The 143,389-nt window shown below is 45.7% G+C and overlaps 3 protein-coding genes across 7 annotated transcripts; 2 read left to right on the top strand and 1 right to left on the bottom strand.

The window, feature by feature from the left end:
• Nucleotides 1–9,953: 9,953 nt before the first annotated feature.
• Nucleotides 9,954–21,233, top strand: RAD51D (RAD51 paralog D). 2 transcript variants are annotated; one of them, XM_054008811.1, is made up of 11 exons: nt 9,954–10,041; nt 11,352–11,509; nt 12,711–12,772; nt 13,167–13,285; nt 14,163–14,244; nt 14,895–15,029; nt 15,622–15,717; nt 16,000–16,090; nt 17,418–17,488; nt 19,498–19,665; nt 20,726–21,233. In XM_054008811.1, the coding sequence occupies exons 2-11, from the start codon at nt 11,428–11,430 to the stop codon at nt 20,807–20,809; spliced, it is 990 nt and encodes a 329-aa protein (XP_053864786.1). In that variant the 5' UTR covers nt 9,954–10,041; nt 11,352–11,427; the 3' UTR covers nt 20,810–21,233. The 2 variants fall into 2 exon arrangements, with proteins under 2 accessions (XP_053864786.1, XP_053864787.1); XM_054008812.1 differs by lacking the exon at nt 14,895–15,029.
• Nucleotides 21,234–23,313: 2,080 nt separating this feature from the next.
• On the top strand, nt 23,314–61,532 carry RFFL (ring finger and FYVE like domain containing E3 ubiquitin protein ligase). Of its 3 annotated transcripts, none has more exons than XM_054008732.1 (7): nt 23,314–23,485; nt 47,000–47,190; nt 55,481–55,885; nt 58,213–58,296; nt 58,728–58,935; nt 60,585–60,608; nt 60,956–61,532. In XM_054008732.1, the coding sequence occupies exons 2-7, from the start codon at nt 47,005–47,007 to the stop codon at nt 61,144–61,146; spliced, it is 1,098 nt and encodes a 365-aa protein (XP_053864707.1). In that variant the 5' UTR covers nt 23,314–23,485; nt 47,000–47,004; the 3' UTR covers nt 61,147–61,532. The 3 variants fall into 3 exon arrangements, with proteins under 3 accessions (XP_053864707.1, XP_053864708.1, XP_053864709.1); XM_054008733.1 differs by lacking the exon at nt 23,314–23,485 and adding an exon at nt 24,007–24,107; XM_054008734.1 differs by lacking the exon at nt 23,314–23,485 and adding an exon at nt 26,068–26,228.
• Nucleotides 61,533–66,674: 5,142 nt separating this feature from the next.
• Nucleotides 66,675–95,111, bottom strand: LIG3 (DNA ligase 3). Of its 2 annotated transcripts, none has more exons than XM_054008730.1 (20): nt 95,098–95,111; nt 94,138–94,719; nt 92,060–92,203; nt 89,095–89,292; nt 88,480–88,631; nt 87,516–87,682; nt 84,529–84,606; nt 84,239–84,407; nt 83,406–83,561; nt 81,588–81,719; nt 80,608–80,687; nt 79,762–79,849; nt 77,790–77,867; nt 76,812–76,935; nt 76,268–76,410; nt 74,161–74,235; nt 72,402–72,548; nt 71,281–71,455; nt 70,780–70,874; nt 66,675–67,552 (listed from the first exon to the last, which is right to left on the bottom strand). In XM_054008730.1, exons 2-20 carry the CDS (start codon nt 94,697–94,699, stop codon nt 67,319–67,321), a joined length of 2,997 nt encoding a protein of 998 aa, XP_053864705.1. In that variant the 5' UTR covers nt 94,700–94,719; nt 95,098–95,111; the 3' UTR covers nt 66,675–67,318. The 2 variants fall into 2 exon arrangements, with proteins under 2 accessions (XP_053864705.1, XP_053864706.1); XM_054008731.1 differs by lacking the exon at nt 95,098–95,111 and having other exon boundaries at nt 94,138–94,445; nt 94,541–94,629.
• Nucleotides 95,112–143,389: the final 48,278 nt, after the last annotated feature.

The raw sequence follows: 143,389 nt of genomic DNA on the forward strand, positions 1-143,389 counted from the left end.
CCATTGGGTAAAAACAGCTTCTGGTCCCAGATCCACACCTTCCTCAAGCAAGCGGGCCAAGTCCGGACAAAGATACTGCAAGTAATGGCAGGAAGGAAAGGACCTGAAAATGGATTATGCCCACCGTAGGAGATGTTGGTCTGACTCGCCGCCAATCCTACAAATGGACACTTTGTGCCTGCTATGACGCGGCTCTTGTGAAGTATGTGAAGGTGGAACAGCACAAGAGAAATGCTGTTCCCTCTTCCTCAGTGCACTGGACTGACTTTGGGGTTAGTGTTTCTCAGAAGGTCTGCCTCATTGCATCAGAGGGGCCCGAGAGAGGCTTGCTTTTCAGCGTACCGTGCAGCTGTACAGAACGGTGGGTGGTTTGGGGGACATCGTGAGCTCATTATTTGACAAGGACAGAATTGCACCAGCATCACGATCCCTGCTAAAATTACTAAGGGTGATTTGAGAGAACTGGATGGTTGCGACTACAGTTAACTTACCACTTGACAAAATATAGAGGACAAGCCTGTCCTACAGTTCCGGGTAGAGTCGTACAAACCCAGTGATGCAAGCACGGAGAAGTGCTTTAGGGAACCTGCAGCGTTTGCGCTGTCTTTGTTGTCAATGCTGCTAAGCTATGTAGACATGGACACGGACACGACTCTCCGATAAGCATGGTCTGGCATTGAGTGTGTGGGGCACACCTCCTCTGCCATGCCCAAGGGCTCTGATAGAGCTGCTGGTTGTATCTCTATCCGAATGGTCTCCCTTGAGACCTCTGAGCAGTGGCTGGTCTTTTACCAGGACTTACCCGGGAACTGTGGGCAGGTCTAGTCTGGCTGCTGAGGGGAACAACCTCCTTGCTGAACCCCTGCTACGCAACCAGCAGCTTGTTGGAAAGATGGTGGAACCCCCCCTTGATGCACCACGGCTGGTGGCAGTGAGATGAGGGACCTTCTGCACTACAGTTGGAGGATCTGGGTGGACCCTGTAGCGCTAGCCCGGCACATAGGGCTGCACACCCCTTGTGGCCCCTGCTGTGTGCTCCAGGAGGCCAGATCGGCCTTGCCAGCTGCTTCTCTCAAGCGGGTCCTAGGAGCAAGTGCATTTCAGAGTTTCACACTTGTGCATTCTGTGGCGAGATGGAAAGCCTGGCGCATGTCTCCCTAGAGCATGCTAGCTTGCAGCCTCTGTTCTGGCTACTTCAGGGCTTCCTGAGGGATTACTTTAATAGGGCTCCATCTGGGAGCTAGAACCTGTCACTTATTCAATTGTTCCATGCTCTACTGGGCTATATATTGGCCTTTGCTGGATAAACCCTACAGTCTTATTGTTGTTGACCCTCACTTTCCTCCCCCCCCCCTTTTTTTGGCATTATGTCTTAAAATTAGTGTGTAAGCTCCTTGGGGAAGGGGTCACCTCTCACACTGTGGGGTACTGTTAAATAGTAACCAAGCTGGCTGAGGGTCACTGCTCTCCACCATATAACAGTACTCCGAGGTAGAGGGAACCAGTAGGGTCAAGGACCGGATATGATTTGAGGCCTCCCAGCACTGCAGGGCTGTTTGGAATTCCCCCAGGACTGGTTTGAGAAGCTAGTAATCAGTTTGGAGCTGGGGATGTGGGCCAGTTGTTCCCCCTGGGCCCCAGGTCTGTCTCCTCCAATAGCAGGGAGGAATAAGCCAGAATGTGGTGCAGAGAGAAGATTTCTGGGCCAGGCTCAGAGGTCCCTGTTCCAGACCCAGACGGTCTCTCCCATTGCCTGATCTGCTCTGCTCTCCCCTCTAGCAGCAGCTGTATGTGGTGCTATGATTGATTCCCTCAATAGCAGTTTGGGAAGCCTTTAGAAGCACCTGCAGGTCTGTGAATGCCTCTATCTGTGAGTCGATGCTCCCCAGAGCCATGGGAGGGCATTGAGGCATGCAAGTACCTATTGTCCAAGACTGTCATTTTCCTGCCCTCATGGTGGAGGTCTGGAAAGATCTCTCAAGTCCTGCTGGCCCTAGGAAGGGGGTGGGCGTGGGGCAATCTGGGGGGCCAGGACTAGATCTGCCAGGGAGACTCCGGTGTTTTGTAATACTTAAAATGGACTGGAGTGACCCACGCCAAGGCACTGTCATTGTAATTGAAGTAGGAGGAGGAAAAGAACCCTGCATGGATAGGGGAAGCTGCCAGAGGGTAGTTTAACCCTCTTGTGCCAACCCTCCCCTTACTGATGACACTTCACCCTGATGCCAGCCGTGCCTAGTTTAATGCTGCTCTGCTCATTTTAGATTTTCCCCTGCAAAATACAGCTTCCAGCAGCAATTGCCCATCTTCCCTCTCCCTGGCACCATGGCAGAGGTACCCTGTGTAGCAGGATGGACCACTCTGGAGCAGAGTGAATCCCTATCAACTCAAGAAAGAACAGGTGTGTGTGTGGGTGTGGGGAGATGGCTACTGAGACTGGATAATTGGTGGCCCTGAGCCTCCTACATGGAGTGTTGTGTCTACTCCAGGAATATAGATTTAGGGAGGGAGATGGGATCATCCTGCCCTTGAAAGGGGCAGTTTCTGACAAAGGGGACAGCAAGTTCTGAAGGCCGAAGAGCCAGTGACACACATTTGTCAAGATAGGGGGGAGAATAAAAAGAAGAATTCTCTGCTCCAAAGAATCCTTGGCAGTTCTGGGTCTGAAGAACAAAACTGCCTGAGCAGAGGAGACCAGTGGCTCCATCCAGTCCAGTATCCTGGCGGGAACGCTGGCACATACCTGATGCTTCAGAGGAAGGTGCAAGAACCCCCAAGTGGACAACTATGGAATAACCTGCCCTACATCAGATGTACACAAATCGGTATTTCCAAGTGAGAGAGAAGTGGCTCATGGTGGTTTGGGGGACCTGCCTGGCCTCTGCAGTGTGGTTTACACACATACAAACTCCATTGTTTTCTAAGCACTGTTTTGTTTAGAAGATCGTCCTTTGCCTTCGCCTTAGCTCTGTAGCCTCCACGCCCAAGTGGTGCCAGGAGAAACTCTTGCACCTAGCAGAGAGCTAACAACAGAGGGCTGTTAAACCCTGATCAGCAGTTCAAATGGAAGCACCCATGAACTAAGAGCTGGCTATTGCCAGGGGAACTGGATTTCCAAGTCTGATTCCAGAGGAGTGGTGACCAGGCAACAGATCACCTGATGGGGTGGGGGGCTGATGCTGATTCAGGGTGGTAGGGTGTCACCTGGCAAAGGAGACTGGAAGTCTAGCAAAGGACGTAAAAGGGGTAAAAAACCAAGGGTGATGTCATGGTAGGGGTCTACTACCCACCACCTAACCAGGTGGAAGAGGTGGATGAGGCTTTTTTTAAAAGCTACTAACAATCATCCAAAGCCCAGGACTTGGTGGTGATGAGGGACTTCATCTACTCATACATCTGTTGGGAAAACAACTCAGCAGGGCACAGATTATCCAACAAGTTCTTGGAATGTATTGGAGACCATTTTTTATCTCAGAAGGTGGAGAAACCTACTGGGGGGAGCCTGTTCTAGATTTGATTTTGACAAATAGGGAGGAACAGGTTGAGAATTTGAAAGTGGAAGGCAGCTTGGGTGAAAGTGATCATGAAGTGGTAGAGTTCATGAATCTAAGAAATGGTAGGAAGGAAAACAGCACAATAAAGACAATGGATTTCAAGAAGGCAGACTTTAGCAAACTCTGAATCGGTAGGTAAGATCCCATTGGAAACAAGTCTAAGAGGAAAATTAATAGAAGACGGTTGACAGTTTTTCAAAGACATTATTAAAGGGCACAAGAGCAAACTATCCCGCTCCATAAGAAAGATAGGAAGTATGGCAATAGACCACCCTGGCTTAACCAGGAGATCTTCAATGATCTAAAAATTAAAAAAATAAGAGTCCTACAAAAAGTAGAAACTAGGTCAAATTATAGAGGATGAATATAAACAAATAACACAAGTATGTAGGGACAAAACTAGAAAGGCCAAGGCACAAAATGAGACCAAACTAGCTAGAGCCATAAATGGTAATACATTAGAAGCAAGAGAAGACCAAGGACAGGGTTGGACTGCTATTCAATGAAGGGGGGAAAAACAAACAAGAAGTGGAAGTGGCAGAGGTGCTTAATGACTTTTGTTTCCGTTTTCACCAAGAAGGTTGGCGGTGATTGGACATCTAACAGTGAATACCAGTGAAAATGAGATAGGATCAGAAGAGGCTAAAATAGGGAAAGAACAAATCAAAAATTAGACAATTAGATGTCTTCAAGTCACCAGGGCCTGATGAAATGCATCCTAGAATACTCAAGGAGCTGACTGAGGAGATATCTGAGCCATTAGCAATTATTTTTAAAGAAAGTCATGGAAGATGGGAGAGATTCCAGACGACTGGAAAAGGGGCAAATATAGTGCCAATCTATAAAAAGGGAAATAAGGACAACCCGGGGAATTACAGACCAGTCAGCTGAACTTCTGTACCCGGAAAGATAATGGAGCAAATACTTAAGCAATCAATTTGCAAACATCTAGAAGATAATAAGGTGATAAGTAACCGTCAGCATGGATTTGTCAAGAAAAAATCGTGTCAAACCAACCCGATAACTTTCTGTGACAGTGTAACAAGCCTTGTGGATGGGGATTGGGAGGGGGGGGGCAAAGAGAGAAGAGCAGTAGACGTGATATATCTGGACTTTAGTAAAGCGTTTGATACTGCCTCTCGTGGCCCTCTCAAACAGAGTGGGGAAATACAGCCTAGATGGAGCTACTATAAAGGGGGTGCATAACTGGCTAGAAAAACACTAACCCAGGAACCTATCCTTGCAACAAAGCCAGACGCCAACTCTGTCCACATATCTATTCAAGTGACATCATCATAGGGGAGACTGGCTGGACTCCCTGACGCTTGCTCGGCGCATGGGGCTCTCCAGGTCTCGTACTCCCCAGCGCGTACTTCAGGAGGTGAGGGCCGCTTTGCTGCCCACTGCTTGGGCCTACCTCAACTGGGTCCTGCGAGAGGGCATGCCCCGCCCACCCTCTACCCCAGGCCCTCCGGACCTTTTCATCGGGCCCCTGCCCCATGGACCCAACCAGCTCCCCGCCCCTTCTCCGGGAGCTGGCTGCACAACTTGCAGCCAGTTTGTTTCCAGACCACGCCAAGGAAACACCTATAGGTGCTCGTGCTCCACGCCCTTTACTTCCTCACCTTCGCGTCCCACCCCGACACAAAGTGGCGGGACTCCTGCCACCTCTAGAGGGTGAGGAGCCCTGGTAGGCCAGCCTTTACTCCAACCTGGTCCCCAGGCCTGCTGGGGATATCAGCTGGCGGCTCCTTCATGGGGCCGTGAGTACGGGCATGTACTTGGCACAGTTTACCCCTGTCCCAGACACCTGTCCTTTCTGCGGCATGAGGGAGACCCTGGCTCACGTTTACTTGGAGTGTGCCAGGTTGCAACCCCTACACTGCCTCCTCACCAATAATATGTTGCGTTTTTGGTTGCACTTTTCCCCTCACCTTCTCATTTACGCACTCCCTATCCCGTGACTTAGTCGGACCACGGATCTCTTGGTCAACTTCCTCTTGGCCCTGGCGAAAGTGGCCATTTATAAAACCAGGGAGAGGAGGTTGGCCGATGGAGGCTCTGGTGACTGTTTCTGATCCTCCGTCGGTTCACGTATGCGGACAGAGTTCCTCTGGGCGGCATCCACTGGCTCCCTTGACACCTTTGAGAAGCAGTGGGCGTTGTCTGGGGTTCTGTGCTCGGTGTCCCTGTCAGGTTCCCTTCATTTGAGCCTTTGACCTCACTCCCATCCCTGTTATCTCATTAGTTGTCCCCTGGAATCATTTGGTTTCCAGGCCCTGTGGATACTCCCCTTAGGCTGGGGGGAGGTCCTTCTGCCCACCTGCCCACTTCCTGGATCCCAATAGGATGAGTGCAGGGAACTGGACTAGATGACCTCTCAAGGTCCCTTCCAGTTCTATGATTCTCAGAACTTCTCACTGGTCATTTGAGAGAGGAAGAAGAGACCAAGAAGGAAAGGGCGAGGCGATCCTGGTCAGTGCTGGTTCTGGGAGACCAAGTCCCAAAGAACTCGACAGGTGAAGAAACTGAGGCAGGGACTCAGGTGTTTGCTTTTGCATAGATCTGCATCTCTTGTGCTCTCTGCAGAGCAGTGTGATTGTTCTAGAAATCCTTTTGCAAAGTCTGTTTACTTTAGCAATCTTGCATCACTCAGAGAGAGGATGACTATTTACTAGAATGCCCACAAGGAGTGCTGAGAAGGGTGCACTTAGGCTTGTGGGGTGTTCACCACTGGTCTGGGAGTTAAGGGTGGGCTGTAGGGTCCCCACTTCCAAAGAGGGATACCAGACCGTCTGGAGTGTGCCAGAAGCAGAGACCGTGGCTAGACCTGGAGATCCAGGGGAACTTTAAAAAGAAGCCTCACATGGGCCCAAACACAGTAACCTGGTGAGGATCCGGGAAGGGAGCCTGACCAGTTTAAACTCCACTTTTTCTGGCATGCATCAGAAAATGCCCACACTTAGTCTTTCAGCGAGGTAGCCCTCAGATTTGCCATTTCTTCAGCTCAGGGCTACCAGTTTAGAGGATCTGAAGGAGACAGTCTGCTGTTTGTCAGCATTCTCTGTAGGGAGTTGGGATTCCAGTAAGTGTCTCCCCTCCCGGTGACAAGACAGACTGCCTGAAGAAGAAAGCTAAAGGGGACCATGCTTATTTCTAGTCCTAGCTATATAGTTTACAGCGCAGTTCTGCAGTATTCCCAGGTCTGAGTACCTTCGAAGAATAAGTTTGAACAGGGCTGTGTGTCGTAAGCAGGATCTGGGGAGAGCAGCGTTTAGCAAGGTAACTTACTAGCCCTTTGAGCGCATCACAGAATCAGAGAGTTGACTTTACTGTACAGCCAACACATTAAACAGAGTAGCCGAGCTAACCGCCAGCCATTTCCAAAGCCGCACTAAGGAAATAACCCTACTTTGTTATAGTCTATGTAGGATTTTATACCATGCACATTACCATAGTATCTGAGCATCTTCCAGTCATGCATTAAGCAGAGGGACTAACATCTAGGGTGATCAAACAGCAAGTGTGAAAAATCGGGATGGGGGTGGGGGGTAATAGGTGCCCATACAAGGATAAGACCCAAAAATCAGGACATCTGGTCACTCTACTAACATCTCATGTGTTTGATCTCCTTCCCCCCAGGGGAGAAGTGTGTGCAGGGGAGTGCTTTGTTTTGTATTCTCACTAGTGTACACAGTGCTGTGTTTGGTATTGGTAGAGAAAGCCAGAGTCAATAAACTCAGCCTTAGGGTGGAAGATGGGGAAAATTTGTGATAGACCTTAGATCCTGTGTCAGTTCATTCCACAGGCTGGGATCAGTTTCCAAGAAAGCGGTCAGTTCTTTAAGACTACTTGTCCCCATGGAACTAGAAAGGGAGATTAATTCAGACTGTCATTCAGAAGCCAACTCAGACTGTAGTTAAGACAGCCATTAAACAGGTCTGAAATTGACACTTGTGTTTCATTTCACTCCCATATCCCAGAAACCTGCCTGCTTTTAAGAGAATCAGTAGCGGTTAGTATGTCAGAGCCAGTTTGGCACAGGAAAAGTATCCCTTCCTTGCTTTGTGGATTATACACTCTAGCCCTAGTGGACTCAAGGGTGGGACTATTAGATCAAGAATATTGTACAGAAGTAGTTTAGCAGCAAGTATTACTCATTCTGAAGCTGTGGTAGTATTTAAAGTCTCTAGAGAAGCTGCCATATTAGCTAGTGATTGCTGCATGTTTGTAGAGAACTATTAACTGAACCGATCTGAGCCCAGAAATCAAACATTGCTTCAATATAGCCCTGAAGAGCATTTTGGTTACTACGAACCTCAGGATCCTTATCAAGGACGTTAGCTACTTTGCTTTCAGGTGGCTCTTAGCTTGCAGCGCTCAGAGCTAAAACTCTGCAGACCCGGCCATTTAGATTGGCTACCTCAAGCTGCTGGAGTAACTTTAACATGAACTAACAAGACCACAGACTTGTTTAAAGCTACAAGTCCTTATATGAAGCAGCAACATCGTAAGTAACTGACTTTCTGATCCAAGTTGAGTTGCCTACTCCCTTGCAGTGACTATTTAAGAGGTTTCCTTTCTGCTGCCTTAGTTTGCAGATTGTATTTACTGTTTCCCAGAGACCCCCCACAGAAATAAAGAGCTGCATTTCATGAACCTCTCCTAGTTAGCAGTTTAGGCAAGAGAAAAGAAGGAGCTCCAACTTGCAATCCTTGCCCACTTGATACAAGCCTCTATAAGAATGAATCTTTGCTCCTAACATTCATCAGGGATCAGTCCAGAAAGAGAAAGACCGAGCCTAGTAACCTTCAGCCAGAAAAATCAGCAGCCTAGTATATCTTGCTTTTCAGTTCTAAGCCTGGCTCTATTTTCTAGCTAATCTCAATATTAATTTACTCTACTTCATTAACTTTTGCTGCTGCTGCACCTCCTTTTCAAAATTTCCCCCTCTCAGCACTAACACTCTTCCCCAACTATCCCTTCCCCAAACACTAGCGGTATCTACTATTTTAGCAATCAATCCACAAATGCCCCCCCTTCCCACTATTTATAGATCAGGGGAGGCACTGAATGGCACTCACCTGTGCTAATTCTGGCTGGCAAGAAAGTCACATCCTTCCACAAAGCAGCTGATTAGAAATGCATCCCAGCTGGGAATAGGTTTGGATTTTCTTTTTTTCCCCCTCCTCCCCCCACCTCCCTTCCGCAGTTGTCTTGCTGAGGCATAGTAAAGTTGTGGTGCTTTTAAGTCATATACCAGATTCAGAGCAGTTTGGGGTCATTGACAAGGGACTTCTATAGCAAGCTGGTTAGTGCGCTGTGATCTGAAGATACTTGCGTGTTGTATGCATGCCCAGTGGTATTATTGTTAACTAGTGTTTGTTTCTAACAGGGGCCCTGGTGTCTTTTAATTTTTTACAAATTGCTATTAAAAACAGCACGGAAAGGTTTTTCTTTCTGCTTTCTCAGCGAGGGGGATTTCAGCAAGGAAGAGAGACCCGGCCTTACAAAGGTATTCAGGCTCCCAACTTCAGTTGAAATCAATAGGCGTTAGGGGTCTAGATTTCAATGGGAGTTAGGAGCCTAAACATCTCTGAGGATCTGGGCTAAACAATTAAAGTCCTGTTCACGCGTGTGCTGAGTTATATGCCCGAGCGTAGCCTCGTTGCCCGTGACGGGGCTGCCCACATGAATGAAGTTAAACACATGCAGGATGGGGGCTAACTAAGGTAGCCGGCCTGCCTTTGTGCATTGAAGCTCATTGCAGGCGTGGGGCCCAACAGACTATACAGAGAAGCAATGGAAAGGACTGTGCGAAGTGCTGCTAAATCAAACAACTGACAAAAGAGAAAGGGGGGATCTGTTGCTAACGTCTTTCAGTTCTGATAGGCCTCGATCCTACCGTGAGATCACAGGGGTCCCCCCCCCCGTGTGGATCTGATTGTAGGACGGTGGCCACTGTCACCTTAGGGATTATCAAGTATCAGAGGGGTAGCCATGTTAGTCTGAATCTGTAAAAAGCAACAGAGGGTCCTGTGGCACCTTGCATCTGAAGAAATGAGGTTCTTACCCAGGAAAGCTTATGCTCCCAATACTTCTGTTAGTCTCAAAGGTGCCACAGGACCCTCTGTTGCTTTTTAGGGGTTATCAGTTGCTCTAGTGATTGTAATATGATGGCTTTGAGATCTGGGAAGGAAGGGGCTATAGAAGTGCAAACCATTTGTTATTCTAGAATGATTTCAAACTTGTGGCAAAGGGGGGGGGGGGGGGGGGGGCAAGGCCCTGGTTCAGGAAAGCACACATGGGTAGTGTTTTCCTGCTGCGGCTGGAGTTTCCCTCCTCCTCCGGCTCTCCCCAGGCAGCCAGCAGGTGGAGATAGACAGCTCGGGCCTTGCTGTTTGCTCTCTGAACCCGGCAGAGGAGCAGGAAGTGGAGGCAGAGGCAGGCTTGGGGAGCTGAGCTGTGTGGGGCATGGTGTTCGCAGGTGAGCGGCGTCCGCCTGGGGGGCACTGGAGGCGGGTGGGTCAGGCGGGGTGTGTAATGCAAGCGGGGCGGGGGCCCAAGCAAGGTTTTTACATTCATAACTGACGCAGCAAGCCCAGGGGTGCCGGGGCCCAGGTCCCCGGGGATGCTCGGAGAGCAAGTGGGACCAATTGGGACGGGTGGGGGAGGGGCAGTGGGTGCCTATATAAGACACAGCCCCGACTATATGGACCGGCCCTCTGAAATTGGGGCCTCTGGTCGCTCTCCGCTCAGGGCTGCGCTTGCTAGTGGCCGGGTGCTCTGCAGCTGTTGTGGGGCAGAGCTGGTTCCCGTCCCCTTTCGCTGTGGGGCTGCCCTGTCCTCGGGGCGGGGGGTGCCAGGTTTGCTAGCCCCGCCGTCCGTCTGCAAGAGCCCCGTAACGCGGTTGCTTATTCCGGGTCCTGCCCTGGAAGCGAGATGGGACAGGCTGCCCCGCGTGTGTGTCGGGAGAGCGGCTGGACGGGAATGGAGCGATGCCCGTGTTCCGAGTCGTGTTCTTCTGCCTGCTCGGCTGGGTGCTCCGGGAAGGGGTGTCGGCGCACTGGGCTCTTCTGGGATTCTGTATTATTTGTATGACTTTATTATTTGCATGCTGGTTAGTCCTACACACTAGGAAGAAGGTTCCCTAGGACTGCTTGTTTCCCTGCAGCCAGGCCTGAGGTCCTGATGCAGTCACAACGGTCTTGCCATCCCCTGGCAAACAGCTTGGAGATGTCGTGCATGCGTTTTCCTCGCTAGCAATGTCAGAGCTGGGCGCAGACGCTCTCTGATTTCTACCCTGCCAAACTCCCGGCCACAACCGCGTTAAAGAAAAGATGCTGGGACCAGCGCAAAGGGCTTGGAGACCTCGCTCCTCTTGAAAAGATGGAGCAGGGACTGGCTTTTCATTGTGTGCATCCAGCACCTAGCCCACTGGATCCCTCATGACCGCCTCCAGCTGCTGGCACAAGACGAGCAATAAATAATAATTGTGCATGACCCTGGTAGTGACCTGCAGCTGTAGGATCCAGGAACCGCTGTGAGCTAGCGGAGGGCTACACAAACTTGTTGTTCAGATTCCGACAATCCCTGATCCCGAGAGATGCTCCCTGGTGCGCAGTGCAGCAGGGCGAGCCGTGCAATGGTCCTCGCTCGCAGTGCTGGCCGCGGGACTTGGCCGTGGCTTTGTTCACGGAGCTGCAACCAAGACGCAGGTGGTGGTACAGAGAGTGAAGGGCTATGGTGTTTCCGTGTCCCCGGAATAACAGATGCGCCCTCTTCTCTCTTGCGCAGGGTGCAGGACTGCGTGGCGCTCAGCCGCCCCACATAGAGATCCTGTCCCCTTCCCTTCAGGGGCTGTCACAGGGACATGGTGATACTCCGAGCAGGTCTCTGCCCCGGCCTCACGGCAGAGATGATCCAGCTTCTGAAAGCCAACAGCATCGCTACAGGTAAAGGGGCAGCCCGGGGTCTTAGCACTAGGATCTCCCCCACCTGGACTTCTGGGCGAACCCTGGGGAGTAGTCAGGGAAGGGCACAGAGCTCTCTCGCCCACTGGCCGTGCTCCTGCACCGACAGGCGGGACTGGCTGGGAGCTCAGTATTGTGCTCCAGGAGCATTCCCAGATCCTCCTACTGGACTCTGCGCTCTCCCTGGAACAGTGTAGCGTAGGAGATGGGGCTCACGCCTTCCTCAGCAGTGTTAGGGGGTATGTACCTGAAGCCCGTTAAGGCAGCCAGACACCACGGAGCTGTGTCTGGCTCATCTCTGTATCTAAGGCGATGTCTGCGCGGCAAGTGTGAATGCAGCACATGAAGACATAGCTTTGACCTAGCCAGCTCGAGTAACACTAGCAGTGACACCGTGGCAGTGGCCACTCGAGAACATATACGGGGTCCCAAGCGGGTGTGTAAGGCCTGTACAGTGTGTAGAGTGTGCCGTGGCTTCATTGCTACAGTTAGCTGAGCTTGCGAGCTCGACGTCTACGCAGGTGTGTCTACGCGTGCTGCAGTCACACATCGTATTGCCGTGGAGATGTGCCCTAAGGCTGTGGAGTAGTGTCCAGCACCACAGCATTTTGGCACTTGGCACATCTTGTATATTTTATGTCATGCGTTGTCCGCTGAGCCGCTCCACGCTCTGCAGGGACACTGAAATGCTGCACTTAGGCGCTATCTGCTATTCCCGTCTTGGGCTTCCACGCCACTCTGCCAACGCACTGGGGTCCTGCCGTGTCGGCTCCCTGCCGTTGCAGTCCCGCGCCGCTCCTGAGCAGCTGACGACGACGGTGCCGTGGGTTTGCCAGCGGGTGATTGATAAGCCCCAAAGGCCGTTCACTTTACGCTCCGTGCTCCTTTACAAACCCAGGAGTGAACGTGTCTCAGACTAACCCTGTGACATCTTCAGTGAGCGTTCCTTTGATTCACCACTGCTCGCCATTGGGCTGAGCTCAGCTAACACAGCTCGGCGTCTATGAGTGGGTACGGTTGCATGTTAGGTCTCACTGCCCAAAACTGGATTTGGCTCTGTCTCCTGGCTCGGGGAGGACAGGGCAGAATAGTGTCACCATGTGTTATATCTGAGGAGTTCTCTGGCATTCCAGGGCTGTTACATTTTGACCTCCAGCTGCTTATCTCTGACTGTTACTTGCAGTGGTGGACCTTGTCTCCTCGGACCTGGAGGAAGTTGCCCGGAAGTGCTGCCTGTCCTACAAGGTGAGAAGAGATTCCTTGGTGTTGATGTTCAATCTGGGAGCTAAAGCTGTAGCCTGCCGGAGAGAGCCATGTTTAGCCAAATGCTTTGATGTGGGTCGTCTGTCTGCAGAGACCTCACCCTCATGCACGACTGGGCTAACAATGCATCAGTCTGTCTGCTGGGCACTGTAGATCTGGCCCGATGTTCCTTAGGGCCTTCCATCTGTCTGCAAAGGCTCCTTCTCTGGGGAAGAAGTCATTCTTTGTACTGAGGTAGTCTCCTAGCAACCCCAGTCATGGACCACAACCCATTGTACAAGGCACAGTACAAACCCAGAACAAAGATGGTCTGTGCCACAGAGCTGTCTCCGAATTCTTCAGTGTCCCATTTGGGGATGGCCGTCTGTCCACACAGGCCCTGGTCGCCGTGAGACGTGTGTTGCTGGCACAGTTTTCAGCCTTTCCTGTCAACGGGGCGGATCTCTACGAGGAACTCAAGAGCTCCACAGCCATCCTGTCCACAGGGAGCAAGAGGTGAGGACGTCACACGCGAAGGGGAGAGGGGCAAGGGTTAAAGCTGAATCGTTCTTCCCTTCCCCACCCTCTGTTGCCAGAAGCCAAGTTGGACTTTAAGCTTCAACCTGGAGACAGCTCCAGCCGCTTGGCTGAGATCTGAGCTGACGCGGTATCTGTCAGGATTCCCTTCCAGCAGGGACTGAGCTGGAGACCTTGTGCACCTGGAAGCAGCAGGGCTGCATCTTGAGTAGAGAGAGATTCTGCTTTGCCGGTCCACAGCGTTAGCATGTTAGCACTAGTCACCTATTTCAAGCCACCAGCCTACGCTCCTGCAATTGACCCTTGCTCTGACCCCCCATTGTATTCATCTCCCCAAGCACTTGCACAGTTGCTGCATCCTGTCTGGAGATTTTTATCCCATTCGGTTGCAGAACGTTATAAGCATTTGCCCAGGTTTGAGCCATTAAGGATGGTTACTGCTGCCGGAACAGCATTGAGTCGTGATGGCCCCGAGCGTGAGGACCAGGGATAGAAATGAACAGTTTGATACTTGGTATCGACCACTCCCCCTTTCTCCTTCCCTACTGGTTATAATAATCAAGTGCCACCCCTCAGAGAAGCCCACCTGTCGCCTTCATGCTGCGTTCCCACCTCCAGAGCTGCCAACAAGGCAAAGGCCTTTCCTATTCAGGACTCCGTTCCTATACCTGCCCTGCTGTCGTTTTTCCTCCCTCGCCAGAAACAGAAAGAGGAGTGAGAGGACCGGGGGAGAGTCCGTGGGGATGTGGATGTGTTGGCTGAGTACATCTGAGACACAGATACCCAGAGGTGGCTGATTTCCAGCCTCCATTAGCTCAGGATTGATTCTTGTTGTTGTCGTGTGTTTCTCCTTTAGCTTGGATAAACTGCTGGACTCTGGCCTGTACACTGGTGAAGTGACCGAGCTCACAGGAGCGCCCAGCAGTGGCAAGACACAGGTGGGCTGTTCTGTGCCTAACAGAGCAGATGTTATAATTCCTCCCCCTCCCCCAGTTATTTAAGGTGGCAGCTCCCTACACCCCATCACCTGTGTCACATTCTGCATCCACAGGGAAGAGGGAGCTCGGGCCTCCTTTGTTACTCCACCTTTGATGGTTGATACTGTGCTCATTGGGGTGCTAACTGGGGGGATATTTACAACAATTGAAGATGGAAAAAACAGCTGTTGCTTCACATCTGGCAAGAATCCAGACTCCTCCTACCCCCTGTGGCCACTGATCTTCTTCAGCTACTAGCCCAAAGAAGGAGATGCGTTAAACTGACTCATCTTGCGGCATGTCTGAAACGGGGGGGCTGTGAGCTGTGAACCAGGCTTTACCTAGAGCACATGGCAGGTGCCCAGGTGGAATCCAAGGCCTGGATCTGTTTGGTGAGGTCTGTGTCAGTCTCCCTGCTAGCAGAGGTGAAGGGCCCTGGTGGCTCCGCTCTCCTGTCACTATATGACTGCGTGATAGTGGTTTGCAGACAGCGAGCCCACTCCTTAGCTTGGCTCAGGTGTAACGTGCTGGGTTCAGTATGAAAACAAGCCCCTCCTCTAGGAAGGACGGCTGCAATGGGGTGAGATCCATCCACGCGCTCTCCCTCCTAGGTGTGCCTCAGCATAGCCATGAGCACGTCCCACGACCTCAAGCAGAACGTCCTCTACGTCGACTCCACGGGCGGGTTCACGGCCTCTCGCCTGCTCCAGCTGGCTCAGACCAGGACAGGGGATGAAGAGGAGCAGGTCAGTGTGGCTGCATCCCTGACCCCGACTGCTTCCAGCGTCAAGAGCAGTGGAGCTAGTGACTTCTTGGCTGCTGTCGCTGACAGTGTCCTGCCCCTGAACCAGCAGGGATACCCAGGAATCCGATTTTTCCTCTGATGGACTTCCAGTCAATTCCGTGCTCCAGCCTTCTGTCTTCTTGGGCTTCCCCTGGCTCCCTCTATGAGCACCAAACCTTCCTTTCCTGGCTCAGTGGGAGCCCTGGGTGCCCAGCACCTCCTGAGAATCAGGCCACCTATTCAGGTCCCTTGTTATAGATTTAAGCTGCCAAACATTGGCCTTAATTATTCTGTGCCTCAGTTTTCCCACCTGTAAAGTGGGGATAATGGCACTGCTACATGGGGGCAGTGGGCAGGGTTGAGGACCCTTGGATTAAAGATGCTTGTAGACGTGTTGGCTGGGAATGCTGGGCACCAGGTTCGAACATATTGTAGCCACCCGGACTTTGAAAGGTCTTGTTTGGGTTTGGAGGATGGTGCGGTTCCTGGAGAGGGTGAGGCTGGGTCTGAATGAGCTGTCTCTGCGTGATGCTTCTGCTCTCCTCTCCTTGCAGGTGGAGGCTCTGCAGAGGATTCAGGTGGCCCGGGTGTTCGATGTCTATAAAATGCTGGATGTGTTACAGGAACTCCGGTGCAGCGTGTCCCAGCAGGTGGGACTCTGGCTCTCTTGCTGTGATTGTGTAAAGATCCACCCAGTCAGGGTGGTGGCCCGATCCTGGGAAGCCGCGGGGCTGCTCACTTGAGTCCGAACGGGCAGACTGTTCTGTTGACATCAGGATTTCCAGGCTTCTTCAGGACTCCGATCTCTTCATCCTGCCCCAGAGCTGCTGGTGGCCACGCATCCTGTGTGGCATAAGCTGTACTGGTGCCACTCTGCGTGGCACTTGGTGCCCTGTGTGTTGCCCTCACACACTCTGTGCTTCGCTCCCCAGGTCCTGAGCTCCTCGGGGCCGGTGAAGGTGCTGGTGGTTGACTCCGTCTCAGCGGTGATTTGCCCGCTCCTCGGAGGCAGGCAGGCGGAGGGTGAGTGAGGGGCGCCGCGGAGCGAGCACGGTTTGAGGATTCGAAACTGGGTCTCTGCAGCAAAGAAACACTGAGCTACCCATGGTGGGACAGACAATTCCAGTATTTCTTCTGGATCTTGCTAATTACCTGCAATGTTTCCAGCTGGTATTCTATGCTGTCAATGAGCCCCAGTATAGTCTGATCCCTGAGCCCCCATGGAATGGGGAGAGGAAAATTTTGTTGTTGTGTTTTATTCCAGGGTGGTGTGGGGTTATATAACAGTGCAGCAGATACAATGCACTTACTGGAGACCACCTAAAGATGTACCATTCAGATACCCCCTTCTTGGCTCTCTCCCTGATAAGCTCGAACACCTAGTTGATTTCTTACTCGTCAGAATTTTGTGGGGCTGCTGGAACCTCTACAGATTTTTGTCACTGATTTCTAGTAAGCTGGGGGTGACGGGGCTGGATTGACCCTGGAACTGGACGGGCACTGGTAAAACACTTCACGTAGGCCAGAGCGTAACTTCTAGCCACTACTGACTTGGGCTGCATTTGATTGTGCATAAGAGTGAGGGACTCCATTGCCCATTGCCAGTTCTCTGAGCCATCTGGCCTGTAGTTATTGGAAGTCAGTGGGGAAAATGTCACCTAGAGGCTGTCTGGTGGCCTGAAACAAGCAGGAGACTCGCAGTCCACTTTCTAGAGGACAAGTGTGCACGCTGGTCACCATCACAATTAGGGCCGGGTGGCAGTCTCAGCAGAGAGGCAAAGGGTTGAATGGGTCATGGACAGTCATGTGGCCTAGTGGGGGAAGGCATTGTGGCCTAGTGGATAAAGCACTCGACTGGGACTCAGGGGAGATCTATTCTTGGCTCTCCCCCTGGCTTATGGGATGACCTTGCACAAGTTGCTTTCCTTCTCAGTTACCCCATCTGTAAAATGGGGATAATACTACTGCCCTCCTTTGTAACGCACTTTGAGATCTGTTGATGAGAAGCACCGTAGAAGAGCTAGGTGGCGATATTATTCTAGCACTGGTCCCCCTGGCTCAGGGGTGGTGCCCGTTAATGGGGTGCGTGTTGGGGGTGGAGGAGGGAAAGATGGAACTGCTGCTGCCTATGCTAGGTTTGTTCCCTGGATACGAGAAATATCCAGGGACTGACAAATAAGCATGTATCAACTGCACTAAGTACATAATATATCGGGGTCACCTGCCTGGGTGGGAGTGCGGAGGACTGAGGGAACTGCTCCTGATTCATTCTCTCAGGAGAGGGTCCTAGGTCTCGAAGAAACTGCCGATGAAAGCAAGCCCTGAAATGCTATTGTATCGTCATCCACAGGCTTGGCCATCATGATGCAGCTGGCCAGGGAACTGAAGACACTCGCCAGAGAACTGAGCATGGCTGTGGTGGTGAGTTCGTTGGCCAGTTGCTCTTCCTGGGCTGGGAGCAGGGGACCCGGAGTTGAAAAGAATTTGGGGGCAGAGAATTATGACAGAGGTGAATCTGTCCCGGAGGAGTTCAGGACAGGTAGATGACAGGGCTGTTTGCATTGTTCTCTGAGGCAACAACTGATGTAGATTCCTATATGATCTAGGTGCCTGGCTAGTTGCCAGAGTGGCCCTTGAGCCAGTTGTCTTTGGGTCGGTACAGGGCATTGCAGCATTTATAAACGGATGGGGCCTCCATGCTCTGTCCTTTGGTTCTGGGCATTTGCACAGAGGGTTTGACTCCTAGGAGGAATGCTGTGACCCCGATCAATGTGCCGAATGGGGAGGTCCTGGCTGTGAAGCATCACGAATAGTCAATATATTGGAGCGGGCACTAAAATGTATGGGGAGAATCCGGCTTTGCCGTTGTTCTGATCACCCATAAAGCAGCAAGCAAAGAAGCAGAGGGGAAGAACGGTCACAGATTCAAGGTTAAACTCACCGCCTGGGAGGCACTGCAGTTCCCAGGAATGAGGGAGTTAGCTATACATTGGCCTATCCTTGCTTCGTGGCCAATCTGGGGCCAGCATTCATTTTAAGCCAACGCACAGGTCTTATCGAAGCCGTTTGTGTTACCCATGCGAACACACTGTGGCTTTTTGTCTCCCTCTAATGGCTCCCATTTGAGCTAACAGACCTGGTGCTTTAGCTCAAGTAATGGAGGTTCCTGTTTCTAAAACATAAAGTGGTGACCAGGCAGGGATTTGGACTGTGGTGGACTGGAGAACTGCCTGCTTGGGGAAGCTTGTCCAGTACTGCTTGAGCTAAAAGATGAGCTTGGAAGCAGTAACGCATTTGTAAACCTGTATACATGGCCTAGCCACTGGAGAGGCACAAAGAGCCACACCGGGTGATATTTCGAAGGGCACGGGGCTTAATTTGTGCCAGTTCTTAGCCCCGGCACCTCTAGGCCGGGCAGTTCTTAGCCCCGGCACCTCTAGGCCGGGCAGTTCTTAGCCCCAGCACCACTGGGCCTCCCGAGTCAGTTATGAAAGTAAAAAAACTGGCTTGAGCCCTGGCACCTCTTTCATTACAAATTAAGCACTGGACGGGCAGCATGGCCAGTCATGACAAGGGGCAAAGGAAGGAAAGGAACAAAGATCAGTGGAAGCAGCTGATTGCATCCATTAGCTCCCTCATCATCAAGAAAGGGATAGATAATAAGACAGAAAATATCATGTTGCCTCTATATCAATCTATGGTATGCCCACATCTTGAATACTGCGTGCAGATGTGGTCGCCCCATCTCAAAAGAGTTATATTGGAATTGGAAAAGGTTCAGAAAAGGGCAACAAAAATGATTAGGGGTATGGAACAGCTTCCGTGTGAGGAGAGATTAATAAGACTGGGACTTTTCAGCTTGGAGAAGAGGCGACTAAGGGGGGATATGATAGAGGTCTATAAAATCATGACTGGTGTGAGAAAGTAAATAAGGAAGTGTTATTTACTCTTTCTCATAATACAAGAACAAGGGGACACCAAATGAAATTAATAGGTAGCAGGTTTAAAACAAACACAAGAAAGTATTTTTTCATGCAACGCACTGTCAACCTCTGGAACTCCTTGCCAGATGGTGTTGTGAAGGCCAAAACTATGACGGGGTTCAAAAGGGAGCTAGTCAGAGTCATGGAAGATAGGTCCATCAATGGCTACTAGCCAGGATGGGCAGGGATGGTGTCCCTAGCCTCTGTTTGCCAGAAGCTGGGAATGGGCGACAGGGGATGGATCACTTGATGATTCCCTGTTCTGTTCATTCCCTCTGGGGCACCTGCCATTGGCCACTGTCAGAGGACAGGACACTGGGCTAGATGGACCTTGGGTCTGACCCAATATGGCCGTTATGTTCTAAGTGTCCCAGTGTTTCATTGCAAGAAGTAGCAGTTATTGCTGGTAACTGGCTGGAACTGATAAGCTGGTTTGTTGCATTCCAGGTGACTAACCACGTGACCAGAGATGGCAGCAGTGGTCACCTGAAACCAGCCCTAGGTCGCTCCTGGAGTTTTGTGCCCAGCACCCGGGTGCTGTTAGAGAGCAGAGAAGGCACTTGGGGACAAGCTAGCACCCGTCGCATTGCTTCCTTAACAAAATCGCCCCGGCAGGTGAGACTTTCCTGGAGACCCCATCTGGAAATGGTGGGAATGGCCATGGAGAAGGTGGTTTGGAGTTAAGTCAGAGATAGGATCCCAGGCAAGGACTGAGTCCTTAGGGAAGTAATGCAAGAACTCTGGCTTCATTCAAAAGTCACCAGCAGGACTCTGTGATGGGCTTTGGGGACTTGAAGAAAATACAACCAAGCTATAAACTGTGGAAGTGCATGCATTTCCCCCGCTTCTAAATGGCCCATTTTATCATTCCGGACATACTAAATCATTTGCTCCATTTCTAATTTGGGTCACACTGACTCAGTCGTTCCATCAAAACACTCCTGACTATGCATGGTCGTTAAAGATCCCATATAACTACTGGCAAGAGGAAGCACATTGGCTCAGGTGTCCTGGTCAGTTACTAACATGGGTGACTATATTGTATTGTTCTCACTGCAGCTTCAAATTAGATACTATGGGCCAAGCCCTCAGATGGTGTAAATCCATGTAACTCCATTGAAATCACTGGATCTATGGTGATTTATAGCACCTGAAGCTCTGGCCCTATATTCTGTTTCCCTTCCTGAGCCAAATTGCTGTTGAGTGTATTTGTATTGCAGTGGTGTCCGTAAACCCAAATCAAAATCAGAACCATATTGTACTGGACACTAAATAAAATAGTTAAAGACGATCCCTGTCCCCAAAGAGCTTACAGTGTAAAACTGATAGTAGGTACAGATGTGCCCTTAATTATGGACTCTTAGGGCTTGTCTACATGGGGACATAGAGAAAAGTTTTTCCGAATTAACTAAATGTGTGAATTTGAAATGGATCAGTTAAATCACATTAAATCCCTGTGTGTATTTACTTATTTCACTTTGGAAGTTAATTAAAATAAACTGAATTAAAGCCACTTTAATTCTGAATGAGGGTGTTCACACCAGGATTTAATATGGTTTCACTAATCCAGTTCAAATTCATGCCTTCAGTTAATTCGGATTAACTTTCCTGGATGCCTCGGTATAGACAAGCCCTTAGATATGTGAGCTTAATTTCCTCTTGGCTTCCCTTACAGCCAACTGGGATTGAGGTGGAGCTAGACATCGGAAGCTGTGGGGTACTGGAAGAGAGCCCAGTTGCATCTGGAGAGGGACGCTGATGGAGGGTGAAAAGTGAACTGCAGATTACAAGGGCCTTTACTGTGGGCACCTTTGCAGCTAATATCACTGAAGACTGCAGAACCAGACCACATTAGCCAAGCCATCTTGGTGGCCAGGAGAGATGCTTGGAGTCCCAGAAGAAAGGACTGTAGAAACAGGTCTGTTTCCTGTTGTCTTTGCCAATTAAGGAACTCCCTCATCCTGGGCAAGGGAGGTTTGGGGTTCCAAGGAGATCTCAGAGGAATGCGTTTGAAGTCAGACAAGCGCTGCGTGTGGCTGTAGCACTTTTCTGGAGTGCGTTAAAACCACAAGCCCTTTCCTGGGGGTTCTGTGGATTATCAGGGAACCTTTGTCTCAGGGTGTCATGGGATCAGCGGGAATTTTGCTGAATTATTTGATGAATAAACACCAGACTGTTGGTAACGTGGCTTTTTATAACCAACTGCTGCCTGATCCCAGAACCTCCAGCTGTCTAGTGAGGGTCCCTGGGAGGCCTCAAAGAATACCATCAAGACCTTCAGGAGCTGGAATTCCATCTACTGTAGCTGCCATTAGTTTTAGTCCTGTTATACCTCTAAAGGATCATCACTAGAGCAACCTTCAGGGCTGGGTCCCGCTCTGCTTATTCTGTAGCAGCACTAGGGTGGACACAGGCTGCTAAAGGGAAACCACATGATAAGTTCTCAGAGCTTTTTATGGTCCCATCTTTTCGACCCAGAGTAATCAGGGGTAGTTGGTAGGTGGGGACAGTGGTATTTTAGTGTATATTGCATAAAGAGTTGCTGCTACCTCATGGAAAAAGGTATTGGTGTCTTGGGCCAGAGCCTTAGCTGGTGCAAATTGGGTGTTGCTCCTGATTGACAGCAGTGGAGGATCTGGTCCCGTGTTTACGCACTTTGGGGCTGATGTATTTGATATCACTTCCTGTATTTCTCTTCCTTTGACTTTTTAAAAAATAGATATTATTATAAGGAATATTTGGCTTGGAAAACAGGAACTTTGTTTTAATGAGGTTATTCTACACCGGCTGCTGTGCCTGCGAACGATCACGATGTCGAGTGAGGACAGACGGACTCTAAGGCCTTGCCTGAACTCAGGGAATTATACAGAAAAACACCCACCTGATTTAGCTTGCACCAGTGAGAACATTAGTGTAGACGAGACTCTGGTCTCCGGATCCATTTCTACCATCACATTGATTCGACTTGCTTTTCACTAATGCTGGCTCCCATTCCTGTTCGCACTGCTGCAGCCAAACTGCTGTTTGACTCAGGAAGGCGTTTTTGTAAATTTCCCCAGAGTACACATTGACTTAAGGCCTTCTATTTTGGTCTGTAGGCAAGTGTCCCTGGTAACGAAAGGGGCAAAGAAACACACAAAACGGATCCGAGAGCTCGATCTAATCGCCCTAAACTATATGTTTTTCAGAATTTCCCAGGAGGCAGCAGCGTTTCTGGGTTTTGCTACCATTAGATTTTGTTTCACTCACCCGTGTGTTGCTACAGTGCTTGTGAGAACCCCAAATCTCCATTCTCGCAGGGAGATAATTTAACAAGAAGGTCTACAACACCTCCCATTAACTCAGCCAAGCAACGATTTAATGCAAATAGTCGTCATGCATGTCTGGGGGAGATACAATGGGCCAAATTCTCTGCTGTTGTAAATTGCCACAGCTCCCTTGAAGTCAGTGGAGCTGTTCCAATGTACACCCAGAGCAGGCATGATCTCACTCTTTGCCCCCCAAAAGCCAGAACTAGGAATCTCAATGGAACTCAATGCATCAAAGAGAAGGAAGAGCAGCTGTGACTCTGGTCAGGATCCGAACCCCTAGCAGGGCTGGGCTTGCGTTCAGATTTATTCCCCTGGTTGAATCCCATGCAGGGGTTCAGACCCTAAGCCAGCTCTTGCTTGGGGTAAAGGGTTGAGCCCAGATCCATGACCACTGGTCAGGGGAGTCAGATCTTAGAGGCAGGTCCTTAGAGCCAGGTCGGGGGGATGATCTTGGAGCCTGGACTTTGCCTGGGGGGCATTCAGCTTTGATCCTGAAACAGGGCCATGACGCTCCAGCTAGGTCCTGCCTGGGGGCTCTTGGAGCCCAAGGGTGGGATTTGCAGGGTATAGGGACCCCAGCACCCGGCTCTGTAGTGGGGTGAGGATAGGGTGACCAGATGGCCCAATATTAGGGGCTTTATTTTATATAAGCAACTCTACACCCCACCCCCAGGAAAAAAATCCTGATTTTTCACACTTGCTATCTGGTTACCCTAGGTGAGGGGACCCGCCCCTGCCTCGGGCGGGATTCGAACCGGCGTGCCCAGGGGCTAGTTATTTCCGCCCTGATGGTCTAAAAGCGCCACTCCCAGCGTGAGCTGCGCTGTCCCCGCCTCCCCGCCAGAGGTCGCTGTGGCGGCGCCGGCTGGCAGGGCCGAGAGGCCGCTCTAGCCTTCCTCTCTGTGGCTGCCGCCGCTCTGGCCCCCGTCTCTTTGGCTGGCTCCGGCCGGGGTGGGCAGTTGTCATAGCGCCGCCGCCGCGCGGGGCGGAGGGGGAGGTTCGGTGCAGCCGCCCGCGCCGTCCCCTGCCCCTGCCCCTGCCCCTTCCCCTCCCCCTCGCCGGAGGGGCGGGCCCGGGCCGGGCGATACCGGAGACACCCCTCCCGGGAGCGAGGGGCAGAGCAGGTGAGGGGGGCGGGGTGCCCGGGGTTGGGGTGGGGGCGGCGGCAGGAGGGCGGCGGGGGGGGCCGGGGTTGGGGGGTGGCAGGAGGGGGCGGGGTGCCCGTGGTGCGGGGGGGGGCGGCAGGAGAGGGGCGAGGGGGGGTGCCCGGGGTTGGGGGGCGGCAGGAGAGGGGCGAGGGGGGGTGCCCGGGATTGGGGGGTGGCAGGAGGGGGCGGGGTGCCCGGGGTTGGGTAGATGGTGGGGGGAGCGGGGTGCCCGGGGTTGGGGGGTGGCAGGAGGGGGCGGGGTGCCCGGGGTTGGGTAGACGGTGGGGGGAGCGGGGTGCCCGGGGTTGGGGGGGCAAGAGAGAGGCGGGGGAGGTGCCAGGGGTTGGGGGGCGGCAGGAGAGGGGCGGGGGGGTTGGGATTAGGGGGGCTGCGGGAGCGTTGTGTGTGTGTGTTGGGTTATTGGGCTTTGTTCTCTCTAGGGCAGGGGGTGCGGAGAAGGGGGCTGTATTTCTGCAGGGGGGTTGGGGAAGGGTTGGACAGCCCCTTAACAAAGGCTGGTGGGTAAAGGACTGGCTGATTGTGGGGACTGGGAGTTAGGAGCTGCTGTGTTTCTAACCCCTGGCTTCAGTGCTGGCAGGTAAGTCCGGTTCTCTCTCTGTGTGCCTCGCTTTCCCCATATGTCCAATGGCCACAGTGACACTGACCCGCCTCGGAGAGGGTTGTGAGGCTCAGTTAGTTACTGTGTGTAAATGCCATCAGACAGCAGAGTGCTGTGTAAGTGTCAAGTGTTGTTATTTTGCTTAAGCTGTTTGCTCTCATGTGTATTCTATCATGTCCAAAGGGCGCTCGTTTGGTACAATGCCAGTGGCACCAAACGGAGTCAAGCTAATTTCTCAATGAATAACTTTACCCTTATAGTTGAAATACCCTCCCTGTTTTTATGTCATAAACAAAATCAGGCAAAAATGAAATATTTCTCTTAACAAAGTGTACACAATGATGGAAATGGAGCAGGAAGGCATTATCTGTGAGCCAGGTGAAAAGTAAAGGTAGTTTGACTGTTCTTCAGAGACTTTTTCCTGTAAGCTAAACAAAGTGTTGCCTATGTTGTTGGGGAAGTAATGACATGCCTTGTCAAGGTAGGCTTCTAACAAACATTGCAGTATTATGTTTAGCTGTAAATAAGTTTGAAAACTCACTCACAGTGCAGTCTGAATTTGTACAGATTAGGCCCTTACGGGGGGAAGGGAGCACATGCAATCACTTTGCATGTTTTGAACGTTAATGGAAGGACTCTTGCACTTTGTAACAGTTCATGTATCGTAATCTAATGTATCTTTATGATAGCAGAAGGCACTCCAAGACTGTAGAGGTAAGCATGATATAAGAACTTAGCCAGAAAAATTTCGCTTTACAGTTCACAGATTCTAGTAGTGTGCAAGGTGATGTTGTTTAGTCTGCCAAGAGATATGGAAGTGTGTGTCATTTAAGTATTGTTTACTAAGACTCTGCATTGCCACTAACTTTTTTCACAGAATATGTATACGGTATGTCCTAGAGCATGTTGTGCAATTCTTAATTAGATTTTCTCTTTGGAGAACTATTATGCTATGGTGTATTAAGTTGTGTTACTCACTTGGTCTTTCTCACTTGACTGGATCAATAAGGAACTGGACTAAGGGAAATACTTCTCTAGTTTCAGCTCTCCCTTTCATTATGCTGGTGACTGGAAAGTACAGTAATTGTTTATTTAGGATTATCTTTCTGCAGGTTTGAAGGCAGTGGGGTTTCTTTTTCTTCCAATAACTATACTAACTGCAAATTGATATGGCATAGATGGCTACGTTAATCCCTTTTGGTTTTGATTAAAATTTACTCACTATCATAATTTTCACTAGTACCATTTTATTTTGCCAGATCCAAATAAATTGAACCCATAGACGTATTAGCAGAAGAGTAGTGAGGGTGAACTATCTGTGTTTAAACAATATTTGTATATTATTTCCTGAATGTTCTAGATCAGAGGTTCTCAGCCTATTTACCAGTGTGGGTCACACGTGCAGCTCTCTGTGTTAGGTGGGCTTCATCCACACATAACACAATATACCAGGAGTGGCCAAACTTACTGACCCTCTGAGCTGCATACGATAATCTTCAGAAGTGCGAGAGCCAGAAGACACACACAACCTGCCCTGTGGGGCGGCGCCTGCTGGGCTGTGGGGTTTCTGTCCCAATGCTCCCCCCCCCCAAGGCTAAAGTCTTTAACCCCTCCCCATCCCCCCGGGCCAAAGCCCCTAGTCTCACCACACCACCGCAGGGCAGAAGCCCCGAGCTCCCCCTTGCCCAGTCTTGAAGGTGGAGACTGGGGGGGGGGGGGCCTCCAGGAACTGCACTTTAACTGTAAAAGAGCCGCACATGACTCATGAGCACAGTTTGGCCACACCTGCAATATACGCTACCTGTATGGCCCTGAAAATGTCACATGGGTCGCAGCTCTGTGCTGATTGGGCCGTGGGTTAAGAACCCCTGTTCTAGACCCTCACTTCTCTCATATTCAAAATACTATGTCCCTATAACAACTTCTGTGCTCACAATGTTGGTGGTGAGAAGGATTTGTGATTATAGCAGCAAGCTGCCCTATGGATAATCATAACTGGCTTTAATGGAACAACTGGGTCCAATGAAACAAATTGATCCACCTAGATCCATTATCTTGTCTAGCACACTGGCCAGTGCTGGCTGCTTCAGGACGCATCGTGTGAGTGGTTGGGGAACTATCTAACTATAGAGTAGTGTGGTTTGGATATTTCCTCTGTCAGTATTAATCAGACTTTAATGAAATCAAATACATCTTCCACTGTCATTTATGTCTGTAGATAAATGTTTATTTACTCATGCCTTTACTGAGGTGAAATAGACTTAGAATAACTCAGGTTTCCACAAGAGTTACGCCCTTTGAATGGAGTGTCCCTGTACCCTCTCTTCCTATGCTTGCAGGATTAAAAATAAATTTAAGGCAGAAAGCCATGCAATAATATCTGTAAACTATCTGGGGCTTTTTAGCATGCTAGATGCATTTATTTTGTCAATCTAATTCCTTCCTGCCTTCCCTGTCCCAAACCTGTATTCCCTGTCTTTGTTGTTGGCTTTGGAAGTATATGCTTTTAATTTTTGTAGCTAAAGATGTACTGATTACTTGTAATACCGTAGCCTTGTAATTCAACCCACCAAGTTTGTCGGTTTCATTTACTTATGATGACCAGAGGTGTGCAAACTACGGCCCGGGGGCTGCATTCGGCCCTTCAGATGTTTTAATCTGGCCCTTGAGCTCCCGACGGGGAGTGGGGTCTGGGGCTTGCCCTGCTCCCCATGTGCCATGGCTCTGCGCGGCTCCCGGAAGCAGCGGCATGTCTCCCCTCTGGCTCCAGGGGCAGCCAGGGGATTCCACACGCTGCCCTGTCCCAAGCACCGGCCCTGCAGCTCCAGTTGACCAGGAACTGTGAGCATTCATGGTCCGCCATACAATTTCCATACCCAGATGTGGCCCTCGGGCCAAAAAGTTTGCCCACCCCTGACCTAGACTGTAAATTCCTTGGGGACTGGGACTGATTTAAATTTTTGTCCAGTGCCTAAATATTTTGGAAGGAATATTAAATCTAATGTTTCAGGCCTTAAGCTTGCCTCTATAGAGATCATGGTGAAACCTCATATCGAGGCAGGCTATCCTACACCTGTCTACTGTGGGGATCATACACCTTCTTCTGAAGCACCTGGTTAGACTTAAGACTTAGACTTAGAGCTAAACTATGTAAGCCAGGTTTTAACCTATGTAAGAGTGCTCACACACAAAAATGCATTGATTTAACTACATTAGTGCAACATCACACTGTTAGGTACACTAGTGCAACTTGTATGTGTAGATCAAGCCTACGTTGATATTGTCATCCTCTCTTTTCAGTGTCAAAACAATCTGCTCTAAAAACAGTCATTTTACGGCATCAGTAAATCGCTTCTTAATACCATACTAGTCAGTTTTGTGGTTGTTAAAACCACACACTGTAAACATGTGCTAATGAGAGGGTATTTATAGTGCTTTCTGTTTATGTGCAATGATGACATGTTTTGTAGGCTTGCATCATGCATTCATAGTTTTCTTACACCTTCACGTCAATATTCCTTGGGAACTTTTTTCTCTCTAGATAGCGGTGGCTCAGGCTAGCCGCTGAGCAATGGAATTCTTTGGATGGGAGGGGTGGTCAGTAGCAAATTCAAGCTGCATTGTACTGTGCAACTAGTGCATTCTGCTACAACACAACTGGTAACTCCGCTGTGGTCTCAGTGAGGAGTCCCTCGTATAAAGAGTTGGATTGGTGGACCCTTTGTCCTTTAACTATTTGCAATGGGCTACCTTTATTTGTCGCGTTCCTAATGGGGTCTTCACAGGTACCTGGCTTTGTAATTTTGAACACAAATGGGTCCTGGAGTCCAGAAATAATTATTTTTTTAAATGATCAGTATCTCTATAATGATAGGAAGATATATGGCTTCTGTGTTTAAACAATTTAGCATTTTGCTCATGTGAATCCAGGGAACTCTTCCCATGTGTGCCTGACATTCTAGGCTAATTGCAGAGACGTGAAATGTGAAGCTTAATAGATTGTTGGAGGTTTTTTTGGGGGGTGGGGTGGTTAAACAATAATGAAACTGTTAGATGCTTGCAGGGAAACACTGCTGCCTGTGTGTGGACTTTGCACTGGAGAAAGTTTCAATTGTTCCCAAGCAGGGCTAGCTCTAAAATGTCGCTTTTGTGGCTGCTAGTAGCATAGTTGTCTAAATGACTGACTCTCTTGAGGCCATTATACAAGCATTGCAAAATATTTTTGGAAACAGTTTATTTTTCTGATTCAAATAAAGCTTTGTCTTAAATGTCCCTTCCCACTTTATAATCAAAAGCCTAGAAATTGAGGGAGATCATTCTTATATATATTTTTTTTAATTCACAGAATGCTGCAATTCAAAATTCAGGTTCTTCAAACTGGAGGCTGATACTTACATAGTTCATGCCTTGTAGTTTTTAAAGAAATCGAAAAACTTGTCAGTTGTTGCATGTGATCACTTGTTTGCTTATAAGATCAGTCAGCTTCTGATCTGTGTCGCTGTGTCGCTTTTTGTGCACAGGGACCTGTGTTACCATAAGTAAGGGCAAGTTTACAATACAAAATTAAGTTGACGTAAGTTACGACGTAATGAAATCACTTTTAGATGTCCACAGTATGCTCCTTGTGTCGGTGGTGCACGTCCTCATTAGCGGTGCTTGCACTGATGCAGAGAGCAGTGCACCGTCTGTAGTTACCCCACTGTGCAACTTGCCACCATCTAGCGCAGTGTGTTTTGGGAAGGGTTTGCACTGCTTCTTGGGGGGCAAACGAGTCACGCAGGGCTGACTGGGAATATGGTGCAGTTTTCTCTAACCCATAATTTTATCTCCATCCCATAACGTTTTGTGCCTCTTTTCAAAAGCCCCACAAACCCACGCATCCTCCATCTGTGTGAGAAGCATAGATCCTGCACAGTTTTTTGTTGTGATGAGCCTGGCGCGCCTGATTCTGCAGTATTTGCAGAGCTGCCAGAGGAGCTACAGGGAACATGATGACTCCTTGGAGGCTAGGTTGCTGTGGGACGTAGAAAGAAACAATTCAAGGTGGTTGTTGGATTCACAGAGCAGCTGCAGAGGTAAGAGTACTGGTTCGGAACCTGAAAAACAAGCACTGACTGTTGGGATCACCTTGTTAGGCAGGTATGGGATGACTAGCAGTGTCTGCAGAATTTTCAGATGTGCAAGGCCACATTCCTGTGTGTGTGTGTCGCTTTCCCAAGCCCTCCAGTGGAGCGACACCAAAATGAGAGCTGCACTGACTGTGGAAAAGCAAGTGGCGATTGCTAGTGATCAGTTGGGAATCAATTTGGAGTAGGGAAATTCACTGTGGGGGTTGCTGTGATGCCAGTGTGCAGGGCCATTAATTGTGTCCTGCTATGAAGGATTGTGACTTTGGGCAATGTGTAGGACATAAAAAGCAACAGAGGGTCCTGTGGCACCTTTGAGACTAACAGAAGTACTGGGAGCATAAGCTTTCGTGGGTAAGAACCTCACTTCTTCAGAGTGTAGGACATAGTGGATGATTTTTGTACCAGTGGTGTTCCTGAACTGTGGTGGGGCGATAGATGGCACGTGTATCCCTATTTTGGCACCAGACCACCTTTCCACAGAGTACATCAACAGAAAGGGCTACTTTTCTATGTTTTGCAAGCATTGGTGGATCACCAGGGATGTTTTACTGACATAATCGCAGGATGGTAACGGAAGGTGCATGCGTACACATCTTTAAGAACATCGGCTTGTTCAGAAAGCTGCAAGTAGGGACTTTCTTTCCAGACCAGAGGATTACCACTGGGTATGTTGAAATGCCAGTAGTGATCCTGGGAGACCTAGCCTACCCCTTATTCCCATGGCTCATGAAGCCGTACACCAGCCACTTCGACAGCAGCACGAAGCACTTCAACTACAGACTCAGCAAGTGCAGAATGACCGTTGAACGTGCCTTTGGCTGTTTGAAAAGCTACTGGTGCTGTCTACTCATGAGATTTGATCTCAGTGGGGGAAAAAAAATCCCAATGGCTATAGCTGCCTGCTACGTGCTTCATAATATCTGTGAAGCAAAGGAGGAAAAGTTTCTGCCAGGGTGGAGGGCGGAGGTGGAATGGCTGTTTGCTGATTTTGGGCAGCCAGATACCAGGGCTATAAGAAGAGCTCATCAGGCTATATGGATTAGGGAGTCTTTGAAAGACCATTTTAATAGTGAGCCACAGTAAAGTATGTTGCTGTAGCTGTAGTGTGCCTGGCACTGTTAGTTTTTGTTTTTTTTTGCACCCCGGTATAAACCCTGTAATGAGTGCTCAGTGTGTAGTAATATAACATTGCAAATGAATGTACCTATTGCTATTATCTGCGACTGATGTCAGACCCAACCAGCATTTGTTGTGAACTAATAAAGAGGAATTAAGTTTCCATAAATAGACTTTTATTCCAAACCCATGCAAACAGATTTCTAACTGAATGAAACGTTATAGATACAAGGAAAAGCACCTTTGAAGGGGAAAGAAGAGTCATTTTCATTTCACGAACACATATACACTAACCGTCTCTCTCTCAGGTCAGTGTATGTGTGGCTGTGATTGCCTGTACTCTCCCCCAGGGTGGAGTGATGGGGTAGTGCATCAGCCCTGGATGTCTTGGGAATGTGTGGTATGTGTGTAGGGAGGTCCCGGAATGCAGCTATCTATGGGCTGCAGAGGAAGGCAAGCACAGATCTGTTGAACCTGAAGATCAACAACAGTCTCCAGCATCTCTGTTTGCTGCTTGAGAAGTGCTAGCACCTCCTGCTGCATGTCTCTCTCCTTTTCCTTTGCTTTTCTCCTCTCCACTCTATCCCAGTCCATTCTGTCCATGAGGGTGGTCCTCCAAGCCCTGTGCTCAGTATCTGAAGCACCAGAGGGTTGCAGGATCTTTTGAAACATGTCACTACACGTCCTCTTCCTTCTTCTTCTTCTTCTTATCTGGCTGAGCCGCTCCACTGGTGTGGATGGAGAGACCCTCAAGGTCACATTTCCAGCTGCAAAAGATACAGTGCACAGAGGTACTATTGAGAGTGTATTCACAAGATAAACGGAAACTTGGTATACTGAACTCACACACAAGTTACATTCTCACTTCTCCTTGGGATTCATAGAGCACAGTGGCTGTTCCAGCCATGGTGAATACAGCCCAAAGGCAGGGGGCGAGTTGGGACAACGGGGATGTGGTAGCTCATGGGCATGACTATATGTGGTTAGGGAAGTTGAACTGAATACTGGCACCGTTTTCCACAGGCAGTGGTGATTTTAGCTGAGCTCTCACTCCTGCGGGTAACGGAGGGTGAAAGGGAACAGCTCCTGCACGCATCTGTCTGCAGACCGGGACCCTATGCTGTTAGCCTGCGTGCTGCAATGGTGCCTGCTGAAGTAATTGCTGGGTGGCATGGGAAAGTGTTCTACTGTGGCAGAAGAAATAAGGCAGCCCTGCCCAGAAACCTTCAGCAGAGGATTGCAGACTACCTCCAGGAAAGTTTCCTCGAGATCTCTATGGAGGATTCATGGGACATCCCAGTGCACATAAACTATTGTGCAGGGCCCCCTCAGCTTAATTGTACAAGGGAGTGAGAAGCAGATAACCAATAGAGGCCAAGTTGCTATTTCACTACCTGTTCAAGCATGATTTAAAAAAGAGTAAATGAACAGATGTCCCTGCAAACTGCCCACTTACGAGAGGTTCCTTCCCCTGCATTAGGCTCACCTATGCTGGACTGTAGGGACTGGTTCAACTGCTCTGGAATAAACAGGTCCTGGCTCGCTGTACCACTGGATCCCCCGGTCACCTGTCCCCCATACTACTCCTCCCTCGTCCAACACCACCTCCTCACTATTCACTCCAGGGGCCTGTGACTCTGACTCCTCTGAAGTACCACAGGGCTCTTGGGGGTGGTCTCTGCCGAGGATGGCATGCAGCTCTTTGTACCACCAGAGCAGCTGTTAGCGTCCCTTGCCTTCTGGTAGGCCTGCCTCAGCTCCTTGGCTTTCACATGGTACTGCTACGGGACCCTCTTTTAGCCCTTCTCCCTCATGCCCTGAGTGGTCTGCTCATAGATATGGATGTTTTTACAGCTGGATCGTAGCTGTGCCTCCACAGCCTCTTTTTCCCACAGACATGGGAGATCTACCACCTCCCGTGTACTCCAGGCAGGAGCACGTCTGCAGTGTGTAACCAGCGTGGTCAGCTGGGCAGTTGCTAGGTGAGCTGTCCATGCTGAGCAAACAGAAAATGGAATTTCAAAAATTTGTGAGCATTTAGAGTGGAGGGGTGTGTACCTGTGTACCTGGTTGCTGGGCAACCGAGTTCAAAATGGTGACCCCGGTGGTCACAGTAGGGCATTGTGGGACACCTCCCAGAGGCCACTAAAATCGACATAAGCAATGCAGGGTTTACACTGACACTGCGTCGACCTAAGTATGTCAACCTAAGCACTATGCCTATCGGGGAGGTGGAGTTATTAAGTTGGCGTAGCGGGCGAGTTACATCAGCATTAGTGGAATTTTAGTGTAGAGGCTTACAGAGTTAGGTCAACATAAGCTGCCTTATGCCAACCTAACTCTGTAATGTAGATCAGGCCTAACCCTATTTATTATAGGGACTTCTGTTACACAGAGGAGAACTGCAAGACTCTGGGTGCAGGCACTTTTACAAAAAGCAACTTACTCTTCTAACTTGCTTTACTATTTTTGTATTTATGCCAAGACTTTTCCCCTCCCCATCTATCTTTTTTTCTTCTGTCTAATCATTGAAAGCTCAGAATCCCCTGTGTATGACATCACTATATTGCCATGAAAATTACACCAGTCATTAAATCAGTATTGTGACCTCCTTCTAGGATGAAGTGAGAAATGGCTAAAATGTGTTCTTAAATTTACTTGCCACTGATGCTATTAAATATATTGGCGCTCTAAAAGTGAATTGAAATATTTTAAAAATACATTCAAAACTGTAAGATGTCGAAATGTAAGTAATTATGAATATTGAAATATTACAAATTTATGCATTTTGGAGCAAAATACTTGAAAATAACTTTTTTTTTTTTGGGTGCTCCCACCCCGACTTTCAGATATCCTTGTCCAGTGCTACGGTTGATGCTGGTAACACCTTAAAGCTGTGTAAAGAATGGCTTTTACCTGATTGTTGTAGAGATACTGATGTTTTAGTGAGTAAAAATCTCTTCGTAATGTAAGTCTGTGTGTTTTACAAATTTGAGATCTCAAAAATAGCATATTTGATACTATTTATGCATTTCCATTCTCCTGACTCTCGTCCATTGCTTTACGTGTAAGATCGCCCTTTCCACCAGTGACAACATTTTAAGTGATTACATGTCCTATGACATTTCCAGAACTGCAAGCCCTTAGAGATGTGTGCATTCTTATCCTGATGGCTGCATGTTACTTCTATGTTTAATTCCCAAATAAATGTATGTTTTCAATGTGAAGATCCATCTTCGTGTAAATGGGCAATTCTTAATGAGCCATCAAGTTCAGAAACTAGAAGTCAGACTGGATATAAATTAATTTGATGTTAAAAGGCTGTTTGACTAAAAAGACAACATAATATAGTGCTTTTTAATGTTAGAACTGTCATCTGTTTCTTGTGTTAGGATGCCAGATAATAACAGCTGTCATTTCTGACCCACCACAGAATGCTGCCTGTGCACAGGAAGAGATTAAATTGACATCTTTAGTTATTTTAGAATCGAATGAATAAGCACACTGGGTCAGTCAAAAGTTATGTTTACAAGAGCGAGAGAGATTTTCCCAAGAGTGAGAGAAAACAAGATAGATCAACTCCTTCCAACTTTCATGATATTTGGTGGTTTTCTTCAAGCCCCAATTCCAGGAATCATATTATTATTTGACAATCTCAGCAGTTGTATCCCCTTCCTCCCCAAAAAATCAGCTTTCAGGGTTGCCAGGAAGAACTTGAAAATGTAACTCAAGAGTACCCTAAAGGTTTAAGAACCAGAAGACAAATAAAACTCCACAGATTTTTTTTTTTAATCTCATTATTTTTAAGCCACTCATGATTTTGAGGGCACGGGATGTTATTTATGATTTTTGAATGTCTGGCGTTAGCAGTACTATATCAGGTTGGAAGTAAAATATGAACCTGTCCTGCCTAATGACTTGGACCATATATGAGGGATTTACTCTCCATGATATAGGTCTGGAATCTCATTGATGTTGGTTATTGTGGGACAGTTAAAGTGATCAATAGCTACTATCCTCTGTTTCTTTTTAAGAATTGTTGGTGTGGCTTTTCAATAACTTGGCATGGTGACTTAAGCTGGTTTGTCAAATTTATGTTATTTACTGGACATGCCTCTATGCATGCATCTTGTATAACCAACCACTGTAATATTGAAATACAATTTTGAATTATATTACTAGAAAGCTGAGAGATTCAGCTCTCTAATGGATAGTGATGTAAATGTCATACATCTCCTACTAGCCCTAGTGACTTATATCAGACATCATATTCAATCCTCTTGGGGGTTTTTCTAGCAGTTGTCCAAAACTGAACAGAGCAAATCTTGGACTTCAAACAGTTCAGTGCTAAATGGATATTGTTTTTGGAGCTATAATGATATTTATTATTTAAAAAGAGCACATATAGAGCACAGCTTCAGAGTGTCTGCAGTCTTTTACTCATACAGCATTCCTTTATGGAGGCAAGTATTTTCATTCCCACTTTATAGATGAGAAAACTGAGGGTACGTTTATAATACAGGGACTATACCAGGATAGCTATGGTGCTGTAGCTATGTTGATATAGCTCTATAGTGTAGACACTGCCTATACCACAGACAGAAGGGTTTTTTTCTGTCGTTGTAGGAACACCACCTCCCCGAGCAACTGTAGCTAGGTTGACGGAAGCATTCTTCCGTTGACTTAGTTATGTCTACACTGGAGGTTAGGTTGGCATAACTGTAGTGCACAGGAGTATAGATTTTTCACACCCATGAGTGATGTAGCTATGTCAACCTAACTTGTAAGTGTAGACCAGGCCTGGTCTACAAAGGTTAATTCATTTGCCAAGACCACAAAGGGTATTAGAGTTAAAATCAGAACTAGCATGCAGGATTTCCTGTCTTTTAGTACTATGGTCTGTCTACTATACCCAGCTTTCTTACCTGTTGTACACTTTTTAAAAAAAGGCATATTATCCATTATCTGAAAACTCAAATTTTCCAACCATTTTAGATGCTGTGAAGTAGACTCTGCTCTCTATGGGCTTGTCTACACTATCTGCCGGATCAGCGGGCAGCGATCGATCCCGCGGGGGTTGATTTTTCATGTCTAGTATAGTATAGACGCAATAAATCGACTGCTGAGCGCTCTTCTGTCTGTTCGTAATCCACCAGAATGAGGAGCTCAAGTGGAGTCGACGGGATTGTCAGACACCGCGGTAAGTAGATCTAAGTACATTGACTTCAGCTATGCTATGCACGTAGCCGAAGTTGCGTATCTTAGATCGACCCTTCGTGGTACTGTAGACAAGCCCTGTGTGTCATACTGAATGAGTAGGTGTTTAGTTTGCATTTCCCTTTCCCTTTGCATTTCAGAGCCAGTTCGGGTATGATTTTCAGGTTTATCTTGAATAAAACTAGTTTAGCAACAGGTTTGCTGTATTTGTAAATAACTAGTATTGTATCTACAATAGTTTGTCCCTCTAATTAAAACTGTGTGCATATATTTCAGGTCTCATTCAATCCAGCCAATTAGAGTAGAAGCTCACAAACATTAGAACAAGCTGAAATCAGATTTTTATCAGACTACAGATGAACAGCAGGGCTTTAGGTTATGCTTACAGACTTACTTGAGTTTTATGCTTTGATGCACAATTCTACTGCAGTATCGTGGATTTTGACTCTTCTCTTTTCCAGCTTCACACTTCCCTCAAATTTGTATTGTATCATTTTTCCTCTTCCCGTGTACAAGTGTGAAAAGAAGCACACGTCATGGATGACTAGCACCATTGCTCTTTATTTTTAACTTCAAAAATGATTTTAGAAGTTGAAGCTTAACAAAAAACACCACCACCAACACCCTCCTCTCCGCCCCCCCAAACCTGGCTTGGAGAATGTGTTGAGGATTTTTTCAGCTAGATTTATAACCGACAGTGCAAGTTATTCGGTGATCTCTCTTGACTCCTGGTGTGGAAGAGGAAGTGAGCACACCAAAAAGAGTCTTTAGAGAATACGTAGTCTCATCATTTATTATTCATATTACTGTGTTGTTTAGGAGGCCTACTCATGGATCAGAACCCCATTGTGCTAGGCACTGTCTCCTTGGAACTCTTGTACCCATCTATAGCATAACATACATGTACGTCTTCCTGCCTCTGCTTGATCAAGGACATGGTTTAATAAGCTTGGGAGATATGGATGACATGTTTCCCATTACTTTAATTACCCAGATACCTGCATTCAAGAAGGGCAGCCTTGTACTTTTCTCCCCGTTTTACTGAAAATCTGTCCAAAGATTGACTGTAGGTGAACATGTAACTTATTCACCTGGATAGAAACCACCTGTCATGAGGAAACCATATGCACAACTATCAGAGGTCTTCCAGGCCAGGAACATCAATGGAAGTAATTCAGTCTCTTGGCATCTGTAGTGAAAACCATACTAATATGGAGAAAATTCAACTTAAATGGTATATTTTACTCAAATGAGGGGGAACCTCCCCTATTTCCCCAGTAATTTAGGATGACAAAGAGACAGAGTACCAATGAGGTCAGCCAATGATGCTGAGCTTCTGTTATACTGAAGTCTTTGGCAGTTCAAAGCTATCCATTCGGTACACAAGCTAAAATTACACAGACCTTCTTTCTCTAATACATGGTTGCTTACATCATTTAGTTTGCAGTAGTCTTCTTTTGGTTAAACACTGGAAAGTTAACAGTTTTTTTGTGTACTTCTTCATTAAGAACTTTTTTAGCATTGGCAATATTGAGTTTGCAGAAAGGAGCAAAGTGCTTATGATGTCAGAGGAGGAGGCCGGCTGGGCTATGAAGGTACCCCGGGGACTGAATCTGGCCTTCTGGTGGGCCCAGGCCTTTGCAACCTCAACCAGCCCTTGCCACTTCTGGCTGCCACAGGAGAGGTGGGCAGGCTGTTAAGAACAGGTCCAGAAGGGTGATGGAGTGAGGAGCCTCCACTGTATAGTACTGACAATTGTGACTCACTTCATTTATGTCTACAGTGCATCAACTAGGAAGTCTACATATGTGTATTGGGGGAAAAAAAGTCAACGTTGTTTATCCAGCAGTTTGTTCCCCAGCTGCTCCAATATCTGAACAAGATCAATTGGTTGAAACTAAACCCAGGAAAGACTGAAGTGATGCTAGTGAATTGAGGAAGACGTTTCAAAGCACAGCTTCACCCGCACTAGAATTTGTCAGCACCACTGTAGCCAAAGTGATTCTGTAGAAGAGTGGACTCCCTGCTGGCATACTCCCTTGTGGCTGGGTGTGGTGTAGCAGCTCTTTCTCCTTTTAATGCCCCCCTGCCAACAGTTGCTCTGACCCTGCAGTGGACTCTCTTCTAATGGTTTGGCCTTCCAGATAGGTAACTTTAAAGCCTCTGCCTTTCCAGGGTAAACAAACCATCCAATAAACTAAACTCAAATAAACGTAACTCTTCACCCCCACCTGTGCTCACTTTTCTGTAGACTCTTCACCCCTTCCCAGTCTCTGCAAGGTTGTCGTCCTGCTCTTGTGCAAAGTGACACCTCCCAGGGCTTTCTCTCTGGAGGCTTGGCTCCAAAGGCTGCAGTCCTTTTTGTCAGGGTGTTTCCAAGCTACCTTTTCCGATGGCAGGTAGGGAAACTCAGGCCCTCCCTCTCCTCTGGGTTCTCGTCCAGGGACCATGTGGCAAGCAGCTAAGAACTGCTATTGTAGACTCCTTGCTTCCTACCTTGGCCTTCCTTCAGGCCTTTTCCCACAGCTCCTTCCTGGGCTTACTGTACAATCTGCCTGTTTCTAGGCCCTTCCTTCACTCTCTAGTGACCAGAGAGGAACTGCATAGTTCTTCCCCTCTCTCCTTGCAGCTCCTTTCTGGTCTGGGCTTCCTCCCTTTATGCTCACCACCCAGCTGGGCTTCATCATCAGTTGGGCCTGGCCTACCTGCCAGATGTAACTACATGCCTTAATTGAGTTCAGTAGCTCCAGTTAAACTTCTTAGTGCTAGTATAGGGTATATATCACATCACAGGTGCATGGTCCAGGAATCCTCCTGAACTTCTATTTGATACTAAACTCTCAAATTGAAACATTTTCCATCTCTGATTTGCTAGAAGACTACATCCTGTGGTGGTCCGAATGGACTTTGAGATTGGACTGTTGCAACATGTTATACTTGGATAGGAATCCACAGATACTAAAGAAACTCCAGCTAGTGTAGAATGTAGCAACAGGCCTTCTGACAGGCAAGTCGAGTGTAGTTTGTTACTCCACTATTGTGTTTGTGGCGTTGTCTACCGATCAATTTGAAAGACCTGATGCTGATCTTCCAGGCCCTCAGTGGGCTAGGTGTGAGCTATTTCACAGATCTTCTCTTCCTCTTTTCAAGATGTTTGTAATAGTTTCATTGTCCCTTAATATCAGCCGATAGAGGCTAGTTGGAACTGGAGATGGAGACTTCTTGGCAACTGGTCAAGGTCTGTGAAACACCCTTCCCAAGGAACTGAGGATGACCACAAAACTGACTGTTCAGAACTAAATGCAAGCCTCACTCCTTTAACATAGGCATCCCATATGTATGTTTTACATACATAGATGCAGAGAGAGAGGACACACACTTGCACTTACTTTGTTATTTTACCTTGATTAGGATTGGGGGAGAGGAGAATAGTTGTAAAGTGAAGTTTCCAGCCATCCTGCCTGCTCCAGGGTTTTCTCTTCTCTCCATGCTGTTCTCGTTCTCTCTCATTCATATAATTTTTTGTGGTGATGAGAGTGTGGAATAAAGACCTAGATAGTATGGTGTTATTAATGTGAAAGGATATTCCACAAGAACAACCCCCACCGATATTTTTAATTTTGACATTTCTGAAGAAATAGGAGTGAATTTACGTGCACCAAGTGAACAACATAAATCCAGTCAAGCCGTCCTCTGATAAACTAGATGTGAAAATGTATTGATAAAACAAGGCTTCATCTGACAGTTGAAAACCTAACAGTATTTTAAGTAATCACAGCTGAAACTTAAGTGTTAGCAATCTGTTAGCAAAAGCACCCCCCCCTCCTCCCCACAACCACTATGGCCACACAACATCACAGTGAGGGAATAAGGCTAACCTAGTGTTACAATCCAACACTGCAATGCTAAAACGGGTGAAAATTAACGTACAGTATACATGAAGGGCTATTTGTTGTATCATGCAATATATAAAGCGGAAATCACTGAGTAGACTTTGCACTCTGATTTTATTATCAGCTCTGAGTCATTGTACTGTGTAAACTTCAGTCCATTGCTGAAGTAATATTTGCCAAAGATAAGTCACCAGTCGCTCAGCTGGAAAGCTGCTGACTGTTTCTCATGTGGTGCAGTGATCTGAAAGCGATCCCAGGATTGTTCTTTGTATGGAGAACTTAACAGGGGCTAACTCACAGCTTGGACATGTTTTGAAATTTAAAATAAAGAAATTTAAAAATATTATATTCCTTATGCCAACTCCATGTACTCTTCTTTCTTCAACCAATGCTTTTCTTTCCTTCCTTTTGTACTGTTGCTCAGGAGTATATCTGTATCAGCAAAACTTGTAAGTTTAGACAAGCTCAGAGAGAAGATACCTGATATTATAGGGCTTTTAAAAGTGATAGACAAAAGGGATAACAAGATCCAATGGCTGGAAGTAAAAATCAGCAGAGTTTTAAACTGGAAGTAAGATGCATATTTTGAACAGAGAGGGCAATTAACGACTGAACAGATTACCAATGGATCTGGTAAATTCTCCATTGCTTGGAGTCAAAACTGGATGTCACTGTAAAAAGTATGTGTTAATTCAACTAGAAATTGGCTGAGCTTCATGCAGGAATCATTGAATGAAGTTCTATTTATGTTATGCAGAAGGTCAGGCAGGAGGTCATAATGGTGTCTTCTGGCTTGGAAATCTATGAAAAAGCATAGGTATCTGAATTCTAAGTTTAGTTACCATACACACAGAATAATCAAGATGAAACCTGCACCTTACCTTTGAACTATTCTGCTGCCAGCTGGTCTGTTTGTCAGTGTCCCAGCAAGGGCAAATGTTCTTCACTTCCATTCTTCTCTTCTTCTTTTCTAGTTCACTGTGGTTTGGCGAGGCTAGGTGGTGGTGTCTTCATTAGCAAGTTATATATTACTTTATCCCTTAGTCCAGACACCAGTACAAATAGATTTAGATTTCAAGGTTGCAGCTTCCTTTATTCCTTTTTGTCACATAAACAATTTTTCATTTACTTCTAATTTTTTATCTGTATTTCAAAGATATATTATATTTTTTACCTTTTTCATAAGAACTCTTTGAATTTGTGTAAGTTGTGAATGGTTTAAATTGGATATACACAAATATTGGGCATAAAACTAATTTGCCCAAAAGATAAATTTAACACCTTGGAATCTTTACCTATCTCTGCGTATGTCTGAGAGCATACCCTCTTTGGCGCGGTTTTTGTTAGCGTGTTAATGAAAACTTCACGCTATGGGTTTACTCTGTTCCATGCCAGAATACGGTCTGGAATATTAAAGTTTATAGAAAAATCCATCATTCTGCCCATTGGAAAAACAGGTTGATTTCATATTGAGTGGCAAGATACTGTACCAATTGTCCTAGTCAAATTGTTCCTTTTCTCTAGAACTTCCTGCTCAGAGCTGCTATTGTCGTTTCAATTTATAAATCAAAACTAAAGGTTCATTCATTTTCCTTTGCAAAGAATATTCATTATCACGCTAATGTTTAGAAGCTAAGTGACTTGAGATGTCTTGGCAGGCAAAGGCATGATAAAAGCGTTTCTTGGCCAGCTACCAAGAGGTTAGATACTATTGACTCTATATTCTAAAACTGCTCCTAAAATATCCCTTTCTTCTAGCTAAAGTTAACTGAATATAACCTTATGAGTTTTCTGCACATTGTAAGGATATTGGTCTGAATTCTGAACCACATAATCTACTAAAATGGAAACCTTAACGTGAAGCAGATCTACTTTGAACAATGTCTATGGGAGCATCATAGAATCCTAGAAATGTAGGGCTGGAAGGGACCTCAAGAGGTCCATCAAGGCGAGCCTCCTATGCTGAGGCAAGACCAAGTAAATCTAGACCATCCCTGACAAGTGTTTGTCCAACCCGTTCTTAAAAATCTCCAGTGATGAGGATTCCACAACCTCCCTTAGAAGCTTATTCCGGAGCTTAACTACCCTTAGAGTTAGAAAATGTTTCCTACTGTCTACACTAAATGTCCCTTGCCACAGATTAAGTCCATTGTTTCTTGTCCTACTTTCAGTGGACATGGAGAACAGGTGATCACTGTCCTTCTTATAGCAGCCCTTAATATATTTGGAGACGGTTATCAGCCATCACCCTTCAGTCTTCTTATCTCAAGATTTAACGTGCCCAGTTTTTAAAATTTTTTCTCATAGGTCAGGTTTTTTAAACCTTTTATCATTTTTGTTGCTCTCCTCTGGGCTTTCTCCAGCTTATCCACATCTTTCCTAAAATGTGGCATCCAGAATTGCATAAGAATCAGCTAAGAGCGTCTGTACTCTGGCAGCAATGTACTGTTGGCTGGGGTTTACATCTGGCCTGCTGAAGCTTCAGAAGCTCTTTTAAAATAGTCTCGTATCTTCTCCCCTTGGAGTTTGACAGGCAGGTTCCTGAAGATGATTTTCAAATACTGCATTTTTGCTAATAGTTTTTTCCTCTGATGTCCTTTGCAGGAAAGCAATGAGGAGTCCGGTGGCACCTTAAAGACTAACAGATTTATTTGGGCATAAGCTTTTGCGGGTAAAAAAACCCACTTCTTCAGATGCATGGAGTGAAAATTAGATACAAGCATAAATATACTGGCACATGAAGAGAAGGGAGTTACCTTACAAGTGGAGAACCAGTGTTGGCAAGGCCAATTCAGTCAGGGTGGATGTGGGCCACTCCCAATAATTGAGGAGGAGGTGTCAATACCAAGAGAGAGAAAATTGCTTTTGTAGTGAGTCAGGCAGTCCCTATTCAAGCCCAAATTAATTGTGTTAAGTTTGCAAATGAATTGTAGCTCTGCAGTTTCTCTTTGAAGTCTGTTTTTGAAGTTGTTTTGTTGAAGGATGGCTACTTTTAAATCTGTTATAGAATGTCCAGGGAGATTGAAGTGTTCTCCTACTGGCTTTTGTATGTTACCATTCCTGATGTCTGATTTGTGTCCATTTATTCTTTTACGTAGACACTGTCCGTTTGGCCAATGTACATGGCAGAGGGGCATTGCTGGCACATGCTATATAACACATTGATAGATGTGCAGGTGAATGAGCCCTTGATGGTGTGGCTGATGTGGTTGGGTCCTCTGATGGTGTCGCCAGAGTAGATATGGGGACAGAGTAGGCAATGAGGTTTGCTACAGGGATTGGTTCCTGGGTTGGTGTTTCTGAGGTGTGGTGTGTAGTTGCCGGTGAGTATTTGCTTCAGGTTGGGGGGCTGTCTGTAAGCGAGGACTGGCCTGCCTCCCAAGGTCCATGCATCTGAAGAAGTGGGGTTTTTTTACCCACGAAAGCTTATGCCCAAATAAATCTGTTAGTTTTAAGGTGCCACTGGACTCCTCGTTGTTTTTGCGGATACAGACTAACATGGCTACCCCTCTGATACTTTACAGGAAAGGGAAATCTCTTCCCTCCCCAACCTGCCTTCTTTGAGGACAGCCTGTCTGTTCTTTAAAACACGAGAATTTTTCTTGCTGCTTATCATACCCTAATAGTAGCAAGCCAAGGGTATTTGTGCATCTCCCTAATTGCAGCAAATTATATTTCTTGTGGTAAACTAGCAGCAAAATCAAACTTTTGTTGTGCTTTCTTATAATCCTACTGTCGAAATCCATAACCAATGATCACCATTTGTGGTGTTATATTAATGGCTGCCATTTGTTCTGCAGTATGCTTACTCATTTCTCTTAAACCTGGGAAGCAGCTTCTTGAGACTCTTACAGTTCAATGAACTACAGTAACTTTTTAACTTTTTCATATATAGAAGCTATTTTCAGACTTTATCAGCTAAGCAGGTTTAAGGATCTTCTGAAACTATATCCAAGTCTTATTGTCAACCTTCTGATAACTCTAAAACAAAACGTTGGCTTAATAACACTGAGCTCAGTCCTTGTTTCTTCTGGTTTGCTCATTCCTTCTTTGCAATATCTGAACTGGTGCAAAGTTTGGGTGAGTTGGCCTATCTTTTTAAGAAAAATAATCAAGACAAACCATAGACATTTGTATATGCTGCTAATGTGGGTGGCCTCCAGTTCACAGGAGTCCTTGGGGCCTTAATGTGGATGTAGTTTTAATCTCTCGTGGAGGTTATGAATGCTTCTTGCAGTGTTCACAAGGTTCATCTCTTGGGTCTGTAACCTTAGGATCAAATTAAGACTCTCAAAATAGTTTAGTCATTCCTTAAAATAGCAAAATTGCAAAAATGTTGAATTTCCAAAATACATACCTTCTAACAGAAATGTAATGCTCTGAAATTCGAGTTCACAAAAAAGCATAGGTAAGTTCTGATGATTTGTATTTTATTTACAGTCTGTGCATTTATAGCCATTACCACTGTGGTTGCAATTTAAGGCTAATACACATGATGAAGCTAAATACATTCTATCTTATGACTTTATACCATGGAATGCTTCTGTTAGACTGTATTCCTTGAACACGAGCTGTGTTTTCTTATTTTGGAATGAGCACCGTGAACACATAATATAGAATGCTGGGCTAACTACAGCTCCTCCACTAACATACTGGGACCTCAAACCGTACACCACGTCAATAACAATTTGTCCTGCTTTTTGTTGGTCATTAAACTTGTTTATAATTTGACATAAAAACTGTTTAAGGTTAAAACCTTCTGGCTCCAGGTTTTACACATGGAGCTGTAAACCAGTCTATATTCTTTATTAGCCTAAATGACCAGGTTATTTTTCAGTATGGTCGTTATCCCCCAATATTTGCTATACGGGATATACTGCCCCCACCCTCAGTTTCCCATTGTACTTTACTATTTAAAAATGTCTGGTCAGAAATAAAGGAGACTAACCTCCTCAGCGTATTTCAGAACTACTTCTACACGATTTGAAGCTAAGTCTGTGCACTTACACAAATAGATTATTTCTGTGGAAGTTAGAAAGAACAGGCTTTCGGCCCGCGGTGACGTATGTAGACATAAGCATAATAGACTAATTCAGTTCACCTGAAAATTTAAAAATAGCATACATTTGCTTTCTCATCCAAGGTGAGAAGTCAAATTGCTGCGCTAAGTGCATAATTCACAGCATGACACACTGTATGAACTGTTTCTCCTGTGTCATCAAGACTCTTGTTTTCTATTTGAACTTTAAAATGTGCTGAACCTGCAAGCTTACCATTGTCCTGCTCAGGCATGTGTCCACTCTAGCGACAGTGCTAACTTTGATAGACCAAATTCACCTAGGCTTTGAAAGGATTAAAGAGGTCCAGTAAATGTGCAGATTATTGGAACTGCACTAAACTGCAAAAGCCTCCTTGTTAAAGCACATCCGCCCCAAAGGGCTGATTGTGTGAAACGTTCAAATACTGTTTGTTAGCACCTCGTGCCAAACACTCCTCAGAGCTTGTATTCATTCACAGATTTTCAAAGTATGGTTTAATCATGTCATAAAATGTTACGTAGTGAACATGCACGAACAGCCTAGCTAAGAATAAAGGTTGACTCCAGAGGTTTGGAAAATTGAGAAACATGGACTGAGCTGCTGCATACCGACACTGACCGAATCTGGGAGATTTGAGGGGTGGAAGCTTGCTGTGAATCGGGGGTGTGGAGGGGCAGTGAGGGGAGCTACTGAGAGTTGGCGGGGGGCAGCTGGGAAGCGGGTGTCCTGGCAGTTCCTCAGTGCCATGTGTTCCCTCTTTCCGTTGGCAGTTGGCACAGTGGCGTCTCCTTGTCCCCAATCCCAGTGGCTGGCGCACGTGCTCCTGTCCCTCCCTCAGGCCAGGTGCCTTTGCCAGGACCTGTGGTCGCTGGAAGGCGAGGAGAGGAGAGCAATCCTACCTGCTCCCTGGTGGTTGGCCTAATCTGCTCTGGTTTCTCCTCCAGCTTCTGCTCTTGCCTCCACCAGATATTGGGGCAGAAGTATACCTCAGCCCCCCAATATTTCCACTGTGGGGGTGCTAGCCCCCCGCTTTCCCGGGTCTGCCGCTTCTGGACAGAATAGACTGAAAGATTTAAAAGAAGCTTAAAAGTATCTGTTAACAATAACATGAATGCAACAAATACAGGGTGGGAAGCAGTGTGTATTCCTTATGCTAGTGACTGATGACACGGTAGCACATGTTCTGAGGCCTTGGCTACACTTACCAGCTAGTTCGACGGCTGGAAATCGAAGTTCTGGGTTCGACTTATCGCGTCTAGTCTGGACGCGATAAGTCGAACCCGGAAGTGCTTGCCGTCGACTGCGGTACTCCAGCTCGGCGAGAGGAGTACCGCGGAGTCGACGGGGGAGCCTGCCTGCCGCGTGTGGACCAAGGTAAGTTCGAACTAAGGTACTTCGACTTCAGCTACGTTATTCACGTAGCTGAAGTTGCGTACCTTAGTTCGAATTAGGGGGGGTAGTGTAGACCAAGCCTGAGTGCCCAGAGGAATGTTTTCAGGCGTGTGTGCTTAGTAAATTACAAATAAGTATGTTATAAAGCACCACCACATTTTGGGAATGTTATTGCAGAAGTGGTTTTGCTCCACAAATACTGAGAGGAAGCATTCCCCCTCCTCTCTTTGCTCTCCCCCAACACACACACTGTTTCCTCAAGGAGTTTAGGTAGGGGTACATCTCTTACCACCTGGGGCCCAAGCAAATATGTAGAGACATTCATCATCTTACCATTTAGCTCTTCTGTATTCAACTGTTTTTCTAAACAAGTTACCAGAGGTTAACACTGATTCATTGTCTGGAAGCTTACTGAGTGCAGGAGGCAAATTATGGTAGCTGACTGTTAACATTTCAGCTGAGTTCAAGGAGCACTGGCACGGCCTGTTCTTGTCTATTTCCAGGCCTGCAGCAGTAGCTTTATATGTGGAGCCAGGTTGCAGAGGAAAACCAGCTAGGGTCTCGCTGTTGATCTTACATAAGCACCATGTGAGAGAGAACAAGAGTCTCTAATATCTTTCTGAGGGAGAAATTCACCAGTGCCTCTAAACTTTTCCTTACTCCCTGCTGCAAAGTAACTAAAAACTGCCTCACTCTGTTGTAGCTACATGATGTAGTACAAGTGACTGTGCTGTGATCATAGAGCTCTGAACAATGCCCATGCACGACTGAGTGGAATTTTAACGTAATCTTCCTCCTACCCTAACGAGAGTCTCCGATAAATGTCAGTAAAGTCCATTCTGAAACTCTGCCCCTGCATTTTGTGTTGCAGATATGTTGTGTGTTGCAGATATGTACGTTTTTGGCATATGCTTGCAGTTGGTAAGAGAGAAGATCCAGTCCACTAAGCTACTTGACAGCAAGTCGCAGGGGAAGAAGCATAAACATTCAGTTCATGCCTGGCCCTCACTTTGGTAGCAAATATGTGGCTTCCAGGATGTTATTTAACTTGTTTTTTTTTTTTTTTTTTCCCCTCACCCTTTTAGTTACTATGTGGGCAACCTGTTGTAACTGGTTTTGTCTGGATGGACAACCTGAGGAGATGCAGCAGCGGCCGCAGCAGGGTGCCAGACCCCAGGCATATGCCAACCCAGGTTACAGCTCCTACCCTTCTCCGACAGGTTCTGAACAGAACTGCAAGGCGTGTGGGGTGCACTTTGAAAATTCCTCCAGGAAGGTAAGGGGTGAATTTAGCCACTGATTTGGGCACCCATTTGGTTTGACTTACATAAATGATCTGGGAGTCAGATTGTGCATTTACAGAGTCAGTTTCAAGAGCCTGCAAAACACACAATCAAAGGAGGTCCTTGATTTAGGGATGTAGAGCAGAAGACAACTTGCCTTGCTTCTTTATTTCTTAATCACTTTCACAATTATCTGGCACAAATGAAAATAACCAACAGTTATTGTTGTTAACGCACAGTAGACTTGGCTGTACTAGTATCAGAGGGGGAGCCGTGTTAGTCTGAATCTGTAAAAAGCAACAGAGGGTCCTGTGGCACCTTTGAGACTAACAGAAGTAACTAACTTCTGTTAGTCTCAAAGGTGCCACAGGACCCTCTGTTGCTTTTTGGCTGTACTAGATGCTTTAATAAAGGACAGCAAGCTACTTGTAATCAGTTAAGGGGATACCAGCTTAAAAATGTGTTGCCTACTGTTATTGCAATTACCACCTAGGATTACTGAGTTCATTTGTAGATTGTTTACTTTGTGCATTTAATAGTAATTCATGTTACAGTCTGTTTTTCCTGGTCTTCTTGTGGGTCTTTACACAGTAATAGGGGAGAAGAAAACATTTTAAAAACAGGAAAATGTCATTGCAAAACCACAACAATTAGGCAGGCGTAGTACTTGAAATCATCATAACTCATTATTTTCAAATTGACTAGGTTTGAAGGTGTGTGTCCCTTTAAGAAGCAGATATGGCAATAAACAAAATCCATCATGCTTACAATGAAAAAAGAGCCAACTCTTTAAAACATTAGTCTTCAGCTAAAAAGCCATCACTGTTTGTAGGGAGTGAATTGCCAGTTTAGCATTCATCCCTGAATTGCTGCGCTTCATTTTGTGACAATCTTTTGGTTTTGTTTTACTTGTTATCCCGGTTTGTGTACTAGATCCTTGTGCATTGTAGCTGCCAAAACTATTAGTGTCACAAGATTCAAAATTAATTAGCAGCCTCTGGCCAGGGAAATGATTTAAATGGGGAAGTTCCCAGAGTGCTTCCTGAAAGTCTTTAGGAGCTGGTTAGAATCCACACTCCACGACTCAGCCAGTATCTGATCTGTACCAGGTTCTCAGAGTTAGGGTGATGAAGAATGAATGGAGGCATTTGACCTGGATAAATTAAACTTTTAAAAAGCTCTATTTTAAGGTACTGCTTCATGACATAGTCCTCAAAAAGAGCTATAAAACCTACAATCAACTCGGCAACTGCTAAGGAGTCGCATTCATTTTGGCTCTACCCCTTTTTCAGGCATTGGAAATTTTGGACTGGGAAATTCATCGAATTGGACTTTGCATTTTTAGCCACGTTTGGATGCTCACATGTGTCTGGGAGAAGATAACTCTTGATAAAGCTGTTTTATCTGTCTGCCCGTAGAGACAACATGGATATGTCTTGTGTTATATTGTGAGAATCTTGCATTGCTTAAGAAACTAGGCGAAGGATTAAAATTTTGGAAATAATTTTTTTCGTAAGCAGGGTTCAGGCACATGTGTACTCAGAACTCTGTTCTGAAAGTAGGCAGTTTATCTGTGTATTGTAGTATATACCACTGCACTAGGCATCCTCTAAATATTGTCCCTAGTAAGAGAGTATTTCTCTCTACAGAATACATGGCAAAAGAATTATTCAGAATCAAACTTTGACTCTTTTCCACAACAGGAAATAAAAGGTGAGGAATAGGTGATTTTTGTCAGTACAGTGAAAGATATGAATGAGAGAGAGGCAGCCATTGTCCCAAGGGTGGTACACTATTGGTAATAACAAAGACTTTATCTCTTTGCAAAAATCTAATACACAAACAATGGAACCCTGATTTTTTTTAAATGTGTATTTTAATAGAATCCATCCTGAAAGTGATGACCTACTACTTGAGTTATCAATAGCATCCCATAGAGTTGGTGTCAAGTTCACTGAAAGTAGAATTGTTCATTGATTCACACTTCTTGAGTTACTTATTCTCTACAGCAAGACTTCGGTCTACCCACTTGCTCCATAATTTACTCAGATTTGTGCTTCTAAATAAAACCAACAAGTGTATGTAGTGTTGTGAAGATTATATTTTACTTGTTTGTTTACCAACATGTTATTAATGTTATAGTCTAAGGTGATACCACTTTAGGCCACCATCAGGGAAATATGGAGATATACCTATCTCATAGAACTGGAAGGGACCTTGAAAGATCGAGTCCAGTCCCCTGCCTTCACTAGCAGGACCAAGTACTGTCCCTGACAGGTTGGTTTATTTATTTTTATTTTTTTGCCCCCGATTCCTAAATGGCTCCCTCAAGGATTGAACTCTCAACCCTGGGTTTAGCAGGCCAATGCTCAAACCAATTAAAGGACATGTTAGAATCTGTTTCCGCTGCAGCAGGATCACAGAAAACTCTGTATCCTATCCTAGGCTGGCTGAAGCAGTTACCCAGTTAATAGTTAAATCAAGCCACTTGTATATAAAACACCATGACTATGAAAGTGAAGCCCTTTCAAATGGGAGGCCATACAGATAAACGAGTTTGTTAAAAGTGAGATTCAACAGAACGTTGACCTCTCAAGAAATATATTTTTTCAGGGCACTCAACCCCTTACCATATATATATATATCAGTCCTAATACATTGGAAAACTCAGATAGTTGTTAAAAGGATCAGGGCAGAGAACAGTGAAGACATTTGCAATAAGGTAAATATGGAAATTTTCTTGGCATCTAATAAGATGCCTTTATATAATCATTGACACATCTTTAAAGGACATTATTGTTCTTGGTAGTGAAAACAATCTTGTTTTCCCTGTTATCCAAGCTAACTTCTGATCCTGGCTTCCTGTTTTCACAGGATGATCATTAATTTAAGTCCGGCGTTGCTGATTTTTTTTCCTGCTGTTAGCAAGGTATGCTAGGCATAATTTTTTTTTTTTTTTTGGGGCAAGGTCAAGTTCTCCTTGCCTCCTCCTCTTCCGCCCCCTAACAAAGATTTACGTGCCTCAGACATTGGCTGACATTTTCAGGAAGACCATTTTCTCTGAAGCATACTTACAGAAAAAGCTCCTGGCAAGCTCAGGTGTAAGATATAAAACAAGAGCTCTAGTTAAAGCTTGAATGTTGGCATTGACTCACTTTTATCTCAAACAAAATGATGAGCCAAGTGAATTGAACAGAAGTTCTATAATTTCGGGATCCCCAGTGGTTAGTGCAAACTGAACCTTTCACAATTTACAGCGTGCTGTCAAAGATTAAGTTCTAGGCAGTGTTTTGATTAAAATATAAAAAAATTAGCTGAGGCATTTGTGACAGATACGGCAATTCCCTGCAATATCCTTGGAAAAAACATAGAATTACATTTGAGTATATTTGGAGTCCATTGTTTTAAATGCAAAGGTTATGTATTATTCTGGGCTGGACTATACGTAACTTCTCTAGGGAGATGTGATGTAAGGTCTGGATGATCAGGGAACTATATTAAACAATATTTGTCAGACAAGAATGGACTTTTGGGACAATACATGTGAAATGAATTTCCTGGGAAGTATCAACAGAGAGGTGAATGCAAATTCTCCACTTCCAGTTATGCAAAAACACAGGCTTTTGAAGCTCCGCCCTGAGGAGTGGGCCTTTGTCTGCTGATCATCTGTTACATGAGGCCGAGATCAAAGGTGCAAGCTGTATAAAGGAAAGACTGGTTGTTCTGGTTCTGAGCTAAGGCTATTATGAACTTGTAACCACAGGAATAAACCCTTTGTGGGGTGTGAAGGACTGACTCCTAGCAGAGACCTTGTTGGAGTTGAGGGCTGATCTCTGCTAAGCTTTTTAGGATGCGTATAGGTTATTTTGTAGTTTTCAATATATTTTCTCTAATGCTTTCATCTTAAAAATAAACACGCTTGCTTAGAAAGAGCTGTGTGATAACTTGTAACTGTTGGCAGTTACAGCTGTTCATAGCCTTCAGAGAGAAAGCAAAGCACACTGGCCTGTTGTAGGCAGTCTGATTTGCTGGGGAACTCAGTGTAGGTAGGTAACTGTGCAGTCCTGAAAACCCTGGGTGGGAGGGAGGGTGGATACTCCTCTCTCAAGAGAGGTGATGACTGAGGAACTGGGAGCCCAGAGCAGGTGTGCTTGAGGAATACAAGTTCAGTTGCTCTGAACTGGGACGGTGTTATTGCTGCTGATCCCTTGCTGAGATCAATTAGATGATGTATCTCCTGTACTATGCCACTGTGGTATCTGAACACCTCTGGAGTGTTAAATGCAGGGACATCCTAGGCGAAGGGCCCTCAGCTGTGGAATGAGGTCCCCCCCCTTCCTTCAGAGCCAGTCTGCCAGGTTTTAGAGTATGGTGAAAAACACATCTTTTCAGATATAACTACCAGATGCTTCTAAACTAAAGCATTGTATCTCCCCTCTCATCTTCTCTGATGGCTAACTGGAAGAGGGAAAGTATTGGCCAGAATAGACGTTCTCCATTAATATTTGTGTAATGTATCCAGACGCCCCTGTGATGAGCACACTCACTGTAGGTTGCTAAAATAGGGATTGTTTGCTCCACTAGTCTAGACGGTGCACAGACAGCACTCCCCATCTTTGCACTGAACAACATTACGTTGACTAGATCCCTTCAGGAATCCAGTGTCCAACAAATCAGACCAGCAGTAATATTTTATATTAACAAGTGGGGGGGAACTCGTGACGCTGGGCAGTATGCAGAGACAGACCTTCCGGCCAGTAACTCAGCTTGTAGTTAATGGACTCGAATTACTTTTGTCCTGCATAGGAGCGATAGTCTCCTGAGACAGATTGTGTGCTTTGGTGAACAGGAGTCTTGAGACGCGATTACAATCTGTACTGATTATGTGATAAACTCAGGATAGGTATAAAGGGGTGGAGATGATTCTGATCTAGAAATATTTATGGGAGGAGGTTTTGCATTTTTCCATCAAGCCTCATTAACAGGTCTTTTATGAAGTCCCAGAACACCAGCAGAAGTCCCACAGATGTCACTGGCCAGGGATTCAGCTTCAGTAGGGTAAAATGGGGGAGCAGTGACCTAGGTTGAGAGGGAGCTTATATCACTGAGTATACTAGTCTTACCTCTCAAGTCATTCTCCAGGAGAGGAAAACATCTGAACAGATCAAGCTCAAAAACCACACCCTGAATTCCTGTTCTAGAACAGCTGACTCAGAAGCGTGAATTTATAAATCTGCTTTCTTTGAACTTTACGCACAGCGGAGTTAAAGATTTTCTCATTCACCATAAGTAATTCATAAAACAAAAAAGAGTTTTGTCTTTGGTTCAAGAGTTTCTGTCTCTTGCTTTCAAGTCCAAGTTCCGATTCCTTGTTGCTAAGGCTACGATTTAGTCACAGAGGGCGTGGAAGTCTCGGAATCCGTGGCTTCCAGTGACCTCCATGATTTCAGCCTGCGGCACTTGGGAGCTGTGGGGTCCTGCATTGCCCGTGAGGGGCAGGGAGCTGTGGGATAAGTGGCAGGGCCCCTGGAGCGCCAAGCTGCCACAAGTGGTAAGGGAACCCCATGGGCAGCGAGGAACCCTGCAGCTCCTGGCCACCGCAGGTAGTGGGGGAAGACTCAAGCCCCCGGCCACGGCGGGCACCCCTGGAGCTGTGGGCAGCGGGGGCAACCTGCAGCTCGCAGCCGCTATCGGACCCTGGAGCTGTGGGCGGCAGGGGCAGCTTGCGGCTGCCACAGGCGGTGGGGGCAACCTGCAGCTCCTGGCTGGTGGGGGAACCCAGCAGCTCCTGGCCGCTGTGAGCCCTTGGAGCTGTTGGTAATGGGGGCCCCTGGAGCTCCGATATCCAACCTGCGGCGGGGGACCCTGGAGCGCCTAGCCACACGTGCAGCTTCCCCACTGCAGGCTATATGGGAACCTGCAGATCCCCATTTTGTCACAGATAGTTTTAGTAATAGTCACAGACAGGTAACGGCTTCCATTAATTTTTCTTTATTGCCCGTGACCTATCTGTGATGTGACAAAATCTTCGCCTTACTTATTGCATAACTCTCAAGAGTCTGGATGGGAGTGCAAATTTATGGTGAATTATAAAGGAAACAAGCCAGTGACTAAATGGACGTGGGAATCAGGGGGATTAGTAATAGAATACAAATCCCGTTCAGGTTTGGCTGATCTGTCGCATAGGCCCCCAAAGTTTGGTCTCAGTCCAGCTGCCAATGGATAATGGATCCCGACACAAAAATCTCCTTCGTAACTGGCAGCCTCAAGAGAAGGGCAAAGTACTGACTCAGCTTGCTGAGTCACGCTCTAGAGGTGGTCACTCTAGAGGTTGAGGCAAACTGCCAGACTTAGGAGGAGACCGAAAGTTTGTACATTACTGCATATGCTGTACCTATGTTGTAGAGAGGGGAAGTGTCCTAAGTACGGTGGACCTGGCACCTTTTACTAGCACTGAATCCATCCACACATTTAAAAGAAAAAAAAGGCAGGAGAGAGGAAGGACTCAAGTGACTGTCCTAATGATGTCAAGTATCAGAGGGGTAGCCGTATTAGTCTGAATCTGTACAAAAGCAACAGAGGGTCCTGTGGCATCTAACAGACGTATTGGAGCCTAAGCTTTCGTGGGTGAATACCCACTTCGTCAGATGCAGACGTCACATGCGTCTTACGAAGTGGGCATTCACCCACGAAAGCTTATGCTCCAATACGTCTGTTAGTCTATAAGGTGCCACAGGACTTTTTGTCCTAATGATGATCTATTGTAAGTGCTCTCACCTGACTTTCAGAAATGCTGAACAGAGTTCCAGCTGTCCGCAGGAGCTGCGAGTGTTCAGAACCTCTGAAGATCAAGCCCCTGTGCCCAGGGAGATGAGGGTAGTAGAAAAACTTAGCTATGAACCAATAGAACTTAAACATTAAAATTGGTTTTGATGCCCGAAACCGCCGGGCTCTCAGAAGAGCTCAGATTTTCCAAAATGCTGAGTGCCCAGCCGCTGTCATTCTGACATTAAAGGCCAGGTTCTTAAGCACTTACCTTGTTGCCAGTGTGCTGGGCTCCCTTGAAAACCTGGCTACTTATTTTGATGCCTAAATAGAAGCTGAATTATTTTGAAAAACCGGCCATTGTTGTAAAACTTGTTCTTGTTTTGTTTTCCTCGTGGCAGAGGCCTTCCCCAGCAGATAATGTATGCATGCTACCTGTTTACATTTTTAAACCAGCACACAGATCTAATTTACTTTGGAAGGTCTGTTACCTTATAGGATAGATAGATCTGTTGCATCCCATCTGTGATTTAGCAGGGCAGATATAAACCACTGAAAACTGTTGCAGTGTTGGTGGGATTCATTATTGTTTAAAAACATTTTTGTGATTTGTGTAACAGTTTATCTAATGTCTTTTATAAGACCTGTGTGGTGAATCCAGCCACATGTCAGAAATGCTTCTGTTTGTTAATTTTCTTTCAGTCAACAGCACGCATTGTGTGCTTGACATACCTTTCATAAATAAGATTTGATTTATCTAGAACAGTGGTTTTCAATTTTTTTTTCTGGTGACCCAGTTGAAGAAAACTGTTGATGCCAACGGAGCTGGGGATGAAGGGTTTGGAGTGTGGGAGGGGGTCTGGGCTGGGGATGAGGGGTTTGGGGTGCAGGAGGGGGCTCTAGGTTTGGGGAGGCTCAGGGCTGGGGCAGGGGATTGGGATGTGGGCTTACCTCGGGCGGCTCCCAGTCAGCGGTGCAGTGGGGGTGCTAAGGCAGGCTTCCTGCCTGTCCTGCCACCACGGTCCATGCTGCAGAAGTGGCCTGCAGCAAATCCGGCTCCTAGGCAGAGGCACGCAAGCGGCTCCGTGTAGCTGTTGCCTGTAGGTACTGCCGCCCCAGCTCCCATTGGCCAGGAGTGTGGAGCTGGTGCTGGGGGCGGGGGCAGCGCGCGGAGCCCCAGGGCCCCACCACCTAGGAGCCGGACCTGCTGCTGGCTGCTTCCGGGGCATAAGGCACTGTCGGAACAGGTAGGGACTAGCCCGCCTTAGCTGGGCAGCACCGCCGCCGGGACTTTTAATGGGGTGCTGACCAGAGCCGCCGGGACCTAGTGCCGTACATCCCGCAACCCAGTATGGGATCACGACCTGCAATTTGAAAACCACTGATCTAGGACATGGGCTTCAATTTATATTCTCTCCAGCTTGCATGTTGTGTTAACCCCAATACCGTTCTTCTATAATCACTCTAAACCTTTGTGGCTTGGTGTCTTTTTTTTCTCTCCCTCTTCTGTTTGAGCAGCACATCTGCTTTGACTGTAAAAAGAATTTTTGCACTTCCTGTTCAAGCCAGCCTGAAAGCAGTCCCCTTCTCTGCCATCTCTGTCAGCGGTTCCAAGCCACAGCCTTTCAGCGGGAGGAGTTGATAAAGATGAAAGTGAAGGATCTACGAGACTATCTGGCACTACACGAGGTTTCCACAGAGTTGTGCCGTGAAAAGGAAGACCTGGTGTTTCTGATTCTTGGGCAGCAGCCTGTAATCACCCAGGAGGATAGAATACGAATCCCGCCATTAAACCCTGGCACATCTGGACAGCAAAGCTTTGTTATTCTGCCACAGACCAGCACAGCATCTTCTACCTCACATGATGCCTCTCCAATATCTGCAGACTCCATCTTGAGTCCAATAACTCAGGAACATCAACAGGTATATACCAGTGTCCAGTTAGAAGCACCTTTCGTGTACTTATTCCCTCTCATTGTCAGATTAATTATTGAGATGCTCCTTGTTTTTTTTTTCCCCCATCAAAATTCAGCACATATCTTCCTTTATTAAAGATCAGTGCCATGAGCATGCAGGGCTTCTATTTACCACAAATGACAGAGCTTCAGCTGCATATTCTGCACGGCTGTCCCCATGTTCATAACAAAGCTAAATTCAGGGGGTCAAATCCGGAGGTTCTTGCTTAAGCAAACACCCACTGACTGCAGTGTTTGAGAAAGGGCCTCAGACATTTTGCTGTAGAACACTTCAGAAACTAAAGGAAATTCATTCCAACTTGTGGGTTTCATTGTTGCTGTTTGTCAGTTGTGGCATTTGTCCTTCCTGCATTAATGGAATTTAATTTTTTTTTTTGGACGTTGAACCTTATTTTTGGATCTGGTTTGATATATTGGATACTTCAGTCACTGTTTTAAGGCAGCCTGATCATTGCTTTGTGTTCCACCCTTACATCAGCACTGGATACCCCGTGACTAATAAGTCATATGGCTCTTTAATATCTATACTGATGCTAAAGCATATTTTACTTCATTTTCTAGCCAGGATGTTGATATCCTACTGATAACTACAAGCAGCTGTTAAAATGTTATACCCTCATTCTGTATTTCCTTATTTCTTGTGCCAGAAGGCATCTAAAATTTCAAAGTGATATTGGAGTTGAAACAGTGGGGGAGAAGGATGGCTGAGGGGGCTCTTGGAGTCTGATCATCTACTGATTTGGGTCTGCAGAAATGCTTTGACTGAGGCCAAAAGTTATTAGCCCTGGCCCAGAGACTGCCAGAAACTGTCCAGCTGAATTCTTTCAGAGGAAATCAGTCATCTGATTATTTATATTGCCTTGCTTTGTTGTTAGGCTTTCGACTGACTGCTGTGGAATGTTTCCTTAGGGTTTGTCTATACAAACACTAAGTTCACAGCAAGCTGGGGTGTAAATCTACCTCAAATTAGCCTGCTGCACACTAGAAGTTCCCTACTGTGCTTTAATCTACTCCTGTTTCAAAGTGTGCACTATGGAACTTTGAAACAGTAGGGTCCATGCAGACACTTAGTGCACTAGTGCGAGGTGGATTTACACCCCAGCTTCCTGTGAACTAAGTGTTTATTTAGACAAATTCTTAATGTTTAACATCTACTCTGGGCCTTCCTGGTGGGCTTAATTCTCCCTGGGCCAGCTCAGAAAGTGCACCTCTTAGTTTCTCATGAGATATCATGAGGCATGGTATCTTTAAAAATGCAGTTATTCTTGAGGACATCTTTCACGCGTGGAGGTAGAACATGTGTTCACCTATGAGTTCCAAGTCTTCGCCAGTAAATTTCAGCTCCTGGCTTGACTCCTGTTTTCATCCGGTTACCTTGTAGGAATTCTCAGTAATATCAACTCTTAAAATGCTTTTCATTTTCCTAGAGCTTTACAGATATTAACTAATCACAGCTCCCCTAAGTAGTAGGGGAACATTCTCCCCATTTTTACTAAAAGGCAAACTGAGGTGGAGAGGATAAATATCATGCCCAAAGCCACAGATGGGGAATCAATATGAACTGGGATTAAAGCTCCGTTCCTTTCACCCAGTCCAATGTTCAGAACTCCTGCCCTCCCTCCACAGATGCCATTGTCCTGTCCCCATTGCAGCTTTTCAGCCCTACCTGTCCACACAGCGCTCAGCTCTAGGGAAGCCATAAAATCCAGAACACCTTGAGGTGTGGGAGCTGGAGGAGAGAGGCAACTAATCCCTCACTTAACATCTCCAACACCATACCCCAAACCCAGCAACAACGTGCAGAGAGCACTGTGCCCTTATGGTCATTGAGTAACTGATCTGAGCAGTCTTGAAGAGTGCCATCAAGTGGTCTCTCAATGAGCAACACAGCACAAATTCTTGACCTATTCTAGTGATTGTGCTGTCATGACATCACACATGGATGCCACCTCACAATGAAGGATTGTAGAGCAGTGTCAAGACTTCACATCATGATAATCAGGTGACTTTGTGCAACGCCATTTTGAGTCTCTATACCATCTGTCTCCTCCCAGTCCAGACTCATAAGCCCCGTGAGAACAACATGTGGGGGTATATTGTACATCATCAAGTATTCTAACAGGGCTCAATATATAGTAAGGTGGGACCTGAAAGGGCCAAATGTAACAACACTAAAGTTTCAAATTGAGCATGCTCTGTGCTCAAGCCCATTCATTTCCCCTCTGGATATGCAGGGAGATTCACTGCTGGTGAAAGATTTATTTCCTCTTCTAGGCAAATGGGCATGTGCCTCCAAGCCCAGACGATATGACAGAAATTGAGAATGCAGCAGAAGCACCAACAGAGGAGGAGACACAGGTTTGTGTGTGTCCCCTAAAATCGGACAATAGAAATGGGAAGGGTTCTTATAAGGATTATTTCGTCCATCACCCAGCTAGTGCAGAATTGCCCCTACCGAGGACACTGCATAGAGTAGCAGAATAACAGTTTGGAATACAGCCACCAGAAGACACTTTTGTGTACATGGAGAATGGCAGAGAACCTCGTGTCACTTTAACACAAGTGTCCTCCATAATGGAGGACATTATAATGTAACTTTATAATAGGAGGAGGTGCTTTTATCTCCCTCCTAGAAGGCCCTTGTGTTCCTCGTAACTGGAAGGATTCATATTGCAGTATGGAGGGATGAAGATCATTCACCTCTATGGATGGGTTCCTAAGAAAAGCTGCTTTGAATTCTGTCATCACATTGTGAGGTCAAATGTTCGTCTGTCTTTGTTCCATTTCAGTCTGTTGACTCGGAGGATAACCTGGTACAGGGGCGGAGGGCCTCTCTTTCTGACCTCACGAGTGTTGGAGACATTGATGCGCTCTCGGTGCGACAGCTGAAGGAAATCCTGGCTCGCAACTTTGTCAACTATAAAGGCTGCTGTGAGAAGTGGGAGCTGATGGAGAGGGTGACCCGTCTTTATAAAGAGAAAGACCTTCAGCATCTGGGTAAGGCGGAGAAACTCTATCCGTTTGCCAGGCTAACTCTTTCTCAACTCTCCGCTTTGGCATCAACGGTAGCAAGCAACAAGTCAAAGGGAGAAGGGGCTATGGTCTCCTTTCTCTTCTTCCTTCCTTCCTTCCTTCCTTCACTCTTCTCGAATGGCTCCTCCAAAAGTTTCTGCCTCTACCCTTTGCAAGTGAGAGTTGGAACAGACGGGAGACATCAAGGACTAAATAAACAAGGCAAGAGCATGTCAGAGTCAATGCGGTAAACTATGGTTAGGCTTAGAGAGACAAGGTGGTGTGAGGTAACACAAATTGTCGACCTCACATGTCAAAAGATACAAAGTAAATATCCTTAAATCAAACTCTTAAGTTCTAAAGCAGCACTATCTTACTTTGCTTCGGTGTACATTTTGCTTATTGATGGAAATATTTTTTCATCAGTTTGTTTGTACCGTGAAACCCGTTTACCCATATTTACCGATAATCTAAATATGCCTGCCAAGCCGATGGTTTACCTCTGCATGTGTTTACCCACATAAGAGCTTTGTTAGTGTGGTTCAACTCAGGAAAGCGACTGCTTCGTTGTGTAGCGAGAGTGGTTGACTCTAGTGACAAAATGTGTTCTTCCTGCTTGTTAGCCCCTGCCAGAGCCAACATAGCTGTGGAAGGTTGAACTACCACCTAATTCTTGTGCATCATCACCAGAACTGTTACGTTCCAACAAGATGCATCCATGCATACCTGTGGCCAGCAGTCTGAACGGGTTATTACTGAGGGACAATTGGAAGATAGCTGAGTTATACAGGTGTCACTGAGGGTTTTGATAGCTATGTAGATCATTTGTTCCTGGTGGTGACTTGCATTTTAACTCTCAGAACTCAGGTTGAGTTTCAGGGCTAGTAGTTAGCCTCAGTTTACAAGTAAATACATGTTTTTTCTATTTGTTATGGAATCTGAGGGGTGATAAACATGGAAACCCATTATGCCAATTGTTGAGAATCATTTTAAGAACAATTTAATTTTCAGTTTTAGAGCTGTATTTATTTTTGATCATCACTTACAGGGGAATATCAACTTAAGTCAAACCTCTCTGAATTTTGCCACCTACTATCATTACAGTAAGATTATAACTAACGGACCAGAAGACTTTTTTCCCCTGCATCTTGTTTACTTTGTGCTTTAGACAAGCACTTTGCATATAGTCACTCAGTTTGCCTCCTGTGGGGGATCTTTCGTACCAGAATATAGTGAGAAAAACGTTTAGAGAAATTGTGTAAAATCACAAAATTGGAGTTCAAGTGATGTCTTTTTAGAAAATACAGAAATAATTTAAGATAGTCATTTTGCTTTGTAAGGTCTTAAATGAACTGTACTTTAAGTAGACAATCTACTAGCCTACCCATAGTCCTCCGACATACACCTCTACCTCGATAGAACGCTGTCCTCGGGAGCCAAAAAATCTTACCATATTATAGGTGAAACCGCGTTATATTGAACTTGCTTTGATCCCCCAGAGTGCGCAGCCCCGCCCCCCTCCTCCCCCCAGAGCGCTGCTTTACCATGTTCTATCCAAAGTCGCGTTATATCGAGTCGCGTTACATCAAGGTAGAGGTGTGATGCAGCTTTTCTCCTCTCTTTTTATATTGCAGTTTCTGACACGGATGATCAAAATGGTAAGTAATTCGTTTGCTCAACGATCTCACCACAAAGAGTCTCAGGACTAGTTTGCTGTTGTGCGCTCAGATAGGGGAGAGTTTGTTCTAGGCACAAATTTTCAGCTCCTCCTTCCCAGATGATCAGGTAAATAGTCCCACATTGGTATCAACGCAGGAGCAGGACTGTTTACAAGTCTCCAGTTGTGAAAAGATGGAGCGTCTCAACTTTAGTCTCACATAATTCTATATAATTTGACACTGAAGCCACTATTAATATATATGTATTGGATAACACCGAACATCCTGTCCTAACGCCATGATGTCATTTCCTTAAATCTAATACGTAAACCCCTTTTTGTCTTCAGTTTCCTCAGGCAGTGCTGGGCTCCCTAGCACTGAAGAGAATCTCTGCAAAATCTGCATGGACTCACCAATCGACTGTGTCCTGTTAGAATGTGGCCACATGGTCACCTGCACCAAGTGTGGAAAGCGTATGAGTGAGTGTCCCATATGCAGGCAGTATGTGATCAGAGCTGTCCATGTATTTAAGTCCTGAGTGAGCAGGAGGAAGACCAGTGTTGCCTTAAAGCCTCATTTGCTGTTAGAGATGGTCAGAATCTCTACAGGTAGGTCAGAGACTGGCACGTAGGACCTCACAAGAAACCCGAAGTTCATAGGCGAGATGAGGAAAGGAGAAAGCTTGGGGAATTGTTCTGATTGGAGCCATTGATGGCTGTGCCCTTCACACCACAGTGCTTTACCCTGCAGTGCCTAGACTCCGGGAGCCCGCTGTCAGCAGCAGACACAGAAATAATTAACAGCTTGCATTCTGGGCTAGCTTGATCAACTGCTGATGGGGGGCAAATCATCACTCGGCTTTCCAAAACTAACACCAGATTCTGAGGCGTATTTCCTCCACAATAATAAATAAGGTGGACTGCGGTTTTGCCACGACCTTTTCTTTTGTTTTGCTGCTACTGAATTCTCCCCTTCTGGTTCCCTCTTTAATTTGCTCTGTTCCAGGCCACACCTCCACTGATGCTTTTATTTTCAGGGAACAAAATCTTATTGGGCTGGTTCCCTCTCCCTACGCTTTTTTTTTTTTTTTTTTTTTGGAAACGTGTAACTTTATTTTTATCTCTAGTTCCTTATGCTTGCAGGCCAGGCTGAACTTTTCTCCTCTCTGTTGCCTTTAGCTTTTTCATATTCAGAATTAATTTCTAAGCCTAGCCCTGTAAGGTCATGGTGAAACATTCACTATTGCTACACATTAATATGAAAAGGAAGCAGGACTTCATACTGTTAAAGATACATTCTTTCCCTTTGAAAGATAAGAGGCAGTGAAGTGGCTTAGGACATAGAGCCTCCGCTTGACGCTTACCCAGCATAGGCAGTGTTTATCTCCCTCCCTCCTACAATTTGCCGTTCCTTGGGTTATTCTTTGTTATAACACCACAGGATGGTGTGTCGCCTGCCGGGTACGCAAGCAATCCCTGTAGAACTGAACTGGCTGTAGTGTCAACCTCCTCCGGTGACTAACATGTTGGGACCCTGAGGCACTAGTCCCTTACAATGCATTGCTTTGCTTGAACGCCAGTGGGAAAAACACTATGGCCGTAGTAGGGTGATTTTTGGTCTAGCGCTGCCTACGCTCCTAAAAAGGAGTGGTGAGACATTTCAATTGTGAAGCCCTGAGTAGTGTATTCTTATAATGACCTCCTAAGGCCTAGAGATGAAGCTGTCAAAAAGAGAGAGAGACTGAAATTTGGAGGAAAGTGTAGGATGACTTTTTCCACTGTGAATCTCTACAGCTGGGTGGTGTATTTTCAGTCTCATTTCTTGCTGTCTGCTGATTTGTCTTATGATTTGAGGAAGATTGTGATGATCAGTCCCCAGCCTTCCTTTTTCCGCCAGTTTACCAATTCACCGTTCCACAGTCCTGCTGTGTTGCCAAATATGCAAAGACTGTTTGCTGAAGAGCACAAGATAACTTCTCCATTTTCCTTTTATGGGGATGAGGCTATAGATTCACCCTTACAAAGAATTCTACAAGGTAGACAGGGGACATCAATCACAAGCCGTTCATGACATCTGTGGTTTAGAAAGTCTCAGTGGAGCTATTGCATTGTTTTTTTCCTCTATGGAGTGTTTAAAAAAAAGTGATCTGACAAGGTATCCTGGAAATACTCCATTCTGAACTGCCAGAAAAATAATCAATTTCAAAATCATCCTATTATGCCTTAACTAAGACTTTTTTCAGCTAAATTATGGTTACACTCGTGTCTTATCTTATCCCAAAAGGCTACTGGAGCCATTTAAGGCTTAACATTTGCTTCAGATTGTTTTTCACAGATAGCTGTAGGCCTTACATGAGTTCTTCTTTCATTATTATAGGACGTGCCTGGGTATTCAGAATGAATGAGTGTGTGTGCATACATGGTATGGTATTGGGCCAGGCGGAGCAGCTCTATTTGTCTGCTCTAATACGAGTGGACATTCCTAAGCTCTGCCGCATTAGAGATGTATGTAAAGAAGCAGCCTCTATTGCTGTATCTATGCACACTCGTGGGAACAGCTGGTAATCTTAAGTAACTGCAAATGTATAATCTTTGCAACTATTTAACAGTGCTGTATGACCATAGTAATGCCTCTGCTGCAAGAAATGCATGGGGCGGGTGAGGGGGCCTTTCCTTTGGAAGAGAGTAAACCATTCCTAGGAGCTGATAAAGTATCATTCATGTATAGATATTTAAAGGAAGCTTTACCTCTGCATGGTGATCTGCAGCACCTGGACAGTAGAGAGGGCCTTTACTTTTATTGGGGGTGATTCCCGTAGAGGAAGGACAGGAGCCTGGCCTTGCCCCTTCTTTCTGTGTTTCTCTTCATTTCATGTTGAGAGCGGCTACTTCTGGCCATTCTGACATGTTTTATAATCTCTGGCTCAAGGCCTCGCATAGACCCTCTTAAACAGAGGGGTACTGACACACTCTGTGCCAGCAGCTAAATTGTATTCAGTTAAATACTTTTCCCATGTAAGTAATTGCTATTGAGCTGTTCAGTCATGAAGGGGAAGAGGTTGTTTACGTCAGTCTTTACCTATGGGCTAAATTTACCAACCCCAATCTAGCATATTCACTGTGAAAAATAATACATATTCCGTAATCCCTGTTCAGCAATAACTGTAGGAGAGGGGACTTAAGGGGGGGAAATACTTTTCCTATTCAGTGAGCAAATTCAAGGTTCTTCTGCCTCTATTTTACAGCAGAAAGACCCCACTCCAGATCAGTCTCTGCAAGGATAATTTTAAGAACAAGATGTACACAGCCTCCCCTCCCCCCACTCCCCGCAGTTTGCCTTCCTTTTCCCATTGCAAAAATTGATTTTTTGCTGTGCGGGTGACAGAATTTATTTTAAAGTGAAACTTTAAAAGAGCCCCAGGAAACTGGTTCATAAGCCAAAGGAATATACTGATCTGAACTAAACTGTATGAAAATATCCAAGTGCTTTATGTACATTGTACACCTTGTGTTCAAATGTTTTGAAAGTTAATGTTCTACTTGAAATGGCTTCTATTAAATTCTCTAAATCCTAGTTGATAGTTAAACAACTAGTTTTGGTACAGAGTTCTGCTTTATAATTTTATAATAAAGTGAAAATTTGATTTATCCAATTAGTTCAACTTTGTTTCTTTCTTTTTGGGAGCAGCATAGGGAGGGGCAGAGATGTTTGATTTACTGACACTTTTGAAGTTTAAAAGATAAGGATAAGCATGAAACAAAATACCACTATGCTGTGTAGTATAAGAACGTGAATATAATGTAAATTCATCACCAAGTGCCTGTTCCCTATACCCAACCTGAAGCTATTCCTCAAAAGTCCAAGGAAGAAAAGATAAAGAAAGCTCAACTCTCAGAGTAGAATTCTTAACCTTTATAGCAAAGCAGTCACCACCACCTGCCACTGAAGTCAATAGGACTTGGGGGTGATTGGCCTTTTGCCATTTTCCTATTACACATTTGATGCAGGTGTGTGTAAATATTGACAAGAGCCACTACCTCAGCTGCAAAGCAATTTATAACCAACATGCAAAGTCCAACTACATCCTCAAGCGAGTAAGGAAATTCAAATCAAAATATACAGCAATAGGCCTCACCAACAACTGTCTGACGTCATTTTGAGTGGCTTACTACATAGATTCCAAGAAGCCTGTTGGACCAGGAAGAAACTGGTGTGTTTCCTTAGAATTCCTGAGCAAGGTTAACGTGTCTTGGCCTAAGTTTATCCAATTGCTTTATGTATCTTAGAGCTGAGTGGCATATGCTCATCACACCTGACAATCAGATCCATTAGACCAGGGCTTCTTAAATTAGGGGTCAGGACCCCTGAGGGTCACAAGGTTATTATATGGGGGGTTATGAGCAGTCAGGTGCCACCCCTGCACCCCACTTTGCCTCCAGCATTTATAACAGTGTTAAGTATATAAGTGTTTTTAATTGATGGGGGGTTGCACTCAAAGGCTTGCTGTGTGAAAGGGGGGCCCCAGTACAAAAGTTTGAGAACCACTACATTAGACCATCTCTAAGCTAACCTTCTGAGAGGCAGGGTGGTTAGTCCACATACAATGGAACTATACTTCAGGCAAAACTCTGAACACTGCCTCACTTGAGGTAAATAACAAATCCACGTGTGGATTAGAGTAACATTCCTAGACACCAGCAAGCCGGAGCTCTCCAGTTTATGCTAGAATGGAAAAGTCCTTAAGTTAGAGGCAATGCCTTGAAAAGCAAGTTATTACAAAATGAGCAGGGTGGGGCAAGCATCCCACCACATCTGTATGCTTCCACCATTTTCTTTATAATAGGCTTAGGAAAATCTTCAGTGAAACAAATAAATAAGGCACTATAAGGAAAATTGTAAGTGGTGCCATGAATGTGAACCAGTCCAGTCCAAACCTTGGGTGCTGAATGGCCTTCCCTGGGCTAAAGACCTCATGACCCTGCTATACAAGATGGAGAAACCACATGGTGCCTTCACTGCTCTGCATTACAGGTGCTAGAGGTTGAGGGGAAAGCATAGAGGCTTCATGTTATCCAAGGTGGGGCAGGGGAGACTATGCATTGGCTACTTCACACACAATGGCACTGGGCACATGAGCATCATGCTACCACTTTAACCTGACCCAGCAGCTACACGTTGGGCTGGTCTGAGCCAACCTTGCTTGTAACACTCTAGAACTATCACAGCCGTATTGCAGCAACTTTCTAATAAAGCACTTGGACGCCAAAATCCATGATTTTTTACTTTCAAAGTTATCAACCCCCCATTAAATATCCATTTATTTTTCTGCAACCCTGTTTTCTATCTGAGTCCCACCCCCGGGCCATACATGAGTTGTCTATTCATAAAGAATAGTGTCATGGAATAGTCTGCAGTATATTTAGATGGAAAAACCTGCAAATAACTCCTTGACATTTGAACAGCAGCCAAGAGATCAGATTACCTCTACCTGGCACTGATGTGACTGACTACTACCGGAATAGTCTGGTGTCCACAATTCAAGGAGGTTGAAAAACTGGAGGGGGTTCAGAGAAGAGCCATGAGAATGGGAAAAGATTGGAAAATATTCTGGCTATTGATGGGGATCCTGGAGTCTGTGGGGCAGAATCTTCTCTTTAAGGGATGATTTGATCACAATCTCTCAGTACCTACATGAGAAACAAAAGACTTGAGATGGGGCTCTTCAATCTAGCAAACAAAAGTATAGCAAGATTCCAGTCCCTGGAAATTGAGGTTAGACACATTCAGACTGGAAATGAGGCACAAATGTTTACTGTGAGGGTAATTAACCATTGAAACAACTTACCCAAGGCTGTGGTGGATTCTCCACTGCTGGCCCCTTTAAGACTAAATATTTTTTTCTAAAACACATTAATTCAGGGAAATCCTATGCTCTGTTATATGGTCATAGTGGTCCCTTCTGGCTTTATAATCGATGAATTCCAGGAGACAATGCGCAGAATTAGCTCTTCACTAACCTTTGACTCCAGCAGCCTGGTTGTGACAAAAGAATATCTTGGTGACACAAACCCTTAACGGAAGTTTATTTGGCCCAGTTTTAAAATGAAACACTGTCTAACTGTTTCTGGATGCTGACCTATAGCTTTGATTGTTAAAACAGGTTAGCCAGCAACAGTCTTAAAATAAACCCGAGGAGAAAATACCAAGCAGTATAAATGGCAAAGAGTTTAGACTAGCCTTCTTTTGTTTGAATTATAGTAGTGTGCAGCCAGTTCATACTGGTAATACGTCTATAGGAAGTTATACACACTGCCAGGGTTTGTCTTCTGTTCAGATACAGAACAGCCTGAGAAGAATATCTGTCCTTACCGGAAAGGAGAAGCCATTGTGTAGTTTTTATTTATAAAAATACCCAAACTTTAAAACAAAATCGATGAAATCAGCACCTAGATCGAACGGATGGGTTCAAATGATGGACAGAAAGAGAACGGATTCCAATGGTGCCATCTTTAGTGAGATCTCTGAATTCATTCCAGCTGGCACTGATAAAAATCAAAGTGGTTGCTATGGGTCCTTAGAGCCCAGCTGTGAGGAACTCCAGGCATTTGACAGATCTCAGCCTCTCTTCCACCTGCCTAGTCGCTGCTGTTCCCTTAAGGAGTTTCTTCCTAGAGCACAGCAGTGTTGGGCCAGGCAGCTGCCTTGAGTTTTTAACAGGGGGCCACCAGCCTCCGTTTCCGGATACACTCCCAGATCCAGTCAGGAGAAACGCGTTTGGCTCCAGGGTTCTCATCAACATCCCCTATTACGTGTGTTGCTGAGGCAGTGTCGAACTCTTGCACAAGGTCTCCATCATATGCCACAAAGTACCGGCGGATTTTGCTGAAGTGCTCCACGGAGGGCGGTAGGTACAGCTTCACCCCTGTAAATATGTCCAGCAGCGTCTGCGAATTGTGGGGAAATAGAAAAAGATGGTGAGGCAAAATAAGAGTGGGAAAGAGACTAGAGTGGCCTGGGTGCTTTACTAGAATAAGCGCTCTTCAGGCATGGACTCTCACTACGTACAGCTCTCGGTGGTCTTTGGGTGCTACTGCAACACAAATAAGGATGCAGCTTATCTAATAAAAGCTTTGGGAACAAAGACTTTCTTTTCTCAATGCTGAAAATGTTCAGTGTTGTTTCAAATGGGACCTCCAATTCAGAGGGGCTCACCCAGCAGGTGGTGAACAGGGAGCACGCTGAGGCAGCAAGATGCCCCCCAAACCCAGATGAGTAGGAAGCACAGGGCCTTACCTTCTATGCTGCTGCTGTGCAGTGTGAAAGCTGCAGCACGACAAGACAAGTGACAACTCTCCTGAGACACGAAGTGGTGGATCTGCAGGTGGTGCTGTAGGTAGAGGTTTATAGGCCAACCCCTTATCCCTTCTCTGCAGCAATGCCTGCTAAGAACCCAGCAGGACACCACAAGCTGACACTGTCAAACTGAACAAACGCCCTCCAGCGCCCCAATCTCAGTTCTTTGAAAGTATTCAGCAGGTTCCAAGCACGAGCCCCTCAAGTACAGAGTCATGTGAGCTCAGAAGAGGGGGCTGCAAACCAAGAGGCTCTTGTTCTAATCCCAGTTCAGCGACTGTTTTACCTTTGTAAATCCCTCACTCTGGGTTTAGTTAATCCATCTGCACTGGGATCTCTCACACCCAGTCACACTCCTGTGAAAGTTGGATCCTGCAACTGAACTGAGAGTCCATAGCTAAGTGCCTTAGCAAGAGCTAAAGGGCCACTGCATTAGCCCCAAGTGTTACCTCTAGCTGGCTGCTCTCGGGGCCCAGTGACCAAAACAAGCGACAAGCGACCTCCAGCCTGCTGCCGAGATGCCCAGTGCCTTTGGCAGTCGGTGTATTTCAGTTTATCTAGTGCAGCACGGTAGCCTGAGAGTTAGCACTTGCTATTCACATCAGGAGTTGTGCAGCCGACCCAAACCCAGGGACTCTTTTCCCTGTACCTGATCCCCCCACCAGCTCGTACAGAGCCACGCAGGGCCTTTGTCATTTCTCTCCAGGCAAAGGCCACCAAGCTCAAACCTTCCTCAAAGAGCTCAGCAGGGCCAGCACAGCCTGCTACAGGAGCCAGTGCACTTGCTTGTTGAAGGGTTTACTGCCGATTGGCACAGCAAAGCCCAATTTTTCCAGCCCCTGTTCCTCATCTACTGTGTCATGGGACAGCTCCTTGTCTTCACCTGCGCGTTCCTGATCAGCTCTGCCAGCCTGTCCAGGCATCTCTAGGGTGGCTATGCTTTCTTCCGCACCATGCTCTCCGCATGGAACGCCTCCCCAAACTGATCCATGACGCGATCACTCTCCTGCAGACCCACCTGGCAGTCACCCAACTAATGGGTGGGGCTGAAGATCAGTCGATTGATTTAAAACCCCCAAACTCTACAAGCCTTCCGGGTGCCTGGGCCACGTAGCCACGTGACTTTATCCGCCCAATGATGAGTCACTTACGTAAGCTGCACAGGTACACTAGTTAATGCAGACACTGGAATGGCCCAGAGGCTTCATACTGTAGGACATAACGTGATCCCCAGCTGGGATCAGGACAGACACTTCCTCCCCTCTGCACCCCGACCGCTTCCGGGTGCAGTAACAGCTGTGCCTTCTGTCACAACATCTAGTCCAGCCCGCTGCTGGAGTCAGGACGATGGACCCCGAGCTGCTCTGGCATGACAAGCCCCATTATCTCAGCCACTCTGTACTCCGTGTGAAAGGAGGGGAGGAGACCGGCTCAGTCGGAGGGGCTTGCTGCTACCGTTTCTGCTTTTACATTTCACTGAACTCTGGTTCTCAGACTGGCTTACAACCAATCCAGTGGGCAACTACTGGGTCATCCCTGCTTTGCCCAGGATGGAGGGCAGAAGCGGACTGAGAATGCACACTGTGTAACGAACATCTGGAAGAGAGCCAGGCTCCTGAATGAGCCAACGTGCCTGCTCACTGCATCTACCAGACGCCTCAGTCATTTCCTGCAAACCCAGCTGCAGTGCAACACTATCAGCGGGCTCTTTCGCAACAGAAAAATCCAGTCCGTTTATTTCAGTCTTTAATGACTAGCTAACGGGCTGCTCTACGAGAGTGGCTGCAAAAGGCTCTAGCTCTTCTACATGCTGATCTGCTAGCACCTTCCTGGATGCACAGCTCGCCTGCTGGTTCTCTCTCCACGTCTGCTCTGCAACAATAAACAACAGCCCCTCTGAGCGGCAGGTCTGCTTGCACCGAGTCTCCTTCCTAGCCGAGACTTGGCTCTGCATGTGCTTGGGAGTACGAGGCCCCAGCCCCCCCGAGTAACTCACAGCACGTTCCCATTCACCCTTCCTCATGGCTCCTTTCCCCCCCACCCCCCTCTCTCTTACTGGCTTCTCCAAAAGACTGAATGTACCTCCTCCTAGCCTGAATGGCCTATTGGCTTGGCCCAGAGATTGGATACGGTTCTGGCAGATCTTCCTCCACTGGGTGCAGTGGCCAAGAGCAGATTGAAGCAGGAAGGCTTAAAGCACCACCTCCACATGCCAGGCCTCACGTACTGCAGCCTGGCAACCCTTGTTTTCCAGAGAGCTGGCTGCAGCCATGCCGGGAATATGTCCCAAAGCAACGGACTCCACTCTGCTGCTCCCCGGGGCCCACTGTACTGCGCGGAGAGCGAGCAGATCCCGCAATTCTGAGTTAGACGAAGCGCCTCCTTTCCCTCCCAATCGCTGGATCAACTTCACAGGAGGCAGCTCCGGCGCCTAATCCAGGGTGGGGGTCTGGGTCTCCCCAGCTCCTTGGCTGGATGCAAGGTGGAAAAGCTGGAAGTGAACCGATGATGGCGCCCCCACTTAGCAGTGGCATGCTCCAGGCCAACCCTTAGTCCTTCTCCCCAGGGCATGGCTGGCTATTGCTTGCTGCTGGTCACCAGAGAATACTACTGCTACCCAAGGTTCAGGGGAAGGTTACATCAGGCCCATAGACTCCAGTATGGCAGACACCGTAGCAGCCTAGCTGCCCCCTGCACAGCACATGGCCTCTGCTTCAGCTTTGTTCTGGAACACTCATGCGCCTTAATTTTCCCCGTCTCTTAACTGCCCTGCAGCTCCCCCACTGGTCTGAAGCCATCCCCACCCAGCCGTCCGTACCTTCTTTCTGTTGTCATCCAGCTCGGCTGCTTTCCGTTTCTCTCCTCGCTTGTCCTCCGCCTTCTTCTGGGGGGATCGACCAACTGCTTTGCTGCCTGTCAACAGGAATGGCCTGGATTAGTGCACTTTGCAGAGACGGGGGTGTTTTAAAGCAGGTTTGGATGCACAGATGGAGAGAGGAGAATAAGTTCCCTGCTCTAACCACTGTATCAGAGTGTTTTTATTATTTACCAGTTTGTCTCAATACTGGGCGGTAGCACCACATCAGCCTGGCTTCCACCTCTCAGTCCCAGGGAGCCTCAGAACCACAATTCACTTGACGTTGTGAATTGCAACACCAAAACCACAGGCACTCCCACCTTTGCACTGTGCGACTGACACTAACGTTAGGTACATGGTGCTGCAACACATACACCAGTGTTAGCTGAAGGCAAACGAAAGCCCAGCCATCAAACCCCAATCCCCAGAGGCCCTTACACTCTGTGGAGGGCATGCTCTTACCTTCTTGCTTCTTGGCTTTTGCAGGTGACTTGCTTGGGGGTGTCTTAGCAATTTTGTGGGGTGTGGAAGACCTAGAATTTCCCTCATTCTCGCCACTGCTGCTGGCTGTGGACCCCTCCTCCTCTGCGACAACGATATTGAAATCGGACTTCTCCTTGGAGAGCTGGTACAGATCCTGTCCCGCAAGGAAACAGATACTGCCTGTTAGCCACAGTGAAGTTCCCTGACATCGCATGTGAAATGCCCAGAGACGCAAGCGATAAACCAGGCACGCCCTAGGGATCCTCTCTCCAGCACCTGCCCTCTGAAGCCCTTTCCTCACGCTCTCCACATCCTCCACCCTCTCCTGAATTCCTAGCAGCTGCTCCAGGCAAGACACTAGGAGAACATAAAGGGTCATGATTAAACACCAAACGACAATGGTGAGGCCGAGAACAGCTGACTGGTGAAGGCAACCAAGAACCCATTTCAATCAGTCAAGGATGGGACAGGTAAAAGGACGCGGTCATGTTGTGCCCAGCGAGTGTGCTTCAGGCTCTTGGCAGATTGCCATTCTGACCTTGCTGTCACACTATGATCACCCCTCCCTTACAGTCAATTCCCAGATGTCTCCCCATCCTTTATTGGACATTGGTAGAATGTGGTAAGACTGGCAGAACTCAGGAGGTGGAGGTTACCCCTTTCCAGAAAAAAAGTCTTCCTCCATCATCCTGGCTGTTACAAGAGCTAATGCAATGTGTTGCCAAATATTTCCCAACGGTGCACAAATGCTCTAGTAACTCGTATCCGAAAGCCTCAGGAAAGCCTATTGCTGTCCAGTATCATTATTAATCACATTTATTAGGCTAGTGCCTAAGAACCAACCAAGAACGGGGCCCCACGGTGCTAGGTGCTGTACAAACAGAAGCACATAATCCCTGCCCTGAACAGTTTACAATCTAAATAACCAAACTGATCTCAGAAGCAGAGCAAAAATGCAGCCTATCACCACAAACACCAATTCCAGCAAATGTCTTTGTACACACGATGCAATCAGAATTTGCCTGTAACTTTATGAAGGGGTTTCCCTTTGGATTTATGTCCTTACTGTGCTACACCTGTGAATATATTACAAGTCTCACCTTGAGCTGAGGGAGGTTGGTGGCCGTCTTCCAGTCTTTGTCATCTCGGATCCGGGTGCAGCGAGGGAAGCGGATGGAGATCCCATCTGCAGTGTGGGCTTCTGCTTTAGAGAACTCAGCACCTGTGATCTCCCACACTGGGGCTTTCTAGACCGAGAATATTGGAGATCCATCAGCAAGAAAGCCCAACATTATTTTCCTTTGTAATCCTCTCTCTTCTACGAACTGAATGCATGTCTGAGCCCCCCCGCCCATCTCTTTCACACCCCCCCCACCATCTCTTTCACTGCAACAGATCAGGCCAAACTGAGCTAAATACACACAAATTAATCCTTTGAGTGTTGCCATTAGATCTTCTACCAAACACCTACAGGCAGCCATAAATAGTAACTCTGTTGTGTTTTCAATTATATGACCAGAAGTATCACAGATTGTGTGCACATGTGTGTCAACTTTGAGATAATAAATATAACAGAGATGCATGGCACTGAAGCCGTCTGCAAAATTATGGAGTGACAGTAGATATTTAAGGTTGCAATTCAATTTTCACGAGCCCTTTAACTTAGTAAAGTTCCTTTCTGCCTGACATTTCACGTGAGGTCCCTCGCCAGGATGGATTTGTTGGGAAAAGTGAGTTTGCTGGGATCAGGTGTTTCTGAGAAACAGGATTTTTCCAGAAGTAAATGAGTCCTCTAAAGCAGTGGTTTTCAAGCTTTTTTTCTGGTGACCTAGTTGAAGAAAATTGTTGATGCCTGCGACCCAACGGAGCTGGGGATGAGGGGCTTGGGGTGTGGGAGGGGCTCAGGGCTGGGGCAGAGGGTTGGGGGTGTGGGCTGCGGGATGGGGCTGGGAATGAGGGGTTCAGGGTATGGGAGGGGGCTCTGGGCTGGAGTAGGGGTTTGGGGTGTAGGACGGGGTCAGGGCTCTGGGGGGATCAGGGGTTTGGGGTGCAGGAGAGGGCTCTGGGTTTGGGGGGCGTCTCAGGACTGGGGCAAGGTAGTGGGACGTGGCCTTACCTCAGGTGGCTCCCATTCCGCACTGCAGACTGCTGCGTCTTGGAAGTGGCCAGCTGCAGGTCCGGCGCAGAGGCGCGCAAGCGGCCCCGCGGGGCTCTTGCCTGCAGGCACCGCCCCCCGGCCAATGCGAGTGCAGAGCCGGTGCCCAGGGCGGGGGTAGCGCGCAGAGTCCTATGGCCCCCCTGCCTAGGAGCTGGACCTGCTGCTGGCCGCTTCCGGGGCACAGTGTGGTGTGAGAACAGGTAGGGACTAGCCTGCCTTAGCTAGTCCTGCCGATGGGACTTTTAACGGCCCGGTTGGCAGTGCTGACTAGAGCTGCCCCGACCCAGTGCGTGACATTCCGCGACCCAGTACTGGGTTAAAAGAAGAACAGGAGTACTTGTGGCACCTTAGAGACTAACAAATTTATTAGAGCATAAGCTTTCGTGGACTACAGCCCACTTCTTCGGATGCATATGTACTGGGTTGCGACCCGCAGTTTGAAAACCACTGCTCTAAAGGTTTCTGTCAATTCCTCTCTTAGCAGCTTGGGCTGGAAACCTCAATTTTAAAAAAATTTAAATCTTAGATGAGGTTTGATGCACCAGAATATTTTTCCCAAGAAAGGCTGCAAATGCGACATTGAGAACTTTTGCTTCCTCTCAGAGCCCCACCGCAGAAACTACTCTGTACATAGAAAAAGAGATTAGTGCATTGCCTCACGCCAACCCTGGAAAGCGTGATCTGTCCGTGGAAGCACTTGCCTTTGGGTCTGGAACAATGAAGTCTGGATAATAGATCTTGTTAATTTTCAGCCAGCTTGGAATTTTACTGGGATCCTAGAAGGCCAAGAGGAACGGATTAAGCATAGGAAGGGTGATTATTACAACAATATGCCTGATAAAACACGAACCTGCTCCGACAGCAAATACGTGTTGAAGGGGAAATTAGCCCTTATCTTGGCCCGCAGACAGAAAGCAGAAGACCAGAAGTCGGGGTGCAGGCAACGTGATGTTTATTGGGGTTAAGCAGGCAAGCATATGCATAGCTCTGCACACCAGCAGAGCCTTTTCCTCCCAGGGTCCCCCTTTTCCCCTTCCTTAGGGGGCATTATACCTGTAGTGCACGCCCTTGGTCCCACCCCTTCCCATTTATAGTCGTGTTCCATTTTGGAGGGTCTTGAGGCTTCAGCACCACCTCTTTTGTACCCCATGAGATGGGTAAGGAGTGAGGTTGTGCTTCGGTCAGAGACAGGCATTTCTTTGGCCTTTTAGTGTTTCTTATACCTTTCCCCCAACCCTCCTTGCTCCTCCCGCCTAGTTGCTTGACCTTATCTCAGGAGAGGAGTTTGAGGCAGGACTGTCCTTCAAGTGTGCGTTCGTATATTACACTCCCATTCTGCCCAGCAACACTTTAGCTCTCGCTCTTATCCCTCCCCCCCCCAATCTGCTTGTGGGCAGATGTAACAGTGTCTTTGTTCACACATATTAGTAAGAATATAAAAATATCAAAAATCAAATGGGTACACAAGACCCAAAATTCTATCTCAGGCAAATATACAGGCCTGAATACGACATCATCATGATTAACACTAACACCTGGTAGATTAGCAACAGCTCACTGCATCTCCGCACAAGGGATCTCTACCATTAAGAGGCCAAGATACTCCCTCAGGCCCCAGGATCGCAGGTATTGGGAGGCAGTGTATCCCTTAGATCTGCAGCAACCCTCTGCTGATTTGGGAGACTTGGTTTCCATCTATATGTTCATCCCATGTGAAAATTAAGTGTTTCCCCAAATGGTTTAACTCGTTATAAACAGACTTTAGTTTACACAGATGTGCCAGGCAAAATTAATTCTCAACCTTCTAAAATGCCAGGGAAATGCTCCAAGCCCAATATTTGCCAACTTGGTATTTAAAATTCTGCCCCTAGATGACACTTAAAGTGGCCTGAGATATTGGATTTAGGCAGGGGTGGGCAAACTACGGCCCCTCAGGGCTTTGGATCTGGCCCATGGCGCTGCCGTCATCACGTCTCTGCAGCCCCCGGGTGGTGGTGGTGGTGGGGGGGGGGGGGGTAGAGGGCTCCATGCTTTGCCCTTGCCTCCAGGCACCGCCCCCTGCAGCTCCCATTGGCCAGGAACGTGGAACCGCCGCCAATGGGAGCTTTGGGGGAGGTACCTGGAGGCGCAGCAAGGGCAGTGCACGCAGAGCCCTCCGCCGCGCCAAGGACCGCAGCGCTTCCGGGAGCAGCGCAGGGTCAGGGATAGGGCAGGCATGCAGGGAGCCTGTCCTGGCCCCGATGCGCGCTGCTGCCACCCCAGAGCCTGAACCCCTCCTGTACCCCACCCCCCAACTCCCTGCCCTAAGCCCCCTGCTTGCACCTTGCATCCCTCCTGCACCCTAACCCCCTGCCCTGAGCCCCCTCATACACCCCGCACTCCTCCTGCACCCCAACCCCCTGCCCTGAGCTCCCTCCCGCAGTCCGCACCCCTCCTGCGCCCCAATCCATTGCTCTGAGTCCCTTCCTGCACACTGCACTCCCTCCCACACCCCAACTCCCTGCCCCGGCCCTGCATACAATTTCCCCACCCAGATGTTGCCCTCGGCCCAAAAAGTTTGCCCACCCTAGATTTAGGTGTCAAAGGCACTTGCATTTGAATGTTGTGGCCTCAGCGTTTGTGAAGCAACGCTCCCATCTAGTGGCTAGTGAGGATAAGCACAGCAAACCACACAAACTGCCATTTGCTGCTTCTCATCGGAATGTCTAGTAGCCTGAATGGGAACTGAACGGCCAGTAGCCTCACACACTGAGCTTGGATCCAAATATAAGCTGTGCCCTCCCAGGCACATGCCAGAGCCCCCCTCACCTTGCTGATCTTCACCATGTCCAGCTCCGTCTGCAGGCGAGCCAGGGTGGCATCATCGTGCCCGCCAGCACACTTTGTCACCGTGCACCATTTCTGGCTCTTGGGGTCATAGCAGCCCATGAGGAAAATGGACATCATCCCACCTGGAACAGGGAGCAGGGGGGTTCAGCATCGCAGTGCCAGGGGGAGCCCACCACTTCACGGCACACAAAGAGCCATCAAGATTCCCGGTCTCTGATTCTTGGGACTTTAGGCTTGTGACCGGGATTCCAGCCAGGCAAACCTCCACCCACAAAGCTTAACAATGAGCATCTGTACATTGGGCCACAGTGCACCAGCTGCCAACTCATGCAGCTGTGCACACTCTAGACCACAATGGAGCTCGGCTGCTAGCTGTATTATGGGTTACAGTGCGCGCACACACACACACAAGCTGGTACAGCCAGGTAAGAGCACAGTTGCCTAGAAACCAACGAGCCAGAGATTTTTCTCCCACCTGAAGCATAGGCAAGTTATCGACTCACATTAGTTCAAGGAGACATACCTTTACTGCCTTGTCCATAGAAAGCTCCCAGAACCACCAGGTCTGCCGTGTCAGCCATGGCACCTTCATTCAGATAGTCCTTTTTCACTTTTAGCCAGTGACGTTTACCGGGCTCATACATACTCTGCAAATAAGCAAGAACGCTAAATCAGAAAGGAACCCATTCAGATTTCTGTAGGGAACCATTTCAAAAAGTGGCCCAAAACTTCTATCTGTACTTGAGCAGTGTTTCCACGACCAGTCTGGTCTCTGAGATCTCCCTGACAATTTAGAAATGCAGCAAGTCAGTCCCTGGTATCAAAAAGGTTGAGAAACACTGCACTAGAGTACTTCAATACTCCAGTTCAGAAGGAAAGGTTTAGACTAAGGCTTCCCTTGTTCATGAAAACAGCACCTACCAAAATCCAGCATGACATGACACTTCAAAAACAGGCTAATAATAAACAAGTGCCACATACTGTTTTCATCCATTGGTCTCAAATCACTTTCAAAGGGGGTTAAAGTATCATTATCCACATTTTACAAAGGGGGAAACTGAGGCATGGGGAAATGTTGTGACATGTCTATCGTCACACAGAGCCATGACTAGAATCCATGTTTCCTGACTCCCAGTTTGGTGCCCTAGCCACTGGCCTACACTGCTACAGGCACAAGAGCACAATACAGCCCTGCTTCAAACGCATTTAGATAACCAGGAGACCAGATGGCAGGAAAACAATACGCGAGGAGGAAAGGAAGTGAGAACAACACTGGTTTAGGTAAGAAGCAGTGAGTAATCTGGAGCTCAAATGAAATCAACTGTAAGGCATTCTCGGCATAGTTCAAAGGCTTTTATCTACTTAAGAGCAGAGTTCAAGGTAAGATTAGATGAAAACAATTTTACATTACACATAGTGCAATCTTCTCCTGAGAAATTGTTACTCCAAGATTCCAGAGAAAGTCTAAGCAAGGAAAGATCATGACCATAAGCAGACTTGCCTTTATATCTTTCAGCACCAGTCCTTCCAGCCCCTCCCGGATGACTCGATTGATCATATCTGCCAGATCTGAAGCTTTCTGGAAGGAAAAGGAAACGGTTGTGAAAAGATTACCCTACCAGATAGAGGTGTGTTCATGGACATTCCTGTGCCTACCGTTACAGCTCTCAGGCAGGAGCAGAAATGCATACAGAAAATGAAGTGACTGCAAGGGAAATGAACAAGAAGCTGGTTTCAGCAGGTGATTTTCAGAGAGGCAAGCCCCATTACCGGCTTTTCTCTATTGTCAGTCTGTGCATGTAATGACTACTGCCACTAATATCTCCAAACACAAAGAACTGTCATTGACCTGACAGTAAATGTGGTTATTCTAGCTGTGTCATCCAAATGGATTCCAATTCTGGGGCACATGACTCCACACATGCGAGAGCAGATTCTTTTGGCTGGCAGTGTCTTTTGGGGCTGTACTTAAGTCTTTGACATCCTCGTGCTCCTCACCTACAGGTAGAAGACGGTGGAGCAGACCCAACTGTCCCTCAGTTCCTTCACCATACAGCATCCAGATGATATAAGACTCTGTTGTAGCGGAAGAGGAGGAGGGCTGGTCATGGAATCCAGGTGGACTACACACTCACTAAGGTAAGTAACCGTTCTTCAAGTGATTGTCCACATGGATTCCACTCCTGGTGACTAGATGGCAGTAATCTCATTCAGGAGGTTGATCTTAGGAGTCCTATTTAAATGACAGCAGGACAGCTCAACCAAAGCAGGCATCAGACCTTGATGCCTCAGCTAAGGTATAGTGCTGCGTGAAAGCATGGCCTGACGTCCACCTGTTGAGACATCTCAAATCTAGAATCAGGTGCTAGCTTCCCTTGTTATCTAATCCTCAAAAAGATCAGTAAAACCTCTTTCCTCCGAGTTCCAAATGCACCTCCTTCCACTGCTCCAAGGTTTAGAAGGAAATCCATTTGTTTTAACAGTAGTGACAGGGAATGAGGTGGGAAGGAAGCAACTGAAATTGGATGGAATATCCCTTGTTATAATTTCCAAGAACCATTAATCTGAATCCAGGCCTCCCAAAAATAAAAAAAGGTGTTGTCAAAGAGGGGGCGGGGGGCAAAGGGGCATAAATCTTGGGATGGTTCTAATTGGCTCTCAATGATGGTGACAAACTTGCTGCGAGGTAGACACAGGGTGTGCAATAGGGGAGAAAGAGGCAGAGGGCCTCCTGTGCTGGAACCCCTGTTTCTCCCTCAGTGGTTCCAATGTCCTTTGTGCATTGTAGTAATAAGCAGAAAGTCACTGCTTCCTCCTAGAAGCTGGTGTGCAAACTCCCAATGAGTGGAGAGTGGCTCTTGAATCTTTCAAAGCATGCAGGGATTCATCAGTAAATGCATTGGACAGATCACAACCTTCAGCTGGAAGGTCCCCAATAGTCATTTGGACCCCTCTCTTTCAGTATTTCCAAAGATTAGAGCCCTGCTCATGTTGCTGGAAGGGGACACTGACCGAGCTGCTGTATCTGAAGCATCTACTGCAGCCAGTAGTGATGTTTGGGCTACTAACTATCCCTCACAATGGATTTCAGCTGCTCCCTATGTTCTTGCAGGAGCTTCTCTAACTATACTATTAACTAGTCTATGAAAAATTGCACGGCGCATAGAGTAAGCAGACAGACACTACAAAGGTTCCATATTGCTGCCACAGATAGTAAGAAATGATGAGCCCACTCCACCCTTTATGCCCTCAAGCAGGAGAGCAGGTGCAGCCCCAAACACTGAAGGCCAAAAGAACCTGAGCACACCAGAAGTGGAATCTAGGAGGACAATCACTTGGATAACAATCACCACAATAAATGCACCACTAAGTATACTGCTGCTCCATTAATCATGGGGCTGCAAAGTGCCCAGTTCATAGGCCAGAGAGATTACCATTTAAGATGCCTTCTTACTAGTTGAGACTGAACTCACTGTGACATGCTTCATCTCGGAGAAGAGTATCCGGTTGGGGATTTCCACCATGTTATCATGGAGAAACTTTCGACGCTCACGCAGGGGCCTAAGAAACACAGTACAGACACATCAACCAATGAGAAGCAAAAGATCCCCATCAACACAAAGTACTAGTCACGTGAACATTTAAACAGCACTTAGCAAATGCCTTCCTACATTTATTTCCACACAGAGAAGTGGAAAGTTCTGTTTTTAACAACAACTTGCACTTATAGCACTGATAACGCAAGGATCTCAAAGTGCTCTGCCAATACTGAGCAAGCCTCACAACACCTCTGTGAATTAGGTGGTCTTCATTACACATCATATTACGTATACATTATACAAATGAACTGTGGCACACAGGAGTGACCTGCCAAAGCTCACAACAGGAGTAGTTAGTGGCAGAGTTCTGAACACAACCAAGGAATCCTGGCGTCTACTCTTTTGCTCTTAAATATTGACCACATTATAAGCAACACTAAAAATGTAGGGTGTTTTATTTCCTTCCCAAAATTCTGGCTGGAAATCTGTGTCCTATATTTCATTTGCCAGTATGCCAGCCAGAATCTTGAGGAGGAAAATGTGCAGAGCTATCTTCAGACTAGGGTTGATATTTTCAAAAGTGCCTCACTTAAAAGCCCAAATCCCATTTTCAAAAGGGACTTGGGTACTTAAGAGCCTAAATCCCACTGTCTTTCAGTGTGACTTAGGCTCCCAAATGCTTAAGTCAATTTTGAAAATGGAACTTAGGTGCTTTAGAAAACGTTGCCCTACACCTATTTCTCCATCCTGAACATCAATGAAGCGGTCTGCCAAACACACCTGTCCATCAGGCTGGTGTCATTGAAATAGATGCAGTCAAACACGAACAAGCAGACATTGGCATCCTGGAAAGCAGCTTTCTGCAAAACAATTAAGATCAAAGAAATCAATCTGTTTCTACCATCAAAAGCTATTATGCAAGCAGGAATACAGGAGAAATGTGACTATATGCAAAGTGCTCTCAAGCATACAAAACACTAAACAGAAAAATATTTTCCCCTCTAATCTTTCATGCTAAAATTGTATTTTGCAACAGCCATAAACATTCTTACAAAGCCTGATTTAAATTTACAGTGTCTCTTTACATACAAAATAGGAAAATAAAATGTGTTAATTTCCAAGTGACCTGGTAATAAAAGCTACATGATATTAATGGCTTAAAGCAACCCAAGTAAAAGGAGTTACTGCTATGAGGAAAACCAAACAAACCTTCCATTGATTTCAGATAACCGGCTCCTTAGAAATCAATAAAACAGTTCCAATTTAATTTTCAGTTTATGGCCCTGATCCTCACCTCAGTTTAACATAGGTCTGAGCTTTAAAATCATACTGATATAGACCTAAAGCTCAGGTCAGTATCATTCTGTCCTTTTCCACCTGCTAAAGAATGTTGCAAGCAATCCTGAATATTCAACGGCAGAGAAGCCTGTAAGTGACTGATTTTTCCCTGCAATCTTTTTTTTAATATCCATCCTGGGCGGAAGTTTCCCAAACATCTGGACCACCATTTGATCAGACGATCTTCTGATAATCTAGTGCACTGTGCCTCAGCGGTACCTTCTAATTGACACGATCACATCCTTGGGCCAGGGACCAGATCTTCCTCTAGCGTTCTATTCAGCACTGGGTATGTGAATGGCCCTAAGTGATAATGAACTGCATGACAAAAAATTTTAAGTTGACAGACTAATCGCATCTAAACAACCAGCTTTAACCTTCAGACTGCGGCAGCAACACATGGCAAGTGCCCACTTTGGTACCTTATGCACTCCAAGGGTCCCGAAGGGTAGCGGTTTGCCGGCTTTGTTGTCAATCAGAAGAACTTCCGCATCCAGGATCATACTATGTCCACCAGGGAAAGCCTGAGGGATGAAGTCCTTAAAATGGGCTACCTGAAAAAGCACATAGCAATGACTTACTTTCCTTACACGCTCTAAGTCTGCCTAGGGGTCTGTCCCATTCTTTTAGCAAAGATGGGGGCCCCCCACCCTTCATGCAGTCCTGGGAGAAAAGCAAACACAGCAATACACACAATGTTTTCCACTCAGAACGCAATGTACTTGGCTGGATAGCTTCTCATTATCCCAGCAGCAAGCGATTGTACACTGGAGAGATAATTGAATCAGAGCTATAAACACATGGGAACATACCGACAGTAACCTGCAGGGGGAGCAATTTCCCCCTTTCAACTTTGTGTAGCAGATAAGGCTGTAGTATTAAACACACTGCAACCATCCATAACACAATGCCATTCAACCCATGCCTTAAGGCAGCCAAAGCATCCCCGACAATGAGAGGTGTAGGAAAGAGACTGGGGTAGGTACAAAGGAGCGGCAGAATCACAATCCCTCAGACTTTCCCGGGCCGGGAGAGGGAGTTATGGAGAAACATGGAAAGGAGAGGTAGGAGGGAGGAAGCAGGTTTATATATAGGACACGAATTCTAGAAGATGGAGAGTGAGTTCAGACTTAGGCTTTCAGAACAAGGTACAAGTCTGAGCCTCGGCATGTGCCTCACAGTACGAACCAGTTCTCTCGCACGCCACAAATACTCCTCCTAATGTAAATCTTACCAAATGGGACAAGCATCCAGCATCATTCACCAGCTTTCACACACGGTGTCTTTGAATCAAAGCAACCATTGAACGTGTGGTGTCAAAATGACTCAACCCTCAGTTCCCAGCAGTATCTGGGCATTTCCCACCAATTACAGGATTAGAAAACACCCTTTATAGTGAGACTCAAAGAGCTCAATCTATTTATCATGACAAGGGTTAAGGGCTGACTTGATTACAGTCTACAAGTATCTACATAGGGAACAAATATTTAATAACGTGCTCTTCAATCTAGCAGAGAAAGATACAACATGATCCACTGGGTGGAAGTTGAAGCTAGACAAATTCAGACTGGAAATACGGCATGAATTTAGAATGAGGAGAGTAATTAATCACTGGAACAATTTACTGAGGATAATGGTGGATTCTCCATCAGACAATTTTTCAATCTACATGGAATATTATTCTGAAAGATCTGCTGTAGGAATTATTTTAGGGAAGTTCTCTGGCCTGTGCTGTATGGGAGAACAGACTAGATGATCACAATGGTCCCTTCTGGCCTGGACCAAGATCTCACACATCCACACTGCCCTATGCAGACCTTTTGACTTGGGTGTGCAGCTTCAGCTGTATCCACACTGCAAAATGACACGGCTTGCGCCCAAGGACTCAGGCTGTGACCCAACCCCCTAGAAGGGTCCTACGGACCCAGGTCCTGAGTGCTTGCTGACCCAAGTTTGGGTGTGGAAGAAAGCAGGGCTTCGGCTCAAACCTGAGTCAGAGACCAGGCTTACTGTGCAGTATAGACATGCCCCAAGAGCTTAACAATGAATTCTGCCCACAGTGCTGAATGCAGCTTTCAAAATTCATAGAACATTTGATATGGTGCACAATGGTCTGCAACAGACACTGGGCTTCTTGGCTCCAGGAACTGCTGGGGAATTCACAGTTTATCACATGAGCCTGGAGAGGAGAAAAGCAAACCGAAGGCAAGTTACAAAAGGGAGCTTAGGACTCTGCTTACTTTGTGAGGGAGGACAGGTTTGAGGCTTCGGCTGAAGTAGCTGAAGTGATCTCCATTCTTGTGGACCTGAACTCGCTCCCCATCGTATTTGATCTCTGCATACATCCCATTGGGGCACTTCTTCATGGCGTAGTCGATTGACTTGCAGGCTTCAGCCTTACAGAAGACAGGAAAGAAGAATCCCATGAAAACTTCACTTGTGAAGGTAGTGACTGGAATTACTTTTAACTAGTTTCTTGGAATAACAGATTTCCTGATGACAAATTCCCCTTTAACAGATCGTGTTATCAGGGAATATCTCCTGACCTTCAGACCAAGTTCTCTTTTTCTTAATTTAACTCAGTCAATCTTATTTAGAGCTCTGTCTCGCTCCACGTAAACTTCACCTCTTCCAAATATTTAGAGGCTGTAAGTACCTTCTTCCCCTCTAGGGACCACTTAGCCAAGATTTTTTTAGCCAAGAAATATTTAGTTTCTTTTGTTCCAACAAAAGAAACAAACTAACTATCTGAAGCATTGTGCCCCAAAAGAGCAGAAATGATTTTCTACAAAACTTTCCAAAGAAAAGCCAGGAGAAATTGAAGAAACGTGAGTTCCAGAGAGAGATTTTTGCTTATTTCACATCACTACAATAACACTTATACAACACACTTCGTGCAGGCTTCTCCATGGAAGAGCAGTTTAAAAGCCAGGTACTAGATCTGTGCCTCGCACCCCATCTTACATAACCATTTATGCATCTATTGATCCTTAAAGGTCAGGATCTCAGGACAGTTTGTATGAGGATCCTCATCTCTCCCTCCTATGCAAAGTAATGAGGAAATCCACGTTACCAGCATGGGCTGAACAGGGGTCATCAGTGAGGCCTGGACGCTGAGGGTTCGCTTCAGACCTGGCAACTTCTCAGCCTCCTGCTGGTTCCTCAGCACTCGCTCCACCACATTCTGGAGATTGCGTGAGGCTTTGAATGCCTCATAGGCATTAGGATCTAAAGCATCCAACCTTTAAACAATTAAGGGGGAAAAAGAAAGTCACTCTCTCAAGCCAAGCCTCTCTGCAGACAGTTAAGGAGGCTGCGGCTGGCTTCCGTTTTTACGTCTCACACAGTAAATGTGGAACTCACACATGCTTTGCACCAGCATTCATTTTCAGATCGTGCTTTATTAGCCGGATGATGCATTTCAGGTCATTCCCCGTGCACCTAAAATGGAAAGATGATTCAATCAGAAGATGTTCATCTGAACTACTCCTTCCCTTGATAATAGGGAAAGGAATCTGCTCCAGACCTCAGCACCACGGGATAAACAATGCAGCAGAATGAGAGTATGACTACACAAACGCAGAAGTTAAAGATGAGGACCCTCTTCAAATTTGAGTCCCACAGAGTTTTTAGCTTATATAGTGTCACTACAATAGCAGTTACATAACATAACGAGCAGTTTAAAACCATGCCACCAGCCCCGCAGTCACTGCAACATACTTTCTAGAGCTCTGAATGACTGAGGAAATGGAGCTCCCATCAGTTTCCTTGGAAAGCGAGGTGTATAATTGATCTCACTGTTACATGTGTGTTATGCAAATCACGAGGCAGATGGCATAGCTGCATTTCAGCAATACGATCACTGTCCATGTTGGAGGTATGCCCACTGTCTGCTGAAGTTAGAGCAGATACAAGCCATGCACTCAGCAGGGCACAGTACTGAAATCAGGGTGTCTGGTATTGATTGAAACACTCGCTCAGCTCCCACAATCTATGCAAATAATCAAAAGAAATGTATTAAGGGGATGGCTCAGCCAGTGATCTAAACTTTAGGATAAGGCTCCAAAACTCTCCAGAAGCATAGGTTCAAATCCCAGCAGGGTCAAAACCTTTCATCCTTCAGCAGGAAACTGAGTTCCATGCAATTTACTGCACGTGGTGGTGAGTAGGCTTTTAGAAGAGACCGTGTGTGAAATGTCTAGATATTAAAGATACCACAGGATTTAACACCGGGATTTGCCCTTTTCTCACTGTTGCACAACGGGTTATTTAGCTAATACAGTTATCTCTGGGAGGAGGGCTATCCAGTGCTGTTCTACGCATATAGTTTGCGAAGCAGTTTGCAATGATGCTATGTAAGAGGTCAGAGGATAGACTTGTTTGTATCAACCTTTAGACCAGCGTTTCTCAAACTGGGGTCTGCGAGGGTATTCAGGGGGTCCGCCAGCCCCTCCCTCAACTCCTCTCCCTCCTTCCCAGTGCCTCCTGCATGCTGGGGAACAGCTGTTCAGCGGCGTGCAGGAGGCACTGGGAGGGAGGGGGAGGAGGCGAGCAGCATCGCTGGTGGACCCCCTAGAGTACCTACTCTCAGTTCCCCGGCGTGCAGGAGGTGCTGGGATGGAGGGGGAGGAGTGGGGATGGGGCATGCTCGGAGGAGGGGGTGGAAAGAGGTAGGGAAGAGGAGGGGTAGGGGTGGGGCCTTGAGGGAAGGGGTGGAGTGGGGTCGGGGCCTGGGGCTGAGTGGGGAGCTTGAGGGTCCACGAAATTTTTTTTAATCAAAATGGGTCTCTTCAGGTTGCTAAAAAGTTTGAGAACCGCTGTTCTAGACGTTGAGCATTAGTGTCATCTCAGTGGGATCTTGGCCCTGGGACCCAAGAAGAGCTGAAAATTTGACTGACTTCCTATAACTCTATTCGTAGCTCAGTTAAAGGATGATTCTCTCAAGTCAATATTTTCCAGCGAGGGACAAGAGAGACCAACCCCAATACAAATTAAAGGAGAGTTACCAAAAAGATTGAGAACATGCAGAATCTGGGAAAATGCAAAAACCCAAGAAGGTCTCGCTGCAAACTCCAAGGAATTCATTCTTTTGGCAATAACTAGCAATCGAATAAGAGCATATTTGCAAAAACCAAGAAACAAGTACGTGACACACAGCCATTAGGAAAAGCAAACAGGAAGCTGCATGGAGCTCTTATCACACATCAGTTGAGAAAAAACGGATGGTGGTAACAGTTCAGTCTCACTGACAAAGAGGTTAAACGCCGACTTCTGCACTGTGCAGCATTCCGATCCACATCAGTTGAATCATGAACTAAGTATAGATGGAATGAAGTATCAAATACTTGACTTTAGACAGATGAGTGACACCAAGTCTGTGTGGCATGGTAAATATCAGGGTCCAGATTTTTAAAAGTGATTTTGGGTGTCCAACGTGAGATGCTTTCACGGATCTGATTTTCAGAAAGTCCTGGGCACTGCAAATCAGGCCCCTTTAAGGTATCTCAAAAGTTAAGCACTAAAAATAATTTGCTACGCTGGAACACCTTGGCCCAAGTGTTTATCATTATTCAGGTCTGGAAGGATCAATTCAAAAGCCTTACTATGGTCAAAGAACAAAAATGTATGAGATGTTACACTCTTACAGGCCCAAAAACAGATGGCTTGAAGGACTTCACAGTGTCCTTCAAATTTAACCCCTACAGTAATTCTATTTCTTCATATACAGAAGTTGTAGAAAGATTGTTAACAACTTCATTTTAAAATGTAACAAATTAATGTAAATTAAAAATATGGTAACTGGTCCATAGCCAGAACCTATATGGTGATCAAGCAAGACATGCCCAGGTTCTTTAGGGTTTCTTCCCTCACAGTGGCTGAGAACCGCAGCTTTACATTCCGATTAGATCAGAAGTTTCTCTGTTGACCTTCTGCTCAGTGCTGGTGCTAGATACTGACTTGATAGCCAAGACTGAAATTCTTTACACGCACCATGAGCAAAAGCAACATGCTCTCCACGCTGATCAGTACTCAAATGAGATTCAACTCTGCCATTGAAGGACCCTTTATAGATGCGAGGAGCAAGTTCAGTCTGTATGGCCTTTTCATCAGTAACAATTGTGGTTATAGTTTTTAATGTGCACACTTATCCACTAGGAACTGCACTGAGACCAACACATTTCACACAGACTGTCAAAAAGCCAGAGTGCAAAGACTACTAATGTGGGCTGGATTCAAACCAGTTATCTAAATACAAGAGACCGATCCTTATCCCCTTAAAAAATAATCAGAACCACGCACTGGTTTGTGTTTATGGCCTCAGAGTCAGATTTACCAGTGTCTCACCCTACCTGCTAGCGATATCCTGCAGCACACTTTGCTGATCGTCCTCCTTGGAAAGCTTTGAAAGTTGAGTGAGGAACTCATCCACTTCCTGGATGGTAAGGAGACTTTTGGCAGCCGGAGGGCAGGACTTGCTCTCTTCAAAAAAGATGCGCACAGTTTCGGAAACATCTCCCTGTCTCCAAAACAAACAAAACCAGGGTGTTTATCAAACCTTTGGCAGGAGACTAAGGCAAAAGGGATGGAGATGAAGTATGAGTCAATAATTAGATCTTTAGTAGGAGGGGAAAAAGGGAGTCTGATGCCAGACCTCTATGAATGGGTCACAAGCAAAGAGCAAGGAAGGGCAACACTGATGCAGCACTGGGACTGTCTTCCCAGCCATTTCTTTTTTAAGTGGTATATGCAAGACAGACATTGTGTCCTGCTGTCATTAGATTTTCCACCACTGCAACATTTGGGGCCTTTAATTTCCTCACCATGAATCCAATCTTGTAGAGTTTATGTGCCGTGAATTCTTGCTGAGTTCACTGGAAGCTAGTACCCTCTAAGCCTACAGAAGTGGACCCATCATGATAGTTTGGATTATAATTTTGCTTTTATTTTAAAGTAAGTCCTTGCAAAACAATCAGTTAAATGGGACAAAATAAGAACCCCTGGGGTAGCTGCAGCAAACATTTCAGTGTGTCAAGTGTGACCAGTGTATTGTTCATAACTTTTACATTAGCATAGCTTTAGTCCTGGATGCTAGGGGTTAACTGATGCGCATCATAACGCTAGCCTGCATTCTGTTGGAATACCATTATACAAGAGGTCCAGTTTGTGGGAAGCTTTATGATGAAAGAGAACCACCAACTCCAGCTCTGAAATCTTATAATCCTTTCAAGGGAAGGAAAATGTGCACGGTTTCAGTATCAAGGGGCTGAACGGCAAGAGATGAAACGAACATGCGGTCTCCATCTCTTTACTGACCTGCTCCAGGTCTCGGACCATCTCATCCTGGCTGCAGTTGAAAATCCTGCTGAACAGTTTGACAATCTGCTTGTCGTTCACGTTGTAAACACTTTTAATAACACCTGGTAATAGCAGCTTAATAGTCAGGTAGAGGTCACCATGGAAGCCATCTGGAAAAGGGCGTGTGCATCATTAGAAACTGTCAGACATTGGTCTCAGCGACAGACTCTAGATTCATGTACGCAGGGGCCCAGCAGGTAAGTACAGCAACACAACCACGGCCCACCATGCGTTGCCCTATGGGGTACTACTCTACATTCAAGGGCACCTCCCACTTGGTCCCCCATAGCTAATTCTGATACTGCAAATTTAGCACCAGCTACAAAAATTTCTCCTGATCCCACCACGGGACCCAGTCTTATTGAACTTCTTATCTAGAAGACAGACGAGAGCAAGGCAGTCCACACTGTAGGCACTGCCCACATCACAACAGAGACAAAAGTGGTGCAGCGCACACCTCTGTGAATCATATCTTACTCATGGACTTGATTGTCCTTTGTCCCCATCCCTGACATAAAGCTGGGTGGCCTTTGCCGTTCAGTATTTTCAGATGCCCTCCCAACACCGACACACCTCCCGCAGTTCCTTTTTGCAAGAAGTCCTGAATGATCTGCGTTTTCACGTTATAGCTGGGCTTCTCGGCAACCATGGCGCACAACTTTCTGAACTCCCGCAGCAAGCAATCCTTGTGCTTTGGGTCACACTTCTTTGCAGAGAGGCTAGACTTGTGGGGAGAGCTTTCAGGGGCTTCATCAGAATTGCCCGGTTTAACTGTACAAAAGGAGACACAGCATGTATTTAACTTTTGATAAATAGGGTTGGGATGATAGGGTACAAACTTTGAAGATGAGGGTCACTACTGTCCAGGCAAATGAAAAGCAAGAACAATCCCAACAAGCTGGCAAAGCTTCAGACGTGAGTAGTGAAGTGCACAGCAATGAGATTTGTAAAATCATGATTAAAAATCTGAATGTGCATTTTTAACAAAAAATTCAACTACTTTAGTATGTACTTTGCACTCCGAGCACATGAGAATTTTCTGGAATTTATGAAATAAAGTTAAAATCTCAATGAGAAAGCATCTGTCAGCATGATAATTTTATTTTATTCTCACTGTATAGGCAATTCTCCACTCCAGCATCAGGTTTCCCCAATATTCTCACAGCAAAAGGCAACCTTCAGTGGAAGGAAAAGGCTTGACAAAGCTGCAGGCTCCCTTATGATCCCTCCCTAACCATTTTTCATTTCTTCCCACTCAACTTCCAGAGGCAGATGCCAAGATGGAGCCCATCCCACGAGCCACAAACCGGATTCGGCCTCCTGAAGTACACTACAACCAGTTCATCCAAATAAAACAAATTCCAAGTCCCCTGATTTAACTAATTTGAAATTTGTTTTACTATGCAACAGGTGAACTTGAGGGGACACAATCCAATTTCCAGTTGCCTATGGATAAACTAGGTTCTACTGTAATAATGTAATTATTCTGTGTACCCAGTGAGCATCTGTTTGTCTTGATGTTAGAGACAAGAGGATCAATACCCTAGCAATAACGTAATTAACTAAACCCAGGCCTCTTTACTGCTCACAAGGTGATCATTCCCCTCTATTCGACATTGGTGAGGCCTCATCTGGAGTACTGTGTCCAGTTTTGGGCCCCATACTACAAGAAGGATGTGGAAAAATTGGAAAGTCCAGCGGAGGGCAACAAAAATGATTAGGGGGCTGGAACACATGACTTATGAGGAGAGGCTGAGGAAACTGGGATTGTTTAGTCTGCAGAAGAGAAGAGTGAGGGGGGATTTGATAGCTACTTTCAACTAGCTGAAGGGGCAGTTCCAAAGACGATGGAGCTCGGCTGTTCTCAGTGGTGGCAGATAACAGAACAAGGAGCAATGGTCTCAAGTTGCAGTGAGGGAGGTCTAGGTTGGATATTAGGAAACACTATTTCACTAGGAGGGTGGTGAAGCACTGGAACGTGTTACCTAGGGAGGTGGTGGAATCTCCATCCTTAGAGGTTTTTAAGGTCAGGCTTGACAAAGCCCTGGCTGGGATGATTTAGTTGAGGATTGGTCCTGCTTTGAGCAGGGAGTTGGACTAGATCCGGAGGTCCCTTCCAACCCTGATATTCTATGATTCTAAGGTTCAGGAACTAATCAGCAAATACGCAACTTATTACAAAAGCTTTCAGTTACAGGATACTACTCCACTTGGGAGGGATGAAGAGATCTGCACAGCTTCTGGACAGTTATATTCTGAAAACTATGAGAAATTTATTTCTACACTTGCCAACTCTGTGGTTTCCCTTCCCTCACCCAAAAGAAAGATGGACGCTCAATTTCTTAGAGCTAAACTGGACAAAACTAGAAAACAGCATAAGAGAATCCTATATGGGCAAGAAAGACTGGGTGAAATAATGGAGTCTTTCCATCTCTAGCTTCTGTTATACAATTCTGAGCACGATGAAATAACCTACAAAACTAGAGTTTGTCCAATACAATAAAACACATTTACTGAATTTTCATTTAGAAATGAAGTTTTTTCCAGTGGTACCAAGGCAAAGAAGGCCTGTGCTCACATTTCTGCAATTTTGAGGGAAAGTGATTTTACTTTAACAAGTGTCACTAAATATTAAAAAAAAATCCCAGATTGTGCTACCTGGTTTATTTCAGCCTCTCTTTCCATAGAAAAAGGTGCAGTTTCCAAATCCCAAAGGCTCTTCAAAGAACCAGCCAGGTAGCCAGCGTAAGTCACAAAATAAAAATGCTCTCCACTTCAGTTATAGGTTTCAAAATAACATCATTGTTCATGCATACAATTGAGTCCAGATCCTGCTCCCCCTAATGTCAATCAGAGCTTTTCCACTGACAGGTGCAGGTCCTTCTGATTACAGATAACTGGAGTCAACATTTGATCTAGACTAGTGGTTACAACCTGTGGTCCACGAGCTCCTGGGGGTCTGCAGACTGTGTCTAAGATTTCCAAAGGGGGTTGCATTTTTTAGGGGCTTACAAATGAAAAAGAGTGGAAGCCACTGATCTAGACTTATAAATACAGTTCTCCAGTCTCCTTACTCTTTCTGGGCAGAAGATTTGGTAGGTTTAATCCCTTTTGTACACATCAAAAGGGGGAGGGATAGCTCAGTGGTTTGAGCATTGGCCTGCTAAACCCAGGGTTGTGAGTTCAATCCTTGAGGGGGCCACTTAGGGATCTGGGGCAAAATCGGTACTTGGTCCTGCTAGTGAAGGCAGGGGGCTGGACTCGATGACCTATCAAGGTCCCTTTCAGTTCTAGGAGATGGGATATCTCCAATAATTTATCACCAAAATAATGCAAACATCAGTTCTTTTATGACTGACAGCTTAGAAAACACTTAACTTTGTCTACACAAAGTAAATAAAATATAAAGTTTTGTTACCACTAAATCATTTCTTATTCACTAGATATAAACTCCTGAGGTTTGACTCAAATTGAAACTCCACTGCTAATGCTGTTATAAGAGGAATGAAGGTTCCCCCAGCATCAGCATAATTCCCACCTGTGAAGCCAGAGAATTTCTTTGGTGATGGATTGGGGGTAGCTAGTAGCTCCTTCTTGGGACTGGTTATCTGTCCACTGGGGGAGATCTTCGTCTGGATTGTCGCCTTTTTCTTAGGTGTGGTCGCAGCCTTGGAATTGGCCTCTGTAGAACACAGTAAGAGGTAAAGCATCGGGGTCAACGCAACCCGTAATCCCCAACAACGAAATCAGGTAAGTAATTTACAATACTTTGCAATGAGCAACTTCTGTCAGAACTTCCAAACAATTAACCTGCATAACACATGGAAGGAGGGGATAGGTAAACATTTTACAAATAAGAAAACAGAGCGGTTAAGTGATATGCCAAAGCTCACAGCAAGACAGAGCTAGCGGGGAATGGTAGCCAAGATTTGAGGCTCCCAGTGTCTTGCTCTCACCATTAGACAACAGTGCTTCCCTCTTCCACTCTTTTAGTGCTTGAATTCTGAGAATCTCTCTTCACTGCAGAGTTAACTCAGGCACTTGTTTAGATGTTGCCTCTAACCCCTCCGATCCACACATAAAACACTCTCACGTGAGTTTAGGGATGCTTTAAACTTGGGTTAACTGGCCCATCTGGGGGGATAGGCTAGAGTCTGGGTGCCACTTTCACTCAAGCTGGTAATCCTCCCATTTTTCAGTGACGATGCAGGCTAAGCTACCTGGGGCAGGGACCTTCTTTTTGTTCTATGTTTGGACAATGCCTAACACAACGGGGGCCTGGTCCATGAACATGGCACCACGGTAATACAAATAATAAATAGCTCAAGTACTGATAGTCCTCCAATGACTTCCCACAGTTCCCCTCAACTGCCCCCAAGGACAGACAAGTTTTCTCAACTCACTGGGAAATCAGAGCACCTCAGCTCCCTGCAGTTCAAAGAACCATGGGATATGTCCCTAGAAGTTCTAGTGATACACAAGTGAAGGTGCAGCACCAGTGAGGACACAATAACTCAGGTATACTTTGTGGTATGGCTGCTCACACTCAAACTAGGCTAACCCAGACAATCACCCAAGTTAACTGTGTCATGAAGACATACCCCGAGTATCATGGAGCAATGAGGAAGGATCCACTCCAAAGCCTTAGCTGCCACAACCTCTTTGGAAAAAAAGTAAGTTTTGATTCTTAGATGGTTTCTAAGGTAGCCAGGGTCTGTAACAACTGCAGACGCAATGCACTTTTCCCCAGTGGAATGATACAAGACTCCTCCTCTTTCAACAGTGACCACTGTCAACTGATTAAACAGCTAAATTAGATGACTGACTCCAAAAGGTGAAAAGCTTTTCAAGGAAAGGGCTTAAAGATGAGAAATTTGTGAAGGGAAGTCCTCAATTCAGATTGGGAACAGGAAAAAAAATCACGACTCAGTGGAATAACTGGTGTTGTAGAAAACAAAAAGCATAGAAGCAATACTGATGTTTGAAAAAGCAAAAACTACCAACTTCAGTGCAAGCAGGCCATTTTTAGGAAAAATTAGATAGTAAAGGCAGGGGCAACTACGTGACAGCAACTGAAAATGGTTTGGGGAATTACAGCATACAACACTAACTTCCAATCTTTCTTGAGCAAGTATTAATTTAACTAAAGAGTTTAGCTATACTTCCTAGCACCTCACACCTGCCATTCACTTGTATATGAGGGAACTTGGGCTTCTTCAAATCTATGTTGTGACTTCACACCTCTCAATCTCCAGGATGGATTACAGCACCACTGAATGGAAAGCAGCCATCCTAGAGACTCATAATACAGAGGAAGAGACAACCAAACTAGTCACAAAGAACTGCAATTCCGTTTACTGGTCCATATATTGTTGGGTAGGAATCACTGACATACAGCATTGCCTAATATTACATCCTAATATGCATCTGAAGAAGTGGGCTGTAGTCCACGAAAGCTTATGCTCTAATAAATCTGTTAGTCTCTAAGGTGCCACAAGTACTCCTGTTCTTTTTGCGGATACAGACTAACACGGCTGCTACTCTGAAACTTGCCTAATATTACAGATTATTAAGGCCCAAGACAATAGCACAGAGGTTCTCCCTCAAGCATCTCACCTGAGATATGCTGGTTTATCATCTCTTTCTCCGGATCCTGGAGCTCTTCCCAACCCTCCAAGTCTGTGATGTCCTCAATCTTCTTTGTTGTGGCCCGAGCCCTCTCGAGCTTCTCAAAAATGCACGTCACATGGTACCACTCCTTCATCTCCCCGCCCGACTCTGTGAAGGGGTTGGGGACCACCTTCCCAATGCGCACCATCCCCTTCAAGATCTTCTCCTTACATTTCTTGCAGCCGGCTGTGCCGCGCTTGGCATAGTCCACGCAGTACCTCTGCTCCGCCATCTCATCAGGGACTGTGCAGACCCTACGATGCCAAACACGCAAAGCTGAAGGAACAGCAAAGTCTTCAGCACAAGCTCCCCGGCTTCTGCTGGCAGAAAGAAGAGACTTATTTCTTACCAGCAACCAGGACCAAGTAAATGGGCTGGCCACAGGGAGACCCAGAAGGCAGCTTTCAAATCTCAGTAGAAAAGCCTGTCTCTGGGGCAAGCAAAGTCCTTCCCTTCTGCTTAGTGTCCTGGCGGTCTGCGAGAAGAGGATCTTGAAGGCAGCAGGCATACAGATCCCTCGAGGCAACGCTAAGTCAGAGAAAAAGGGGAACAAACCAAGGCGCCTTCCTAAGTCTCTGAGCAGCGTAAGTTGCCCCCAAGTATGGTCCCAAGTGCTGTCTCGGGGCTGAGCACAGACACACGTGAGCGAGCCCTGGGCAGGCCCCCAGCCCGCACTCCGCGCCGCAGTGCCCCGGGCCGGGCCAGGCCCGTGCCCGGCTTGTGGGGCCGGGTGTGCAGCAGCGCCGGGCACTGCCCGCTGCAGGGAGCCGGGGGAGGGGCCGGGCAGTCTCACAGCACAGGCCGCTCTGCCCTGCCCTGCCCCAGCGACTCTGGCCGGCGGGGGGAGACGGGCCGGGCCCCGGAGGGAGCGGGGGACGCGCAGCCCCAGGCCCCTCCGCCACTTACCCCGCGCGCCGCGCCGCGCCGCGCCCCTGGTTCCGGCAGCCGCGGCAGGAGAGTCCGGGGACTGACAGGCCCCTAGGCCAACCCCGCCGCCCCCGCGGCCCCTTTAAATCCGGGACTCGCGGCCGCGCAGGCTGGCATCGCGCAGGCGCGAGAAAGGGCGGCCGGGCCGGGCCGGGAGTAGGGCCCCGCGGCTAACCCCGCCCTCTGGAACTGGCCACGCCCCTCGGGAGTGACTCCGCCCCCAGCGTTAGCCGCGCTTCTCTCGGGGGCGTGTCACCCCCCCCGAGGAGAGATCCCCCCCCAGTAGGGTCGCCAACCCTCCAGGATTGTCCTGGAGTCTCCGGGAAATCAAGATTAATCTTCAATTAAAGATTATGTCGTGATGAAATCTCCAGGAATTCCTCCAAACAAAGTTGGCAACCCTAGCCCTCAACAACTCCATCTTAGACCCCGCCCCCACAAGGGAAACCCCGACCCCTCCCTCGCTCAACCAATCCCTTCCCCTCAGCACAGACCCCGCCCCTCAACACAGACCCCGCCCCCTCACAACAAATCCCTTCCCCTCAGCACAGACCCCCCCCCCCCCCCCCTCAGCACAGACCCGGTCCCCTCACAACAAATCCCTTCCCCTCAGCACAGACCCCCCCCTCAGCACAGACCCCGCCCCCTCAACACAGACCCCGCCCCCCTCACAACAAATCCCTTCCCCTCAGCACAGACCCCGCCCCCTCAACACAGACCCCGCCCCCTCACAACAAATCCCTTCCCCTCAGCACAGACCCCGCCCCCTCAACACAGACCCCGCCCCCTCACAACAAATCCCTTCCCCTCAACACTGACCCCGCCCCTCAACACAGACCCCGCCCCCTCAGCACAGACCCCGCCCCCTCACAACAAATCCCTTCCCCTCAGCACAGACCCCACCCCCTCAACACAGACCCCGCCCCCTCACAACAAATCCCTTCCCCTCAGCACAGACCCCACCCCCTCAGCACAGACCCCGCCCCCTCAACACAGACCACGCCTCCTCAAGGGAAACCCCTCCCCCTCAGCAAGACCCATCCCCTCAGCACAGACCCACCCCCCAACACAGACCCCGCCCCCTCACAACAAATCCCTTCCCCTCAGCACAGACCCCATCTCCTTATGGCAAATCCCACTCCCCCATGACAAACCCCTTCCTCTCACCATAGACCCTACTCCCTTATTCATCTATTCCAAGGCCAGAGGGGTCCATTGTGATCATCTAGTCTGGCCTCCTAGCACAGGCAGAGAACTGCCCCAAAATAATTCCTAGAGCAGATCTTTCAGAAAAACATCTGATCCTGATTTTAAAATGGTCAGTGATGAGAATCTCCCAGCACCCTTGGTAAATTGTTCCAACGGTTAAATACTCTCACGGGTAAAATTTTATGCCTTATTTCCCATCTGAATTTGTGTAACGTCAACTTCCAGCCATTGGTTCACGTAAGACCTTTCGCTACTAGACGGAAGAGACCCTTATCAAATATGTGTTCCCCAGGTAGGTACTTACAGACTGTGGATCAAGTCACCCTTCAATCTTTTCTTTGTTAAGCTAAATAGATGCAGCTCCTTCAGTCTCTCACTATAAAGCAGGTTTTCTAATCCTTTAATCATTCTCGTGACTCTTATCCGAACCCTCTCCAATTTATCAGCATCCTTCTTGAATTGTGGGCACCAGAACTGGACACAGTTTTGCAGTAACGTTGCACCAGTGCCAAATACAGAGGTGAAATAACCTCTCTATTCTTAATTGAGATGCCCCTGTTTATGCATCCCAGAATCGCATTAGCTCTTTTGGCCACAGCATCACACTGGGAGCTCATGTTCAGCTGATTATCCACCATTACCCTCAAATCTTTTTCAGAGTTGCTGCTTCTCAAGGTATAATCCTCCATACTGTAAGTATGGCCTACATTCTTTGTTCTCAGCAGGGCTGGCGCTTTCACTAGGCGACCTTAGGCGGTCGCCTAGGGCAGCAGGACTTGGGGGGCGGCATTTTGCGATCCTCGGCAACAATTCGGCAGCGGGGGGTCCTTCCGCTCTGGGTCTTCGGCGGAAATTCGGCGGCAGGTCCTTCACTCGCTCTGGGACCTGCCGCCGAAGTGCCCCGAAGATGCAGAGGAGTGCACCTGCATGGGTCTGTAGTGTAGACATAGCCTAAGAGATCTAGATTGCTCTGAATCAATGACCTGTCCTCTTCATTATTTACCACTCCCCCAATTTTTCTGTCATCTGCAAACTTTATCAGTGATGATTTTATGTTTTCCTACAGGTGATTGATAAAGATATTAAATAGCATAGGGCCAAGGACCAATCCTGGTGGGCCCCAAGTGGAAACAGACCTGCTCAATTCCCTGTTTACAGTTACATTCTGAGATTTATCAGCCAGTTTTAAATCCATTTAATGTGTGCCATATTAATTTTATAATTGTTCTAGTTTTTTAATCAAAATGTAATGCAGCCCCAAGTCAAATGCCTTACAGAAGTCAACACCCTTCCCTTTATCAACCAAATTTGTAATCTCATCAAAAAAGGATATCATGTTAGTTTGACAAGATCTATTTCATGTTGATTTGCATTAATTACATTACCCTCCTTTATGTCATTATTAGGGCTGTCGATTAATCGCAGTTAACTCACGCGATTAACTCAAAAATATTAATTGCGATTAAAAAAAGTAATCGTGATTAATCGCAGTTTTAATCGCACTGTTAAACAAGAGAATACCAATTGAAATTTATTAAATATTTTGGATGTTTTTCTACATTTTCATATATATCTTGTATTCTGTGATGCAATTGAAATCAAAGTGTATATTTTGATTACAAATATTTGCACTGTAAAAATGATAAACAGAAGAAATAGTATTTTTCAATTCACCTCATACAAGTACTTCAGTGCAATCTCTTTGTCCTGAAAGTGCAACTTACAAACGTAAATTTTTTTTGTTATGTAGCTGCATTCAAAAACAAAACAATGTAAAATTTCAGCACCTACAAGTACACGCAATCCTACTTCTTGTTCAGCCAATCGCTAAGACAAACAAGTTTGTTTACATTTACAGGAGATAATGCTGTCCTCTTCTTATTTACAATGTCACCAGAAAGTGAGAACAGGCATTTGCAAGGCACTTTTGAAGCCAGCATTGCAAGGTATTTACGTGCCAGATATGCTAAACATTCGTATGCCCCTTCATGCTTCAGCCACCATTCCAGAGGACATGCTTCCATGCCTATGATGCTTGTTAAAAAAATAATGCGTTAATTAAATTTGTGACTGAACCCCTTGGGGGAGAATTGTACGTCCCCTGCTCTGTTTTACCCATATTCTGCCATATATTTCATGTTATGGCAGTCTCGGATGATGTCCCAGCACAAGTTGTTGTTCATTTTAAGAACACTTTCACAGGAGATTTGACAAAACGCAAAGAAGGTACCAATGTGAGATTTGTAAAGATAGCTACAGCACTCGACCCAAGATTTAACAATCTGAAGTGCCTTCCAAAATCTGAGAGGGACGAGGTAGGGAGCATGCTTTCAGAAGTCTTAAAAGAGCAACACTCCTATGCGGAAACTACAGAACCCAAACCACAAAAAAAGAAAATCAACCTTCTGCTTGTGGCATCTGACTCAGATGATGAAAATAAACATCCGCACTGCTTTGGATGGTTTTTGAGCAGAACCCATCATCAGCCTGGATGCATGTCCCCTGGAATGGTGGTTGAAGCATGAAGGGACATGTGAATCTCTAGCGCATCTGGCATGTAAATATCTTGCAATGCCAGCTACAACAGTGCCATGAGAATGCCTGTTCTCACTTTCAGGTGACATTATAAACAAGAAGTGGGAAGCATTATCTCCTGCAAATGTAAACAAACTTCTTTGTCTGAGCGATTGGCTGAACAAGAAGTAGGACTGAGTGGACTTGCTAGTCTAAAATTTTACATTGTTCTATTTTTGAATGCAATTTTTTGTACATATTTCTATATTTGTAAGTTCAACTTTCATGATAAAGATATTGCACTACTGTACTTGTCATGGGGGAATTGAAAAATACTATTTCTTTTGTCTTTTTAGAGTGCAAACACTTGTAATCAAAAATAAATATAAAGTGAGCACTGTACACTTTGTATTATGTGTTATAATTAAAATCAATATATTTGAAAATGTAGAAAATATCAAAAATATTTAAATAAATGGTATTCTATTATTAACAGTGTAATTAATCACACAATAAATCGCAATTTTTTTTTAATCGCTTGACAGCCCTAGTCATTATTAATCGAGTCCTGTATGAACTGCTCCATTATCTTGTCTGGGATCGATGTCAGGCTGACAGGCCTATAATTACCCATGTCATCACATTTACCCTTTTTAAAAATTGGCACAACATTAACTTTCTCCCAGTCTTCTGGAATGTCAGCTATGAACTAAGATTTATTGAAAATCAACTTTAATGATCTAGCGAGTGGCTCAGCCAGCTCTTTAAAAACTCTTAGATGCAAGTTTTCTGGACCTGCTGATTTACAAATGTATAACTTTAGTAGCTTCTGTTTAACATCCTCCAGAGATTAGTGGAATGGCAAACCCCTCCTCTTCAACACAGACCCTACCCAATCATGGCAAACTCCTTCCCCTCACAACATACCCTGCCCCCTGCTGGCAAATCCCACCCCCTCAGCACCAACCCCACCTCCTCATGGCAAACCCCTCCCCTTATGGTAAATCCCATCCCCTCAGGCCTGCCCATACACAATGTGGCCCTAATTGCTTGGAAATCCATGGCCTGGAGATCATTATTGCTGTTACTAACCAGAAAAATATAGAAGTGTAAAGAAAAAATAAAATAACTTCTTACATGTTGGAAAGTTAGACACCTCGACTGGTTGTTGCCATGGCTATAAATAGGGTTCACCTTACATGACTAGCAATCTAAGACCAGTACAGGAGCCAATAGGAAGGCAGGACTTCATTATCAACATTCCATCAGCTTTATAATGGAAGATAATGACCAGGACCCAAATCCTTAAATCTCAGGTTTTGACCCACATTTTTTTCACACACCTATAACACAGAACAAATTTAGTTGCTGCATTTATGGTACAGTGCTGGAGAGATTATCAAAGCAAAAGGTCACCCTCTCCAAATCTTCTGGGAATCCTTAAATTGCTATTTTTTGGGTCTGAAATTAAAGTCTTGATGCAAGACTTATTTCAGTTACATTCCAATTAATCCAATCTTCTCAGTACTGAGAAAATGTCCGGAATTACACTATATCAAATAAAGGGAAGATGTTTGGAATATTAATAACTGCTGTGAACAAATGTATCTCTCCTCTACGGCCGCTAAAGTAGGTACTGAATCTGGTTATTAGCAGGAAAGAGATAAGAGAAATAGACAGGATTACCGAAAACAAGCATGTACATGGAATTATTATTTGAAGAAAAGTGGAGTAATGCTGGTGAAATAAGGGATCAAGCTGCTGTATAATGAGCCTATTCAGTCCAGTTTTACTAATTTATTTGCATATTATTTGTCAATAGGGTTTATTTTGATAGGGCTTAGAAAGGAAAGCCTATTGCAGATGGCAGAGCCACAACTAGAATGGTGAGTACACATTCACTTTGAACAGGATTCATAATTTGTGTGCGTGAGAAGTGGTTTCCAAGACTTTCCCAGGTTCTGAAGTTAGAAAAGGTGTATGTTTGAATGACATTTATTTTCATGGTCATATCTGTTTGGGTGAAATTAATCTCTGAATAGAAGGCTATGCGCCACTTAAGTTCCACTATAAACCTGTCTTAAATGGGATTAGTGAGGTCTAGGACTTTTGCTATTCCTCTGCAGAGGGGTCTGCATCTGTTGAGAACTCATAGACAAGGCACACTTTCATTCAGTTCATGCGCATTCACACAGGTAGACAATGGGTTCTCTGGAACCAAAAGTGGGAGTAGGTCTTGGTTAATGCAAACAAAAGAGCTCTGATCTCAGGAGAACAAATTTCCTCTGCTATTGCACAATTATTATGGTCCCGCTCCAATGCCCAATGATGCCAATGAAAAGATTCCTGTTGACTGCAATGGGCTTTTGATCAGGCGAGTTACAAAACCGAATAAAAGTTGGGAATTTAACTCCCGTAGACTCCAGCGCTCGCTAACAGGCAACTACTGGAAAGGGCAAACCTCTTTCAGCAACACACAGTCTCTGGATCTTACTTCTGATGCGGCAACAGAACTCTAATTGCAGGGACATTATCTCTTCTCATACTAGTGTTGTGGTATCATTAAAAGCAACTAAATATCAAGGCTTTAAATTAAGACACCCCTCAAAATGGAACACAGGGAAATTTCTAATGACATTTTTTGTTTTTGTAATGATTCACAGACAAAACTGGATCCTGAATGAAAAAGGCCTTTGAATACCCATGTTTAAAGAAAATAAGTAATTTTGACAGAAAAGGGGCATTGTGTTTTCTATAACTCCCCCACCCCAAATAGATTAAATGGGTAGGATGATCTACACATACTGAATTTGATATTGAAATATCAAAATGAAGAATTGCTAAGTGGTAGGATTAAAAGCTTTGATAGCTGTATTTTAATGATTTGTAATTATGGATAGTGAATGAGTTTAGATGAGGTAACACTTAGGCCAAGGCCTTGCTGGCATAAGTGGTTTTGCCAATTTGTATTTTACATACCGTAGAATTGCTGATTTGCTTAAAATGATGTTATTGCTGACTGCAAAAAGGTAGTTGTGCTGGAAGTTTTGAGGTAAAATACAGAGCTATACCTATCTCATAGAGCTGGAAAGATTATCAAGTCCAGCCCCCTGCCTTCGCTAGCAGGACTAAGTACTGATTTTTGCCCCAGATCCCTAACTGGCCCCCTCAAGGACTGAACTCACAACCCTGTGTTTAGGGGGCTAAAGCTCAAACCACTGATCTAGCCCTCCTCTATACAATATACAAGTTTGTAAAAAGAAGTCTTATTTCTGTGATGACCCAGGAACACGGTGACAAAAAACAACATGACTTAAAACTGCATAAACAGCAACAAATGCAGAAATTGTGTAAAGCTTGCACATGCATAATGTATGGGTTGCATAAAACCCTTGATGTGCTAAAAGCTGATTGGAGAAAAGTTAAGGAATAAAGATTGTGGACATTCATAATAATCCAAGTGAACAAGGCCCAAATCAGAGAAACACCTGACCAGAAACTGAAGGATGGGTCTGAAGGACAAGACCAAGGGATAAGGGCAGGTGATGGATATCATCAAATACAGGAGAACTTCCCAGCGTCCTGGCATGTGGTAACTTGGGTCCTCTACCCATTCCATCTTGTCTGGTATTATTTCCTTGCATAAATGTGTGTTCAGATACCATAGTGACAATAATTGTGTTTGAAATTGTATAAATAAAGGCAAAAATTGATTAAGCCTAAATTGGGTGGACCTGTGACTCAGTTTCCCAATTTAAATCCCGACGTTGGCATATTATGGTGTGACCCAAATGACGAAATGACAATTCACAGGTAAAGTAAAGCTGAAATAGCCAGAATGGTAATTTCTTAAAATATCATATTCCATTCACGGATTAAAACAAAAACAATATTTCAATGGCCAGCTGAGGTCAACCAACCGACTTCCACTCTGTTCCTGTGTAGCAGCAATTTTGCATGCTGCTCAAGCATCACCAATTGCCCGAAAGACCGATGCTGTCAGACATGACTTCTCATGAGGAGGATTTGCACGATAACTTTAAGGAATCTTCCATCGAATGAATCCACTTTGTTTACCAAAATGTGGTTCCTCTCCTTGCCCCCGATTCTCCTACACCTGCATGTGCCAGAACTTCAGCCCCTCTGGGACTCTCTCTCCTACCACACGTGTTTCCAACAACACCAGGTGACTCAAAACAGGGACCTACATTCCACTCCAAGATACCATCGTGGACATGGGGGGGAGGAACCGCTGTTGCTAGTGTTGTTGCTGCTATGGAGACCCTGAGGCCTGGCTCCATCCCCCAGCTTTAACATTAATGCCAGGCTGATGTATAGACCTGCAGAGAGGGACCCTCTGTTCCTGCTACCAAGACTCTGAGCCTTGGCTCCATTCTCCAGATTAATATGAATGCCAGACTGCTATCTGGCCCTTCAGGGAGGGATCCATTCCATAAATATAATCCTTGCCTACCCAGTCCCAGTCTCCACTTTTCAGGCTTCTCATCCCAGTCCCAGTCTCCTTACCTAGCCAGTCCCAGTTCCCTTCCCCCCAACCTAGTTCCTCGTCTGATCTGTCTATTAGCTTCCCCCCACTGGCTCCCACTCCCAGTGTTCCTTCCCAGGCGCCTCATCCTATCTCAGGCTGTCTCCCTAACCCCACTCTGACTCCTTGTCCCAGTCTCTTTACCCAACCAGTCCCAGTTCTCCCCCCACATCCCTGCTCCTTGTCATATCTGGCTCTCTTTCCCCCTACCCTTTTCCCCAACTGGTTGCCAGTCCCAGCCTTGTTGTCCAGCTAGTCCCAATTTCCTCCCTCTCCCCAGCTCCTCATCTGATCTCAGCGCCCACCGCCCCCAGCCAACTGCCCCCCAGCTTACACTTCCCACTCTGGCTCCCAATCTTTCCCACCCAGCTCCCAGCCACAGTCTCTTTGCCTAACCATTCCCAGCCTGCCTTTCCCTCTGGCTCCCAGTCTCCTTGCCCAACTCATCCTAGTCTCCCCATTTAAACTACCAATCACAGTTTCTCTCCCCTCACTAGACTCCTCAATCCATTCCTTTTCTTCCCTCCAGCCTGCCTTTTGTCCCCTTTGCATTCAAATCAGATGACTTTCCCCTTCTTGGTGCCAGCAGGGGGATCATTGAAAGCACAGGAGAGATGGGCTCCCCATTCTCAGTTCCAGTGCTTGGCCCAGCCCTGGTCCTGAGCAGCTGGGAGCAGCCATTGCAGGGTTAGTGTTAGGGATAGTTTCCATTGCAGGGAAAGTCGTCCTCAGCCTCTGGGATGGAGCAAGCTCAATTGTGGCCTCAATAATTTTTTAACACAGGTGAAACAATGTACTTTTCCTTAGCTTCATTCTTGGAAACAGATAAACCATTTTGGCTGAAATTTCCCAAAACTAATTAGCCAGGGGCAGACGCCCAGCATCAAAAATTTCAGCCCAAAGGGTTAAAATTTGGCAAAAGTGATAAGCAACTGAAAACAGGGTCTTATAATGGAAAATGTTGGGCAACCTAACTAATAGGTGCTACTGCCAGCTCTATCTATAATAACATCATCCTATCCATCATCCTTTCTGTATTGCTAGTCAGCCTTCTCTACAATGATGTGTTTCCCCATAGCTCATGGTTTCTTGAAGGACGTCTTTTACAGTGGCAGAGTTGTGAGTCTGGGAAGCTGAAGATGGCTAATTTATGATTGTACATTGTCAAAGTTATTTTTTAAACAGCAGAGAGTAATTAAAATCAGCTATAAAATAACTGTGGGGAAGTGCCTGAAATAAATACAATAGAGACAGCTGCATGCTGAAATAACTTTATTTAAAATGAAATTAAAAAGAGTCTCCATCCTGATCAGGAACATAAATCCAGACTCTTTCCCCTCCCCAGACTGCCTGAGCTGTCTCTTTAAGAAAAGAATGCCGTGGCTGCCTGAAAACAGGTGTTTACTGGGTCTGGGAGCCTCTCAGCTGCTGCTGATTAAACCCAATTTATCAGCCTCCTTCTTCCTATAAAACTCACAGGGAGCAAACCTGCTGTTTCATTGCTCTATGGGGAGGAAGGATGTGTAGGAATTTTTGCAGATATTAGGGCTAGAAGTTAGATTAAAATGCTTCAGTTTCTTAATACCTAAACTCCAGCAGCGCTTTTATCTTTGGATAGGGGAGAGACTATAGGAGCCATTAGCTCAAAATGAGTGTGGAAGAGCTGAGAACATCTGAACAGGGACCTCTCTAAATTAGGTTTAACTAGTTTATATAAATCAGGATATCCTTCTCTCTCATGTACTTAGAGGGACTATTAAATTAGCCAGGAAGTCTAAATATGGATGTTTTCACTACAAATAGGCTGGGTCTTTAGAATCTAGTATCAGACAAGGGCCTGACTTTTCTTGTATAGAAACTTGAGAATTTTTCTTTCATTAAGACCTCTGGAGCCTTTAGCTCTAATCTTGAGCTGTACAGGACTTCAGCTCAACAAGAGAAACCTCTCCTGACTTCTGTCTCCCTTCCTAAGCCTATTATGTTAGTAACTATTGCCACATGGTAACTTGCTGTCTTCTCAACCTTATCTTTGTTCCTCAAACATTGAGGGAAGGGTTTTTAGAATTTTTTTTTAAACCTACTTAATCTAATCTCCCTATTCTAAGCAAGATGAATATTGGCACCTGAAGCTGATAGCAACATACATTCTCCCTCTTAAAACTAATTTAGTTAATATCCTGGAATGTGTGTTATGTGGGTGAAACAACTTCAGGGAACATAAAGGAAACTCCATTGTGTAATGCTGTGAAGACAATCCGGATTTATGAATGGGCAGTCTGACCTCTAGTGGCTATAATAAATGTCTACAGTCCTACCTATCAGGAATCTAGGTTAATGAGTGTATGTGACTCAGGTGGAAAGCTGGTATGGTGTAGAAGTCTTTTTAGCTCAGGTGTTGAACAGAATCTAATTCCCATCTTTACATTGGTGTGAGTAATTAGCTGGAATGTGTGCTTTCTGACAACCACGAGCTCTTCTCTAACTGCTGCAGCGTTTTGGCCTTTCAATTGTCTATAGGACATACTGAGTCAAAAACATTCCCTTACTCTGAACAGGGGCAGCTACAAATGACCGCTCACTGAAAAACTTGATTTATATAAAGCAATCTCTTTCTAGAAGAAAACACTTTAAAGGAAAAGGCTGGCTAGTTGCTAGCAACTAGCTGCTGATGCATCCTTGCTCTAATGGGGGAGGTCCAGGTTGGATATTAGGAAACACTATTTCACTAGGAGGGTGGTGAAGCACTGGAATGGGTTCCCTAGGGAGGTGGTGGAGTCTCCTTCCTTGGAGGTTTTTAAGGCCTGGCTTGACAAAGCCCTGGCTGGGATGATTTAGTTGGGAATTGGGCCTGCTTTGAGCAGGGGGTTGGCCTAGATGACCTCCTGAGGTCCCTTCCAACCCTGAGATTCTATGATTCTAATGCAGGAGTTCTCAAACTCTTGCGCTGGTGACCTTGGTCACATAACAAGCCTGAGTGTGGACCCCTCATCAATTAAAACTTTTTAATATATTTAACACCATTATAAATGGTGGAGGCAAAGCAGAGTTTGGGGTGGAGGCTGACAGCTTGTGACCCTGGCCCCTGTAATAACCTCACAACCCCCTGAGGGGTCCAGACCCCCTGCTCTAATGAAATGCCTTGGAGGGGTCATGCAAGACATGAACATGGTCTGGACTGATGCACTGCAGTAACTAAAAAGCAGATCTAAGTAAATAGCAAGTGAGTGGATTTCTGGTCCCCAGTTTCTCTAGAATCTCAGGTGGGCTTCCCCTCCTGCGCTTAGAAATGCAATGCACTTAAACACATGAGCTGAAATGACTTATGGCTTAGTGAGGAGGGCATTAAGAAATCCTATGGATAGACATATGCTCAAAAACTGCTTCCCCCACCCCCCGCTCGGTTTCCAAACATACTTTTCTGTATCTGAGTTGCACTTTGTTTTGCTGTCAAGTAGAATCAAAAGCATTCTTTCCACAAACCAGTGTCGGTGAATACATGATGATTATACAAAATAAGCAGAATCCATTGTCCACTTACACAGAAACCCCTTTATTGATTGTAACTATTAAAGGTTTAAGTGGTGCTTGCAAAATGCAGACAGCAGTGGCTTCTTCTAGTTATATTACCAGTAAAGACATCAACTTTGGGATTGCTGGCTCAGCATAGGTGGGGAAGAGGCTACACAAAGGCACTGCTTTGCCATATTCACCCTCTTTTCCTACTGCAACCTCAAATGTACCTTTTTTAAATCAATAAAACCATTCACCATTATAAGCCTGCCTGAAACTTTTGGGTGTACCATCAGAATTTTGAACTAAAATCAGGTGAAATGCAGCGGCAGCAATCTCCTTGGGTTACTTTATTAAAATGAACTTACTGGGTTTTCTAGATGAAGCACCTCTCTAGGTAGGAGTCATTTAAGAAGCCACACTAGAAACCAACTCAAATAAGCTGGTAGACATCAGTTGCATGCTCAGTGTAGGCGTTGTGGAGGATTGATGCCACATAGCATGATGGCAGGCTGAATAGTTAGTATAGTGGCAGTGCAATATGACCATTTAGTAAATCAGTATCCAACCTCTGAGGGCACCCAAACTGTGAGGAGCTAAACTAACATTTTGCTCTCTTCACACTAACTTGAAATCTGGATTGGGGTGGGCTTTAATATCCAGCCTTAAATAGCTCTGCTCCATCCTTCACTATAGTTACCTCTTTATCCTTTGATATGACATGTAGCAATTTCACTTGAGGAATCTTTCATCTTGTCTATAGATCTAACTTGGGAAGAGGTACCATTCTTTGCTTTCAGTAAAAGCAAGTCATTGTCTCAACTACAAATCTGAAAAGTGTGGATGCTTGGAATGTCTTAATATTTAAAGGCCCTGTAATCACCAAATGTGATCTTCCCTAGCTCACATAGGGCAGAGTTTGTCACAGTGAGTCTTTCCCATCACAAGATGTTGGACTTCTACTGCCAAGCCAGGCAACTTTATAATTAGCTTTTAGGAGACTAAGTGCTAGATGTGAGTCGAAACAGTAATTTTGAATCTGCTTAACTCTGTTGAGTCTCAAAGTAGAAGAATGGTGTAACTAAGAAGGCATGGTGATACAAGTCAGAGGTATTCTTTGGTACTGTTCTATTGCCTTCTGGCAAACAGTCTTGTATGTATATTTTGTAAACAGAAGAAACAGGTAGTTTCCTTGCTCAGAAATTCCCAAGTCTGCATTTCCAAGTTCTGTGCCCAAGAAGCATTCTATTTCAGCTCAGTGTCACACTCACCACGGCTTCTCGCTTTCTGCCTTTCACACCAACCCAAAACTTAGCTCCTGCCTTTGTAATTTTACCTGGTTTAGGTTTTGCTCAGGTCTTGGCATCTGGCAGACTGCCTTGGGCAGTAGTTTCTATTGTTTCTACCTATCTCTCTGCATGAAGCAGGTTAATTGCTGCTTCCATTTAGCCTGAAAGAAAGGTGTTTAAAACCAATAGGTGTGCTAATCAGGTCACTGAGTCTTTGGATCAAAGACTCTCTCCATGGCAGCTATTAACAATTTCCAGCATAGTACTCAAACTGTAGCTATAGTTCCCAGTCTCTCCTTGACACTAAACAGTGCGGGCGGGGGGGAATTCTGCCTTCAGCTCTCTGTAGCTACATTAGCACTGACCGAAAAAGCGAATTGTTTTGAGCCAATCCCCAGGAATGAGTCCCATTCAGAGAATCCCAGTAAGTGTCAATAGAATATTAGTTTTTTTGCGAAACCAGTCAGACAGGCCAAATTAAGTCCCTGCACAAGAGGATATTAAGAAATGGGCAACATGAGAGCAGATGGAGTCAATGTTGACATGCAACATCTGGAAGGGATGTGAACTATTCATACACCCTTTTTATGGGGTTCTAAACAGCTCAGTGGGAGACCAGGGTATTGTTGTAGGCAGTTCACTGAGCACTTCTGCTCAATGTGCAGTAGTGCTTTTTTAAAAAAAGGAAACCACTTATTTTTAGGATGCATAATAAAAGGATATTAAATGTTACAGTGCTGCTGTATAAAGCAATTGTATGGCATCACTTGGAATACTATTTTAGCTCTAGTCCATTGATATCAAAAGATAGAAAGGGGACTCAGATGTGGCTGAGTGATTAGAAGCACAGAATCCATTAAATACTGAAGATTTGGGACTAATCTTGGAGAGGAGATGAATAGAGGAAACATGGTAAAGGTATGCAGAATGAACGGCTAGAAGTTTCTAATCTATCTTCCCTTATTCTTTAGCGATGGTAAAGAGAACATCTGTTTAAATTTACCACTCTTCAATTTCAAGCCAGAAAGGAAATTTTCCGCACAGTGGAACTCCTTGCCACAAGATGTCACTATGGCCAAGAGCTTAGCAGGATTTAGAAAAAGTGGACGTTGCTTTTATCAATCCCAAAATATCCAAAGGTAAAGACTAAAAGCCCTTCTAGGACTCGAGGTTTATCTCAACTGCCTCCTGCAGGGCTTCTTGAACCTTCCTCTGAAGCACCTGGTACTGGCTGCTGCCTGATAGCTGGCAGTGCACCTTATGAAAAGCATTGCAGTTCTGAGCTACAGACCTTTCCTTTAGGTCTGAAACAATGATTTCCAGTGGCTTCTCTGTGGTCTTGAAGCTTATTTTTCTCCATGAAAACTCTTCATTCTAGTCATAGCACAACATCTGACCAATTTTTAGGTGAGATCTTAATATTTCAGTTTGTCCTTTTCCCCCTAATATGGAATTAAGTCCCTCTGATGCTCAAAATAGTGACTAGCAAGTTTACTTCAGTTTCCAGTTGGAGCTGGTTAGGATTCTAAAGGCACTACTGTCTGGCATCTCTAAACTTTTTTTTTTTTTTTCCCCTTCAACTGAAAGTTGAACTGGTGGCTTGAATAGAGCCACCTAGTGCATATCTTAACCAAGATTGCCTAGTTTTAGGGCTTTTCTTTCACGTCGAACCATCAAATATTTATAAAGAAAACCTGTTTGGAACTGAATGCAGGCTGATTTCCTTCCAGGAATATAAAATGAGCATAAACTCCTAGCAAACAGCACCTTTTGGAAAAGGAACCTGACCTTAAGATTCATGAAACAATATACTATATTGAGGGTTTCTTTGCCCCACTACTAACAGTCCGAGTTGAACATCAACCTGCTTTCCTGAACGTGCATATTGTTCAATTTAATCTTTGTCAAAATCAAACTGGATAGATTTAAGACCACTCCATGCATTAAATGGAAACAGGCTGGGGTGTAGACAGTCTTGAATGATACAAAAATAGGGTAACAACATAATCAATGTCTTGTTCATCTTAATTATGATTTCTTGCTTCTTTTGAATTGGCAAGGCAATCTGATGACGTTTTTACTAATCTCAGAAAATGAGACCATACTGGGAGTCCTGTTTCCATTTAGTATTCTGCCCTTGCTAGTCAAAGCTTGAGATATATATATATTTTTTTCAAATCATGTTAATGGTGCCTTTAACTCTTCTCCAATGTCTTGATGCAGGCATTACCATACAGCTTTATGCTAGCCTTCTCAGCACCCCCTACGGTGCTTCATGATTAAATCATTGGGTTTTTCTTGCAGACATAGTTCTCCCATTTCATTTTAATATCGGAGAGTTACAGGGTCTCATAACTTTGATCGATTCAGTTCCCATACTTTAATTGCTGCCTATATAACTTCTGATCCTTAAATCTGACAATTATGTCCCCAAGAGGACTGTTTTTAATGTTTAAAATATTGCTACCTTCCATCAAAGATCTAGTAATAGAACAGAATTGTATGGGAGCAATGAAATGGTGTGCTTATGAATCAACTTCAAAACATTCAACTCCAATTGTAGCTAAATCTGTCCAAGTCCTCTAGAAACTAACAAATCCATCTCAGGAGCAACTTCTCCTAATTCAAGAGGGGGGGCATGAATTCCACCCAAATGTGCAGAACAATGGGTGTAGGAAGGCATCTAAAAGGAATCATTCCAGATAAAACTAGAGCTACATGAAATAAAGCATCACAAACATCTGTGCCCCATGTTCAAACCACCTTAAACTTTTTTAAAAGGCCAGTTAGCTTCCCAAAAGCTAGATCTGGTACTGCACATAAGTAATCAGAGAAAATCACCAGTTTGGAGCTGAAGATGAGCTCTCAACTGCTTCAGATCAGAAACTTTTAGAAGGTCAGAGACCAGTTAGCATTTGCATTGTATTAAAGAAGCACTGTACTGCTAGAGGTGAAACAAAGGCTTATAAAATAGAAACCACTTGGGAGCCAGACCTGGGTAGCATGGCCTTGGGGCAAGCTGCTCCTACAAATGGGATGTCAGCCAACTCCAGGTGTTGCATGGATCAATGTTCGTAAAGCACTCTGAACACGAGCTGCCACACATGTCAGGCATTCATAGATTTCTCTGCCTCAGAAGGAAGGATGCAAAACTAATTTAAATGCCAGTGCAAACTACCCCATCTTCAAAGGAAAGGTAGTTCACTCCTGGCTATAGAAATATACAGCTATCCAAAAGAGGGCTTACTCTCATCGTGGGCTGCCTGCTGCCAGGCTGCATAGCCTCTTGGAGCGTCTGAAGAGGCAAGGGGGTCAACTCCTAGGTGTTGCCATAGACTCAGAGGCTGCTACAACAGCCTTTCCTCGCCAGGTTGAGGCTAACCTGTCATGTCAGGGCTGGGGGCTTGCAAGAGACACTTGTTCTCTTCACTCTTGGACTTTCTGGCTGTTTTCTGACCAGATGTTGCCACTTAGTTAAGGCCTAGCCTGAAATGTGCCATCAGTAGAGCTAGCTTTGCTGTTGTGGTAGGAAACCAATGCCAAGAGATGGCTTGAGCAAAACACATTGCTGTGAGAATGGATAAACTCGTGTGATCAGCAGCAGCACATGAACCATTTCGGCATAGAGGGGGAAGTGTCCCATATCCACATACTGAAGGAAGCTAGTTGCTAACATATATGCAGTGAGGCGTTGCCTCTAACAATCACCATTCCTCTCTTACATGCTAAACAAGTAGTCAGGTCTCTAGACAGTTAAACTGAGCAATAAAGCTCTCGCTTTCATTGATTATCCATTGAAGAGCCTTCTTAACTACTCATTCTATTGAACAGATGTGAATTCACACTCTTATGTGCAGCCGTAACCAAATGCATAACCGGGGCATTTGCATTCTTAACAGGAATAAGTGCCAGGCCAGTGCATATGATGATGGTAACAAATCCTTACATTGCTCAGACCCAAGAAATGAAGCTACAAATCGTCCACTGTTCTTATTAGAAGGTGGCAGCTCTTGCATTCAGCCCAGCACATTCCTGAACTTGTGGGTTTTTTCTTCTAAAGGAGCAGGGTTAACCCATGTGTCCCATTTAGACCGTCGCAGGGCAAGTTAAATGAACTCTACTTTTCCAGAGTTGAGGAACAATCAACACTCTTGCTGAATTTTGCTTCTTAGGAGCAGTCACATTCCTGGAGTAAGTCCTGTTCTGGACACCTTCATTCCCAGAAAGATGGTGAGACTCTAAAGGAAAGATATTAAGAGCTTAATGGGCTTAAAGTAGCCACAAACCAGTGGTAAAGGATTTATTTAAGGAGCTACAAGGAGGCCCGACTTGGAGCAATGGGATTAGACAAGCCATTAGTTAACAAATTGCATTAGAATTTTTCCATCAATTTAACTCCATCAAACTACACTGCTTAGAATCTCAAGAGGTAGCGGCTTACTACAAAAATGGCACCCAGGTGTCTGCCGGTGCTATTTGAACAGGTAAATGACTGTTGGCTTCAAATAACTCTACAGTAGTGTAGAAAAGGTAAACCGACCACTCACGTCTCCAGTGGAGAACTTCTTGTCCTGGTTTAGTTTAGTTGGAAACGAGACACCCACACTGTCACTAAACCTATTTAACCTCAACTGAGTTGCTTGAAAACAGAGTAACTGCAACTGAAGGAAGTCCAGAAAACCACTTATGGAGAAGAAATGTGTGGACTCAACAGTTGACATAGACAACCTCTACTGGTGCAACCTTCTGATATAAACAAGGCCTAAGAGGGAGATTTTAGCTGAACATATGGAGATGTGTCCCGACTCAAGGCTTCTTGCCTTGCTGCATGACAGAGGCCACAAATTGCAGCAAAACTTTGCTCTTCTCACTGTACAGCTATACAAGAGGCCTCCATTGTAGCAACGTTCATCTGCTTTGCACAGTTGAAAGTGCAGTTGCATTCCCTCCCATGAGGGAAGGAATGCAACAGTTGTAAAATAGCCACCTCGTGTCAGTAGCCTGTATACATTTCAGAGGCTGCGTTCTGCAATTGATCATTATAGTTCAGTGTACTTATGTTGCCAATAGTGCTGCGGGGATACTAGTTGTAGGACTCAAACCAAGGTCTCCAAGTTTCTGGGCAACCTATCCGTGGCCTTGCTTACTGTATGGAGTGGCCAACATTCCGACAAGACAAGATGTTTGCTCTTCTCTTGAAATTTTCTTTCCTGAGATGGCTTCTAACAAAAAGCCGTCAGTTTCTATTCTAATATACTTTCCAAAAGTCCTTAAAGCAAGGTAAGCCTTCAAAAATGGCTTCCGGTGTCCCCTCCTCCAAGGTAGACAAACCCAGAAAGGTTGAAACACTTTTTTTTTTCTGTAATAGCTTGCTGAACTTGCTTAGTTTCAAGAACTCCCTTTATTTGTATCCAGGGGACTTGTAATTTGGCTTCTGAGCACTAAAGGCAGGAGCTCTGGGAAATGTAAACTACCTGCTAGCCACTTATCCCCGTTCAGAACACCGCTAAATTGGCTCTTGTAGGGTTCTGAGGCAATGGATTAGACACCTGGTGCTTGCCTGGTTAATGAATTGTGATTTTTAGTTGGCTTGGCAGATAAGTCAGGATTCTCCAAGTAAGGAGAAGAGGAACAAGCTGGCACATCTGCCACCAGATGGCGAGTGGCTCTGACCTACAGCCCTTGGGAGGACAGGTTGCATGTTTGATTATACTGAAAGCACCAGTTATAATCCCAGTGTAACTGGGCCAGTCTGAAATATTCAGATCCTTTAGGACTGCAATCCTGATTGCAGACTTGGAAATAGCAAAACCAAGAGGATGAAAGCCCCCTCTAGGCAGGTGAATAGATCAAAGGAAAGATTAAAGGGAGAAAATAGAAATGTGTGTATGGGGAAACTTACCATTCCTATATAGACAAGGCGCCAGAGGTAAATGGAACACTGAAACCCGGGAAGCTACAACAGATGAATCAGCAGGAAGCATTTCAGTGTTTCACGAGTCAAACTCTAAATTCTGGCAAAATAATTAATGGACCCCTCCAGCACAAGCATGCTTTTCCGTTTCAAAGCTGAGGATTTCACACTAGAACAGATGGCTCAGGCTAAAAGCAGCTATAGCTGAAACATGTATTTTGTAGAACGTTAGTACAAAGACTAAAGTGACTACATAGACACCATGTCTACTGTGCAGGAAATCTTTGTTGCTCGATCTTTTCCGCCATCTCCAGATCCATCGCTCAGCATATCTGTATGCATGACAATGGGTCTGTCTTAACCATAGCCGCTGGAGCTGGGATGCAGACTCCTGCCACGTGACAGGGCCAGGAAATAAAGATCCGTGCCTTTATTGCCACGCTTACATCCTACCTTTGATAAATCTGTACAGGAAACTGGGAAACTGACATGTTCCTATAGCTCATGAAGTTATTAAATGCAGAGCATATCTTGACGGAGTATTGTCACTGTTCAGTGTTAACCTATTCCATTTTTAGGGAACAATGGCTGTGATATACCCAGAGTACAATCCAGACTAGTGAATAGCTGTCGCCCCTGCCCTCTAACGTGTGTGTGTGTGTGTGTGTGTGTGTGTGTGTGCCCTTTATGTTGCTGTAGCCTCCAGCATGGAAGTCACTCCCATCTGTGTCTGTGGGCATTTGCGGCCTGTCAGTCACATCCAAGCACCTATCAGCCTGAACTATACCACAGGGTGACCCCAGCACACACCCAGTCCCAGATTTTCCTCCACAAATGTGTCCTGTATTGTCTGGCCCTCTCCTGGACAATATAAGCTCATATAAAGTCTGCCATTTTATTAATGGGAATGATATGCCCATGTCCTGTTATCCCAAATGTAGTTCCCCAGACACACTGGATTAGATAAATTACAAGTTTACAGACAGTACAAATAATGAGGCATAAATCAGAAATGGTTACAAGACAAAGAGCAAATGCAACTAATGCTTAACTTAACAATGTGTTAAATTCAAAGCAAAGTTTTTCTCACAATATGCTCACAGCAGCCCTATCGGCCAACTTTTCTAGGCCTAGACCCCTTCTGTTTAACGTCCAATTCTTTTGTTCCTTCTGGTGCAGTGCAGAGAGCAAGGGGGAAGGGTCCCTTGGGTTGTTTCCCCTTTCTCTTTATAATCCTCTTCTCCCCCTTGGAGAAGCATCTGCAGCTGGGAGCATAGACAGGCAGCCTGTGTGGAAGGGAACCCCATGCTGTTTGCTAAGATGAAGACTTTCTGCCCATGCCCTTTTTCCTGCCAGTGAATAGCCACTTAGCAGGTGATGGCCATTGACTTTGTTGACACCTGGCTGAGGCATCGGCTTGACATTTGCCTCTGAGGAATTGGTTTAGCCACTCATCAGGCTAGGAACATGTCTTAGTAACACTATACATTCACCTGCACGTCCACCAATGTTATATATGCCATCATATGCCAGCAATGCCCCTCTGCTATGTACATTGGCCAAACTGGACAGTCACTACGCAAGAGGATAAATGGACCCAAGTCAGATATCAGGAATGGCAATATACAAAAACCTGTAGGAGAACACTTCAACCTCCCTGGCCACACTATAGCAGATGTAAAGGTAGCCATCTTACAGCAAAAAACTTCAGGACCAGACTCCAAAGAGAAACTGCTGAGCTCCAGTTAATTTGCAAATTTGACACCATCAGATCAGGATTAAACAAAGACGGTGAATGGCTATCCAACTACAGAAACAGTTTCTCCTCCCTTGGTGTTCACACCTCAACTGCTAGCAGAGCACCTCACCCTCCCTGATTGAACTAACCTCGTTATCGCCACACTGATATATACCTGCCTCTGGAGATTTCCATTACTTGCATCTGAAGAAGTGAGGTTCTTACCATGAAAGCTTATGCTCCCAGTACTTCTGTTAGTCTCAAAGGTGCCACAGGACCCTCTGTTGCACTATACAATGGATCCTCCCCAAGAACTCCTCGCATCAACTTCTATCAATTGGGGTGGGTTTTGCCCCATAGGACTGCCCAAGAGCATTAGATGAATAGTGTAACTTTTTTTCTCTGACTAAATATGTTCTGAACTATATACATATACTTAAGTTCTTGTGATGCACATACCTGCAAAGTCTGTTTCATCGCTTTCACAAGCAGAGTTCACCATATACTCGATGATGATCATATTTACTTTATTGGTAGGAAACAAATGGTCATTGTCAAAAGCATCGGCCAGCCCCTCCACAAAATAGTTAAAAGGGATATTTACTGAGCAGTTCTTTATACAGAGGTTGCCAGCAACTGTAACACCACACAATGTTTTCAGGCAAACAGACACTGTTTGTTCGGCGTTATCCAACACAATTTTTATAAAGTAACTTTTTCCTGCAGTTGCTAGGCCCTGTGAGAATTACAGAAAAGGGGTGTTTCCACCTCATATCCATTTTCAAAAGCCACGGGGCAGGGTTTTAAACCTTTGTCAGAGAACCCTCTTGTTGTAAACGTCTTTCTGCGTTTTCTGAAGGGTCTGTCTCTATTTGCCACTGATTTTTATTCCCTGCGATAGAGGGTTGCTGCACCTCAATCTTCTTTTGGGGTGTTCTCTCCCAGGTCCGCACTATAGTCCAGGACTAGATCTTTCAAACTGTCAAAGTTGATCTTTTCACACTTGGCTGCATTCAGGGTAATCCCTTTGATTTTCATACAGGCCTTTCCTCCCTACAGCCTGTACCTGTACGTTTTCAGGCCAGGTGACACAAACTTGGTGATGTGTTGATCTGGCAGGATCTTGCTTGTGAGGTCCCCTAAATAATCCCACAGAAGAAGGTTCCAGTCACCCTCCCTTTTCACAAATGTATCACAGATTCAGTGTCGTGGTACAGGCACCGCTCTTGTGGCCTGTCTAGCAGGTTGTATAGTTCTAAGCGGGCATAAGCGGTGCTGAAACAGACTATGTAGATGTTGATATGGCCGGAGTCTGAGTACCGGTCTATTGCATACTTTCAAGACCCGCACACTGTTTCATCGTTGACAAACTCCCAGGATGAAACCTTGTTCTCTTCTCCACGCCCCCCCCCCCCCCAATTACAAGTACTGAAAGAGTTCATCAGGGTCTCTCTCGATCCTGGTATTGGATGGGTTTGTTCTTTGGCCAGATTTACCCCACAGAACTTAAACCCTTTAGTGATTTGGTGCTTAGCAGGGTTCAATGTGATCGTGTGTTGGCGTAAACGCATGCCTTCTTTCCACTAGAAATCATTAACATGCTTTTGTTTTTCTTCATCTGTGCACTAGCTGGGATACTATGAGCCTCTTGTCGTCAACCCAAAAGTTGTCCCCGTCATAGGGTTCTGTGTTTTTCCACAATAGGTGACACAGCTGTGGAAAAAACAGCTGTTTAAACACAAAGGCTGTGTACCTTGTCAACGACAGCGTAACCGTCTAAAAAGTAGGGGGCAATTTGTAATTCCCTATCCCACGAAGCATGCCGTATCTGTATATTTCCTTTGAGAGGTATACAACAGCCACTGAATAGATGGTGTTGAATCTCTTTCCACCTGTGATATTTGGCTGGAGGAAGAAGAGCTACTGTGTTAGGCTGCAAAAACATAAACCTGTACATAGCCATGAAGACAGATGCCAGGGTTATGTACTGGAGAGTATCTGTACACAATTTTACCTCTGAATTTATCAGGGCCTTTCTCTACAATATCTCCATCTGTCCTTTCCATCTTCTTCTCTGTACAAGATACAGGCCCATCTCAAAACTTTGGCACCCTGCTGACAATAATACGTGAGTTCTTTCTGCAAGTCAAACGTCTCATGACTGACATTGGGACAACAGATAAGAAATTCTGCTTTGTCCCTGGGCATCATGCTGTCAACGCCATAGTGTTCCACCTTGGGCATAGGCCTCACATAACTTTTTGATTTTCTAAAGTGTTAAAAGTGGGAAATAACCTTTGCAACAGTCAAACCTCATCGCCTGCGGGAGCTTGCTAAGCTTTATGGGCAAGAAGTTTCAAGTGTCTATAAAACGAAGGCCTAGGGCCTTCGCTTCCACACACAGTTTACTACCCTGAGTTATCAGTTCTACGCACATCTTTTCCTTCAGTAACTGTCTTAACAACGAAGTACGCATCGTAACCTTTGGAATTGTGTGCTATAAATGTGTAGTCCTGGAACTTTTTTTGCCAATAAAGGTCTTAAAGGTAGGAAGACACTCACCGCCCTTAAATTTCTAGGATTTTTCTGGCTTTAGGGACCTTGCACAAATGTAATTGGGCACAGGCAACCCAGTGTCTTGCATGAATTCAAATATGTAAAAATATACTTTCTGATGATTCAGGCTTTCTAATGCTGTCCATAAAACACAGGTGGTTGTCTATATCCCTAGCGATCAAACCCTGACACTACTTACAGCGTCTCTCTTTACACCTGTGCCCCTTCTCCACGTAAGGCTGAGATTTATCACACAGTTTTAGACAGTCATTCAACTTATTTTTGAATGAAGAGTCCTATTTTCCCCAAATCTTTTTAGAATACCGAAGTGTTGTGTCTAGCTTACGGAGGTGGAAGAATAGTTTGCAACAATTGTCAGATACTTCATAAGGAGAGATCCCTGCATTGTAGGAACTTTCAGTTCCCTTTTTTTATTCACAACCCCTAAAGCGCATGCTCCAGGTTTGTGAATGTGTGTGGTTTTGCTCAGTTTTCTCGGGGCTTGTTGTGGTGTTGACCGCTGAGGAACTGGAGTTGTTTGCATCGTTGCTTTTCACCAGTGTCTCTTGTTTTGTCCTTGGACTTGATGTAGTAGAGCTTTGGACTGCCCTGATGCTGCTTCTGCTGTTTTCCATTGGCGTGGTGGTGGTGGTTAAAGGTCTGAGTGGATTCCTGGTTCTTTGGCGTTTCTGGTGGAGGTGTCCCTGTCGCTCTGACTACCGCATCATCAGGAGAGCTGCCCATGCCTGATTAGGGAAATCTTTTACAAAATTCACCGAAACCACAATCTAAGTTTACCATCTTTCTCGCCCACACCTATGTACTTGCTTAAAACACAAAACCGCATAAAACAACCAAACTAATAAGCAAAATACATTTACTGGGCTTCATCCATCTGTCGGACATTGTTGATTCTAGTGAATTTTCCTTTTCAGCTGTCTTTCCTTTCTCCTTTGAGCTTGTTTACCCTTTGGTCTAAGGGTCTCTCATGTTTTGACTGTACTGTGGAGCAGACATCATTACAAGACTGTTTTATAGTAAACTTACATAAATACTCATTTGGGTATTTTTCTATTTAAAAAGTTATAGCTTTATACAAAATAATCCATTTCAGGTTGCACGACACTCAGGTTTTGTTTATTTCTACCACTAGTGTTTCTCCAAAACCTAGACATTTTTTAATACAAGCACGTTTCCACCATGCTTATAAAATACTTTTAAAGTAAAATTACCTCTTCTTTTTAAATCTCCCATCATAACTGTCCTGCATAGGCCCCCTAAATGGCCAACCATTTAAACACTAAAACCAACTTTTATTTAAACCACTTTTTGCACAGAATAAAAAAACCCAGTAGTTTCAAACACACAAAGCCAACAGTTTTCCATAAAATACTTTAAAGAAATCTCACACTTATCTCTAGCAGAGGCCACAAACTCACAATTTAAAACTATTTTAAACCAGACAAACAACCTATTTTTAAAAACACACCACATTTTGCAGAATAAGAAACCCTGTTAGTTTGAAACTTTGAAAAGTAAGTTTGCAACAAAATATTTTTAAAAGCCCACACTTCTCTAGCAGAGGCCCTGAATCACCAATAATTTAAACATTAAAACCAACTTAATTTTTTTTTTAAAACACACCAACACACACACCATTTGCATAAATTTACCTTCCACCACAAGGTACAGGGATGCTGGCACATGGCTATTCTGTTTTCCCCCATGTGTATCTGGACCTTTGGGTGAAAGAACAAGCAAAATTTTTAATTGGTAGTATTTCCAAAATGCATCAAACCCCTATACAACCTGTGTAATACCTGGTGTGTGTGTTTTTTTTTTTTTTTAATTTTTTTAAATGTAACCGTATTAAGCACAACTATAGTTAAAAATGGGGTTTTACCTGTCCCTGGCAAAATGCAGCTACATGTTGCCGTTTCCATGCTAACCAGATCTGTATATAAAGGTAATGTCTCCTTATTGATAAGGATAGCATGGACAAAGAGTAACATATAATATATATTTTCAGAGTTAAAAACCAGCAACATACCTCGTCTTGCAATCCAGCAGCTATTCTGTTCAAGATAATTTCTGTTACAAGAGGACAGTCTTGAAAACATGAGGTTTTTAATAGCATCCTAGCTTTGTTTCAAACAAACTTCAAAGTGTAGTTAGCAGGTTGATTTGATCACTACAACTCTGAACTAATAGATTCCTAAGGAATTTAGGGCAACCCTCCCCAAACGCGCTCTTCTGTGATCTTTGGCCGTGTGTGAAAATTAAGGGCATGTCTTCACTATGAAATTAGGTCAATTTTTATAGAAGTCGGTCTTTAGAAAGCGATTTTTATACAGTCGATCGTGTATGTCCCCACTAAGCACAGTAGGTTGATGGAGTGGCTAGCATTGATTCAGAGTGGTGCACTGTGGGCAGCTATCCCACAGTCCCTGCTGCCCCGCTGGAATTCTGGGCTAAGCTCCCAATGCCTGATGGGGCAAAACATTGATGACCTGTACCCAAAACCACACGTGACAGTCTCCCTTCCCTCCTTCCTTTAAAGCACCGGCAAACTGTTTTGCGCCTTTTTTCCCTCGGTTATTCATGCAGACGCCATAGCACGGTAAGCATGGAGCCCACTCAGCTCAATGCTGCTGTTGTGAGCATTGTAAACACCTCACGCATTATCCTGCAGTATGTGCAGAGCCTGGCTAGAAGCCACCAGCACAAGGATGATTGTGAGGAGGACATGGACAGACATGCTTGAAAGCATGGGATGTGGCAATTGGGACATCATGGCGGCAGTGGGGCTGATTGATGCAGTGGAACGCTGATTCTGGGCCCGGCAAACAAGCACAGACTGGTGAGACCGCATAGTGTTGCAGGTTTGGGATGATTCCCAGTGGCTGCTAAACTTTCGCATGCATAAGGCCACTTTCATGGAACTTTGAGTTGCTTTCCCCTGCCCTGAAGCGCAGGAATACCAAGATGAGACCTGCCCTGACAGTTGAGAAGCGAGTGGCGATTGACTCGTAGCAGTCAGGTGTTGCAAGCTTCCACAGGGCTGTTGGGAATCAATTTGGAGTGGACCAATCTACTGTGGGGGCTGCTGTGATCCAAGTAGCCAAGGCAATTAAACTTCTGCTAGTAAGGGTAGTGACTCTGGGAAATGTGCAGGTCCTAGTGGATGGCTTTACTGCAATGGGGTTGCCTAACTGTGGTGGGGTGACGCATATCCCTATCTTGTCACCGGACCACCTTGCCAAACAGTACATAAACCACAACGGGTACTTCTCAATGGTGTTGCGAGCACTGGTGGATCACAAAGGACGTTTCGCAGACATCAACGTGGGATGGATGGGAAAGGTGCATGACGCTTCCATCTTTCGGAACTCCAGGGTGTTCGAAAAGCTGCAAGAAGGGACTTTCTTCCCAGACCAGAAAATTGCCATTGGGGATGTTGAAATGCCAATATTTACTTTTGTTCCCATGGCTCATGAAGCCATACAGAGGCAGCCTGGACAATAGTAAGGAGCAGATTAACTATAGGCTGAGCTGAGCAAGTGCAGAATGGTGGTAGAATGTGCCTTTGGATGTTAAAAGGGCGTTGGCGCTGTTTGCTGAGTAGATTAGACCTCAGTGCAACCAATATTCCCATTGTTATTGCTGTGTGCTCCACAATATCTGAGTAAGGGGGAGACGTTTATGGTGGGGTGGGAGGTTGAGGCAAATCGCCTGGCAGCCAGTTTTGGATAGCTAGACATGAGGACGATTAGAAGAGCACAGCTAGGTGCGCTGCACATCAGAGAGCTTTGAAAAACCGTTTCATGACTGACCAGGCTATGGTGTGACGTGTGTGTGTGTTGATGCAAAACCGCCTCCTTTGTTGAATGTCCTTCCCTGTAAGCCAATCCCCCTTTCCACTTCGACCACAGCTGCCAAAGGAAATAAAGTCCCTATTTTGAATCTATTCATTATTTAAAAAAAAAAAAATGGAGATCAGTGACAAGGTAGCCCGGGTGGGGTAGGGAAGGACAGGGCCACATTGTTTGTTGTAGCTACACTACAAATCAAAGCTGTTTGAATGACAGCCTTCTGTTGCTTGGGCCATCCTCTGGAGTTGGGTGTCTGGAGCCTCCCTCCCCGTGTTCTTGGGCGTCTGGGTGAGGAGGATGTGGAATATGGGGAGGAAGGTAGGCGGTTATACAATGGCTGCAGCGGTTGTCTGTGCTCTAGTTGCCTTTCCTGCCACTCCACCAGACACCTGATGATGTCCATGTGCTCCCCCCATTAGCCTCAGCATCTCCTCCTGCGTGTTCCAATCATGCTCACTCTGCTTTCCTGGCTGCTGCCACCGAATGCCTCTTGCCACCGAGAACCCTCTTGCTGTAAACGTCTCTGTGTTTTCTTAAGGGTCTGTCTCTATTTGCCACTGACGTTTATTCCTTGTGATAGAGTTGCTGCACCTCAGTCTTTTTTGGGGTGTTCTCTTCTAGGTCCGCGCTATAGTCCAGGACTAGATCGTTCAAACTGTCAAAGTTGATCTTTTCACAGCTGGCTACATTCAGGGTAATCCCTTTGGTTTTCATACAGGCCTTTTCTCCCTATAGCTTGTACCTGTACGTTTTTAGGCTGGCTGACAAACTCCATGATGTGTTGATCTGGCACGATCTCGCTTGTGAGGTCCCCTAAATAATCCCCCAGAGGAGGGTTCCAGTCATCCTCCCTTTTCACAAATATCAGAGTCAGTGTCGTGGTACAGGCACCGCTCTTGCGGCCTGTCTAGCAGGTTGTATAGTTCTAAGTGGGCATAAGTGGTGTTGAAACAGGCTATGAAGACGTTGGTATTGCCGGAGTCCGAGTACTGGTCTATTGCATACTTTCAAGACCTGCACGCTGTTTCATTGTTGATATCGTCCCAGGATGAAACCTCGTAATTGGGGGGGGGGGGGAGAACAGGTACTGAAAGAGTTCGTCAGGGTCTCTCTCGATCCTGGTATTGGGTCAGTTTGTTCTTTGGCCAAATTTACCCCACAGAGAATTAAAAAAACAATTTGGCGCTTAGCGGGGTTCAGTGTGATCTTGTGTTGGCAGTAACTGTCTAACGACGAAGTACGCATTGTAACCTTTAGAATTGTGCGCTATAAACGTGTAATCCTAGAACTTTTTACCAATAAAGGTTTTAACAAAGGTAGAAAGACACTCACGGCCCTTAAATTCCTAGGATTTTTCTGACTTTAAGGACCTAGCAAAAATGTAATTGGACACATGCAACCCTGTCTCTCTCATGCATTCAAAATCGTAAAAACTTTCTGATTCAGGCTTTCTAATGCTGTTCATAAAACACAGGTGGTTGTCTACATCCCCACCGATCAAACCCTGACACTGCTTACAGCACCTCCCTTTACACCTTTGCCCCTTGTCCATGTAAGACTGAGACTTATCGCAAAGTTTTAGACACATTCAATTTATTTTTTGATGCAGTCTACATGTCTGTCTAAACACTCTTTGGGCCAACAATAGAGTCTACTGTTAGGATACCTCAGCTGCACACCCACACTGTCTGAGCACGTCACGCTCAAGCAGAGACGGCAATGACCAGAGTGGTCATGACTGTACACCACGTGGCAAAACTCTCCATTTTTCACACTGAATAACTTTCACATCCAGAACCCCATAATAATGCTCATTGTGCGACAGGATGAAAAAGTCTTGGGGTACACTGGGCCCCCTGGTTTAAAAGAACCTCACCCACCTTTCACCGCATAAAGCACCAGCTGTATATTGACTTGTAAATACTATTCAAATGCTGCTACTTCTCAGCATAAATGTTTTTTTTTTTTGGTCTGACCACCCCAGTTTCTCATGCAACTTTCTCGCCCCGACTAACAATTCCACATCGGTAGGCTTACAGTCGGACATGATGGCCAAGAGCCTTCCCGCAAAACACAGATTGGCACCGGTGTAAGTCAGGTCCCCTAAACATCGTCTCTTTTTATGGACGATTTGACTACTGAGGATAGAATTTAAAATTCTATGGCCACCCCCACCCGTGTTTTTTACAACCGTCACAATGAGACGCAACGTCCCGTTGCCATGCATCTCTCTATTACTCTGTAACAGCTTGGAGGTCTGAGTTAAGAAATCTTCAGCAGACAGCTCATCCCTAGTTCTTATCAAAAACAAAGGGTTGGTTAAATTACGACTCTGCATTCAGTTATGTTTAGAATCGTCCGGGGTGAGCCTACTATGAACGTCGTTGAGAAATAATTGTATCCCCCCGTGTACGGCTTCAATGACCTTCTGAGCTGAGTTTTATTCACTCAAGATTCACAAAACAAAATTCTTCAATACATGGAACCCCCAAATCTAGGTCATTCCCATTGCCAACTTCACTTGCTCACATACATGTCTGTTTTGGGGGTCTGCATCTGCATTTTCAGGGTTACTTTGGGGTTCCTCTATGGGACCGTCAGATGCTATTTGAGAGTTAGACTCCGAGGGCCCACCATGAGGATCATCCAGAGTAGACTGGGACCCATCTAGGGAGCTTTCTGGGGAATTTTTAAAATCATTCTGAGTCACCACCACCCTGCAGGTCAGATTCCACCACCCCGTTCTCAGACACACCAGCTTGAGAGCCTCCAAACGGGGCATCTTTCTTTTGTTTTTTGGTTCCTCGTCACCTCTTGAGCCTCTTAAATTTTTTTTTTTTTTTACAGTGACCTTTGCCTGTAACTTTTTGGCAGGCATCTGTTTACCCCCCCCAAACGCTGTCCTCCCTTTCGTTTATGCCTTAGCTGATGGGTACCTTTGAGGATGCCCCTTTTACATAGGCCCCTTTCCATGACTAGTCAGGCCTGCCCAGAGTCACTCTGGAAAAATTGAAGTATTTTTCAAAAAGTCACCTGCAAAAGCTTTTGTTTTTGAAACAGTCATTCATTCTTTTAGAATGCCTGAGTATACAGTGCCCATCAGCTTTCTGAATGAAGTCCTATTTTCCCCAAATCTTTTTAGAATACCGAAGAGCTCTGTCTAGCTTACGGAGGTGGAAGAATACTTCGTAACAATTGTCAGATACTTCATAAGGAGAGATCCCTGCATTGTAGGAGCTTTCAGTTCCTTTTTTTATTCACAACCCCTAAAGCGCATGCTCCGGGTTTGTGAATGTGTGTGTTTTTGCTCCGTTTTCTCGGGGCTTGTTGTTGATGTGTTGACCGCTGAGGAACTGGAGTTGTTTCCGTTGTTGCTTTTTGAGTTTCTTGTTTTGTCCTTCTACTTGATGTAGTAGAGCTTTGGACTGCCCTGATGCTGCTTCTGCTCTCTTCTGCTGTTTTCCGTTGGCGTGGTGGTGGTGGTGATTTTTAAAGGTCTGAGAGGATTCCTGGTTCTTTGGCGTTTCTGGTGGAGGTGTCCTTGTCGCTCTGACTGCCGCATCGTCAGGAGAGCTGCCCATGCCTGATTAGGGAAACATTTTACAAAATTCACCAAAACCACAAAATCCAAGTTTACCATTTTTCTTGCCCACACCTATGTACTTGCTTAAAACACAAAACTGCATAAAACCAAACTAATAAGCAAAATATATTTATTGGGCTTCATCCAGACGTTGATGCTGGTGAATTTTCCTTTTCAGCGGTCTTTCCTTTCTCCTTTTGAGCTTGTTTACCCTTTGGTCTAAGGGTCTCATGTTTTGACTGTACTGTGGAGCAGACATCATTACAAGACTGTTTTATAGTAAACTTACATAGAATACTCATTTGGGCATTTTTCTATTTAAAAAGTCATAGATTTAAACAAAATAATCCATTTCAGGCTGCACAACACACGCAGGTTTTGAGTTTATTTCTACCACTAGAGTGTCTCCAAAACCTAGACATTTTTTAATACAAGCACGTTTCCACCATGCACCCAAAAACAGTGTGCAGTAAAATACTTTTTAAATTTCCCACCATAACTGTCCTGTATAGGCTCCCTAAATGACCAACCATTTAAACACTAAAACCAACTTTTTTAAACCACTTAAACACATTCGGCACAGAATAAAAAACAACCTCACACTTCTCTCTAGCAGAGGCCCCTGAATCATCAACAATTTAAACATTAAAACAAACTTAATTTTTTTTAAAATGAACACCCCCCCCCACCTTGCATAAATTTACCTTCCACCACAAGGTAAAGGGATGCTGGCACGTGGCTATTATGTTTTTTCCCCCATGTGTATTTGGACCTTTGGGTGAAAGAACAAGCAAAAATTTTACTTAGAGTAATATTTTACTTAGTAGTATTCCGGGAATACTACTAACCCTATACAGCTTGTGTAATACCTGGGGTGTTTTTTTTATTTTTTATTTTTTGGGGGTGTTGAAATGCCAATAGTTATCCTTGGGGACCTAGCCTACCCCTTGTTCCCATGGTTCATGCTGCCGTACACAGGCAGCCTGGACAATAGTAAGGAGCAGCTCAACTATAGGCTGTGCAAGTGCAGACGCGGCGTTGACGCGGTTTGCTGAGTAGATTAGACCTCAGTGCAACCAACATTCCCATTGTTATTGCTGTGTGCTCCACAATATCTGAGTAAGGGGGAGACATTTATGGTGGGGTGGGAGGTTGAGGCAAATCGCCTGGTGGCTGGTTTTGGATAGCCAGACATGAGGGTGATTAGAAGAGCACAGCTAGGTGCGCTGTGCATGAGAGGCTTTGAAAAACAGTTTCATGACTGACCAGGTTATGGTGTGACAGCTGTGTGTGTGTTGTTGATGCAAAACCGCCTCCTTTGTTGAATGTACTTTCCTCTCACCTCTGCCCAAAAAGAGCATCTGTAGGCACCAGAGATTGAAGCATCTGGTCTTTGTTCAAGAAATCTGCACGCTCCCTATCCATCACCTTCCACACATGCTCCCAGAGACCACAATATAACAGTCTCTTTTCAGAGAATGTCTGGCGCTGTCTTGTAATAAAAAAACCTGAAAGTTGTCCCCGTCACAGGATTCTGCGCTTTTCACAATAAAAGGTGATGTAGCTGTGGAAACGCTGGTTGAATTTCAAAGGCTGTTTCCTGCAATGATGGTGTAACTTTCTAGATAGCCGATCCCACCTCTAATTCCCCACCATGTGTGAATGTCCTCTCTGACTATTTTCTTTGTAGCCATATCAAACAGCCACATAATAGCTGGGATCAAATATTTCTTTGTCTTTGATAGTTGTTCTGATGGAAATGTACTATGGTGTTGGACTGAACCTGTACATAGCTATGCAGAGAAAGGCCAGCATTATGTATTGGGAAGGAGCTAGACACAACTTTACTTCTATGCATTTATCTGGACCTTTTTCTAAAATATCCCCCCTCTGTCACTTTCATGATCTCTTCCCTGTACAGGGACAAGCGGCTCTCAAAATTTTGCGGTCTGCTGACAATAACAGGCAAGCTCTTTCTGTAAGATAAATGTCTTGCATTGATTGTCCTAATACCAGGCCAGAAATATTTCTGATGATTCAGCCTAATGTCTGTAAAACACACGTGACTGTCTAGATCACTGGAAGTCAAGGGGCTGATACTGCTTACAGCACCTCACTTCACATTTGTGTCCTTTGTCCACACGAGACTGACACTATCACAAAGTTTGATAGACATTCAACTAGGTGGTTTTGATGCCAGGTTTGTCTAAACACTTTTGGGACCTGTAATACTGTCTACAGCTAGGGTATCTCAGCTGACACCTGTACGGTCTTTTCATTGCTCAAGCAGAGGTGGCACGGAGACCGGCAAGCGTGCCTGTGACAGGACACTAGCAAAATTTGCCATTTCTCATCCCAAACAATTTTTTGGTCATTGGGACACCGGATGTCCAGATGTCCTGTTCTTACCCCTAATACCCTCCAAACCCCCACATCCAGAACCCCATAATAGTGCTCATTGTGTATCAGGCTGAACAAAGTCTTAGGATGTTCTGAGTTCCCTATTTCTAAAAACAAACAAACCCCCTTTCTCCTCATAAAACTCCACCTGTTACCTTCTAAACGGTACATGGCTGAGTATGAGCTTGCTGTGAATCCTAGTTTCTCCTGCAGTTTTCTCACCCAGTCTAACAATTCTGCATCTGTGGGTTTCCCATCACACACGATGGCCAAGAAGCTGTCAGGTCTAAATCTTTTAATGGATGATTAGACTATTAGGGCTAGAACTTAAAACTCCTCTGTGGTCACCCCCAAGCATGTTGTGATTCTTGTGGGAAAACCAGGCCTAATGTCCTATCAACCTCTCTCTCTCTCACTTTATAGCAATTTAGTGGCCTGATTTAAGAAATCTTCAGCAGACAGGTGACCCCTAGTTTTTACTAACAAAGGGTTGTTTAAATTACAGCTCTCCAAACATAACTGAACAAAATCATCCCAGGATAGCCTACCTTTAACACCAAGAACTAGCTGTGTCCCTGTGTATGGCTTCCAGAACCCACCCATTTGAGTTTATATGCTCTAGATTGACAAAATGAACTTCTTCCCCCATGCCACTCTCCTAAATCTAGGTAATTCCCGATGCCAGCGTCTCACATGCTCCCTGTACACATCTGTCTGGGGTCTGCCTATCGCAAGGGTTGTTTGGTGGTGGTTCTGCAGAAGAACCACCAGATGTCTTCTACACCACCATCAGACACTTTGTGTGACTGCCTTCAAGGAGCTATAACATGGCTCATCAGGAGTGGCTGGGAGCCTCTCTACAGACCCTTCTGGGGCATATTCTACATCACTCTGAGAGTCACCACTGCCCCCTCCAAGCCCAGGGACAGACCCACTTTTCATTCTTTGGCATGTCCGATTGAGCCACTAGGGGGCAACTTCTTGGAGTTTTTTCTCATCACTTTTTAGCCTCTTACATTTTTTTGTAGTGACTCTGCTGCCAATCTGTTTATTCCCCAAACGCTGACCTCCCCCCCCATCTGTTTCCCTAGCAACTCTTGTGCAACCCTGTTCTTACCCCTAATACCCTCCAAACTCTAAACATTCAAACCCCTTTTACAGCCCCTTGTCTGCACAACCTTGATACCAATGCTACAAGTTAACCTTTGCAAAACTTTCAGCTTTATGCATGTCTTGTGCCCTCTGGACATCCGGTGTCCCAATGACCAAGACAAAACCATCTATCACCTTTCTCCTGGAAGAATCATAATCTTCCCAAAGAGCTTTAACAAATTTGTCACCATCTCTGAAGAGACCATATTTCATCAACAGTATCAAACATTCCATAAGACTTCTGTAGTGGTGTGCACTTTCACATCTTTGTTTGCAGCCCCTGAAGCACGTGTTCTGCATTTCTGAATCTGTTTTCCTGTTTTCTCAAGGCTTGGAGCGGTGTTAGCCACTGAAGGCTTAAAGTCAAAGGTCTTTAATAGATATTTTCATTTACAGATTAAATATTTTATTACATTATCTCACATGTTTGTCCCCTCACCATTCTCTAACTTCATCCTTTTAGATTTCTTACAAATAGTCTTTCCTGAGCAGGGTTCTGTAACTTTGAGGACCAGGTGTCAATATAATGCATTAAATGGGTATCATTTGGCTTGGTAATTTTGTTTAAAACACTGTTAGGATCTCAAGTGCTTTGTACAGCATTTACCAATGTCACACCTTGTGCTAAATTTGCTTCGCTTAAGCCCTGACATTGCATAATCTACAGCTATACTAGCATTTAAGCTTTCCAGACACAGGTCAGCACACAGGGCCTGGACATTGCAATTTATCTCCTCTGAAGTCCAGTTCACACAGCTGCTGGCCCTGCACATCTATAGCACAGCCCTCGGTCTTCAAAAACAATGGCAAAAAGGACAAAAGACCATGATTAAGGACCGCACAAGCGAATGCAAACAATAGACCGCATAACTCTTTTATGCTCATGATGTGGCACAGGCACCATTAGCTTCATTAAATTCATAGAGCCATCATCCTTTTCATGTTTCCTCTGATTTTTTTTCAGAAACTGTGGGAACATTCTTGAAACAAGGTCTCTACCACACAGCGATGAAATTAAGCTCCAGCAGTTGGGGTTTGCAGCCTAAACCCTTGTGCTATATCTATTCTGACTGGCACAAGTTTCCCTTCTGGGAGGGCCCACAGTCGTGAGACGGCCCGTCCCTAATTGGGCAGGACAGTCCCGAAATGTACATTTCAAGTCCCAGTCCTGCCCAGAATGACCCTGGGATAGCCTTTGTCCCTGATTCCCTGCAGTGCCACTCCATGCCTGCCCAAGGCTCAGGGGCAGCGCCAGCCTCTTCCCACTGGGAGGGGAGTTGAGGTGGGCCTTTGGTTTCTGGCCTGGCCAGGCCAGGCGGGCTGAGTCAAGCAATAGTAAGCCATCCAGGGAGCTTGGGTTGCTGTGTAGATCCCCAGAATCCTGGGCCCTCCACCCACCCTGGGAGGCACACCCTGGGGGTAGGGAGATGGGCCAGAGGCTGCTCTTGGGCTCCCTGGCTTGATGCCTGGCGTAGGTGGGGGGTCCTGGGCTCCCTGAGCGGTTTGTGGCATGGTCTACTGCTCTCCCTGGTCACATTTTCTCCCCTGACTCAGGACAGGGAAAGGATAAGACTGGCCACATTGGCACTACACCTGGATCCGTCTCCACCAGCCTATGAGAGTGGAGAACTTCTGCCAAAATCACCTTCCTATCTTGCCCAGCTCTTTGTAAGACAAACCCAGAGCCTTAAATCCCCTCCCTTCCTTTGGCGAGGGACGGCCTCTCTTTACAGGAGCTCATTGTTATTCAAGGGAATTCACCCAGCAGAGCAGCACCCCAGTGCAGAACTCCTGGAGTGTTTGTAGCAGTTCTAGGGCCTTTAACATGCTCAACATCTTTATGGTGATTCAGACTAACATGGGAACCTGCTGATCATTGATATGTGCCTTGCTGAAGGGGCCTGTGACAGGGTCCTATTGGGTTCCAGGGGGGTGGGCAGGCGCAAGCCCTCCCCCAGCCTATGGGGCAGGAATTCACTGAGTCTGGGACTTGAATAATTCTGGGACAAAAGGAAAAAGACAGGTGTGAAGATCAAAGGGTCAAAACAAGGGAACCTGAAGGGGACACCGAGCAGAGAACCCCAGACAGCACCTGCTGCTCGGTGAAGGTGTCAAGGGAGCCAGCGGACACTGCCCAGGGGAACTGTGCCTGCAGCCACCTGCACATACCCCCCTGGTGGTCAGGAGGGGACACCTCCAGAGCTAGTGGAAGGGACAATGGGGGGAGGAGGAGGGACAGACGCCATGCCCGGGCCACAGCAGAGGGGGCAGCCCCTACCATGGAGAGTTTGGCCTTCCTGGTGGGGCTTTTACCCTTCTTCCCCTGGCCCTTCCTGCTGGCTGTGGGGGACTCCCCCAAAACTTGAGGTGACTGAAGGAATGGCAGCAACGGAGTCCGCACCTGTGCCTGCTGCTGCCCCAGTGGGGTGATGGTAGGCAGCCCTGCAGCCAAGAGGATAGCCACAGGGGAGGACGGGGGGGGGAGCAGGGTCAGCATGGTGGGCCCCATCTGCTGTTTCTCCCGTCATATTCAGGAGGATTGGGACGAACGCCAAAGGGGGGGTAGGAGGGGAAAAGGCTTAATCACTCCTCCCCGCCGGGCTGCAGGCAGGGCAGGACGGCGCCAAGAAAAGGGTAGGACTCAAACGCCTAATCAGGCAGGGAACTGGGGGGATGGGCGCAGTCACTTCTGCCAGCAAACACGGCCTTTTGGTTACCCATCAGAATGTGCTACCCCCTGATGTAGGGGTAGCGAATTCGGAGGGATGGGGGTTTGCCTTGATACAATTTGCAACTGATGGATTTGATTTATTGCAGGGTAAGAACGAGAGATACTTTTTTGCTGTGGTGTCACCTTTGTAGTGGTGTGTCATTTTGTCTGACAGTCTAAAATGAAGTGAGACTTGGGGTACAGAGGGTAGCAAATTGTGGCAACATGGGGCCCTATCAAACAGACTTTGCTACCCATGCGCCTGTCACCAGTCCAGGGGTGCCTTTTGCATCCTCTGGTCCAGGGGTAGTAATTTTGGAGGGATGGGTGCTGGTATAATTTGCATTATACACATAGACACACATACAGAGAAGTAGTTTTCAAATTTTAAAAACTTTATCTGGTTATATAAATAAAAACATTTCCTGTTCCAAGACGTTTTGAACAAGCATTTGCACAGTGTATTTTTTGTAAAGAACTGAACTATGCACATTTTTTTGCACTTGTATTCTTTCATCAGTCAGGTTTTCTTGATTGGTTCCTTCTGGAATGCAGGGCATATGTGCCCACCTCTTGCAAGACTCACACTGGATCTTTGATAAGTAACAATTGAGAAAATGAAATCACAAAAGTTATAATCAACAAAGAGTTCTGTGGCACCTTACATCTGTTAGTCTATATTGGAGCATAAGCTTTGTGGGTGAATACCCAGTTCGTCAGCTACATGCAATGGAAATTTCCAGGGGCAGGTATAAATATGCAGGCAAGAATCGGTCTAGAGATAACGAGGTTAGTTTCCTCAGGGAGGATGAGGCCCTCTTCTAGCAGTTGAGGTGTGAACACCAAGGGAGGAGAAACTGCTTTTGTAGTTGGCTAGCCATTCAGTCTTTGGTCTGGTCTATACTACCCGCCTGAATCGGCGGGTAGAAATCGACCTCTCGGGGATCGATTTATCGCGTCCCGTCGGGACGCGACAATCGATCCCCGAATCGGCGCTCTAACTCCACCAGCAGAGGTGGTAGTAAGCGCCGCCGACAAAAAGCGGCAGAAGTCAATTTTGCCGCCGTCCTCACAACGGGGTAAGTCGGCTGCAATATGTCGAATTCAGCTACGCTATTCACGTAGCTGAATTTGCGTATCTTAAATCGACTCCCCGCTGTAGTGTAGATGTACCCTTTGTTTAATCCTGAGCTGATGGTGTCAAATTTTCAAATGAACTGAAGCTCAGCAGTTTCTCTTTGAAGTCTAGTCCTGAAGTTTTTTTGCTGTAGGATGGCTATCGTTAAATCTGCTGTTGTGTGTCCAGGGAGGTTGAAGTGTTCTCCTACAGGTTTTTGTATATTGCCATTCCTAATATCTGACTTGTGTCCATTTATCCTTTTACGTAGGGACTGTCCAGTTTTGCCGATGTACATAGAGGGGCATTGCTGGCACATGATGGCATAATTAATATCTGTGGACATGCAGGTGAATGAACCGGTGATGTTGTAGCTGATCTGGTTGGGTCCTGTGATGGTGTCGCTGGTGTAGATATGTGGGCAGAGTTGGCATTCAGGTTTGTTTGCATGAATTGGTTCCTGAGTTAGTTACTATGGTGTGGTGTGTGGTTGCTGGTGAGAATATGCTTAAGGTTGGTGGGTTGTCTGTGGGCGAGGACTGGCCTGCATCCCAAGGTCTGTGAAAGTGAGGGATCATTGTCCAGGATGGGTTGTAGATCACTGATGATGCGTTGGAGAGGTTTAAGCTGAGGACTGTAGGTGATGGCCAGTGGAGTTCTGTTGATTTCTTTCTTGGGCTTGTCTTGCAGCAGGAGGCTTCTGGGTACACGTCTGGCTCTGTTGATTTGTTTCCTTATTTCCTTGTGCAGGTATCGTAGTTTTGAGAATGCTTGGTGAAGATCTTGTAGGTGGTGGTCTCTGTCTGAAGGATTGGAGCAGATGCGGTTGTACCTCAGCGCTTGGCTGTAGACAATGGATCGTGATGTGTGTCCGGGATGGAAGCTGGAGGCATGAAGGTAGACATAGCGGTGGGTGGGTTTTCGGTATAGGGTGATGGTAACGTGACCATTACTTATTTGTACCATGGTGTCTAGGAAGTGGACCTCCCATGTAGACTGGTCTAGGCTGAGGTTGATGGTGGGGTGGAAGCTGTTGAAATAGTGGTGGAATTCTTCCAGAGTCTCCTTCCCATGGGTCCAGATGATGTCATCAATGTAGTGTAGGTAAAGAAGGGGCGTGAGTGGACGAGAGTTGAAGAAGCGTTGTTCCAGGTCAGCCATAAAAATGTTGGCGTATTGTGGGGCGATGCGGGTGCCCATAGTGGTACCACTGGTCTGGAGGTATATATTGTCATCAAATTTGAAATAATTGTGCGTGAGGATAAAGTCACAGAGCTCAGCAACCAGTTGTGATGTGTCATCACGGATACTGTTCCTGACAGCTTGTATTCCATCTGTGTGTGGGATGTTTGTGTAGAGAGCCTCTACATCCATGGTGGCTAAGATGGTGTTTTCTGGGAGGTCACCAATGCATTGTAGTTTTCTCAGGAAATCAGTGGTGTCACTGAGATAGCTGGGAGTGCAGGTGGTGTAGGGTCTGAGTAGAGTCCACATATTCGGACAGTCCTTCAGTGAGTGCCGATTCCAGAGATGGAGTGTCCAGGATTTCCAGGTTTGTGGATCTTGGGTAGTAGATAGAATAACCCTGGTCAGGGCTCTAAGGGTATGTTGATTTGTTCCTGTGTTACTGTAGGGAGTGTCCTGAGTAGATAGTGCAGTTTTAGTATGTTCCTCAGTGGGATCTGAGGAAAGTGGCCTGTAGAATTTGGTATTGGAGAGTTGTCTGGCAGCCTCCTTTTGATAGTCAGACCTGTTCATGATGACAACAGCACCTCCTTTATCCGCCTCTTTGATTATAATGTCAGGGTTGTTTCTGAGGCTGTGGATGGCATTGCGTTCTGCACAACTTAGGTTAAGAAATGTTTTTCCATAATTTCTGCCTGTGGACGTCGGCAGAAGCATTCTACATATAGGTCCAGATTGTCATTTTGACCTCAGGAGGAGTTCATGTGGTGTTCTTCTTCCTGTGCTGTTGGTGGGAGGGTATCTGTGTATCAGTGCTCTGTTCAGTGTTATCTTGAAAGTATTCTTTGAGTCGGAGATGGCGAAAGTAGGCTTCCAGATCACCACAGAACTGTATCATGTTTGTGGGGGTGGTGGGGCAAAGAGTCCCCGAGATAGGACAGACTCTTCTGCCGGGTTGAGTATGTAGCTGGATAAATTGATGATATTGCTGGGTGAGTTAGGGGTATCACTGTTGTGGCCCCATGTGGCAGGTAGGATTTTAGACTGCTTACGGTCATTTAAGGACCTTTAAGGTGCCGCAGGACTTAATCTGGATCTGTAAAAAGCAACAAACACTGCTACCCCTCTGATAAGTTATGTTGCACACAATTTCCATTCACTCATGCTATTCCTTCCACATGTCCGCATTACCTAAGATATGCCTATCAGCATGATGAAAATGTTTACTGTTGAATTTTTACAAGAATCCTGATCCTTAGGCAGGTTATGGCACGTGTTTCTGATGCAATTCTGTTTCTTACCCTTGTGCGATCCTCACTTTCCTTTTCACAATTGACAAGTTTGCAGTATATGCAGTAGTCCTCCACCCTTTCTGAAAAATCAATATAGCGCAATGAAGTGCTGATTGTTACGACCGACACTCTAAATGCAAATCTTTATTTGTTAATTACTGTCAATATTTTAAGTCAGTCAGTGGTTTGCACATTTATTTTGAGTCATATTTTCTCAAAAGTTTTACTTTGAAATTGGATATTTATATCCAGCTGCAGTATTTAACTGGGCTATCAATAGCAACCATTCAAATTTTTTGGTACTTAAAGATCTTATTGATGCAGTCATTATTACAGACCCAAACCTGTGAGATGCCCCACTTTAGAGGTATTAAGATAACTGTTATGTGACAATTCCACTCTTCCTGTTATCTTCACATGTGCCTAATGAGTCCATAGTACATGGGAGAAAGTTATTACCTGACTCCTTCATTAGAACAATTGCTATGTGTCTTCTAAACACAGTATGAGCCTCTTGTGTTTCTACCATGCTGATGTCTTTCTGCTGCAAATACATTTCTGCAAACTAACACTTCTATTTAGAAAAATCATAATTACCAGAGGTGAAAGTGGGCTGGTCTAGCATACCGGTAAGAACCAGCCACCGGTTCCAGCCCGTACACGGCTGTTAGTGCTGACGTTGCAGTGCTTTATGCTTTTAATGTCGCTGCCCCCTTTAGCTCCCCCCGCATCAACGGCCCTGCCATAGGGTCCGGCAGTGCTGCTGGATGCTACGGGCAGGGTCCCTGTAATAGTCCGGTGTGGGGGCCGTCGGGAGCCAGGCCGCCTCACTACACGGTCCAAATCGTGCCTCGGATTCTGAAGGTCTCTGGGTTCCGCCCCTCAGGCAGGGGCTAAACAAAAGGCACACAGCCTCTGCAAGGAGCTCCAGCCCTCAGACAGGGCTGGGCAGCAACCCCGTTCTGGGCTCCGGTTCTTGCAGCCGGAGCTGGGCAATTACAAAGTCAAATAAGTCCAAACGCTATCTCAGGTCGGGCAACACACAAGGGTCCAAGGGGCTGAGCCTCAAAAAAAGCCAGTAGCTAAGGCCCGGCCCTCAATCAGGGCGGGGCAGCAAACAATAGTTCAGGGGAGGCTCAGGTCCATGTAGCAGGAGCTGAGCACTAACAAAGTCAGGAAGCCCAGGCCCTTAGTCAGGGCAGGCAACAAACAATAGTTCAAGGTACGATGTCGGAGCGCTGGCTGGAGAGGGAGGCTGCCACCCGTAAGTGGGGTGGCAGGGGGGACACAGGCCCACCCACTCCTCTGTGTCCCAGCCCGGGGCCCTAAGAGTGGCAGTCAGTCTGCCGCTGGGTCGGTGGGGTCCTGACCGCAACACACCGACATTGGCTCTTCCTCTGCTGTAGCCAGACTGGGGTCAGCTACCCCCGGGCTACTTTCCATCTCCCCCTCCATGGGTACCTGCTCATCGCTGGGCTCGGCAGCGGGGTCCCACACCATGGGCTCCTCTGCTTGCTGAGGGCTGTCTAGGTCGGGTCGCTCCTCCGGTCTCGGGTCAGGCGGACGCTCGGGCCACTCCTCGGGGTACCGTGCTCGGGGCAGGCTCTGCCAATCCACCTCGGGGTACCGTGCTCGGGGCAGGCTCGGGCGGTCCACGTCAGGATACCGGGCTTGGGGGAGACTCGGTCCGTCGGCGTCAGGGTACCTGGCGCTGGGGAGGGTCTGTCTAGCAAGAGCTCGAGCAGGAGCGTCTGGCCTCTCCGGCAGCTGGGCTCCAACTGAGTGCTGGGGCCTGGCTTTTATACTTCCTGTCCCGCCCCTTGACTTCCGGGGGGCGGGAACAGGTGGCGGTGGCTCCGCCCACTTGGGTGCCTGTTCTGGTTCCTCTCTCTCAGGGGCCGTCGGGAGCCAGCCACCTCACTACAGTTGCCAACAGTGGGAGAGAAAAAGGGGCAGCTGCCCTGGGGGCCAGCGATTTAAAAGGGCCCAGGGCTCCTGCCCACCGCAGCAGCAGCTGTCAGAAAGGACTGGCTGGGGGAATCTGGCCCCAGCCATCCCTGCACCTTCTGCCAGAGACCCCACCTCACACACCTTGGCAAGGACGCTGGTGCAGTGCACACTGGTAATCTCTGGCATTTACTTTCACCCCTGATAATTACACATAAATAACTAATGATAATGGCAATTTGGTATTCAATACCTTTAAGATGAATGGTCTGCAGTTGTGACCAGCACTTTGTCTGGTACGCTGAACAATTTTACTCTTCCAATCAGATGAGGATTTGCTAGTTAATTGTTTGAAGTATCTGAAATTTGTAGAGTACAGTAGCGGACTGTATAAGAGCTTTTTTCCCTTTTTTACAGTTTCTGTACATGTTACAAATCCTTTCTATCTCTGTTTAATGATTGCCATGACTTATTGCTTGTATATAAACACACATGCTTTCATATTATTGTCTCACTCTTACATAATGAATCACCTGTGTTGCTAATAACACCTCACTAAAAAAAAAATCCCCTCCAATTTCTCAGGCATGTTTTCATCTCTCATTTCATCACACAAGGGGTCAATTAACAACAATTCTTTTGTTTTCTTCAATGCTATCTAAGTGTAAATATCTGTACAAATTATATTGGTAATGTGGTGGTTTCAACAATTAATTTATCAAAACATTCCATTAACATTCTTATTTGTAATGTCTCGCTAACACGAGAGAAAAGCATATTGTGAATTCATTGATCAAATTATTAGACTGTATTCTTCCATGTTACATTAACAGCATTTCAGTGGTCATTCACATTTTATTTTTTAAAACTCAGTTCTTGAAATGTCAAGAGTTACATTCACGTTCCACTCTCCTCTGCATGCACTGAACTCACTGAAAACCACAACACGGGAAATTATCACTGCTTACCCAGCTGTGCGTTACAAATCTTTCTATAATACCATATTTAGTGCCCATAATCTCGAAGTACAACAGAAAGCATCTTACCGCAAGAACCCAATGACCTGCTGTGTGGTAAGGAAGCAATAATCTATCATATTGAAGAATTCCACTCTGTATTTATTGAAAAATTAAAATGCAATTAGTTTCCAGTGAAGAAAACCATGAAATGTCGATTATACTGTATTTCCCAATTTCACTATGTGGATTATTATTACAGTACTCATTCCACATCAAACATAGCATTGTATTTGCTGTTTCACATTGTTTAACTGACAGTGTGCTTTGCTCATGCTATGTATGAAAGTTTGTTAGCATTTACCTTCACTTTCATTTGTGTTGCTCTGCCTGAGAGAATGACAGTGGAAAGTACTGATGAGATGGCTTGTACCTGATGACAGTCAACCAAGTTAATGCATTAATCATTCTGGCACATAAAGAACATAATGAAGTTCATATAGACAGACATGCAAGGGGTCCCTAGTGTTAAATAAGATATGCAAGAGTCATGTAAAAACAAGATTTGTAATTGATGTGCTCTGTCTTTAATGTAAAAACTGACTAAGCTGTTTGCATATTTGTGTTTAATTCATGGACCCACTGAACTGGATCGCAAAACTAATGTGGCCCTCAACATGTCAAGGATTGTATGTCAGATATGCACCTCCAAATACATTTCAGTACATGTTTGGCAGCAGTAAATACACTGAAATGTTTCAATTTCAGGTTTATATTGATATTTCAAGGGTATCTGGACTTAAATATGTTCTACATATTCATGTGATTGTTTGCTTATTGACACTGTGATGGTACATGAAACTATAAGTTATAAGTGGCCTACCTTTCCACCTGCTTTCTCGACCACACAGCTCAAATACGCATCAATAACCTACGACACATGATGAAAGAAAGGGAACAAGTTAATATTTGAATCAATCCTGTTACCATACATGTTTAGTGGTACTTAAATGTACCTCATCGCTTATCCAGCTTCTTGGTTTCAGGCAATGAAATGAAGAGCAATGCAGCTTGATTTTTCTCACTTTGGTCTCCAGTCTCTCTCTGTGTTTGCCAGTCATTACAAATTTGACTAGAAGAAAAAAGTAACACATTACATGCATAGTAATAGTGTTTCTTTTTTCTCTGTTTTACTACTGTGAATGCCACCACTTTCTACATGAAAATCTTTAACATACTTCATAAATGGAACTACGTTAAAAACCTGTTTAAAAAAGGTGGTAACCAATTACCTTTCAGAAACCATGGTTTGTCTTTCCCCTCCTCCATAAGCACGTCATCATCATCACTTGTATCATTGCTTGAAACATCTTGCCCTATATACTACTCCTTCCATTGCTGTGACCTCTGTTTTTCACTGTGCTGTCCTCAGATTTGAGAGATGATGCCATCCATTTTTCCAATCTCTTTTGAGGGTCTTTTTTGTTCACCAATAGCCATTTCAATTTTGATGTTTTCCTATCTGCTTTCAGCAGATAATGTTGTTGGCTCTTTAAATGGTTTTTAAGCATGCGATATGTACGTGGTTCCTACCAGTTTCCCTGAGATGGTTTGCAATTTAACACTTACCCTCAGTCTTAATTTTGTATGGTCCCCGATAGGTAGATTGCACCAGTCCTCCTTTTCTTGTTCTCTCTCACATTCAGTAACACAGTCCCCAACATCAAATGTTCTTTCCCCATATTTAGAAGTCTCTTTTAGCATAATGTCTTCATTGTTTTTCTTGTGCTTTAGAAATGTTACTGATCGCCAGGCAATATCAGCATCATGTCTAGATTTCATATTTATGCTGAACTCTGCAGAAATCTTCCCCGAATGTATTCATATCTGGGATCTTTGTAAACAAATGGAGAAGGGGTTGTATTTGTAAAATGAAGACCCACAGAATGCCATGTGAACATGGAAGTTGCTGGTACTAACATACACTTACCGTGTAACTCAGACTTCTTCTGGAAACACCGGGTCACTGCAAAACATTAGTCGAAAGGGTGAAAGTTTTGTTGCGTGTCTTTAGTTTGTAAAGAAAACAAAATGGGCTCAAGGAATTCATCCTGATTACTCCTAGTGTCAATCATCTTCCGCAATGCTCTAACAAATGAGGATTGATTCATTTGTGTGTGTGTGGGGGGGGGGGGGGGGGCAGAAGCACATATACAGTCTTGACAAACAGATTATACATAATCAAAAATACTTTCAATTTAACACATTGATTTTTGAAGACTTTGTAGTGAGTTGCATCTTCTGGTATAGTACACTCTACTTGACATTAGAACTGTAATATTCCCACCCATTCACTTACCTTTTGATGGATTTATTAGCGTTTTCAGCCAAGCCATTGGTTTGTGGGTGGTATGGGATGGTGAAGCCACGTTCTATTCTCAAAAAGAACAGGAGTACTTGTGGCACCTTAGAGACTAACAAATTTATTAGAGCATAAGCTTTCGTGGACTACAGCCCACTTCTTCGGATGCATATAGAATGGAACATATATTGAGGAGATATATATACACACATACAGAGAGCATAAACAGGTCAGACTAACACGGCTGTTACTCTGAAACCGTTCTATTCCCAGTCTTTTGCAAATATACAGGTTAAACTAAAAGAAAATAAGTTACACCATAAACTTACATACAGACTTGTCTTAAGGAATGTTCCTTCACCTATTTGCCATTACTTTTATGTGTAATTAGCAACAGGAATAGCCCATCTTTTAATTATTTTTGGAAAGAAGGTTTTTTCTTTGTTTTTGGTGGTAGATATGAAGACACCAATAAAAAAAAGCTATAGCAACCCTGATAGTGACCAACAGCAATTTATTAAAAAAAAAATATGGTGATTGTTGACAATTATTTGAGAACAACCTGTCTTAAAAAATAAGGGTGATGAAATCCATGTTCACGGTCACCTATCTGTGATCTGATAGTGAGGTTGAATACATAGTAAAAATAACTGGAAAAAAACCCAGTTACCTTACTATTAGACTTCAGTCCTGAATTCGTCAGTGTTCACTGTGGGCATCCACATCAAACAACCACTTTGTACATGCTGTTTGCCACTCATAGCCATAGATTCTTTCAAGAAGCCTTTCCACTACCAGTAACCATTCTTTGTTGCTGGTAATAGTCCTTGTAACAGATCGAGCACTCACTGCTGCGGCACCTCCTGTTGGTCGTCAGGGAATTAGCTCAATTCCAGCACTCAGAGCACCCCTTGCTGGTCAGTGTCTCGCCTGCCTCAGGCCCCTGTGTTCCTCCCGGACCCTGGTGCCCTTTACCTTGGGGTTCTGCCCCCAGAAGTACCCCTGCTCTGGGTCTCCCCTCCCAGGGGGACCCCAACCCTCTATACTCACCTTGCCTCAGTGGCTACTGCAAGTCATCATCTAGCCCCCTTTCTCTGGGGCAGACTGCAGTCTGTCATGGCCACTCATCGCTGCCAAGGGGGTTAGACCAGCTGCCTCTGCCTATCCCCGGGCGGCACCTCTGCAGCCCCAGTACCTGCTTAGGCCTTCAACAAGGCCTCAGCCTGGGGAGTTGCCAGGCTGGAGCTCCCCAGCTCCTCCTGCCTTTCCCCAGCCCTGCTCTGCTTCATGTGCCCTGTGCTTCCAGGCAGCCAGGCCCTTCCCACTCCCAGCTGGAGTGAGACTCTCCCAGCTCCTCTCTTAACCATTATATCAGGGCCAGCTATGGCCTGATTGGGTGTGGCCACAGCTGTGGCTGCCTCCATAGTCAGCCTACCTGAGCTGCCTTTAACCTTTTCCCCTAGGAGCAGGGCAACTGCCCTGCTACACCCCCCCCCCTCAAAATCTCCACCCCGGGGGCAAGGGGGACTCTTTGCTTGGGCTGCCCGAAGCTGTCCCTCCAGGGCCGTCAGCTTCATTTCCACAGCCTCCCATAGATTCTAGGACTGGAAGGGACCTTGAAAGGTCATTGAGTGCAGTCCCCTGCCCTCATGGCAGGACCAAATACTGTCTAGACCATCCCTGATAGACATTTATCTAACCTACTCTTAAATATCTCTAGAGATGGAGATTCCACAACCTCCTTAGGCAATTTATTCCAGTGTTTTTCCTAATGTCCAACTTAACTGTCAGGGTGGTTAAAGTTCCTAACTCCTTTGCTGCAGTTTAAGCCCATTGCTTCTCTTTCTAGCCTTAAATGCTAAGATGAACAAGTTTTCTCCATCCTCCTTTTAGATACCTGAAAACTGCTATCGTGTCCCCTCTGTCTTCTCTTTTCCAAACTAAACAAACCCAATTCTTGCAGCCTTCCTTCATAGGTCATGTTCTCTAGATCTTTAATCATTCTTGTTGCTCTTCTCTGGACCCTCTCCAATTTCTCCATCTTTCTTGAAATGCGGTGCCCAGAACTGGACACAATACTCCAGTTGAGGCCTAACCAGAGCAGAGTAGAGCGGAAGAATGACTTCTCGTGTCTTGCTCACAACACACCTGTTAATGCATCCCAGAATCATGTTTGCTTTTTTTGCAACAGCATCACACTGACTCATGTTTAGCTTGTGGTCCACTATAACCCCTAGATCCTTTTCTGCCGTACTCCTTCCTAGACAGTCTCTTCCCATTCTGTATGTGTGAAACTGATTTTTTCTTCCTAAGTGGAGCACTTTGCGTTTTCTTTATTAAACTTCATCCTGTTTAACTCAGACCATTTCTCCAATTTGTCCAGATCATTTTGAATTATGACCCTATCCTCCAAAGCAGT

The sequence above is a fragment of the Malaclemys terrapin genome, chromosome 18 (assembly GCF_027887155.1).
Source record: "Malaclemys terrapin pileata isolate rMalTer1 chromosome 18, rMalTer1.hap1, whole genome shotgun sequence".
In the NCBI taxonomy this organism is placed as follows: domain Eukaryota; kingdom Metazoa; phylum Chordata; order Testudines; family Emydidae; genus Malaclemys; species Malaclemys terrapin.

Coding starts and splice junctions, on each gene's coding strand:
- RFFL (XM_054008732.1), top strand. CDS start 47,005: ATGTGGGCAACCTGTTGTAACTGGTTTTGTCTGGATGGACAACCTGAG. Junction 47,191..55,480: donor TTGAAAATTCCTCCAGGAAG/GTAAGGGGTGAA, acceptor CTGTTTGAGCAG/CACATCTGCTTTGACTGTAA. Junction 55,886..58,212: donor TAACTCAGGAACATCAACAG/GTATATACCAGT, acceptor TTCCTCTTCTAG/GCAAATGGGCATGTGCCTCC.
- LIG3 (XM_054008730.1), bottom strand. CDS start 94,699: ATGCCTGCTGCCTTCAAGATCCTCTTCTCGCAGACCGCCAGGACACTA. Junction 92,204..94,137: donor GATAAACCAGCATATCTCAG/GTGAGATGCTTG, acceptor TGTGTTCTACAG/AGGCCAATTCCAAGGCTGCG. Junction 81,720..83,405: donor AACCTGTCCTCCCTCACAAA/GTAAGCAGAGTC, acceptor GTGCTTTTTCAG/GTAGCCCATTTTAAGGACTT.
- RAD51D (XM_054008811.1), top strand. CDS start 11,428: ATGGTGATACTCCGAGCAGGTCTCTGCCCCGGCCTCACGGCAGAGATG. Junction 11,510..12,710: donor AGCCAACAGCATCGCTACAG/GTAAAGGGGCAG, acceptor TGTTACTTGCAG/TGGTGGACCTTGTCTCCTCG. Junction 13,286..14,162: donor CTGTCCACAGGGAGCAAGAG/GTGAGGACGTCA, acceptor TTTCTCCTTTAG/CTTGGATAAACTGCTGGACT.